Consider the following 144,179-nt stretch of genomic DNA (forward strand, 5'->3'; position numbering starts at 1 on the left):
GGTCTCCATCCGGGGTCTCCAGGGTCACTCCTGGGCCGAAGGCAGGCTCTCAACCACTGAGCCACCCAGGGATCCCCAGACACTGTATCTCCTTCAAGCAACTTAGTAGGTCAGCAGCTCAGCCAATGAGAATCCATCATCACTGAGAACTCTTGCTTTTCTCCAATGGGTCTGAGCTGTAAAACAAATCTTCCCAACTTTCTCCATAAAAGATGTTTCTCTCCCCTGGTGGACTAGCCTACGGCTGTTTCCTGCGGCTTGTTTGTCCCAAATTGCAATTCTCTGCTATTCTTAAACCTATTTTTGCTGGTAAAATAACTTATTTTTTAAAATATTATTTATTTATTTATTTATTTATTTATTTATTTATTTATTTATTTATTTATTCATGAGAGACACACAGAGAGAGGCAGAGACACAGGCAGAGGGAGAAGCAGGCTCCATGCAGGGAGCCCGATGTGGGACTCCAGGATCACGCCCTGGGCCAAAGGCAGGTGCTCAACCGCTGAGTCATCCAGGTGTCCCTATACCTGTTATTTTTATTTTTTATTTTATTTTTGTTTTTATTTATTTATTTTTTTACCTGTTATTTTTAAAGTCGACACTGCCAAAAGAATTTACTGCTTGCTGCAGCCAGCACCTGAAGACCACAACCCCCACCCTGTCCTTAGTTTCTGTGGCAGCCTGAGGTTGGACAGGCCTGGGCTTGCTGACCCGGGCGGGTTTCACGTGGCCTAATACCTTTCCCGATTTTTGTAATCTCACTTCTCTGTCTTCTAGAGCCGGGTCACTCACCTCCATGCTGTCTCCTCCCCCCCCTTAGAGCTCTCAGTCACCTCCGCATGGACGGAAGCCGAGGTCAGCTCGCACCGGACATTTCCCCTTCGCAGCAGGACATTGCTGAGTGAAACGTGTTCTCGCTACTTTAGCCTCCGCCTTATCTCTGACCGTGGTCACTATTATTACCCCCGCTTTGGTGATTAAAACACTGCTGCCACCCCTGTCCCAGGCCGCAGGGTCGCCTAGCCCGGGCTCCAAGCGTCCCGGAGACGATCCGCTGTGCGCGCTCCGCCGGGAGAGGGCGCAGTTGCGAAAACCTGGGGCCCAGCCGCGAGCTTTCGGCGGGAGAGGAGGGACGGCGGGGCCCCTGGCACCTGCCCAGCCTGCGCCCCGATGCTGCGCGCCCTGACCGACGCCCGGCGCCTTGCACGGCCCTGGAAGGCCCTGCGGGCGCGCAGCTGCGCCTCCCACGGGCCGGCTGGGCCCCCCGAGATCCAAGTGCGCGCCCTGGCGGGCGCCGACCACGGTAAGCGCGCTGTCGCGGGGAGCGCCCGGAGGCGGCCGCCCGGGTCCGAGCCGCGCTGCCCGCGCCGCGGCGGGGGTGGGAGTCACGGCCCGCACGCCCACCCAGCGCCGGAGGACAGGCCGCTGAAGGGAAGGCGGGGCCGCTCGCTGCGCCGGGGGACTCGACCCTTCCCAGGCCCGGTCCAGGCCGCGGAGGTGGGTGGCCGCCCTACCGGCCGCGCCGACCCCAAGTGAGCGGGCAGTGGGACCCAAGTGGACGCCAGGCCCTGCAGTCGCCCGGGGGCCGGGGAGGGGGGGGGCGTCGCTCGGGGCTGCGACTCGGCACCCGCACCGCCAGCACCACCGCTTCCACCCCAGGAACTGCGCGGGGCCCGGCGTCCCTCCCGGCCCGGAGTCCCGGCTGGGTTCCGGGTCCAGGCGCAGGAGCCCGCGGCGCTGGCCAGGCCGGCCCAGCAGCGCCCAGCAGCGCCCAGCAGCGCCCAGCAGCGCCCAGCAGCGCGGCGAGGACAACCTAGCGGGGCCGCAGCGAGCCGCGCGACTCCCCGCGCGCTGGCCCTGCCCCCGGGCCGACTCCGCGAGCTTCGGAATCCACGGACAAAGTTCACGCCGCTCCCCGGTGGTGTGGTTTGCACCCTGTGGCCGGGAAAGAATTCTTGTCACTGATTAAGTTTTGGGACATAAGTGAGGTCCGCAGCCCACCACCAAGAAGGAACTCTTGAGACGTCTTTGGTGCAAAGTGGTGCTTTTCTTAAAGCACAGGGACAGGACCCCTGCTGCCGCCCCGGCCTGTGAGGGGTGGCTGATTATATATATATATATTTTTGACCTTTTTATTTATTTATTTATTTTTATTGGAGTTCAGGTTGCCAACATACAGCATAACACCCAGTGCTCATCCCATCAAGGTGGCTGATTATATACCTGGGAGTTGGGAGGGGTTTGAGGATAGCTGTACTCTTAAGGAATTTTGGAAGCAAGGTTTCCAGGACCTTGAGGGGGCTAATTGTTGGGAAAAGGTCACTTATTACCATCTGATAAAACCTGAGTCATGAGACCCTTTATTTATTTATTTTTTCTTCATGAGACCCTTTAGATGTGTATCTGTGGGCCATGTGCTTGGGGGATGATGGCCCCAGACATGTGTCTGGGGGGGTTAGAGATAAAGGAAATTTCTATTTTTTTAAAGATTGTATTTGTTTATTCATGAGAGACACACAGAAAGAGGCAGAGACACAGACAGAGGGAGAAGCAGGCTCCATGCAGGGAGCCTGATGTGGGACTCGATCCCGGGACTCCAGGATCACGCCCTGGGCCGAAGGCAGGTGCTAAACCACTGAGCCACCCAGGGATCCCCTAAAGGAAATTTCTAAAGGAATTTATATAAAAAACATAAGTTAAAGTAGGCTTACAGGCCCCTGGGGGTCGGGCTAAGATTGCCTTTTGCCCTTAGCAAAGTATGAACAGTATGAACATTGAGGCCGTGGAGTCTGTAGAGGAATGTCCCTTTGCCTGTTTCAAGGACTTGTCAGTGTGCTGCCCCAGGCTCGCACCTTGTCCTCAGCTAGCCCTGGCATCAATACAACTCGGTGCCAAAAGGTGGTTTTATTATAAAGCACAGGGACAGGACCCATGGACAGAAAGAGCTGCTCTGCGGTTATGAGGAGTGATATCTAAGATTTTCTAGCCTTTGGAGGGGCAGAGAACGTTAGGGCTCCCGGACATTGAGTCTATAGGTTTCTGGAGAGGGTTTTTTTTTTTTTTTTTCTTGTAAATCATTGAGACAGTTGCAAACTGATGAAGACTTAAGTCTTGCAGGACTTGCTTTTCCCTTTCCTTTGTTCTAGGGCAGCTGGGAGTGCCCCAGAGATGTCACACAGATTCCACCTGTGGGGGTGGGAAGTTGCAGGCTGTCAGCTTGTGCTTTGCCTTCAGCATGCCTTCTCCTCCCAAATTGATCGGCAGAGAACATTCTCTCTCTCTCTCTCTCTCTTTTAAGGTTTTATTTATTTATTCATGAGAGACACAGAGAGAGAGGCAGGCTCCATGTAGGAAGCCTGATGTGGTACTCATCCCGGGGCTGTTGGATCATGCCCTGAGCCAAAGGCAGATGCTCAACCGCTGAGCCACCCAGGCGTCCCACATTTTTTTTTTTTTTTTTACTTTTCAATTGCTATTTATTTTTTTTAATAAATTAATTTTTTATTGGTGTTCAATTTACCAACATACAGAATAACACCCAGTGCTCATCCTGTCAAGTGTCCCCCTCAGTGCCCGTCACCCATTCACCCCCACCCCCCGCCCTCCTCCCCTTCCACCACCCCTAGTCCCACATTTTTTAATGCACCCATTGTGCTGTGTTGTTTTCCCCCTGGTGAGAGGGGACTTCAAAGTAGGTTCAATGGCGTTACTCATGCCTCAATCCAATGCATGTTACCATTAGGGTGAAGCCGTTTTCTTGGCTAAACCCCTATGTTTGATGTAACATAGTTTGTGTTTTAATTTACACACTTTTAGTGTACATAGATGGTATTGTACTACACATCTCGTATTTCTTCCTTCCTTCCCGGGTTGATATGAAGTTTTGGAGAGCTACTTTGCCATGTAAGTCTGGTTCCTTGCTCTCTGTTGTTGTTGTATACTGTTCCCTACTATGCATCCACCACGCGAACAGGAGGGGCTTTCTCCAGCCACTTGGGATTCCTGTGTCTTTCTCTCATGCTTAGTTCATTGCCAAACTCAACAGCACTTGCCTTGAGATTGTTATAATTATTCTCCCCACTTTACAGACTAAGGAACTGCACAGGTTAAACTGTTAGAACCAGGTCTGATTTCAAAACCTGTGTTCTCAACTATTAAGCAATCACTGACTCAAAACACAGATTGTACTTCAATTAAAAAAAAAAAAAAACAAATTAGGGCTTACTTCCAAATAACAGAATGTTTATCCAGAAAAAAACAAGGGTCAGCAAGTTAAGCCTCTGCCCTTGCCAGAGAGCATATAGAAGGCAGGATAAAGTCACTGAGGAAACAAACTACAGAGAAAAGGTGGAGGAGGCAAGAGGAAGAGACTCACAAAGGAGAACACCCCTCCACCCCAAAGTGACCATTTAGGGTCATTTGATGTTCATGTTAGAAGCCACAGGTTCTGGGCACCTGGGTGGCTCAGTGATTGAGCATCTGCCTTCAGCTCAGGTGGTAATTCTGGGGTCCTTGGATCAAGTCCCCCATCGGGCTCCCCGCAGGGATCCTGAACTCTGCCAATGTCTCTGCCTGTGTCTCTCATGAATAAACAAATAAAATCTTAAAAAAAAAAAAAAAGCCACAGATTCTGCTTCCACTTGAGCTGATGGCACCCCAGCATTGTCACATTTTACCTGTTATCCTCGAAAACCACAACCTCACCTTCCCATCTTACCTCGTCTAGCCAGGGATTCATTTTAAACTGTCCCACCTATGTTTTGCTCATTTGGGTTCTCTTTCCTCTCTGCCTGTATAAGTCCTTCTGGAATTATACACCCCTCCCCCTCCTGTCATCCCTTTACTTTCCCCATATCTGGATGTGTCTGCTTCATAGGTTGTTAGCTCTTTGAAAGTGAGGATTGCTAGCTGGGTCCAGCTGTTAACTTAGGCACAATCTCTAGTTTTCTGGGCCTCAATTTCCCCTTCTGTATCGTAAGAGGTTGTAAAACCAGTTGGTCTCTAATAGCTTACAGTGCTTTCTCTCTTTTTTAAAAAAAAAAAAAATATTTATTTGGGAGAGACTGAGAGAAAGCATGACTGAGGGGAGGAATAGAGGATATCAGAGGGCAGAGGAAGAGGGAGAGGGGAAGGGAGCCAAGTAGGTTCCCCGCTGAGCAGGGAGCTCAATGTGGGAGCTGGATCCCAGGACCCTGAGATCATGAACTGAGCCAAAACCAAGAATCATATGCTTAAGTGACTGAACCACCCAGGTGCCCCTTACAGTGCTTTCTGTGGACTCCATTGGGAAGCAGAATTTTCTGTCCCCTTCAAAGTCTTTCTAGCTGGACTAAGAATCAAACTAACATGAGACGGATTAACGGGAGAAAATCAAATTTAATTTTGTATGTATAGGGAATTCACATAGATATGGAAATTCCCCAAACAGGCAAAATTTTATATATATATATATATATATATATATATATATATATATATATATATATGTCATTCTGAGCTAAGGAGAAGAGACTAGGGGCCTGGGACTTCAAAGGGAAGGAATATAATTCACAGGAAGATGAAAAGGAGTAAATATTTGGTGAACAAATGTTTTCTGGGCCACCAGAAACAATGGGACATAGAGGACTTTGATCAAACAGGCCATGTGACACCTGGATGGCACAGTACTTAAGCATCTAAGTGTTGGTTTCTATGCAGGTTATGATCTCAGGGTTGAGAGGTTGGGCTCAGCATTCAGCCAGGAGTTTGCTTAAGACTTTCTCTCACTCTCCCCCTGTCCCTCCCCCCTACTCTGTCTCTCAAATAAATAAATCTTAAAAAACAAAAACAACAACAACAACAAAAATAAACCAAACAGGCCTTGGCTAGGTTCCTCTCAGTCTTGCCATACCTAGTTCATAGTATAATGTAGTTATCTATGGTGATAGCACTCTTCCTGGATCAGATCGTCTATCCAAATTCCTTTTAAGTATTTGTGAGGGGAGGTAAAGAGCTTTTCCTGAGTCTGCTGAGTTTGGTTGCTTTTTTAACTCAAATAGTCTTCATGCCAAAGTGACCTATCTTGGGGCAGCCTGTCCTTGGCCCCTACAACTCCCACCTGCATTACCTAGCCTGTAATCTAGGCCATCCAGATAGAAGTGACCCAAGGTCAGCTGCTAAAGAAATTATCAGCCAGTAGCATGGTGGGTTTGGAAGAGTGGAGACAGTGTGGTACAGACCTATCCCTACTGCAGACATCCAGCAAGGGTAGTGTTCTCATAATCAGGGCTCAACTAAAAATTTAGGGACTGTGGCTGAGTCTTCTCCATTTCTGCAGGATCTGACATGTGGTAGTACAAAATAAATGAAAGCCAAAGACACCCTGTCTGGCTCCTCACAGCTCCCAGCTTGGAGTTCATTCCATCTATTGAATCGTATAATTTTCTCTAGCATCTGTGCCTTTTTCCTGCTCACTATACCCATAAACTCTGGCTAAGCACTTATGGCCATTATCTCTCTCCCTCTCTCTCTTTTTTTTTTTTTTTTTTTAGATTTTATTTTTAAATACTCTCTACACCCAAAGTGAGGTTTGAACTTACAATCCCAAAATCAAGAGTTTCGTGCTCTACCAACTGAGCCAACCAGGTGTCCCAAGACATTCTCTCTTTTAATCTTCAGAAAAATCTTTTTGTTATATCTATTTATAGATCAGAACATTGAAGGTCAGAAGGGTAAAGCAACTTGCCCAAGGCCAGTAGAGCTAGTATTTGTCCAAGCTGTGACTCGAGCCAAGCACCCTATTTGTATCCTTGAGAAGGAGATAAAGATGGAGAGGGATACAGATGAAATACAGTAGACAGTCAATCAGAAAAAAAGGGGACAGAACAGGAAAGTGAAGAGGAGAGAGTAAAGTTTCTATCAATCTCAGGACAACATGACTGTGTTGGTTTTCTATTGCCACATAACAAATTACCACACACCTTATTGCTTAAAATGATACATGTTTATTATCTTGTAGCTTCTGTAGGTCAGAAGTCCAAGCCCATTTTAGCTGGGTTCTCTGTTTCAGGGTTTTACTAAGCTGCAATCCAGGAGTTGGTGAAGCATATAGTCTCATCATAGGCTTGCCTGGGGAGAGATCTGTTCCTAAGCTCCTGTTGCTAGAACTCACCACGTGTGGTCGTAGGTCTGAAGTCCTGTTTTCTTCCTCCTGGCCTGGGGGGCCATTCTTCACTCCTCGGAGCTGTGTATAGTTCCTTGCCACATGACCCTCTCTGTAGGCCCACTAGTTTGTCTAGTGTGCCCTAGCAAGACAGAGTCTTACATATATTACAACCTAATCACAGAACTAACACCTCATTACCTCTGCTGTATAACTGAACCTTCATCTTGGAAGTGACATTTTATGACCTTAGCTGCATTCTGTTGGTTAGAAGCAATTCATAGGCTCTTTCCACACTCCAGGGAAGGAGATTACTGAGGATATGAAGATTGGGCCCATTCTAGAGTCTGCCACAAAGACCTTGGACCTCTAGACTCTGATGTGGCTTTTCTGTATCTACCAGAGTTTCCTTTCCCCAAAGTTGCAGTATTTTCTTTCCTGGAGCACTAGAGCTGAAGAAGACCTTGGGGACATCTGAGTTCTGTGGGACCTCCAGGCCTGCTGGGCTCGAAGAACTTTTTGAAGGTTTCTGGGGAGGCTAAGGAAGCCGACCTAGTCTGAATGTTAGTTTTCTGTCCTGAACCATGGTTCTCTAACTCCTGGCTAGAAACTCTGTTCCTTGAGAGCCCCAAAACTTTCATTGTCTTTTCTCCATGTCTATACTATCTTAATAAATACTGCTTGTTCCACTGACAAGGCTAAGAATCCTGGGATAAAATAGTAAGAGACCTTTGAAGGCTAAAGGACTGGTAAACACAGGAGGGAAAACAGCCAAGAAGGTGTAAGAGTATTTGAGCCCTTGCCCGGAGTTGGTCTCTCTTCCCTACAATTGGCCCAGATTGTGGGTGAGTTGAGGCTAGAGTGGAAAGCAATGGCCAGATTAGGGAAGGGAGGCATCCTTTGGGTGGTATTAAGGAATTTGACCTAATTTTGGTGAAAAGGGAAAGGGAGGAACATGGTTGGATTTGGGTTAGAAAGAGGATTCTGACCCAAATAAGGGAATGCATGGGGAGGGGGGAGGAGGAGCAAGACCAAAGGCAAGAGGGCCAGTTAGAGGAATGAACCCAGACCAGGTTACTGGCTGCAAGGAGGGATATGAGCTGAGAGATCTGAGATCTACTTAAGAAGTTGAATTGGTTGGCGAGACTGAGTAAATTTCATGGGTGAGGAAGAGGGAGTAAAAGGACACACTTCTGGGTTGATAGGTCATTTGCTCACAAAGGGTACAGGAGAAAGACTGATCCATGGGCTTTACAAGCCCTTCCACTTCTTTGGTGAGGCAGAAAGAACGAGGGGTTATTCTCTCCACTTTATAGTCAAAGAAACTAAAGCTTGGATGTGTGTGACGTGCCCCAAGTCACGCTGCTCATGAAGGGTAGTAGAGGTTGCCCAAAATCCAGGCTGCTGCCTCCACACCCCAGCCCAGGAGTGAGCAGACCAGGTGGCTCACTCAAGGCTGCCCTGTCACCTGCAGGAATCGCTGAGATTCTGATGAATAGACCTAGTGCCTGCAATGCCCTGGGGAACGTCTTGGTCAACCAGGTGAGAAAGGGCACATGCCAGGGTGGGTGGGGGGCTGGGCTGGGGCTGGGCTGGGAGGTGTCTGACAAGGTCTCCTCTGCAGCTGCTGGAAGCTCTGGCCCAGCTGCGGGAGGACCAGCAAGTGCGTGTTCTGCTATTCAGAAGTGGAGTGAAGGGTGTGTTCTGTGCAGGTGGGTTTCCTCCGCGGCCCCTACCCCAGGGCTCAGCAGGGTTCCCACCAGTCTATAGGGGGTAGGGGCTTAGGTCCTTTAGCATAGGACTTATTATTCCCATTTCACAGAAGTGAGGTCAAATACTCAGAGGTAAGATTTCTTGCCTGGTGTTAGCTAGTAAGAGGTGGAACAGAATTTGATTTTTAACTTGGCCCCTCTGACCCCCAAATCCATATTCTTTCTGCTACACCATGCTCTGTTCTGACCCTTCATTGAGGAATTGAGGAAATGGAGTCCAGTGACATTCACAAGCTCTGTGACCAAGATGGGACTCTGTGCCCCTTTGCCCACCCACAAGAGCTAAGTCCCTGTCACCATAGCCCTCCACTGCCCCTGGAGGATTTGGTCCTCAAAACAGGACAAGCACCATGAGCTTCTGTGTCAAAGACAAGAAACATCCCATCCCCACAACAAGAAGTAAGTGAGTGAGAGATGCGCTGGGCTGAGCTAAGAACGCAACTCTGGCGTGACTGGGGGAGGGACAGCAATGGGCAGTGGGGAAGTCGGAAGAGGCCATGGATAGGATAGGATAGGAAGAGTATGATTTTCAGGGACTTTCAAGGGGATGTGGCTGAGTCCCTAGGTCTGAGCAGTAGGGATCCCAGTGCCCAGTTTGGGGTCTTGCCTAGCAGGACCAGTCTGCCTGACCCAGCTGCCCTGGATGAGGCCCTCACTCCACCCTGGCCTCTTCCTTTGGCTCTACCTCTGTCTGACAAATTCTTTCAAGGTTGCCTTTAGCCCCACTATCCCACCTACGCACAGGGGAGTGGGGGGGGGACTGCTGTAGGTCTGGTCTGTCCCTGACTTGCTCTGAAATTCTGGGATAGCCCTTACTCCTCTCTGGGCCTCAGTTTCTCCATCTTTCATTGAGGGGTTGGAACTACTCAAAGACTTGCAAGGACTCTCAGCTCTGACTTCCTAGTCTCAGACTTGAAGAGAATATATTCAACGCCACCCCGTCTTGTGTCAGCCCTCTGCCATCTGGCCTTAGATGACTCCACCGTGGTCACTTCTCTCACCAACGTCCTTGCCCACCTACCTCTGTGCCACTCTATCCTGCCCTTGCTTCTCAGTTCTCACTTACCTGACTCTCGTCTCAGCTTCCTTGGACTACACTGACCCCTCCTGTTAAAAAATAATATGTCACCTATTTCTCTCTCTCTCTCTCTTTTTTTTTTAAGTCACCTATTTCTCAATAAAACTGGAAAGAAATGATACATTTTAAAAGTTATTTTATACATTTAAAATTGTGGTAAATATATACATCACACAGAGTTTACATTTTAATCATTTTTAAGTATAAAATTAAGTGCCAGTACATTCACAAGGCTGTGCAACTATCACCACTGTCCAGTTCCAGAAATTTTTCATCATCCTAAACAAATTGTATACCCATTAAGCAATCCCTCCTCATCCCTCCCGCCACCAGCCCCTGATAATCTCTGTTGTACTTTCTCGCTCTGAGTTTGCCTGTGCTAGGTACCTCATACAAGTACAATCGTGCATTTGTCCTTTTGTGTCTGGCTCCTTTTACTTAGCATAATGTCCTCGAGGCTCATACATAATGTAGCATGGCACAACTTCATTCCTTTTTATGGCTGAATCATATTCCATTATATATATACCTCATTTTGTTTATCACTCTTGATGGGCACTGGGTCATCTGTGCCTTTTGACTATTGTGAATAATGCTGCTATGAACGCCAGCATGTGTCTCTTTAATTCTTTTAGCAGTGGATTGCTGGATCATATAGTAATTCAATGTATAACTTTTTGAGGACCCACCAAAGTGTTTTCCATAGTAGCTGCATCATTTCACATTCCTACCAGCAATGTCCCAGAGTTCTCCACATCCATGCCAGCCCTTGTTTTCTGCTTCTGTTGTTTGTAATAACCAACCTAAATGGTGTGAAGTTAGTTTCTCATTATGGGTTTGATTGGCATTTCCCTAATGATTGATGTTGTTGAGCGTTTCTTGTGCTTATTGGCTCTCTGTATGTATCTCCTTTGCAGAAATGTCTATTCAAGTCCCTTGTCCTTTGTGATTTTTTTTTTAAGATTTTTTTATTCATGAGGGACACAAAGAGAGAGGCAGAGACATAGGCAGAGGGAGAAGCAGGTTCCCCATGAGGAGCCTGATGCAGGACTCAATTCCAGGACCCTGGGATCAAGATCTGAGCCAAAGGCAGATGCTCAACCACCGAGCCACCCAGGTGCCCCGTGACTTTTGTTGGGTTCTAGTTCTTTATGTATCCTAGATATTACTACCTTATCAGACATGTGATTTGCTAGTATTTTCTTCCATTCTGTGGGTTGCCTTTTCACTCTCTTGATAGTGTCTTTTGATGCACAAAAGTTTTTTAAGTCTGTTGATGTTCACCTTGTCTTTTTGTTGATCTTGCACCTGTTCTTTTCACCCACTCCCAACGCCTTTCCTCCTTGGCTTCCTTGACCATGTTTTCTTGATGTTTTTGCCTTCCTCTCTGGCTGCTTCTCTTCAAGTCTCCTTTGCTGGATCCTTCAACAGCCTGGGATTCAGTAATGGGTTATTTCTCAAAGGCTGTCACCACCCCCTCACCATCTGCAGGTGCAGACCTGAAGGAGCGAGAACAGATGAGTGAGGCAGAAGTGGGGATCTTTGTCCAGCGGCTCCGAGGCCTGATGAATGAGATTGGTGAGGGTCTTGGAGTGGGTTGGAGGAGGGCATTCAGGGGCCCTGCTGATCCCAGCCCTACCTCACCTGCCATTCTCTCCTATAAAGAAAGGACAGTTTCTGTTGTAAGCTCTGTTGGAAAGACAGATGACTCTCCCAGGGGGAATGGGCACAAAGAATTCGACAAGGAGACAGGTGATCAGGAGACTCAGAGGGCATTTCTCCCAGAGGGAGCTCTGGCTCTCAGTCTTTGTGTCCTGCTAGTTCTGATCCCTCACCCCTCTACCCTCAGGGTTCAAGTCCAGCTACTCCATAGGAGTCAAATTTCACCAAGCGTGCTTTCAAAAGGCTTTGACAATTTCCCTCCTCGTCCACTTGAACTTTTTACTCATCCTTCCCAGGAAGCGTTCCCTGACCTATTCTCTAAGCTTTTTCAGAGCACTTATCACCCCAGGTCATCATTGCCTGTTGATAGCTCTGCCTTCCCCATGTCTATTCCTAACATCCAGCGTGGGGCTTGACACACAGAACTTAGAGGAAGAGCAGGAAGGCTGGTCCAGGAGGCCAGCAGGAAAGTGGGCCTGAGTGGGGATCATCTAGCCCATCTTCCCACTCCAGTACCCCAGCTGATTCCCCAGCTTTCCCCCAATAGGAAAACCGTCTTCTACAGTAACCTGGCTGGTTCCAAACCTAGGGCCAGTGAGGTCCTCTGTCCCAACGAGCGGGCCATCCCCTCCCCAGCCTTGAGTCCTGCCAGGACCTCGCAGGCTAAGTCTTTCTTCATCTCTACAGCAGCCTTTCCTGCGCCCACTATTGCAGCTATGGATGGGTTTGCCTTGGGTGGCGGCCTGGAACTTGCCTTGGCCTGTGACCTCCGAGTAGCAGGTACTGGGCAGAAGGAAAGGTGGGATGAGGGTGAGAAGTGTAAGTAAAACAGAGTAGAGTGGGGACTCTGCAAGGTTAGCCACTACTCTGGGTTTTCCAAACCAGCCACAAAACTAAAGGGATACAGAGAGAATTTGGACATAAGCTGTTCGCCTCCTGGCCCAGCCACAACTGTAGTACTGTCACTTCAGAACCAGCCTCCCTCACCTCAGGAATGTTTCTACCAACTCCAGAGCAACTTGCTAGAGGACAAAAAGAGAACAGAGAGGGGAGACTAAGGACAAAGATCAGTTGTTGAAGTTTCCAGTTCTATGCAAGCCAATTCTGTTTGTCATGTTTTGCACAAAGAGAGTTACAGTGGCAGTTTGTCACCAGCCCAGCTACTCACAAACATGCCTGAGCAGGAACATTGCCCTCTAGTTTAATGGCACCACCACCAAGGTTTGCATTACTTGTTCAGAGCTGTGAGCTTTGAAGAGTGGAGGGAGGAGATAAAGATAATTGATCTCCTTTAGCCTTACTGACTTGATGGTTAGGTGTGCCCTTCTTGGAGGCAGTTAGAAAAAGTCCAAGTGCTATCTGGTGCTACTCTCTTCTCTCCCCTTCACTGCTTTCTCCTGCCACTCCAGGTAGAACATTTAGAAATGTGTACCTCTGGGCATAGAGGTAGCTTGTTTCTACATGATGCGTATGTATCAAAGAGAAAGCATCATAATAGGTCAAGCTCCAACTGTGCTTCTCATGAGCCCCATGTTTAGGTCAACTAACTTGCAGGGTTTTGGTAGATGGCAGAGTGTGAATACAAAACCCTTTATACGCAAGAGTAATGGCCATTCACTGCTGTCATACTGTATGGTTCAGATGTCTGTGAGGGAATTCAGGAGAAGTCTGTGGGGCGGGACACTCCAGGAAAGCTTCATAGAGGAAATAGAACTCAGAAGATGTGAACTGGAACATAGGGAAATTTCAGGCTGATGGAAGCTGGGAGGTATAACTGTGGTAGGAGCAGGAGTCATTGATGCTAGAGGTCAGGCCAGAGCCAAGGGTCCATGAGACAGAGAATCCATTAACCCACAAATAGACATCGGGCAACTTCTAAGGACCCCTTCCTCGTTACAAGCACTATTAACCTCACGTGATCCTTAGAAGCTCTCTGGTGAAGGCAGAAGAGGGATAACTATATTTCTTTTCATCTATGAATGAGGCTCAGAAAGGGTGAGATGAGCCTGGATGCATACCTCCACCCTTGAAAGAAGCAGGGTGAGGGCCTGAGCCCCCTGACTTCCACACTAGGGCTCTTCCCAGGGCAGAGTCTTGAGAGGTCTGCTGTGGCCAGCTCACGAGGGAAGTGGTTGGCTGGAGGGGTGAGCAAAGCCTAGAGGCAGGTGTCTCTTCCCTCTGGGGAATGGCATTGCAGGATAGTGGGGTGCTTCACTTTGTTCTGTTTAAGCAGCTTCCTCAGCTGTCATGGGGCTGATCGAGACCACCCGAGGGCTCCTCCCAGGAGCAGGTAACTATACCCACAGTACCCATCCTTCTCTACTTAGTCCCACTCTATCCAGGTTACTTCCCTGCTTTCCTCTTTTGCTTTGTGCTCTGCCTTTCCATCCTAACTCAGGATCTGCTCCTCTGAGAAGTCTGTTTACTCCCAAACTGGGCTTCTCTGGGCTCCCACTTCCCAAATGGATTTACTACCCCTGCTTCATCCTGGCAGGAGGGACTCAAAGGCTGCCTCGATGCATAGGGGTGGCCCTGGCAAAGGAGCTCATCTTCACAGGCCGAAGACTGAATGGTGCACAAGCCCAAGCCCTGGGGCTGGTGAACCACACTGTTTTGCAAAATGAGGACGGCAATGCTGCCTACCATCGGGCACGCGAACTGGCCCAGGAGATCCTGCCCCAGGTGTGGTTGCAGCCCAGCACAGGAGGGAGGTCCTGTGTCATGGGACAAGTGGGAGGGAGCACACCTGTGGGGAGGCTGGGGTTATTGTCCCATGGGGCCACATAAGATCCACTTATCCAGACTTCTATTAAAAATTTCTCAGGAAATTTTTAAACTTCTATTAAAAGTTTCTCAAGAGCACCTGACTCAGTAAAGAACACAACTCGATCTCAGGGTTGAGAGTTAAGTTCACACTAGTGTAGAGATTACTTAAAATAAATTTAGTTTCGGGCAGCCCGGGTGGCTCAGTGGTTTGGCACTGCCTTCGGCCAAGGGCATGATCCTGGGGACCCGGGATCGAGTTCCGCATCAGGCTCCCTGCGTGGAGCCTGCTTCTCCCTCTGCCTGTGTCTCTGCCTCTCTGTCTCTCATGAATAAATAAATAAAATCTTTAAAATAAATATATTTAGTTTCTCCGTTACACTTCCCCATTTCAGATGCTAATAGCGACATGTACCTACTGCCAACATTGGATAATATGGCAATAAAATGTCCCCAAAACTAAAAAAAGAAGATTTTTTTTTTAAACATTCTTTTTTTTTTTTTAATTTTTTTTTTTTTAATTTATTTATGATAGTCACAGAGAGAGAGAGAGAGAGAGGCAGAGACACAGGCTGAGGAAGAAGCAGGCTCCATGCACCGGGAGCCTGATGTGGGATTCGATCCCGGGTCTCCAGGATCGCGCCCTGGGCCAAAGGCAGGCGCCAAACCGTTGCGCCACCCAGGGATCCCAAAAAAGAAGATTCTAAAGCAGATAAAGAACTTATCTTTCCAAGCATACAACATGGTGGAGAATTTCCTGAAATACATCATGTAAGACATGTGTTAGGACCCAGCCTAGGTGTAATCCTACCAGATGCCAAGTCCAGAGCCTTCAGCAGGACAGGCCAGGATGTGGCTGATGTGGTCTCCAAGGACCTGAGAGCCTCTCACTACTCTAAGAGGACCGAGAGGAAGGTTCCAAGTTTCCATATGAAAGCAGCTTGAAATGGAGCTAGGTTTTATAATTTTTTTTTTTTACTTTTTAAAAGATTTTATTTATTTATTCATGAGAGACACAGAGAGAGAGAGGCAGAGACACAGGCAGAGGGAGAAGCAGGCTCCATGCAGGGAGCCTGATGTGGGACTTGATCTAGGGTCTTGAGGATCACGCCCTGGGCCGAAGGCAGCGCCAAACCGCTGAGCCACCTGGGCTGCCCTAGGTTTTATAATTTATAATAAATACTGACTTAGCCCATATGGAGCACTTTCTATCCATAAGAAACAATCCTAGGTACTTTACAAGTTTCTCAGTTACTAGTACAATCCAGTTGAGTTGATTATCCCTGTTGTATTTGTGATATGACAGACCCAGAAAGATAAATAACTTGCTCAATAAAGATCATAAAAAGTGATTGCAATACCAGAAAGAAAGATAATACTGGTATTTGGGATTTTATTTTGCATAATACAAAATACAATATAAAAACTGGTATTCTAAAGAGTGCAGAACATATACAAAATTTTTGAAACTCAAACTAAATATCAAATGCATTTCCAACACAAAAATTTACAAACGTTACAAAACAAAGATTTTGTTTATAAAACTGTTAACTATATATTATTTTAATATTAACAGAGGCATTTGAATTAATCACAAAAATAAGTATTTTATTTCAGAAAAAATCTTGTCTCCCTTAAATTTAAATAATCCTTTCTGTTATAACTGAGGTCTTCTTTGAGGGTAAGGACTATAAATTTTAAAAATAGTTGAGTATAGTCTAAAAGAAAGCATTTGTTTTGTGTTTTTCTTTTCTTTCTTTTCTCTTCATCACATACAAATGGAATCTTATGCTGTTACCTAGACCATTTTAATGCTCCAGGTTTCTATTACACCTGAGCAAAAAGTCTCTGAACCAACACAAAACTCTGACTCAAGGTAGTGTGTAGCTGACTGCACTTCCACAGGGGGTGCTATCTAGCAAAGCCCTGTCAACTGTAGGGTTTGTCTTTTTGCATAAACTGAATGCAAGAGGATTCAGATTTCAGATTTTTGAATATACTGAAACAATGGCCAATGGTATTCTATGAATATAATTACTAGTATATCAGTATTTAAAAGTAGCTTTATATACCAATACACCATCTGACCAAAACCTAGTTCTACATTCACTAATCCCAATCTTGGATTTCTAGCTAAATTATGAGGTACTGAGAATGAGACGGTTCCTGGATGGGGCAAGTGTTGGGGATGGTATGGTAACTGGCTGGGATCTAGTGGATAAGCCGCCAAGACTAGGGAGCCATATGATATATATAAGCCACACACTCAGGAAAAAAAAATGTGTTTTCAACACATACACACACATCTATATAGTTTTTACTTTTCTTTGTGAGAAATCAGTTTATTAGGGTAGTTACCTAAATAATAATGCATATTCATGACAAACAAAACAAATAGAACAGAATAAGGGCATAAGGTAAAAATCAAAAGTAGGTAACCTTGTCTACGTAAGGCTATTCCAGTTAAAAGTGAAAAGTCCCACATCCTGATTAACTCAGTCACTAGCAAACCAAGAGAGGTGATCACCAAAACAGTTCTCAAGTCCCCAGTCCCTCTCCCCAGAGACCACGCCTGGTTGTTTTTTATTTTTATTTTTTGAGATCACCAATATTAACAACTTACACAATCTTCCAGAAATTTTCATTGTATATATAAAATATATATTATGCACATATACCCACATATCTAAATAACTCTGAATTCCTTTTAAGATGGTTTGGGGGACAGGGAAAACACTTTTAGAGGGTAATCCAGTTCTAAGAGACATTTTAAAAACATGGAATTAAAATATGCACAGTAAAGAAATTAACAGTATGGAAAAGTATAAAACAAAAAGTGAAGTTCTCCATTCTCCTGACCCTTCTTCTCCCCAAAGGCATGTCATGCCAACATCTTCTACACAAATGACATAATTATATACATATTAATATGCACTTTTTTTTCACTCAGTATTTTGGAAGATTTCCCACTTCAGCACAAACTTAGAGCTCATTCTTTTAAATAACACGGTACAGATACGCCATCATTACTTAACCAATACTCTAATAATGAACATTTATGTTGCTTTTTGCTACTATAAATAGCTAGAGTGCATAACTCAACATCTTCATGTATTTCTAGAGGTATATTACCTCTAGATTACCTCTGTAAGGTAAATTCCTACATGGAATCCCAACATCAGAGTATGTTCATCCATCTAAGAACATTTGCCAGTTCTTGCCAAGTTGCCTTCAGAAGCACTGTACCAATTTACTCTATCAATAATGTATGCAAATACCTATTTTCTGAATCTCAGCAATAGTGGGCATTACTAGCATTTTACTATCTACCTATTAGGATGGATTAAATGACAAGAACCCCATACTGTCAGAATTGAGAGGGACAGGGATCAGTCAGGCTTTCTTCATTATAGAAAAGAATATCAACTGAGTAGTAGGTACTAGCACTAATGAAATGTAATAGTGAGTACAACAGCTGGAACTTGATCCAGACCAGTCTCCCTGTCCATGAGTCTTCCCTTACCATGAAGCTGTGTCCCTCTCTTTATTCCAAACCCCCTTCCTCCACCAACTATCAGCACTAATCCCCCCAACCAAGTCTTTTTTATTTTCCCTAGGCACCCATTGCTGTGCGGCTGGGCAAAGTAGCCATTGACAGAGGAATGGAGGTGAGGAGGTTCTGGGTCAGAACTTGGGTCCACTCAAGTCAGTGAAGTGGGTGGGAGACAGTGCTTTTATGCCAACGCAGGTTAAAAGCACAGCTGGAAAGAATTCAGAACTGGACTCTTCTAACAGACATTGAGTCTGACCTCTCTGTGCCTTAGTTTACCCATCCATGAAATGTAAAGTTAGATCAGGTGACATTCTGAATTACATTTTATCTTCATCTCTCTTCCTTAGAGAGAAGGTAATTGAGGTTCAGAAAGGATAAATGACTTGTCTAGGCTCACAAAGCAAGTGAATAATAAGAATGCAGCTCTGTGTGGTTCCCAGTCCATATTCTTCGTTTGTGCTGGTGGTAAAGTGGCCAAAGGATAGGGCTCAAGGTGGGGCCTTGGTTGCAGCCAATCCATCCTAAGACATCAATTTCCTCATCAACCATCTATTACATACTGAATCTAGACCTGAGCTGATAACTGGTACACAGAGAGAAAGTAAATATGGTTAAGTAAAAATGTAAGTAAAATATGGTTAGTAAAAGGAAAGTAAAATATGGTTACTATCCCCAAGGTGGGAGAGAGGACAGATACAGACACAATCACCAATACAAGATTAAAGATACCAAGTGGGGGGGGGGGGGGATACCAAGCAGGGGTGCCTGGCTAGCTCAGTCACTAGAGCATGCAACTCTTAATTTGGGGTTACGAGTTTAAGTCCCCTGTTAGGTATAGAGATTGTTAAAAGAAAAAAAGGGGGCTATGAAGCAGACACCCTGGAGGAGTGAGAGCTATGCTGTCGATGTGACTAGTGGCTACTACTACTGGGTAGTGCTGGGTTAGATAATGATTTGTAGAGTTGGGCCTTGGGAAGGTTGAGGGTTTCAGAAAAAGAAAAGTATGAGCAAAAGCACAGAGCTGTATAACTAAGCAATTTGACTGAGTGGGAGTGAGGGGTGAGTGAGACTGCACAGCACAGAGATAGAGGCACAGGCTCTGGTGCTAGCCTGCCTGGGTTCAAAGACTTGCTCTGTGTCCCAGTTTTAGGGAAACTAAGGATTACCATGGACTAAGGTCCATGTTGTGACGTTTACTATCTCTGCCTTTCTTAGCTATAACCCTTGCTGTAAAAAGTAAATGAGTTTGAACACACATGGTACTTCTCTTACAATAGTGCTTATAAGTGACAGTAAACACTGGGCAGTAGAGGCTGGAAAGTTACCAGAGGCTCAGCCATAAAATCTGAGGACCTTATTCCTCAGGGCAATGGAAAGCCTGAATGGAAGTTCACTTACCAGGAGTGACAGGAGGTATGGAGAGGCAGCCAGATGGGAAGAAGGGAACACTGGCTATATGATAGCCTCAGCTCTCCAGGCCAAGTGTGATCCTCTCTACTGTTCTCAAAGCTCCCCCCCACCTTTGTCTAGTATTGTTTTATCACCATTAGAATGGTGTTCCCTCTCCAGATAGGAAATTCCTTACGCTAATCATCTCTGTATGGACTTGTATATAGTAAGCCTCAGTAATATCTTGCTGAAGGAATCTATGGAACAGTAGGGAATGATCTAGGCAGTAGGATGGGCTGGCACCCAGTACAGATGGAAGTGGCTAATCAGGCTGATCCAGGTACCACTTCTTTCTCACAGGTGGACATTGCATCAGGGATGGCCATTGAAGGGATATGCTATGCCCAGGTACGTACATGACTGCTGCCAGTCTACACACACTTGCAAGCAAGGCCAGGCCAGAGGTGGGGAGCCTTGTGCAATACATGACCAATTTGGTAGGTTCCTCCCAACCCGAAGAGTTAGACTCTGGACCACTCTCCCTCTCCCAATTAGCTTGGGGTGGTCCTAAGGAAACCATACTGCTTCTCTCTGGGAGGGTTTCCAGCCATCTAATAGTGGTATATCCTGTCCCACTTGGTACACACAGAATCACAGAGCACACAGGTAGGTACTTGACAAAGAACTGCTTCTACTATCTCTGTACCAGTGGCTGCTATAGAGGCCAGGCTGGAGCTGGGATGTCAAGGCCTTGGTTATAGCTGCAGATTCTATGTGTTCAATGGGCGGTGGGGGGATGAGGATAGTGTTGATCTGGGGCTGACTTACGTAGCCCTGGACTCCTAGTTGAGTCAAAAATACTAATCTCCAGGTTAACAAATATTCATAATACTCCTAAACAAGGAGTCCTGAGCCTTGGAAAACCTAGTGTGAACTACACACCAGGACTCAAAGCCAGATTTCTTATTGCAAAACTTAATTGTTTTTCTCAACTAAGCAGCTGCATTATCAGACTGCTGCAGATTATCAGCTCTCTGGAGGCATATAAGCAGTGTGCTAAGAGGCTAATGTGATAGGCAGATGCTAGAGAGGTGGCCTCTTCCTCAGGAGACCAGGAAGCCACTGAGGCCCATACGTTTGCCTAGTCCATCACCAGAGTCCAGAGACAATGGAAAGATTTGGATTCTGACCTTGTCGTGGAGTGAACAAGCTTGAGCAAGTCTTTACTGACCTCTGGCCTTGCAGCTATCCCCCAAATTAATACTCTTTGTTGTTGTTTCAGAATATCCCCACCCAGGACCGGCTAGAGGGCATGGCAGCCTTCAAGGAGAAGCGGCCCCCCAGATTTGTTGGCAAGTGATTCCCATTTAATATAAGTATGGGAGATGCCTGCCTTCCAGTGCAGGATCCAGAAGGAAAATTTGCAGGGTGACTGGTCTCATTGTTTCACCTAAGCTTTAGTTTCCTCATAAGGACAAGGACAGATATAAAACCATTGGCGTGGTGTTTGATACCAAGGTACATTCCATCTACAGCTACCTTCTAATTCCTCATCCTGGCTAGATAATCACTGGGGTCAAGTTGGCTTTGGAGAGTCTCTCTCCCTGCTCGAATGGTAAACTAAGGATTAAAACAGACCACTCTGGGCCTTTGTATTGTTGGCTCTCAGGCTTGATCTTTGCCTCTTAGTTATCTGGTGCTCACCAAAGATGGCAAAATGTTGTAAGAACCCTCCAGTTTCTTCCTCTGTACAATAAATACAGAAAGCCTGGCAGTGGTTGACTAGGCATCTGGAATCACACTGCAGATCCCAACTCTCTGCCAGAGAGTGCCTCTCTGTGTGCCTCAGCTTTCTCATCTACAAAATGAAACTGTTGTATTAAAAGAAAAAAAAAGCCTATGCCTCATGTTCAATAAGTGAGTTATTTTTAATGTACAGTGTTCTTCTGAGAACCAAATGAAATTAACACTGTGGAAATCTTTTGTGAAGTATATAGGATGGCAGGCAATCTTTGATGGCTGTGGCACATAACCTTCAGGAGCACTGAGAAGGGAGCAGTTAAGTCTGAGGGAGAGAACAGAGGGTCAGGAAATGGGCAGGTAACACTGGAGTGAAGCCTGAAGGTTCAGTCAGCATTTATGGCAAGGAGAGGAAGGCTGAGGGGAACAGCAAGACTGAAGGTGAGTAAGAGGATGACACACTTAGAAATAATGGGGACTGATAAACACATATGCACCTATAGCCTTCCTCCTATACCAACGTAGGAAAAGAGAAGGCTGCATCTTAAGCTGTGGCCTTATGGTTATTCTTTAATTCATTTGAGTTTCCCAAGCCTAGGCTTGGCCTAGAGATACTAAGACAAGGGCACTGATATATATACCAGTAACACTGTTGATAAATGCAGGTGTGCCCAAGGCTATGCTCCTTTCCTGGAAAAAAGAGTAATACAGAAGAGCCTAGGTCATAAAATCAGAACCAACCATATTAGCTGGAACTATGCATTAGCTGTAACACTCTAGAAAGTAATCACCCTATTGAACTTCCTTTTTCTCATCTGTTAAATGGGGAGAATACAACTTATCTATCAAGTACTAGCATCCAGGTCAGGAAGTGAAGACACCCTTTGGAATTATGCAGAAGAGTGAATAACAGAAAATACAGTGCAGTTTCAGAACTATAGAAACAGTTGGGCAGCCCAGGTGGCTCAGCGGTTTAGCACCGCCTTCAGCCCAGGGCCTGATCCTGGAGACCCGGGATCGAGTCCCACATTGGGCTCCCTGCGTGGAGCCTGCTTCTCCCTCTGCCTGTGTCTCTGCTTCTGTGTGTGTGTGTGTGTGTGTGTGTGTGTGTGTGTGCATGTGTGTGTCTCTCATGAATAAATAGATAAAATCTTAAAAAACAAAAAAAAAAGAAGGAAACAGTTTACAATTTCCCTTTATGCAGTGGAACACTGATGAGCAAGCATTTGGAATATGATTCAGAGTAAGGATAAGCCTCATTTGATTCCAAAAGATGGTCTATAGTACTCTAGTTAAGAGTCTGGCCAGATAAAAGCACAAATATCTAATATGAAAATATGCTACTAACCAAGAAGGAATTTACTTTTGTTCTTTGGAAAACTTAAGCAGATGAATGGCGAAACACATTTTGTTAGCTGTCAGTAACAAGGAAGGAATTCATACTCTGTCCCACAGAGGAGGACACAAACAGAAGCTTCTGGTAGTTTATACTGCAGTTGAAACTGGTTCTCAAAAGCCTCTACTTTTCTTGCCTCCATGTTAAGTAAGAGCATTCTTTTTTTTTTCTTTTTAAGATTTTATTTATTTATTCATGAGAGACACAGAGAGAAAGAGAGGCAGAGACACAGGCATAGGGGGAAGCAGGCTCCATGCAGGGAGCCCGACATGGTACTTGATCCCAGGACTCCAGGATCACGCCCCGGACCGAAGGCAGCGCTAAACCTCTGAGCCACCCAGGCTGCCCCAAGTAAGAGCATTCTTAAAACCTACAGCAAAGTCTTTTTGCTACCTTCTTCTTCCTCTTGGTCATAATCCTACTAAAATCAAAACCTTACAGGATCAATATTTAGTTCCCAGATAATCTTCATCTAAACACTCTACTCATAGTCCTAAGTCCTACTGTTTTTTTTACCACCATACCTACTTACACAGAATGTGTTCACTCAGTCTAATGTGTCTAATGTGTAAAGGTGGAAGAAGAAGGGCCAAAGGCAGAATATCCAAAATGGTAAAAAAAAAAAAAAAAAAAAAGTCATTTTTCTTCCCTGTATCCCACAAGTGGAAGATACTTGCGTGTTTATTTTAAAAAATTCTTTTTAACCTCTTTCTCCTCCCCTCCAAAGGAGATCCTGCCTTCTAAACAACATATTTATAAGCATGTATTTCCCAGAACTTTTTCACGTACATTTCTAATAGCCTCACGTAAGTACAAATAACAACTCAGGATATTCTTTCAAACATGAAAAGTTAACATACACCTCAAGATCTCCCTGCACGTTTTTCTTTCCTCCTTCCTCTGACAAACTCCCAGAGTTAAGAAACTGTCCAGGGTTAGGAAAAGGAACTGGCAGGGCTGTTGTAACACAAGCTCACAGGTCTTCCCACACAGTCCGAGGCTTGACTTTTCAAAACTGTTCCCAGAATGATTCCAACTTTACTTGGGATTATGGCTATCATTCAAATCCAACCTTTTTGTAGCCTATAGAAAATCAATAATAAAAAGCCAGTGAGGCAGCCAACTCACAAACTCCAGTGACAACTGGCAAGGCAGAGGTCCTGACACTGAGAATCAGAGAGCACGTCTGAAGCCCCAGAGGCTATGAAGGGCATTCAACACAGATGCGGTCTCTGATAATTCATAAAATGCATTCTGAAGTCCTCTAGAATAGAGGCTGCAATCTGCTGTGCTTGAGGGTCTGCCTCACTGTGCTCCTGGATGTCACACAGAAGCTGCAATCCTTCTTCTTCAACTAACATTTTGCAGTATTTGCTGGCTGAAAGAAAATGAAACAAAAAAACCTGACCGACAAGTTGACATTTTAAATATTTCCAAGTCACCACATTCACCTTTTTGAAGTAAGGGTACCAAGGTTTGAGCCCCTTGACACAGGAATTAACAGATAAAATTAGTCAATTTAAAAGAATTACATCAAAAAAAAAAAAAAAAAAGAATTACATCAAAACTCAAATAATGCTTGACTTGTGTAGTATGATAACAAATTATTATTTTTGTATGTTTACTTCAAGACAACTTTATGCTTCAAAATCTCTAAGCCTAGCTAAAAGAATAAGAACTTCTTTTATATTATAAATATAATACACATTTCAAGTTCAGGCAGTATGTTGAGCTAGATAACCTGAAAACACCTGATGCTGGATAAAATGTAACAAAACATTTTAAGTGCATAGTGATGTACAAAGTAAAGCATTTGTCCAGCAGTCTGAGAGCACCTAAGCTCATGTAACTTTACCTAGGACAGAAAGGAGAGCTTTAGAAAATGACTGTCAGTTTCAGTAATCCAAGAATTTAGGTTTTAACTTACAAAGTTAGAAGCACTACATATATAATAAAATATATATCAGTGCATAAAATTGATCCCTCAAAGGACTATACAGAAGGGATAAGACAATGAAACATCTTTAAGATTGGTCTGGGCTCTATCTAGGTTGATATACAGGAGTGGGCTGGAGAAGTCTTTCCCAAGAATTCATAACCACAGTACTGAGTTGGTATAGGAATTTTTTTTTTTTTTTTTTACTTTTCTTTTTTTAGGATTTGAATTTATACTACCCAAATGTTCTGGGAACCCCTGAGCTGAGAAGTTAACATAAAAATTAATTCAATCCAGAGAAAGCTCTAGAGCACCTGACAGAAGCAAATACAAAGCTGAAGGAACATGTCTACAACACAGTCTAAAAAGGATTCTCTTAAGTCCAAAAGCCAATTAGGCACAGAGAAATATAATGATTTAAAAACACTGCAATTACTAAGAATGTAGCACAAAGAAACAAAGACATGGAAATTGCTTTTTTAAAACATTCTTTAAAGATTTTACTTATTAATTTATTTGGCGGGAGGGAGTGTGTGGAAACAAGCAGGCCCATGCCCAGCACAGAGCCCCACGTAGGGCTTGATCCCACGACCCAGAGATCATGACCTGAGCAGGAATCAAAAGTCGGACACTCAGCCAACTGAGCCACCCAGGTGCCACTGAAATTATTATTTTTTAAGTCTACAGGACGTGAAGGATAAAGTAAGAGGAGATACAAGATACTTCTAATAGATATTCCATAAGAAAAGTATAGGGTAAGAATAATATTTTCAAATAGCTGAGAATTTTCATCCATTTTGTAAAGTGTAACTGTGACCTGAAATTCAGAGGCCATATAACAAAAGGCTGACTAAACACAATGAACAAAGTCAAGATGATAAACTGGGAAAAAAAATATATGCCTCAAAGAGTTCCTTCAAATTAAAAAGAGAAAGACGAACGAATAGTAGACAAGAAGTGAATAAAGAATATCAACAATCCAAGGAAAAGAAAAGAACTCTTACATATAAGATGGTTAACCACACTTAAATGTCAAATGAGACTATCACTCTCACCTGAGATTGGCAAAGATCAAAAAGTTCAATTAAACTCTGTTTTCGTGGGGTGCCTGGGTAGCTCAGCCACTTAAGTGTCTACCTTTGGCTGTCTCATTTAAAAAAATGTTTTAATTTAATTAACATATACGTATTATTAGTTTCAGAGGCAGAATTCAGTGATTCATCAATTACATATAATACTCAGTGCTCATTACTTTAAGTGCCATCCTTAATGCCCGTCCCCCCAATTCTGTAGCATTTTTTAAATCAAAACCTTTTCCAATTTCTTTTTTAAAAAACTTAAATTCTGGGGCACCTGGGTAGCTCAGTTGGTTAAGTGTCCAACTCTTGATTTTGGCTCAGGTCGTGATCTCAAGGTCATGACTTTGAGTCCTGAGTTGGGCTCCATGCTCAATGGGGAGTCTGCTTGAGATTCTCTCTCTGTCTCTCCCCGCTCTCGCACTCTCTCTCTAAAATAAATAAATAAAACCTTTAAAAAATAAAAGAGTTACATTCAGTATGCAGGTGAACAAAAATTTCCAAAATTCCATTTGAACTTAGTCTTTATACAGAAAAATAACTGAAAACTACCATTTTGAATACATACGGTTTTTACTGCAGACATGATACATTGCCCATAGTGCCCAGAGCTGAACTGCTGGTTGAGAGAAGTTGCTAAGGAGTGGGAAAAATGCCTTGAAGGATCTAAAAGGCACAAAGAAGTTAATTCAGAACTCAGGCTAGCATCAGAGATATAATAATTATTTTCAACCTTTTCCCCATAGGGTTATTTCCTCACTGAGCCAAACATATTGTTGAGCATATCTCAGAAGCTAACATTTTAAGAAACAACATTTGTGTTAGACATATTTTACATTCAATATCCCATTTCATCCATAATCTTGCATACTATCAGCCTCATTTTACAGATGAGGAAAACTGAATCTCAGAAATCTTCTACAAGTGATTTTCCCAAAATCACAGAAATTGGATTTGAAACACAAGGCCATCTGACTGTATTTTATCACTGTACCATGGCCTCTACATAGTATAATGAGGACAAGCTTTAAGAGAAGTATTACACCATGTATTATATCACAAGATTACCTGTAGGTCACCAATGCTGTCATCTTACAACTTGAACTTGGCCAATTCTGGATGGTTGCATACTATACAAAAAAGAGAAACCAAGGTTCTAAGTATTGTATTCCATAATTTGTAAAAGGTCTTAATTGGCGGTTTCATGTCATTTATAATTACATGTTTATGAAAAAACAAATTTTAAAAATATGGAATATCATCCAAATTAAGGTATCCCTACCTGCCAAAATATCAATTAGGTAACCATTATATATATTGAAATACAAAGTCTTGTGGGAAAAGGTGCAATGAAATGGGGCTTCTGTTTAAAGATGCAGGATTGAGCATGTATCCATTCCTTTCCTAAATCCCATGAACAGAATAGTATAAACGGTTTAAAGTAAAAGAAGGCAAACACATAAGAACAAAGCAGAAGGAAAATGTTAACAGATCTAGCACTGGGAGAGATTTAAAAAATGAACCAATTTCAACAGAACCCCCAAGAGACTTTAATAAATGCTGAGAGTCCCCTGTCCTCAACTCTTTTCCTCTACTGGGCTTTCAGTAAGAGGAAACCAAGAATGTCATTTTCAGTCAGGAGAATAGAAGATTCTTCCTCAGGTAAATTCCAACCAGATCAGGACAAAAGATCTAATGACAATGACAATGAATAATCCAGTCACTCTAGGTGAAGCCTATGGTTGACAAGTTCTACCCATCTGCACACAGCTTCCAAATAGCCTCACTCTTAGATATGACTGGACAGCTGAGGATCACCACATACTTTAAGAGACTCTGTAACATAAAGGAACAAAATAGTGAAGATAAAGCAATCATAGGAAACAGAGACCTTGAAGGAAGAGAAAAACTTAAAAAAAAAAAAAACAATAATCAATACCTTTAAAGAGATAACAGATACAGCAACCACAGAAAAAGAGTGGATATAAAAAAGAAGCACTCAGAGAACAAAGAAGGAGTTCTTGGAAATTAAAAATAGAAATATATAAATGAAAATAGAACTATATAAAATAAATTATAAATATATAAAAATAAATTTATAAATATATAAATAAGTATATTAAGTATACATAATAAACATACTTAAATATATTATATATAAATACAAAATATATTAAGTTATATTAAATTACATAAATTATGTAACAGAATTATATTAAAATATATAATTTATAATAAAATACATAAAAGAAAAATGTAGGTGCAAAATCCAATAGGAGTGGAAATTTTAAAAGATTTTTTCAAGAAGGACAAATAAGGAAATAATTGGCTTAGGAAAAAAATGAATCCATGAAGGCTGACATCCCAGGGGGGAAAAAAAAGGAGGAGAGGGAAGGTAGGGACGAGGGAAGAAGAGAGAGGGAGAAAGAAACTTCCCAGAACTAAAGAAAACAAGCTCCAGAGCAATAAGTAGCCAACATAATATAAGAAAATAAACCTACATCAAGGTACACTGCTGAGATTTCCAAACACGGAGGACAAAGATCTTAAAGGTTCCAAAGGAAAATGGCATCTAGCTTCTCAACAGTGATACCAAGAAATAAATGACAAAGCAGCAATGACTTAAAAATTCTGAAGGGAAAATATTCCAAAACAAAAATTCTATACCTAGCTATGTGACCAACCAAATGTAAAAGTAAAATAATGGCCTTTTCAAACAGAAGATCTGAAGTTTTCTATTTCACACAGTTCTTAGGAAACTACTAGATACGATCCAACAGAATAAGGAAAAAAAAAAAAAAAAAAACAGGAAGGCATGCAATCCAGAAACTGGGACTTCAACACCAAAGAGGCAAAGAGAATCCCCAGGATGATAGTAAAGGAATATCCTGGGATGACAGCAACATAGCAGATACGCAAATAAGCAGACCAGATAGGAGAAAGAAGGTTCTAGGAAAGAAGTCTCTGAGAAACTGAAATGGATAGAATATGTTTGAAATACTGAAAGGAGATTTATACTTTGAGTATAGTAAAGGGTGTGCACAGGGACAATGAGAAAAAGAATTTTCATTTTTCCAGAGTGGGAAAATGAATGAACAGATAATGCCTAATACTCCAAAGTCAAGAAGTGACAACCATTGTTATTTAGAGATATGGAGGTAAATACCAAAAGAAATAACTTGAAAAAGAGCTGAAAATGGGAAAGAGAACTGGTACAGCCATATACAACTGTTTGCATGTGTAACTTTTATAAAAGAAAAATATCAGAAGGAACGTAAGATGTTGACAAGGTTAGTGTTGGATGGTAGGGTATGAGTGATTTAGAATATATTTTTATACTTTTCTATTTCTCATTTTCTACAATGCACATATATTTCTAAAATTCTTATGATCTAGAAAAATAGGTTTCCTACAAGAAGAGATTACTCCAGAGTTTGTAAAGAGGAATGATCCTTGTACCAGATCCTGGAGAAGAGCACTCCTCTGAAGGTCATGGGACATCCAGGGCTGTTTGTCAGATGTCAGGTGGGCTATGATGCCTGCAGCAAAATAGCTGACTTCCATTTCTTTGCTGTGGAGCAAGTTGCTAATATGTTTCACCACATCTTCCGTCACCAGCTTGGAAGAGAGTTCTCTAACTTCAGCTATGTTGTTCTACACGTCAGATGGAGCAGGAAATATCAGGGATAGGGAAGGAAGAGAGAATCAGACACTGGCTCCTCTGCCTCTTCTACTGCTTAGCTCAGATAGAGTCAGAACACTTAGTCCCATCCTCCTCCCTCTCAATTTAGCCTATTACCCCCACAATCCCACCCCCTGATGATGAGGATCATCATAAATCACTGAGTAAGCACTTACTAAGTGCCAGGCACTGTACTAGATAGACAAAAAAGTCTTTTTATCTGCCTATCTCATTTAATCTTTTTAAAAAAGATTTATTTGAGAGAGAGAACATATGAGTGTGCACAGTGGGGAGAGGCAGAGGGAGACTCTTAAGCAGACTTCATGCTGAGCTCGATCCCATGACCCTGAGATCACTACCTGAGCCGAAACAGACACTCATCTGACCTGAGCATCAGATGCTCAACTGACTGTGCCATCTGGGCACCCCTCATTTAATTTTTAACATAGTTGTACAAATAAGTAAGTCACTCAGCAAGACTTAACTTGTCAGTCAGTGAACTTGTCAGGTTCACATTGCTAATAACTGGCTGAACTAGAATAAAATCCAGGTCTGACTCAAATACTTAAAAGTTCCTCGAGCCTACTATAGGTTACATTAACTTGAAATTTAATAGTAACAGTGAAAGGCAAGTGGTATTTTATTTTACATATATATATATTAGTTTTCTATGCTGTTTAACAAACTACCACAAACTCGGTGGCTTAAAACAACATTTTTTCCCTCACAGTTTCTGTGGTTTAGGAGTTCATTCATGGCTTAGTTGGCTCCTCTACTCTGAGGTCTCACAAGGTGCTGACTGGGTTGCATTCTCATCTGGGGGCTCCACTGGAGGGAAACCTACTTCCAAGCACACTCAAACTGTTGGCAAATTCATTTCCTTGCAGCTCCAAGACTGAGGGTTTCAGTTTCTTGCTGGAGGCCACCCTTAGCTCCTAGACGCTGCCCATAGTTCCTTTCAATGTGAGCTTCTCCCTACTCCAACCACTTATTTCATGGCAGCTTACTTTTTCAAAGATAGTAAAGAAGAATCTCTCTCTAGCATGTCTACTGCAAGAGAGATTAATACAATAGTCCCCTCTTACCTGTGGGGGACACGTTCTAAAACCCCAGTGGATATGCCTGAACCTGCAAATAGTACCAAACTCTCTATATATACTATGTTTTTTTCTACACATATATACCTATGGTAAAGTTTAATTTATAAATTAGTCACAGTAAGAAATTAACAACAATAACTAATAAAAGAACAAAGATAATATGTTGTAATAAGTTATATGAATGTAGTCTCTCTCAGAATAACTTATTCTACTGTACTCACCCTTCTTCTGCTTGTGATGAGATGATAAAATGCCTATATGACAAGATAAAGAGGTGGATGACGTAGGCATGTGACATAGCATTAGGCTACTACTGACCTTCTGACCAATCCTTAAGAGGATCATCTGCTTCCAGATTGCAGGTAACTAAAACCTGCTGAGCAGAACCTGACACTAGGCTCAATCTCATGCCCCTGAGATCATGACCGAAGAGCAGGATACTTAACCAACTATGTCACCCAGGTGTCCCAAAGAATTTCTAAAAAACTGATTGCCTTGATAAAAAGGAAGTAAAGTTGTTTTTATCAAAGGGTCTAGAGCCAGGATGCCCGAGTCTGCCTCCTTTACCTAGGTAACACAGGGTAAACGGCCCTTCTGTGCCTCAGATTCTTGTCTATAAAATATAACTAAGAATGTATGGTAGGGTATAGAACATAACACAATTTTTCCTAATGCTGTTTGACTTAGTCATGGGATTTCCCTGCTCCTCCCATCAAGGGATGGCCACTTCCTTTACTCTGGGCTTAACCATGGGCATATAATAAGGAATATATATATATATATATATATATATATATATTTGGTCTTTGTCCCCTGCTCTTGAAAGACAACTCTTAAGTCCCTTGGAATTTACCAAGTGATAGGAGTACCTTTATTCTAATGAGGTAACTCTTGACAGGCAACTAAGCAGCTTCAGGATGAGGAAGCCTGGGACTTTCAGCCCCACCTCATAACCTCTGGGACATGGGAGAGGAGCTGAAGACTGAATTAATAATCAACTGTGCCTATGATGAAACCCTACATGATGGGTTTGGAGAACTGAGTTGGTGAACGTATCAAGGCGCTGGGAGGGTGGTGTATCCAGGGAAAATATGGAAGCTTTGCATGTACCCATCCTTCCTTGCCTTATACATTTCTTCCATTTCATTGTTTCTGAGTTGTATTCTTTATTATCCCTTATAGTAAACTGATAATAGCAAGTAAAGTACCTTCCTGAGTTCTGTGAGCCATTCTAACAAATTATCAACCTGAGGAGGGGGTTGTGGAAACCCTTACTTGATAGCCAGTCAGAAGTACAGTTGGTGCAAAACTTATAACTGGCAACTGAAGTGGGGGCAGTCTCATGGGACTGAGCCATTTAACTTGTGGGATCAGAGGATAACTCCAGGTAGTCAGTGTAAGAACTGAACTGAACTGCAGGATACCCAGTTGCTACAAAGAGTTGGAGAAGTGATTACTGGGAAACACCCCAGACACCTGAATGAGCTCTGCCCAACAAGACATTAGAAAACGTGACATAAGAAGAGGCATCAGAAGCACTTGTACAGCGGGACTTGTTTTCTATTGCTACTCTGAAAATGCCAAATACAGAAGCCCACAGAGATACGAGACCCAGCCAACAACATGCACCCACTGTCACAGCAAGAGTCAGGCCATCTCAAAGCATCTAGCTCTAGTTGAGCCACCAAGTAACAGCAGCAACATGAGTAACTCCACATGAGACCAGAATAACTGTACAGCTAGGTTCAAACTGTTGACCCACAGATTCAAAGGTAGATAAAATGGCTACTGATTTATCTATTGTTTGTTCACAGCAACAGATGACTAATATGGTATTATTTTATAGGGAATCATGTGAAGATTAAATGAGTTAATATACAGAAATTGCCTACAAAAGTGCCTAGCATATAGTAGGTGCTACATTAAGTGTTATTTAGTTATTTTAGTAATTAGAATTAACTGAAAACAATTCACCTTACCCAAAGACCAAGTACTTTGCTTTGAATTGCTGACTCTGAAAAAGTCTGTCAAAAGAATATACAGGTTACTTTATCATGAAGAAAAGAACCTTACATACAAACTCAATCCTGTCTTCCCACCTCCAAGACTTGGATAAAGATTGCCAATCCTTGATTTTCCATAAAGTGATTGCAGGCAGCTGGAGACTCATCTGTAAGATTCCAAAGTGCTTTCAAAGTAAACAAGAGGGTGACATCATCTAAATTCTCAGTAGTCTTTTGTTTTACTATTGCTAGAAGTTCCTAAAAACCAAAGAGACAAAAAGTTAGATGCCCCAGTGACTGATTCGATTACAAGAAAAGCCAATAGTTTTTCTACCGCTTAATAGCTTTATGATCCATTTTCTCTATATATAATGAGTTACACCTAACTCCTAAGGTTTTTATGAGGATTAAAGGGGGGGGGGGAGTTAAAGTTTAATGAGCACTTAATCTAGTTCTTGGTCCTTATTAAGACTCATAATCAAGTACATATTAGCTACTCCATTATTTATTGAGACTGCTTAGTAAACATCTCCTGGAAATCAAGCACTTATTCAGGTGAGGCAGATTAAAAAAAAAAAAAAAGTCTGTTTTTCCCAACTAAATAAAAGATTTTAGGTTTTGGTAAACGTTCTGAAGGAAACACATTAAAAACACATTTTATTTTAGAAAAGGTAGAAAAAGGAAGCCTCCATGCAAAGGTAATACGTAAATTGAGACAAATAAGACGAGAAGAGCAAGAGGGTAAATAAGCAAGAACTGGAGAGGGCGGGGGGTGGGGGGACGGATGGACATGCCAGGCAGAGCAAAAGTATGCTGTTCTAGGTCACTGAGCAAGATCAGGATGGCTAGAGAGTAATACTAGTACTACAACCATATATCCTAATAGCTTAAAAAAATCATGGGTTCACTTTTAATTGAGATTCCAAAACACCATTTTAGATCAGAGTATTTTTGGACACAATTAAGCTAGTATTCATACTTTCTTTCAAGCACATTAAACTGTCATAAGAGAGGGCAAAGATAGCAGTTTTCACTCAGCCACCTAATGAAAAGGAACATAATATATAATAGCTCTAAACAAATCAGAGTATGTCTATTTTCAAGAGGAATGAGATCGCTTCAAAAATTTTACCCAATAAGGAAAGAAAGTACCAAAAGAGTTTGTCATAAAAATAAAGCTATGAGGACCAACAGGGAAGTGTAAGAGTGGCACACACAATTGGTAGCAATCATCTAGACAACCAAGGGAGTGAGTGGCACCAAGGCAAGGGACGGAGCAAGGGAAGTGAGGTTGACCTTGAAACTAACGACCATGGCCAGGCCCATGGTTAGATGCTTTATAGATTTCACCTTAATGACATTCAAAATAACTGCAAACTACTACTCCTATGACATTCCTGGGACAGATGCCTGTTTTTCAGATGATGCCAGTTTTCAGATGAAGATTCTGAGGCACAGAAAAAATAGATAAATTATCTAAGGTCTTAGGACTAGTGGCTGAACACAACCGGTTTTCACCCAAAGCCTGGGTGAATTTTTGGTAACACCACTTAAAACTGTTTTTCCAAGTGCTACTCTTCCCTTCGTATTACTTCAGTACTTGTTCTCTATCTCACTCCATTTCTGTATCCCTGTCTATCCTGTTACCATTTCCAGCGACTCCATCATATCATCTTGACAAAAGTGCTGCCTTAAACACCCTACTTTATGCTCTAGGTCCAAACATCTGAATACTGAAAAAGACTGCTGCAGCCTTACTTTCAGTATTTGTCAAAATACTTTAAGAGGGGGATCCCTGGGTGGCGCAGCAGTTTGGCGCCTGTCTTTGGCCCGGGGCACGATCCTGGAGACCCGGGATCGAATCCCACATCGGGCTCCCGGTGCATGGAGCCTGCTTCTCCCTCTGCCTGTGTCTCTGCCTCTCTCTCTCTGTGTGTGTGACTATCATGAATAAATAAAATTAAAAAAAAAAAAAAAAAACTTTAAGAGGGTATTCAACTGTACCTGGAAATTCTATCATATTTCTCAACAAATTTGCTCCCAAGACTACTCATTCTTTCTCTATTCCAATTTTATTCACTGTCTTTTTACTCATTTGATCCCTTCATCTAGTTTGTCACTGAGAACTATTGCTCTTCTTCCTAACAAAATCTCCATCTACCTGCACTTGCATCAATGTACTCCTCTTTCCCTTCTGCTCTAGTCTAAATCCAAAATCTTTACTCCTGCTCTATATATAATTCTGTACACACACAAAGATTTGGCACCAAATTATTTCCATCTTCCTTTGCCATCAATTTTCCCATGTAGTGTCTTCCTTTTTATTTCTTTCTCATTAAAATGTATCAAAAAGTTGCCTCCATTTCTCACATCCCATTTGCTCATCACTGTAGTCTACACAAGTTTTGTCCTACTTCTCCACTAATATAATGTAAGCAAGATGACTAATGACTTCCAAATCCAACTGGCAACTCTGCTCTCATCTCACTGAACTACTCAACAGCATCTGATATAACTGTTCAACTTTTCTTGAAATAATTTTCTTGGATTCTAAGACATCACTCTTTCCTAGTTTTCTACTAACTCATTCTAACTAACTCATCCTCTCTCTCCTTCCCTGGCACCTCTTTCTCTTCAAACATACTCATTTAAGCCCTTTTCTTTTCTCTATACAACCTCCACACTCTTTAGGTACTTGCATTCCACATCAGAACTGATGACTCAAATTATTCTCTAGTCCTATCCACCCAATCCTCTGAGCTATACCCCCTATCAAACTGCCTCCTTGACATCTCAAGCATCTTAGAACTTAACATGTCTAAAATCACTCGATTTTTATCCCCCAAACCTACTGACTAGATCCAAATACTCATATGATTCCACTTGTAACAGGAATGCAAAAGATAAAGACCTTAGGAATAAATTTAAGAAATATAGAATATCAACATGAAGAATGCATCCACATACTTCTGGGGGACATGAAAGACTGAATAAATGGAAAAACATACAGTGTTCTCAGAAGGAAAAATCAGTGTCGGAAATGTCAATTCTTCTATGTCAATCTATACATTTAACAAACCCCAAAGAAAACAAAGCTTTTTAGAACTAGACAAGCCAAAGGACACCTGAGTAGCTCGGTTGATTAAGCATCCAATTCTTGGTTTCGGCTTGGGTTATGATCTCAGGGTTGTGAGATCGAGTCCCATATTGGGTTCCACACTCAGTGGGAGAATCTGCTTGAGATTCCCTCTCCCCTCTCCCTCTGCCCTTTCCCCTCCTCTCAGCTGCACACCTGCTCTTTCTCTTTCTAAAATAAATAAAATCTTAAAAAAAAAAAAAAAAGAAGAAGAAGAAGAACTAGACAAGCCAATTCTGATGTTCACATTAAAAAACAAACAGGGGCAGCCCAGGTGGCTCAGCGGTTTAGCGCCACCTTCAGCCCAGGGCCTGATGCTGGAGACCCAAGATTGAGTCCCACATCGGGCTCCCTGCATGGAGCCTGCTTCTCCCTCTGTGTCTCTGCGCCTCTCTCTCTCTCTCTCTGTGTGTCTCTCATGAATAAATAAACAAAATCTTTAAAATAAAAAAACAAAAAAACAAAACAGGATACAGATAATTAAAAGAAACCCAAGGAAAGATCTTAACTGTTAAGGAATTTATAAAGACAATTAATAAGAAGTATGATATCAGTATATAAATATACAAATTAACTCAGCAAGTCCAGAAATAGATGCAAACAGATACGGGAATTTAATATATGAGAGAGGCAGCATTGCATAACAGTGGAGAAAAGATAATGTATTCAATAAAAGGTAGAGAGGCAGTACTGAGAAGAAAAACCCTTACGTCTTAAAAAAAAAAAAAAAAGAAAAGAAAAGAAAGAAAAGCTTCAAGTAAATCAAGTGTTTACATGTTAAAAATAATGAAAAACTTTTGGAAATACTTTCTAAATATGCCATCTATGCCAGAGGAATAAAGTAGTAAATTCAATCCTATAAACATTTTAAAATTACCACATGGTGAAACATGCCATAAATAAAGTAAAAACAGTCAAACAGCCAAATGCAGAAAATATATCTAATATCTAGGTCTAATATCTAATATCACAAAGGTTCAATTCCTTAATATACGAAGAAATCTTATAAATCAGAAGAAAGCTAGCAACCCAAAGGAAAACATTTCAAGGCTAAGAGTGAATAGTTCACAGGAAACAAAAATGATTTGGAGTTGAGGGGCTAGGTATCACAAGCCTCATCTCAAAATAAGTGCAAAACAAAACAATGGTACATGTTTTTTTAGTGAGCAATGTTAGCATAATCATAATGTAAATAATGATTACAAATTATGATATATTTAAGCAAGAGCACTATGTGTTGTACGCAACTGATGAATCACTGAATTCTCTGAAACAAATAATACAGTATATGCTAATTAACCTGAATTTTAATTTTAAAAATTGTAAGTTGGGAAGGGAGGTAATTTGTAAAGATACATATGGGTGAGCTAAGTTCTTATTTACCATAGCAGTAGAATTACTACAAAACATCTAAAACTGCTAAGTCAAGTTAAAAGCATTTTATTTAGAGATGTGGAGGTAGATATCAGAAGTAGCTCTAAGAGTAGGAAGTAGTATCTTCTGGGAAGAGGTCTTACAGATTTTTTTATAAGCTATTTAAGAACTGACTTTTTAAAATTATGTTCACAATTTTTTTTATTGGAAAAACTATGAAAGTGGCAATCCACCTACCTTAACTGCCATGAAGAGCTCTTCCTTAAGTTGTGCAGTTTGCTCAGGTGAGAGCTATAAGCAAACAAAAAGCCAAAAGTGAAATACTGGATGTCTATCAGAGCTCCATCAAGACTAGGAAGAGAAATCCTGCCTTTAGCAATCACATACCTGCAGGGCTAGGATAGAGGTGATGCTCACTGCCATTGTTTGCATCTTCGGGTTCTCATGCTTACAGAGCCATCTCATAACAAACTTGGCAGCATCAAACCTGAAAAGCATATTTTTCTCACAATAAAGTTTTCAACTCTATACAAGGAGAGAAGAAATCACTTAGGCTCCCCATCAAATCCTGTATCTTAGATTTTTAAAGCCTCAGCTATGAAAATCAAGAGCATTTGGCCTAAGGAAGAGATGAGAAGAGGAAGAGAGCAGGCAAATAAGAATGTAAGGAAAATGTGTAGAATTCAAAGAAAGATAAGCAGATCTAAAAAAGACTTATTTTTTAGCATTCAGTTTCTACTATGATGGGTCTGAAAAAAGGAAAGAAGTTCCCCCATAGGTAGCAATTTATCATCTGAATTCTACACAATGCTAAAATGCCACAGCAAACAAATCACTTAGCTAGCGAGAATGCATGCCTTTCTATGCATGCATTATAGGGACAGCTGGTAGTCAGCTCCTATTGACTACAACTGTAGGAATGAAGACAGTTGAAAAAGATCTTCTAACTTTTCAAGAGAAGGTAGAAATAGAATTCTTTTTTGAGGAAGACTACCTTCCTTACTGTAATTTTAAAAGCCAACTCCCGTTTCATTTATTTATTTGTTTATTTTAAAGATTTTATTTATTCATGAGAGACAGAGAGAGAGAGAGAGAGAGAGAGACAGAGGCAGAGACACAGGCAGAGGGAGAAGCAGGCTCCATGCAGGGAGCCTGACATGGGACTCGATCCCGGGTCTCCAGGATCAGGCCCTGAGCTGAAGGCGGCACTAAACTGCTGAGCCACTCGGGCTGCCCTCAACTCCTGTTTTATATACACCTTTTAACTGGATTTGAGAATGGCTTAGCCTATAACCCTGCACCCCAGTATCACAGGTCCTGTTCATGTCAGCCTGTGCTTCCTGTTGTTCTGCCATTACCAGCAACTGTGATGTTTTTGGGCTCATGAATCTGGAAGACTATAAAGGCCTCAAGAGAAGCCCCTTTGGAATCTAGGATGATGATTTTCTTAATTATTATCAATAAAATAATAACAACAAGAATGACTAATGTTTAGAACTGCCTCTACTTCTTAAACTAGGCACTGACATAAGAACTCTGCAAACATTATCACGTCTAATCCTCATAACAGTCGCCATTTTACAAATGAGGAAACTTATGCACGAGGATAATGATGGACGGGCTAGGACATGAAACCAAGTATGTTTAACTCTTTGGAGCCCACATTCTTACCACTCACTACCCTAAAATGGAATCACACTTTGAGAGACAACATGTGTGAACCTAGTGGACCCTGGAACAACACAGGTTTGAACTGTACTAGTCTACTTATACATAGACTTTTTTCAATAAATATATTGGAAAATTTAGGAGATTTGTGACAATTTGAAAAAACTCAACCCACAAGCCTAGAAACATCCAAAAAATTTAAGAGAAAGGTATTTATAAATGCACAAAATATATGTACATAGTAGGTACTAGATTCTTTTACTATTTTATTACCATAAAATATACACACATCTACTATAAAAGGTTAAAATTTATTGAAATGTACACAAACGCCGACCATACATGGTACCAATCAATAGAAATGTAAACAAAGATACAGTATTAAATGATAACTGCAAAAATTAACTGTAGTATATATTATACTACTGTAATTATTTCAGAGCCACCTCCTGTCAATATAGGAGTGAGCTCAAGTGTTACAAGTATCCACTTAAGATGTCATGTAAAACTAATCACTCCATATGAGCAGTTTGTCTTTCCAGTAAATTGCATACAGCAATAAAAAGTAATCTCTTATAGTTCCTGTGTATTTTGTGTTTAGTGAAATATTGTAAATTTGGAGTAACACCATGGGGGGAATCCATATAAAGTGCTACAAGTGATGTTGGAAGCACTCCCAAGAAGCAGAGAAAAGTCAAGACATTACAAGAAAAAGCCGACTACCTGATACCTACTGCAGACTAAGGTCAGCAGCTATGGAAACCCATCATTTCAAGATGAATGAATCCAGTATAAGGACCAAGGTAAAAAAAAAAAAAAAAAAAAAGTGGATAAGGAAATTTGTGAAGTTGTTGCAGCTATGTCAGCAGGTATGAAAATCTTGTACTTTTTGCACAATACCTTTTTATGGCATTGAAAATGCAGCTTTTGTGTGGGTACAGGATTGCTATAAAGGCATATTACAGACTCTAATATGACTCCACAAAAAGTGACATCATTCTGTGAAGAATCTAAAACTGTAAAATTCAATGCCAGCAAAGGATGGTTTGATAATTTTAGAAAGACGTTTGATTTTTAAAATGTCAAGATAGGGGATCCCTGGGTGGCTCAGCGGTTTAGCACCTGCCTTTGGCCCAGGGCGTGATCCTGGAGTTCTAGGATTGAGTCCCACATCAGGCTTCCTGCATGGAGCCTGCTTCTCCCTTTGCCTGTGTCCCTGACTCTCTCTCTCTGTCTCTCATGAATAAATAAAAATGTCAAGATAACAGGAGAAAAAGCTTATGCCAATCAAGAGGCAGCAGATGAGTTCCCAGACACCATTAAGACAATCATAGAAGAGGAAAGAGATCTACCTGAACAAATTTCTAATGTAGACGGAAAGTGCCCCATTCTGTAAAAAAAAAAAAAAAAAAAAAAAAAAAAGCCACAAAGGACATTTATTATCAAGAGAGAGAAGCAAACACCAGGATTTAAGGCAGGAAGAGACATACTGGTTTGTGCAAATACAGTCAACTTTATGATAAGAACTGCCCTTATCTATAAAGCTATTAATCCCCACAACTTGAAGGGAAAAGAGAAACACTGGCTGCTAGTCTCTTGATTATACAACAAAGAAGGCCTGGACAAGAATCCTTTTTCTTGATTGGTTCCATCAATACTTCGCCCCTGAAGTCAAGAGGTACCTTGTCAGTAAAGGACTGCCTTTTTCAAATTTTTAAATTTTTATTTCAATTCTAATTAACATATAGTGCAATATTGATTTAGGACTGCCTTTTAAAATTCTTTTGATGGGACCCCTGGGTGGCGCAGCGGTTTGGCGCCTGCCTTTGGTCCAGGGCGCGATCCTGGAGACCCGGGATCGAATCCCACATCGGGCTCCCGGTGCATGGAGCCTGCTTCTCCCTCTGCCTGTGTCTCTGCCTCTCTTTCTCTCTGTGACTATCATAAATAAAAATTAAAAAAAAAAAATTAAAAAAAAAGAATTAAAAAAATAAATAAATAAATAAAATAAAATTCTTTTGATATTGGATAATACCCTTAGCCATCCAGAATCGCATGTGTTCAACACTGAAGGCACTAAAGAAGTCTATCTGCCCTCAAACACAGCACCTCTAATTCAGCCTCTAGATCAGAGGGTGATAGAGACCTTTATGGCTCATTACACACAGTATTCTACGGAGAGGACTGTCAACACTATGGAAGAGAATCCCAATAGAGAAAACATCATGAAAGTCTGGGAGGATTACACCATTGAAGACGCCACTGTTGTTATTATAGAAAAAGCCATAAAAGCCATCAAGCCTGAAATAATAAATTTCTGAAGAAAAGTGTGTCCAGATGCTGTGCGTGACTTCATAGTAATTATAACAGAGTGAATCTGTTGATTCATGATTTCAAGGGAATCATGAAAGAGATTTTAGATATGGCCGAAAAAAAAAGGTGGGGGATAAAGAGTTTCAAGACATGGTTATTGGAGAAATTCAAGAGCTAATAGATACCACACTGGAGGAATTAACGGAGGTCAATTTGATGGAGATGAGCACTTCCAAACCAGTGCCCAACAATGAGGAAGAAGATGTAAAAGCAGTGCCAGAAAATAAACTGACATTAGATTATCTGGCAGAAGGGTCTCATTATTCAAGACTGCTCTTGGCTTCTTTTATGACATGGATGATAGGATATGAGCAAAGAAACTAAAGCAAATGGTGGAAGAAGGATCGGTACTATATAGAAATATTTTTAGAAAAATGAAAAAGCAAAGAAGTCAGACAGAAGTTATGATGTATTTCTGTCAAGGTACACCAACTGTACCAGCCTCGCCTTCCACTTCTTCCACCTCTTCCCCCCCCAAGATAGCAAGACCAACCCCTCCTCAGCCTACTTAACATGAAAACAATGAGGATAAAGACCTTTATGATGATCTAGTCACACTTAATGAAGAGTAAATAATCATCATGCTTACAGTTAATAAGCATTATCTGTCGTGTATTTTCATGTGAACATCTAATAACCGTATAGCAACTATGAAATGTTTCTGTGTCATCATCATCACCACCTAAGTATTCGTGATCCAGAATATCACATGCAAGACTTGCATGGAAGTGAATAGCCTACCTCTACCTATGCATAAGGTAAGTGATATTTATTTATTTTTAAATATTTTATTTATTTATTCATGAGAGACACAGAGAGAGAGAGAGAGAGAGGCAGAGACACAAGCAGAGGGAGAAGCAGGCTCCATTCAAGGAGCCTGACATGGGACTTGATCCCAGGTCTCCAGGATCACACCCTGGGCTGCAGGCGGTGCTAAACTGCTGCACCACCGGGGCTGCCCGGTAAGTGATATTTAATATAAAATTAGCAATGTGTTAGTTTTCTTACAGCTTATAACTTTGCTTTCAAAGAATTACATTACCATATAATATGCCTTTCTGCCATAATTGTAGAAACTGGGTTATCAGTCTATCATTACAGGTAGGTAGTTTTTTTTAATGTAACAATATTTACAATATTGTATTATAAATATGACTGCTATATTATATGCCATAAAAATTTTATAGTGATTCATTCAATAGTGTAAGGCTAGGCTACCATGAAGCAACTCTATTGATTATATACAATACCATAAAGCAATCATATTGCTGCTTCTTCATTATCCCATGCATGAATATACCTCTGTGTGTGTATAAATTTATATACACACACACACACACACACACACACACACACACACACACACACAGAATGCAATACACAGGTATACTCTGATGGAGGGTTCCATCTCATGACCCCAAGATCATGACCTGAGTCCAAATCAAGAGTCAGATGCCTAACAAAGTGAGCCACCCGGGCGCTCTGTAAATAAGTATTTCTTTTTATTTTTAAAGCTTTTATTTATTTATTCATGAGACACACACACACACACACACACACACACACACACACACACACACACACAGAGGCAGACACACAGGCAGGGGGAGAAGCAGGCTCCATGCAGGGAGCCCGATGTGGGACTCGATCCCAGGTCTCCAGGCTCACGCCCTGAGCTGTAGGTGGTGCTAAGCCGCTGAGCCACGCAGGCTGTCCAAGTATTTCTTTTTCATAATATCTTTTCTTTTTTTCTCTCTAAGTAAACATCACCCCTGACATGGAGCTTAAACTAACAACCACGAGATCAAGAGTTATATGCTCTACTAACTGAGCCAGCCAGGCACCCCACATTACCTTTTCTTTCTTTTTGTAAAGATCTATTTAGAGGAAAAGGACACGCGCAGGAGGATGGGGAGAGGGAGAGAAGGGAGAAGTAGACCCACAGCTGAGCGTGGAGCCCAAGCTGAGATCATGACCTGAGCCAAAACCAAGAGTTGGACATTTAACTGAGTGAGCCACCCAGGCATCCCTACCTTTTCATTTTTGATATCTAGTTTTAGTAACACATACAACATCTATAGTGTTTTGTATCATATAAGATGATACGGTTGTGGGTACTGACAGATAATTCATCTTCTAAACAGATAATATAAACTTTTGGTATCAATAAATACAGTACTGAAAATGTATTGTACTTTCTCTTCTTTATGATTTTTCTTAGTAACATTTTTTTCCCTAAGTTACTTCATTGTAGAATATAATATATAACACTTAACATACAAAATACATGTTAATCAACTGTTTATCACTAAAACTTTCCAGTCAACAAGAGGCTATGAGTAAAGTTTTTGGTGACTTAAAAGTTATACGTGGGGATCCCTGGGTGGCTCAACAGTTTAGCGCCTGCCTTTGGCCCAGGGTGTGATCCCGGAGTCCCGGGATCAAGTCCCATGTCAGGCTCCCTGCCTGGAGCCTGCTTCTCCCTCTGCCTATGTGTCTGCCTTTCTCTGTGTCTTTCATGAATAAATAAATAAAATCTTAAAAAAAAGTTATACGTGCATTTTTGACTTCGCAAGATGGGGATAAGGGAGGTCAGTGTTCCTAACCCCCCACGTTGTTCTAGGGTTATCTATAGGGGACTTTTTTTTTTTTTTTTAAGATTTTATCTATTTATTCATGAGAGAGAAAGAGAGAGAGAGAGGCAGAGACACAGGCAGAGGGAGAAGCAGGCTCCATGCAAGGAGCCTGACATGGGACTCCATCCCGGGTCTCCAGGATCATGCCCTGGGCTGAAGGCGGCGCTAAACTGCTGAGCCACCCAGGCTGCCCCTGTAGGGGACTTTCAATCACCTCTGTGGCAGAGGCTCAACAGAACATCCTCCTCAAACACCTTAGCCCAGCCTTAATCAAACCCTTGCTAAGAAGCTAATAACCAAAAGTCAACAATGTTCAGAATAACACTGGTAAATATCCCAAAATCAGATGACCAAGTTTTATACTTGCCTGTCAAATGGAACATCCACAAGAATCCTGGAATTAGTTAAGGAGAGAAGACAATTCTTCTGTAACTTTAAGGAAATAAAGAAAAATAATTTTGAGCAAAGGTATACCTCATTTCTAAACAAAGATTCTAAGCACTTGGAAGGTGCCACCAATGAACTTTTCTTACTGAGAACTCACTGTGTATCTGGCCCTCTCCAAGTTCTTCATTTAATCATTCACCTCTGCCTAAAGGATAACCCCCCTCTACTTTTATTTTTTTTTTCTGGCAAAGGAAGGGGTCTCTTTCCTCTGAACTCTAGTGGCCTGCCTATGTGTCAATCCAAGTCAATTACTGAAGCCTGGCCATCTACAAATGTCCTTACCAGATCTCATAACTAACTCTGTGTTAGAGCTATACTTGCAACGTAAGGCTGGTAGGGGTTGAACTGAGTCTATATGGACAGGAAAGAAAGAGGAGGCTGCCTGAGAAAGTTGTAGGAATAGAAAAATACACCATCTCTTTGAAAGGCCATGAGTAGGCCAGTCTAACTGAAGTACAGGGTATGAAGCAGGGGCAGCAAGCCTGAAATGCCAACAGAAACTAGGCAGTAACATAAATAAGTGAAGAGGGCTGAGTGTGACACAGCAGGGCAGTGGTGGAAATTATGGCCAAATGGAGAATTCATGCCCTTTTATAGGGGTAGTTGTTACTCCAACTGATGCCTTCCATGAAGGAATTAATGCTAAACTGTGAAGGAGCTTCCGTTTCAGAAAGTGGAAGTATAGATTTTTTTTTTTAATGAGGAAAGGCCACCTTCCTTATTTTATTTTTAAAAAATTTCCATTTTAAGTATACACTTAAATTAGATTTGGCAAATTGATACAGCTGTATAACCACTACCATCCACCATCACCATAACTGAGATAAAAAATATTTCCATCACCGCAAGAGTTGCACATACCACCTTCTAGTCAATCCCAAACTTACAAACCCCAACCCCAGAAAATTACATTGTCATTACAGATTAATCTTTTCTCAAGTTTCACAAAAATAAAATCATATCTACTCTTCTGTATCTGACTTATTTTGCTCAGCATATAATGTTTTTGATATTCATCCATGTTGCATGTATCAGTACTTTTTAGTGCCAAATAGGAGTTTCTTATATGAATAAACCACAATTTATCTATTCTCCTGCTATTCAACAACTGAAAAGTTTTCAGCTTTAGGGGATGTATTATGAATAAAGACATTATGAACATTCACATATAAGTTTTTGCATGAAAATATGATTTCGTTTCTCTAGAAGTGGAATGACTAGGTAGTAAAAAAGGTATGTCTAACTTTGAAAGAAACTACCAGACTGAACTGATAGTTTTATCATTTTACAATTCTTTTTTTTTTTTTTAAGATTTTATTTATTTATTCATGAGAGACACACAGAGAGAGAAGCAGACACAGGCAGAGGGAGAAGCAGGCTCCATGCAGGGAGCCTGATGTGACTCAATCCCAGGACCCCAGGACCACGCCCTGGACGGAAGGCAGGCACTAAACTGCTGAGCCATCCAGGGATCTCTCATTTTACAATTCTTAACATCTATACATGAGAATTTCAGTTGCTCTACACCTTTGTCAACACTTTGTCAGTCTTTTAATTTCAACCAATCTTGGGACACCTGGGTGGCTCATCGGTTAAGCGTCTGCCTTCAGCTTAGAGTGTGATCCCGGAATCCAGGATTGGGTCTTGAATTGGGCTCCTTGCAAGAAGCCTGCTTCTCCTTCTGCTTGTGTCTCTGCCCCTCTCTGTCTCTCTCTCATGAATAAGTAAAATATTTATTAATAAATTTCAACCAATCTAGAGGGTGTGTAATAGTATCTTGGTATGCAGTGGTATTTCAATGTGGTTTTAATTTGCATTTCCCTGATAACTAAAAATACTGAGCATCTTTTCACATGCTCATTTGTCATCTGCATATCTTCAGTAAAGTGCTCAAATCTTTTGTCTTAAGAAATTGATTTATTCATCTTGTGCTACTGAATTCTTTATATTCTCTATAAAAGTCCTTTCTCATATACACAAAATAAACATTTTTCCCAGCCCATGACTTAGCCTTTCCAATTTGTGGGTGTGTGTGCATGTGAGAAGCTTTTAATTTTGATGAATTCTAATTTATTATTTTTCTTTTAGACTGTGTGCTTTTTGTATCCTAAGAAAACTTTGCCTACTTTGAGGTCACAAATATTTTGTCCTGTTTCCTTCTAGAAGTTTTACAGTTTTTAGCCTCTATATTTGTATCTATGATTCAATTCAGTTTAACTTTTTTTTTTTTATTTAACTTTCACTTTTAATTTAACTTTTTTTTAAGCCTACAGGGATGTGTTGAAGTGTTAATAGTACATGGATTCTGGGTTACTGGTTTCTAAAAAACTTTTTTTTTTTAATTTTTTTTTTTTCTAAAAATCTTTTTTTAAATGTAAACCCAAATGCTTATCCAAATCTGCTATTTTTTTTTTCTATAACAAACAGATGCCTTTTTTTTTTTTTAAACAAAAAGATTCCTTATCTATTCTCTCTCTCTTTCAGGGTAATGAAAAATTTTAAAAAATAATACTAATAATAGCTAATAATAATTTTTTTCATATATTTGTTCTGAAGGAAGAAGCAGTCAAGTATTCAATTCAAGTTACCTGCTGGTAATGGGGGAAATTTTTCAGAGCCTTGAAAAGCAGACAGGTGACCTCTGATAACAGACGAACAGGCATCCCCCTGGCCAGGCCCTGGCGTGTTAAGTTGAGGGCGCAAGCACTGGCTGTGAACTGCACTGGCAAATCCAATGGATGATTCCTCATTCCTACAGCCACAAGCTGAAGATGAACTTGTTTTTAGTGGCATATGACAACATGAGCATTCTTCATACTATCTTGTTTTTGTGTTAGCTGGCAAAAATATTTGCTCATTGGGACAGAAACATTTTTTCCTATCCTCAGCATTTGCTTTTTTAGGACACCAGCAATACCTACCCATCCAAGTGAAACCATTAACTAGCTGTGAGACTTTAGCCAAGTCACTCTCCTTCTCTGGACTTCATTTCCTCCATGATTTCATAACCATTTATTGAACCTCACTTCATACAAGGCATTGTGATAAGCACTACAGGGGACAGAAACATGAATCACACCCTATTCCTTAGCATAAAGCCTTGTGGAAAAAAATATAGCATGTAAACAAATAACATTGCTAAGGCTATCAAAATATGAAACTGGAAAAAAAAAAGCACCATAAAAGTATATAAAAAGTGCTGCCTAAGGTAGCTGTGGAGGAAGCATTCATTTCCGATATGGCTCAGTATTCTTCATTAAGAGAGCATATTTAGGAAGGATGTTAGATAAGATTTGGACAGAAGGAGGTGGCGGTAGGGATGGAATAAAGAAGAGATTCCTAAGGAAGGGAAATGTGATAAAGAAATACACAAAACAGACAAAAGGATGGGATGAACCCACCAAGAGAGGAGGAAAAAATCTGAATTTAACAGAATTTTGAACAAATTTGAAACTGTAAACATAACATTAGAGAGGTCTTTAGGGGACAGACTGTGGAAGACCTAAAACACAGAGGTAACATGAAGGTGTTGTACTAAGCTTAGACCACACCTGCACTACCATTCAGCAACAATACAATCTGTTCTGTCTCTCTCTAGCTCAGAAACCAGTCTGATATTGGCATGAACCATGATTTTTAAGAGACCAGAGCCCCTCACTCTGAGTAACAGAGCCTAGAGACAGACCTAAGACACATTTCAAGTATGGAAGAGGACTTTTTTCTATATTGCTAAACTATTCCTAGGATTTCACTGGATTGTCATCTGTAAGTTAAATATGTAGAAATAAAAAAAAACACAAAACTTGATTTTCAAAAATCACAGAATCCTAGATATGAAAAGGACTTTTAATTCAATCTAATTCAATCTAATTCAATCTCATTTCTAATGGGAAACAAAGGTCCAGAGTTTTTTTTCCACTTATACAGTATACTTTTAAGTTACGAATAAATCTAATCTCTCACAGTACAGAAACACCCAATTTTTTAAAGGAACTATAAAGAATTACAAATAATAATAAAGACAAAGTGGCTTCAATTCTTCATTTTCATTTTACATTTCACTTTAAATAATTGCTCTTTTCTTTCAAACCACTCAGTATTTCCAATAACATTTAAAATAAACTCATTCTTCTGTAAACCAAAGTAAAGTCTGGCCCTATCAATACTGGTAATTTTACTTTACTCACAAAATACTGTTAAGTAGTAGATCTGGCCACCTTCAAATATTATACTTTGCCCCAATTCTGTTGGAGACATTGTTGTTTTCTTTTAGAAAACCAGTTTTATAATAAAACTCTTTATTATATTTTAAAGAGTAAACAAATGAATAAACAAGAAAAAACATTTAGGGTAAAGTGAATACATGTTTATAGATTAAGATATCCTATTTTAGGCAAAATAGTACAAATGTCCTAAACTCCCTTCTCAGACTAAACCAAAACACTGGATGATTCTAACTAATTTAGATGCTCAAAATGAGAGATGATCTGGCAGTTAAACCAAACATTGTTTTCCTTTTTCCATGAGGGTACTTTTTGGCTCACTATAGAATAAGGCACATAAGTTGTTGTACTCTGTTTGGTAAATAGCTTTAACCGAACTAAGTAAAAAGTAGTAGCAAAAGCCTTTCTGAAGTATAGTTACCTTTAAAATAGCAGGCATGGTTACCTGCATTGAAAATGTCTCTGTGAAGAGCCTATAGAGAGCTTCCTTCATAAAACATGACCTATTCCTGTATCGGCTCAGTGCTTCTGAAATCTGAGTCACATTGGCTCCTCCAGCAACCTGAAAAAGAAAGACGTTACCAACAGGTTTCACAGTTCAGGCTTTTTTAGATGCTTGGAGTATTTGAAACAATGACAAGTGCTCAATTAAATGTTTCAGATGTTTTACAAAGTTGCTCTATTGAATCCAAAGTCTAATATGGAAATGTTCACCTCAACCTCATTTTCCAGATGGGGCCAGAGAAGTGAAGGAAGGCACTAAATTTAACAAACCAATTAAGTGATGGAGCCAAATTCAAATACCATCTCCCTATAACTACATTACAGTTAAGACCTCAACTGAACAATGGGGAGCACATAAATTTTTAAACAATCAATAACCATGACTGCATGTCTTCTAAGTATTTACATAGGACAAATTAGACAATAAGAGAAAGAAAAAAGGCCACATAAAATAACTAAAATGGAAAAGGAAATTAACTTTTGTAGTAATATTTTTTATTATATGTTAACATAATTCTTCCTTGTTACCATTTAAGTAATAGTTTTTAAAAATCTATACATAGACTCTGGGTCTGGAAAATAATAGTATCCCCTCCCCAGATCCAAAACAAAAAATTAACAAGGAATGCAAATAAAACTATATATGGGGGATCCCTGGGTGGCGCAGCGGTTTGGCGCCTCCCTTTGGCCCAGGGCGCGATCCTGGAGACCCGGGATCGAATCCCACATCAGGCTCCCGGTGCATGGAGCCTGCTTCTCCCTCCGCCTGTGTCTCTGCCTCTCTCTCTCTCTCTCTCTCTCTCTGTGACTATCATAAATAAATTTTTAAAAAATTAAAAAAAAAAAAAACTATATATGACCCAACTTTCAGCATTCCTGGGTAGTGAAGGGAAAAAAAAAGAAAATAAGGGAGAAAACTCAGTATCTTATAAAACAAAATTAAAAAAACCACTCCCCTCTCTACTGTATCATGACCAGTAACATCACTGAAAAAAACCTCATATTGCTAACTGACATCACTAATGGACATGAGGAACTATGTCAATTAAATAACAAAAAATATAAAATTCAAACCAATTCCATATAAAGCTATTATTGTAAGAAATATGTAAGCAGGAAATCTACACGTTTCAGCTAAGCAAAATTCTTTTCTATAAACCAACAACAGAAGTACCTGGGTGTCTCAGTTAAGTGTCTAACTCCTCATCTCAGCTCAGGTCTTGATCTCAAGGTCATGAGTTCAAGCCCTGTGTTAGGCTCCACGCTGGGTGTGGAGCTTATTTGAAAAACAAAAACAAAAAAAGACCCAACAACAAATCAGAAGAAAATTTTAACACGGCACTTTAAACTGAATTACCATAAGCATTTTGGAATGTGAAAAAAATAACTTCAACAAAAAGATGAAACAACTCATTAAAATGGAAAGAAAAAGATAAAATTATATCAAATATAAAAAAACTAACTTACAAGGTACTCAAAGAAGGATGGATTTGAATCAAAATTTAGTAAGGAGAAGAAATTCAAGAAAACAAATTTTTTTAAAAAGAAGAACAAAACTGATCTAAGACTGAGTGTTGATATGGAAGAAAGACAAAGATCCATGATACGTATATTTGAAGTTCCTGAGGGGGAAACTAACTAGTATTTAAAACTATTATCTAGAAAAGCTTTCCAGAAATAAAAATAATTTAAAAAAAAGAAGACCTAAATCAATACACTGAAAGAATCCACCAAGTTCTGGGAACAACTAACCTAGATCATCTGAGACATATCACAGTACAAGGACTAAATTTAAAAAACAAAGAAAAAAATCTTCAGGGCTTATAAAAAGATCAAATAAATTACACAGAGAATTAGACTGTCATCAGACTTAACAAGCAACATACAAACTAAGTCACCAGTGAAGAAATTGTTTCAAGGAACCAGGAAGAAAAAGGTAAACAAGGATTTTATACCCAGCCAAGCTATACTTCAAATAGCAAGGCTATAAAAGACTGAAAATGAATAACAAGAACTCAAGAGAGTAGGACATAAATCTCCTTCCTGAAAAATCTACTAGAGGATAAGTTTCATACAACCAAGAGATGACTGAGTACAACTGTGGCAAAAGGACAGATGGTGACCATTTAATGTATTTAATTATAGATCAGTCTCCCCACAGAGTGAACAAGCACATTGGGAAACTTTGTCTAACATAACTATGTTGGAACTCTGGAGTTTATTTTATTTTATTTATTTATTTGAGAGAGAGAAAGAGAGGGAGAGAGCACATGCACACGAGCAGGAAGAGGGACAGAAGGTGAGGGAGACTTGGGGCTCAATCCCAGGACCCTAGGTTCATGACCTGAGCCAAAAGCAGACACGTAACGACAGAGCTACCCAGGAACTCTGGAGTTTATTAAAGGCTTACAATTTCCAGAAGAAGCCTTGGACAGTAAGTTGTGACTTGTTTCCATTAATTTCAGCTCTTAGCACAATAGCAGCTGTCCATTCCCCAGCCAGTACACCCAGAGCAGCATGCACTTAGTTGGTGGGAGCCAGAATGGGGAAAAGGACCATATCCTCCATTTATCAGGGATCGGTTTTCTGATCACAGATTGCTGCTTCTAATAGGTACAAACAAGTGAGCAGTCACTGCTGTTGCACCTCCCCAACTGTTCAATGTCTCCCTCCCTTCAACCAAAGTGTTTTCCAGGGAAGGTAAAGGATTAGTATCCTTTATATCTCCCTTGTCTTCATTTAATTCTTTTTCCAATTTGGGGAGCCGGACATTAAAGACTAAGACATCCAAAACAAATGCATAGGGGTACCTGGGTAACTTAGTTAAGTGTCTGACTTCAGCTCAGGTCATGATCTCAGAGTCCTGGGTTCAAGCCCAAGCCAGGCTCTGTGCTCAGTGGGGAGTCTGCTTGTCCCTCTCCCTCTACCCCTCCCCATTTGTGCTTCACCTTTCTCTGAAACAAAAATCTAACAAAACCCTCCAAAACGCACAAATGCATATACAGAGAAAATTCCGAAGTGACTGTATATGCCCAAGAAAAGGCTCAGAAAAGAGCTAAAAAGACCTTATAATTTATATCTCAGGCTGATACTTGGCACAGATCCAAACAAAACAAAAACAGTAACAAACAGCAAAGAGATTAGAGAAAGGAAACAATCTGATTTCCAGAGTTACCATACATATTGTTAGTCCCAATGTCCAGTTTTCAACAAGAAAAAAAAAATCACAAGACATGCTAAACAATAGGGAGGTATGGCTCATTTAAGAGAAAAAGAAATCCACAGAGACTATTCCTATAAAAAAAACCTGATGGAAGATCTTTTAGGAAAGACTTCTAGACCATGATTCTTAAAGATATTCAAAGAACTAAAAGAAGATATAAAGTCAAGGAAATGATGTATGAACAAAAGAGAAAAACCAACAGACAGAAAACAGAAAAAGAAAAGAAATCTTGGAAAAGTACAATAACTGAAATACAAAACTCACTAGAGGGACTCAAAGGCATATTTGAGCAGGCAGCAGAATCAACCAAGTTGAAGACAGGACAATGGAGATTATTGAATCAGAGGAACAGAAAGCAAAAAGACCTAAAAAAGTGAACGGAGCTTCAAGAACTTATGAAATACCAACAAGCAGACCAAACTAAACATTGTGGGAGTCCCAGAAGAAGGTGGTGGCGAGAAGGGACAAAAAGAATATTCAAAAAACAACATGGCTGAAAATTTCCAAATTTGATGAAAGACATGAATATAAGCATCCTAGGAGTTCCAAAGTAAGATGAATCAAGAAGACTCACACCAGGACACACTATAATCAAATTTTTGAAGGCTAAAGAGAGACAAAGTCTTGGAAGCAGTGAGAGAGAAGCAAATCACACACAAGGGGTGCTTAATGAGATTATCTCCAGATTTCTCATCAGAAACTTTGAAGGCCAGAAGACAGTGGGCCAATATGTTCAAATTGTTAAAAGGAAACAAACAAACAAAACACACACACACAAAGACCCCTGTCAATCAAGAATTCTATATCCAGCAAAACTGCCCTTCAAATGTGAGGGAGAAATCAAGATATTCCCAGATAAACAAAAGCTGAAGAAGTTCATTACCACTAGACCTGCCCTGTAAGATATGCTCAAAGGAATCCTGCAGTGTAAAATAAAGTAACACTAGACAGTAAGAAGAAATCATATGAAGCAATAAAGATCTCAATAAAGGTAAACACAAGGGCAATTTAAAAAGCTAGAGATATATTAAAACTGGCTTGTAGGAGTCCCTGGCTGGTTCAGTTGGCAGAGTTTGTGACTCTTGATCTTGGGGTTGTGGGTTCAAGCCCCATGTTGGGTGTACAAATTACTTAAAAACAAAACAAAACAAACAAAAAACAAACCCAAAAACTTGTTTGTGACTCTTTTTGTTTTCTATAGTATTCAAGAAACTAATACATTTTCTAAAAAAATATTACTCTAAAAACGGTTATAACTTTGGTTTGTAACTCCAAATTTTGTTTTCCACATAATTTATAAATTTTATCTTTTTATTTTAGAGAGAACATGAGCAGGAAGGAGGGGAAAAGTAGAGGGAGCAGTAGACTCCCCTGCTGAGCAGGGAGCCCAACATGGGGCTCAACTGCAGGACCCAGACATCATGACTTGAGCCAAAGATAGATACTTAATTGACTAAGCCACCAAGGTGCCCCCATTTTCTACATAATTTAATAGGCAAATGGATCAAAAGTTATTACCATTTTAAACTCTGGGGCAGACACTGTATAATGATGTAATTTGGGGACATCATTGATTAAAAGGGTGGGGATAAAGATGTAAATTAGCAGTTTTTTATGTTATTGAGGTGAAGCTGGTATAAATTCAAATTAACTTTAGGATGTTAAATGTAACTCCATGATAACCAAAAGAAAATAGTTACAGAATATACACAAAAGGAAAAGAGAAAGAGGGTTAAACATTTTGTTATAAAAAAAAAAAAAAACAACAACAGCTAAACAAAAAAAAAAAAAAAAAAAAACAGGAAATGAGGAACAAAAAAGCTACAGAACATATAGAAACCACAGAGCAAAATGAAATAAGTCCCTCATCACTAATTGCTTGAAATGTAGATGGATTAAATGCTACAATCAAAAGACAAAGATTGGAAGAATTAATAAAAAAACACATGATCCAACTATACACTGTCTATAAGAGACCCAGTTCAGAACCAAAGACACAACAACATGAAAAATGAAAGGATGGAAAAAGATATTCCATGCAAATATAACCAAAAGAGAGTAGGGCTGACTATAGTACTTTACACAAAGTAGACTTTAAATCAAAAGAGGTTACAAGAAGCAAACTGACATTATATATTAATAAAAGGTTCAGTACAACAGCAAGAAGATATGATAAGCCCAAACATCTATGTACCTAATGACAGACCACTAAAACATGACACAAAAACTGACAGAATTAAATGGAAAAATAGATATTTCTACAATAATGGAGACTTTAACAACCCACTCAATAATGGATAGAACAACCAGACAGAAGTAAAGAAACAGGCCCTAACACAATAAACCAACTAGGTCTAACAGACATATGAAAACACTCTACCAACAACACTAGCATCCACACTCTTTGAAGTGCACATGGGACTTTTCCAGGATAGACCATAGGTCAGACCAAAAATTAGGATTCAATAGATTTTTTTAAAAGAGACCTATACAAAGTTGTCTTTTCTGAAAACAAGATGAAGTTAGAATAGAGGTAAAACCAGAAAATTTATAAATTTATGGATATTAGGTAATATACTTTTTTAAAATTTAAATTTAATTTGCCAGCATACAGCATAACACCCTGTGCTCATCCCATCAAGTACCCTCCATAGTGCCTGTCACCCAGTTCTCCAAGTAATATACTCTTAAACAACCAATAGCTCAAAGAAGAAAATCACAGAGAAATTGGAAAATATTTAGAGACAATGAAAACAAAAATACAGCATACTAAACCTTATAGGACACACTGAAAGCGGTGCTAAGGGGGAAATTTATAGCTATAAATGCTTAAATTAAGAAAACAAGAAAAATCTCCTTACTAAGTTATAGGTCTCTTGAAATTTTCTATTTTTTCTGGATTTAGTCTTATTAAGTAAGTCTTATGTTTCTAGAAATTTGTCCATTTCATCTAGGTCATTCAATTTATTGCAGCATAATTGTTCATAATACTTTTACGATTTTTGGGTAGGAATTGGTAGGAATATCCCCACATTGATTTCAGATTTTAGTATTTTGAATCCTCTCTTTTTTTCTTAGTCCATCTGGTAGCTAATGGTTTGTATGTTTTATTCAAAGAACCAAGTTTTGGTTTTACTAATTTTGTTATTCTCAATTTATCTTTGCTTATAATCATTATGATTTCCTTTATTCTGCTAGTTTTGGGTTTAATTTGTTCTTTTTCTTGTTTCTTAAGTTGTAAAGATAGTTGTTGATGTGAGATTTTTTTGTTTTCTTAATTTAAGCATTTATAGCTATAAATTTCCCCCTTAGCACCGCTTTCAGTGGGTACTGAATGAAGTCCTAGCTAGAGCAATTAGGCAAGATAATGAAATAAAAGACATCCAAATTGCAAAGGAAAAAGTAAAATTATCTGTTCGTAGATAATATCCTCTCATATGCAGAAAAGCCTAAAGATTCCACGCACACACAAAAAAACCATGAGCACTAATAAATAAACTAAGAATTGCAGGAAACAAAGCCAACATACAAAAATCAGCTACATCTTGGCGTATCTAGATGGCTCAGTAGGTTGAGTATGCAACTCTTGGTTTCAGCTCAGGTCATGATCTCAAGGCTGTGAAATCAAGTCCTACATCTGGTTCTACACTCAACAGGAAGTCTGCTTGTGGATTCCCTCTCTCTGCCCCTCCCCCCACTCACTCTCACTCTCTCAAATCTTTTTTAAAAATCAGCAATATTTCTATAACAATGAATAATCTACAAAGGAAATTATTAAAACAATTCCATTTATAATAATATAACAAAGTACTCAGGAATTAGCTCAGAAGGTGAAAGACACAATGAAAACTATAAAACACTGATAAAAAGTTAATTAAGAAATGAAAGACACAGGGACGCGTGGGTGGCTCAGCGGTCGAGCTTCTGCCTTTGGCTCAGGATGAGATCCTATAGTCCTGAGATCAAGTCCCAGATCAGGCTTCCTGCATGGAGCCTGCTTCTCCCTCTGCCTACATCTCTGCCTCTTTCTCCGTGTCTTTCATGAATAAATAAATATTAAAAAAAAAAAAAAAGAAATTCATAAATAAATGGAAAGACATGTTCGTGAATCAAAGACTTAAGATATCAATATTACCCAAAATGATCTACATATTCAAGGTAATCCCTACCAAACTCCTAAAGAGATTTTTTTTTTTTTTACAGAAACAGAAAAGCCCATCCTAATTTCATAAGGAGTTCCAAGGAACCCCAACTAGACAAAGCCATCTTGAAAAAGAACAAAACTGGATAACTTACCTTCCTAATTTCAAAACTTAACTATAAAGCTACAGTAATCAAAACAGTGTGGTACTGGCATAAAGATAGACATATAGAGAAATAGAATAGAATAAAAAGTTCCCAAAACAATCACTTGCATATATGATCATATATGTGGTCAAATGATTTTTGACAAGGGTTCCATAACCATTCAACAAGGAAAGTACAGTCTTTTTTTTTTTTTTTTTTTTTTTTAAAGAAATTGTGCTAAGTGGGCAGCCCCGGTGGTGCAGCGGTTTAGGGCCGCGTGCAGCCCAGGGCGTGATCCTGGAGACGCTGGATCGAGTCCCACGTCAGGCTCTCTGCATGGAGCCTGCTTCTCCCTCTGCCTGTGTCTCTGCCTCTCTCTCTCTGCATCTCTATGAATAAATAAAAATCTTAAAAAAAAATTAAAAAAAAAGAAATTGTGCTAAGTAAACTGGATATGCACATGCAGAATAAAATTGTGGGCCCTTACTTTACACCATGTAAAAAATTAACTCCAAATGGATCAAAGACCTAAACATAAAACCTAAAACTATTTAACTCTTAGAAGGAAACATGAAACTTCATGACAATGGCATGGCAATGATTTATTGGATAGGATACCAAAGCAACAAAAGAAAAAAAGTCTATATATTGGACCTAAAAAAAAAAAAAAATTTTTTTTTAAAGTAATCTCTACACTCAACGTGGGGCTTGAACTCACAACCCTGAGGTCAAGAGTCATATGCTCTACCAACTGATCCAGCCAGGCACCTCAGACCAAAAATTTTTAATTTTGTGCATCAACAGAGTAAAAAAGAAACCCACAGAAAGGGGAAAGTATCAGCAAATCATATATCCGGTAAGGGATGGATACATAAATAGGTATCTATATTCACAATATAGAGAAAACTCCTATACACAATGACAAAAAACAAGTAACCCTACTCAAAAATGGGCAAAGGAGTTGAGTAAGACCTTCTCCAAAGAAACAAATAGCCAATAAGCTCATGAAACCATGCTTAATAATCACTGACAGTAGGGAAATGCAAATCAAAACTTCAATGAGATACCACCTCACCCTCACTAGGATTATTACCATTTAAAAACAAAAACAGAAAGTAACAAGTGTTGGGGCACCTGCATGGCTCAGTCAGTGAAGCGTCTGCCTTTGGCTCAGGTCATGATCCCAGGGTCCTGGGTTTAAGCCCCGCATTGGGCTCCTTGTTCAGCCAGAAGGGCTGCTTCTCTTTCTCCTTCTGCCTGCCACTCCCCCCTGCTTGTGCTCTGTCAAATAAATAGATAAAATCTTTTTTTTTTTTTTAAGATTTTATCTATTTGTGAGAGACACACAGAGAGAAAGAGAGGCAGAGGGAAAAGCAGGCTCCAGGCAGGGAGCCCAACATGAGACTTAATCCCGGGTCTCCAGGATCACACCCTGGGCCGAAGGCGGCGCCACACCGCGAGCCGCGGGGGCTGCCCAAATAAATATATAAAATCTTAAAAAAAAAAAAAAAAAGTGTTGATAAGGATGTGGAGAAATTGGAATATTTATGCACGGTGGTAATATATAATTGTACAGCTGCTGTGGAAAACAGTGTGGCAGTTCTTCAACAAATTAAAACTGGAATTACCATATGATCCATCAACTCTAAGTCTGGGTATATACCAAAAGAACTGAAAACAAGAGTCTCAAAATGGTATCTGAATACCCGGTTCATAGCAGCATTATTCACAATAGTTGAAAGCAACATGGAAGCAACTCAAGTGTCCAAAGACATTAACTGGATAAGGAAAAATGTGCGCACGCGCACACACACACACACACACACATATACATATATATTATTCAATCTTAAAAGAGAAGGAAATTCTGCAATATGTTACAACATGGATGAACCTTGAGGACATTATGCTAAGTGAAATAAGCCAATCACAAAAAGACAAATACTCTATGATTCCATTCATATGAAGTACTTAGTCAAAATCATAGAGACAGAAAGTAGAATGGCGTTTGCCAGGGTCTGTAGAGAGAGGGGAATGAGGAGTTAGTGTTTAATGCATATATATAATTTCACTTTTACAAGATGAAAAGAGCTATGGAGATGGATAGTGGTGATGGTTGCACAACATTATGAAGGTACTTAATATCACTGAACTGTATACTTACCATCTTAATTTTATATTAAGATGGTAAATTTTATATTATATAGTTTGCCATTCAAAAAGTTTTTAAAAGAATGGAAATATTAAGACACCAGGCTGTCTCAGTTGGTAGAACATGTGACTCTTGATCTCCAGGTCCTGATTTTGAGCCCCATGATAGGAGTAGCGATTACTTAAAAAAAAAAAAAAAAAAAAAGAATGGGGGCAACCCGGGTGGCTCAGCGGTTTAGCACCACCTTCAGCCCAGGGCCTGATCCTGGAGACCCGGGATCGAGTCCCACATCAGGCTCCCTGCATGGAGCCTGCTTCTCCCTCTGCCTGTGTTTCTGCCTCTCTCTCTCTCTCTCATGAATAAATAAATAAAATCTTAAGAAAAAAAAATCTTTAAAAAAAAGGATGGAAATATGAACTGACATGGGGTGATTTTCAAGGCATATTGTTAGGTAATAAATGCAAAGTGCCTACGACCTATTGTATAAGAAGAGGAAATAAGAGAACCTAAATACATCCATCTGCTTAGTACCTTGATTATACCCTCAGTCTAGGAAGAAAAAAAAAAAAAGAACAGCAAATGAATCTTCAACTCTTTTTTTTAGCAGGTCTGTGTTTCACTGTAGTTAGGTATAGCAATTCTGAAAACTCTTTTATATATACTGTAGGATTAAGCAAATGTGCTGATGCTGCTAAAAATCAAGTTCTCACTGTGGAAGAGATAAAAAACAGAATGGGGAAAGGCGAAGAAGAATGGTGTGCGGATGAACACTTGGAAGTATTATTTTATTTTATTTTTTATTTATTTATTTTTTAAAGATTTTATTTATTCATGACAGACACACAGAGAGAGAGAGAGAGAGAGAGAGAGAGGCAGAGACAAAGGCAGAGGGAGAAGCAGGCTTGATGCAGGGAGCCCGATGCGGGACTCCAAGGTACTAGGATCAGAGCCCCACATCAGGCTCCCTGCTCAGCTGGGAGCCTGCTTCTCCCTCTCCATCTGCCTCTGCCCCTGCTTGTGCTCTCTCTCACTTTCTCTGTCTCAAATGATAAATAAAATCTTAAAAAAAAAAAAAAAGTCAAAAAAAAAAAAAGTCAACAAAACAAAGCTAGTCTATAATCTTAAAAAATATCAATGTCACAAAGAACAGGATGGACTAGGTAACTCTCCCAGATTAAATTACAGAGGGACGTGAAAAATAAATGCAAAAATGACCCTGGACTAAAAGGAAAAATATTTTACAGAGGGCATTACTGGGATTAATCAACATTGTAAATGTGCATAGTAAGATTATTTAAAGCACTGCATCAGGCAGCCTGGGTGGCTCAGTGGTTTAGCACCACCTTCAGCCCAGGGTGTGATTCCAGAGACCAGGGATCAGATCTGCCCTGCATTGGGCTCCCTGCATGGAGCCTGCTTCTGCCTCTGCCTGTGTCTCTGCCCCTCTCCCTCCCCCTCCCTCCCTCCCACCCTTCCTCCCTCCCCCCCCCTCTGTCTCTCATGAATAAATAGAATCTTAAAAAAAAAATTGTTTAAAGCACTACATCAATGTTAAACTTCCTGAAACTTGGTAACTACAAGTTACCATTGTAACTTGGCCATTAAGGAGAATATCATTGCTCTTAGGAATACAAAACTCAAGCATTAAGGGCTAAAGGGACATGATGTATGCAACCTACTCTCGAATGGTTCAGAAAAAAATTCTGTGTATAAAAAGGATGCGATAGGGGCAGCCCCGGTGGCTCCGGTGGCGTAGTGGTTTGGCGGTGGCGTAGTGGTTTGGCGTAGTGGTTTGGCACCGCCTGCAGCTCAGGGCATGATCCTAGAGACCCTGGATCGAGTCCCACGTCGGGCTCTCTGCATGGAGCCTGCTTGTCCCTCTGCTTGTGTCTCTGCCTCTCTCTCTGTGTCTCTATGAATAAATAAATAAAAAATCTTAAAAAAAAAAAAAAAGAAAAAAAGGATACGATAGGGCAGCCCTGGTGGCTCAGCAGTTTAGCACTGCCTTCAGCCCAGGCGTGATCCTGGAGACCCGGGTTCAAGTCCCACGTCAGGCTCCCTGCATGGAGCCTGCTTCCCTCTGCCTGTGTCTCTGCCTCTCTCTCTCTCTCTCTCTCTCTCTGTCTCTCATGAATAAATAAAATCTTTAAAAAAAAAAAAAAAAAGGATACGATAAAATAAATGTGGTCAAAATGTTTAAAATTAGCGACCCACCAAGTTAAAAGTTTTTTCAAAACAAATTTTAAGTACTAAAAATAGATTAATGGCCCAAGGACCTATACATAATAATCTAAAGAATATATTCTAAAATTTTTTTAAGTTTTATGATCATAGTGCCTAGGTGGCGCAGTTGGTTGTCTGCCTTCAACTCAGGTGATGATCCCAAGGTACTGGGATCAAGTCCTGCAGACTTCCTGCTGAGCAGGGAGCCCCTCCCCCTACTTGTGCATGCTCACTTGTGTTCTCTTTCTCCTCTCTCACTCTCAAAACAAAATAAAAAAATTTTTTAAAAAGTTTTACAATCAGATGTAAGAGCTGAAAAGGAACAATGAATAAGCCACAACGAAACCAAGCAGAAGACCAAACAGCTGTTGCCTCACCCTCTCTTCTCTTTGGCTTCCTGCAGATGCCACTACAAAACAATCTTCAAAAAGGATTCTTGCCACACCCCACCAGTGGATCAACAAGGATTTCCTACCTAATGAAGATACTGCATGGCTTTTGATACTACTAATGCTGGGTGCCCTTTTTGCCTGTTTTTTATTTTTTTAAGTAGGCTCCACACTCAACATGGGGCTTGAACTCATGATCCTAAGATGAAGAGTTGTATGCTCTACCGACTAAGTCAGCCAGGCACCTCCCCCTTATACCTACTTTCAAGGAATAGGTACATGTTACCCATTCTAATTTGGGGTGCAATAAATAACATTTGTTGTATTTGAGGGTCTTTGCTGACATTTAATTTTATCCATATTAAATGTGAGCAAATTTTTGATCAAACAACTAAGATACTTGGCATACTCTGCATCTGATATGAAACATATATTTCCACTAAATAAAAGGTTTCCTGAAACATACCTTTTAAATTTGCCATACCTTACAGTCTGCATAAGGCTGGCTTAAGATCTTTTAGAGTTTCTTAGTACTGGATAGATTGTGGTCTCTCCTCTCCATCCCAATAATATAAAACACTGTATATAATGCATAATTTAAAATTTTCAAAGTAAACTAAATTTACACGTATACCAGATAAGGTCATTGAAACATAGCTTCCCATTTTCTTTTAGCATACCCACTTTGATAGTATCTCAACTATATGCATAATCCATCAATAAAATATTCCAGCATTTGTCCGATATTATTGCATATACCAAGAGCTCTAACGTGCTAAAAACAATTTTTCCCCAATTCCTGCAGTCTTTTGATTATTGTGACACTAAATGCTATTCATCTGAAACAGGCCTAGGTATACATTCCTGGTAAATAATTCTCAACATCTGAAAGTTCACATTATCTCTATTACAAAGCCTAATGATATGATATGGCTTCCACCTTCATTAGACATGCCAGAAATTTAAAAGGACTTCAGGGGCATCTGGGTGGCGGCTCAGTTGGTTGAGTCACATTCCAGATTTTAGCTCAGGTCTTGATCTCAAGTGTCATGAGATCTAGCCATGCTAAAGCTCCATGCTCAGTGGAAGTGTGCTTGGATATTCTCTCCCTCTGCTCCTTCCCTCATTCACATGCTCTCTTTCTAAAATAAATCTTTTTTAAAAATATAAAAGGACTTCAAAATACAATTGCTATTTTCAAATCAAAAGAACAAAAACGTGAAAACAGCTCTCTCTTTTGGTCCACCATCGTGGTGTGTGTGGTTGACTGTCCATCATGTCTTCTCACAAAAGTTTCAGGATCAAGTGATTCCTGGCCAAGAAACAAAAGCAGAAGCATCCAATTTCCCAGTGGATTCGGATGAAAATTGGTAATAAAACCCAGTACAGGGGTGCCTGGAAGGCTCAGTCGGTGGAGCATGCAACTCTAGATCTTTGGGGTGTGAGTTCAAACCCCACGCTGGGCATAGAGCCTACTTAAATAAGTAAGTAAATAAATAAATAAAAACAACTAATAATTGCAAATAACTTTATTCTCTCATTCTAAAAAGAATTACTTATTGTATAATTATAAAGCATTTTAAAGCAGTGGTTCTGAACCTTGGCTGCAAATTAGAATTACATGGGAACTTTCAAAATTTTGATGCCCACACCAACCCCCAGACCAGTTAAATCAGAATCTGTGGGAGATCAGACACAGGCATCAGTACATTTCAAAGCTTCCAAAATAATTACAATGTACAACCAAGGTAGGGAACCACTGTTTTGTTTTGTTTTTAAAGATTTTATTTGACAGAGAAAGAGAAAGCACAAGCAGGGAGAGCAGCAGGCAGAGGCAGGCTCCCCAATGAGCAGGGAGCCTGACACGGGGCTTCAACCAAGGACTCTGTGATCGTGACCTAAGCCAAAGGCAGACACTTAACCGACTGAGCCACCCAGGCACTGCACTATTTTAAATAAGAAATATTGTGAGACAGCCCCAGCGGCTTAGCAGTTTGGCACTGCCTTCAACTCGGGGCGTGGTCAACCCAGGGCGTGGTCCTGGAGACCTGGGATGGAGTCCGAGTCCCACGTTGTCGTCCCACGTCGTCGGGCTCCCTGCATGGAGCCTGCTTCTCCCTCTGCCTGTGTCTCTGCCTCTCTCTCTCTCTCTCTCTCTCTCTGTGTGTCTCTCATGAATAAATAAAATCTTTAAAAAATATATTCTGGAACACAAATCCTTAAATATATGCTGTTTTAAAAACAGCACCAAGAGTACTCACTTCAGTAGTACATATACTAAAACTGAGACAATACAGAAAAGATCAGCATGGCCCCTAAGCGAGGATAAGATGCAAATTTGTAAGGTGTTCCATATTAAAAAATATATATATAGCATGATTGGCTATAAATTTATTCTGGCAATGTTCAAAACTTTTTTCTTTCGTTTTTTTAAGATTTATTTATTTGAGAGGGCCAGAGAGAGAGAGAGAGAGAGAGAGCGAGTACTTGGGATCCCTGGGTGGCGCAGCGGTTTGGCGCCTGCCTTTGGCCCAGGGCGCGATCCTGGAGACCCGGGATCGAATCCCACGTCGGGCTCCCGGTGCATGGAGCCTGCTTCTCCATCTGCCTGTGTCTCTGCCTCTCTCTCTCTCTCTGTGACTATCATAAATAAATAAAAATTTAAAAAAAAAAAAAAAAAAGAGAGCGAGTACTTGAACATACCAGCAGGGGGAGGGGCAAAAGAGGGAGAGGGAGAATCCCAAGCAGACTCTCCAGTGAATGAGGAACCCACACAGGGCTCGTTCTCACAACCCGGAGATCATGACCTGAGCCAAAATCAAGAGTCAGACACCTAACCGACTGAGCCACCCAGGTGCCCTGTTAAAACTTTTTTTAAAGATTCTTTTCAAAATTGTTTTCTCTCACACCTTCACCAAAAATGTTGATCACCTGCCTGACTAATTATATAGAAGTGAACAGCATAAGTTTTAGAATTACAAAGACCTGGATACAAGTCCTAGCTCAAAAATTTTTTTAAAAATAATAAATAAATAAATCCTAGCTCTACCATTTAATAGGTAGTTATATGATAATGAATAATCAGTTTAACCTCTGAGTTTCCATTTCCTCATCTGTAAAATGGGAGGATTAAAGAGGAAAACAACACGCACAATGTGGCATCTGGTACATAGGAGGGAATGTATAAATGGCTATATTTATCATACCAAACTAGCCTAGAAGACCCTGGAAGCCTTGACCATATCTTGTTTAAGGTCATAATTCCAGAACCTACCACATGGTAGCTACATAAAAATTACTGTTAAGCTCCTTAAGGAATTTTATCTGTCTGTAACTCTAATACCTAGCATAAATTCTGATATACAGTAAAAGCCTAACAACATTCTGAACAAAGGAAACAAACTTATTTCAAATAAAAAACAAACCCTCAAGCCTTGCTTTGCAGTAAAGAAGTCAGAATAACCAGCATCCGTAGCCAATAATCCCACAAACTGCATTGCAGGCCGTTGTTGTATAAACAGTTCTACAGCTCCATCAGTGATGTAATTGCCCCCCGAAATATCCAGCGACACAATATTAGGCAGAATATCCTTTTGCTGCAGCAAATGAAAAGCTAGATCTGATTTGAGTTGCCTGTGATCAGAAATATCAAGGTGAAGCAGACATTTAAGTTCTCTAATAACTGCAAGAATTTGTGGTTTGGTCATAGTCAGGCATTTCAGATAGTGCATAGTCAGAGATTTGAGTCGATCCTTACACGTAAGGAGTGCAGAAATGTTAGTGACCAGAGTATTGGAGATATCCAAGCTTTCCAGTTTTGGTAACTGAGAAACATTAGCCAGGTCTTCACTATGAAAACAAACATTGAAAACACTTAAAACGCGAAGACCAGTGAGCTGACCAAATAGGAGTCTTGAATCTTGAGGGATATTTGTTGAGTCCAACAGGAGACACCGAAGGTTTTGCTGGATCCAACTATTGCTGCAGAGTCCACTTAGGATGTCTGAAATTGGGAGGTCAGTGTGCACTGCAGTAGCATCTAGCTCAATGACTTTGTGATGGCAGAAGGCTTTTGTGAATGCAGCTGTCGAGATTTTAGCTTTTTGAATATTGACCAGCTTCAGTTTCATTTGGTTGCCTTGGAAAATGCTTGCTGTTCTATCAGTCAGCTTCCCTATAAGAGAACCAAAACCAGCTTGTAATAACTAAATCTCATGCCTTTTCCAGGAAGCATTGTGGCCAATGAACAATGACAGATGCTAATAATAACAATGACTACATTTACTGCTTACACCCTGCGAAGCATTGTTCTAAACCCTTTACTCAGATTACTTCACTTATTCTTTATAATACTATAACAATACCATAACACTATTACTATTATAACTGAGGAAACCGGAGCTTAAAGAGCTCCAGTTACCTCCAGTAACTTGTTCAAAGTCAAAATATGTGGTAGAACCATTTTATCCATAGTAACTTTGTTCATACACTCAACAAAACAACAACAAAACACAAAACAGATAAATAAGTAGAGGATATATAATATAAAAATAACACTACCAATGATTACTTTTAACCAAATTAATGGACAGCCTCTGACAAGTCACTTACCTCTGTAGGCCTCATTTTCCTCATCTGTAAAATGAATGGGTTATACTAGATTTTATTTAGAAAAGATTTACTACGCATCTCCTATATGTGAGATCCTGTGTTAAGAAATGGGCACACAAGGTAATTTGACCCCTGTGACGACAAGGAGTTCAGTTTAGAAAGGCATGTCAGGTAAATAAAGGATTAGTAATAGTGTACTGACATGCAGTACTGATTTGTACCACTCCTGAGCTGGTACACATAAGATTAACTTTGGGAAAAGTTTTGAAGACTAAATATCAGTTTGGGGGAGTGAAAAGAAAAGAAAAGAAAAGTTACTTAAGCTAAGACCCAAGGACGTGAAAGATAAAGATTACTGTCACTCTAGATTGAAGGAAGAGCTAAAGTCCTGAGATGGGAAACAGGTCGGCTTTTTCTATGAAATGAGAGGAAACCAATGTGACTGAAGCACAGCTGATGAAGGTTAGAGACAGGTTAGAGACAGAGGCAAGAGTCAGATCTGTCAGACCAGGGCAAAGAATTGACATTTTATCCTAAGTATAAGGAGAAGCCTTTCAAGTGTGACATAAGAGTGGCCAGATCTGTCATGAGGACTGTTTGCTATGTGGCAGAGCTTGGCAAGGGACAAAAGTGGAGGTAAAGAGAGCACTTGTGAGGTCAGGGAAGAGGAAAGAGAAAGGTGTTATTGATAAGACTTTTTTTTTAAGAAGAAAAGAATGGGGATCCCTGGGTGGCGCAGTGGTTTGGCGCCTGCCTTTGGCCCAGGGCGCGATCCTGGAGACCTGGGATCGAATCCCACGTTGGGCTCCCGGTGCATGGAGCCTGCTTCTCCCTCTGCCTATGTCTCTGCCTCTCTCTCTCTCTCTCTCTCTCTCTCATAAATAAATAAAAATTAAAAAAAAAAAAAAAAGAAGAAGAAAAGAATGTTTGAGATAGATATTTTGAAGGCAGAAAATGTTTCAATAGAATCAAAGAGAGAGGGATCCCTGGGTGGCTCAGCGGTTTAACGCCTGCCTTTGGCCCAGAGCGCGATCCTGGAGTCCCGGGATCGAGTCCCGCGTCAGGCTCCCGGCATGGAGCCTGCTTCTCCCTCCTCCTGTGTCTCTGCCTCTCTCTCTCTCTCTCTCTCTCTATCATGAATTTAAAAAAAAAAAAAAAGAATCAAGGAGAGAGGAAGAAGAAATGAAAAACTACTCCTCCTAAGTCACTGAACAACAAGGTAGATGACCAAGTCATTCTGGAGATGGGGGAAATCGCAGTGCAGTGGATGTTGTAATATGACACCTGGATCCTTAATAGGAACAAAGAACTTACTATTAGACCTGCTGGGAGTGCAGTCAGCCTTCATCTATGGGACATCAACTGAAAAGAGCTGCCCTACCCAAGGTCAGACCATTTCCCATGCAGACCCATATCCGAAACTGATCTGGATGGTATAAAGGTCCAACCCTCGTATAAAGGTCTAGCCCTCACATCTCAAATCTCAACTCAGCACAGATCTGAGTAATTGTTTCACCTTCAGGATTCCCCAAATGATCAGCTGAGGTATTCTAGATTCCATAGAGTTTAAACCTATGAGACTAAAGGACAAACACTTGGAATTAACTGGCATAGAGACAGTATTTAATAAAACTGTGGGAGGGACACCTAGGTGGCTCAGGTCGTGATCCTGGGATCAAATCCCACATCAGGCTTCCTGCATGGAGCCTGCTTCTCCCTCTGCCCATGTCCCTGCCTCTCTCTCTCTCTCTCTCTGTCTCACATGAATGAATGAAAGAATTAATTAGGGCAGCCCCGGTGGCGCAGCAGTTTAGTGCCGCCTGCAGCCCGGGGTGTGATCCTGGAGACCTGGGATCGAGTCCCACGTCAGGATCCCTGCATGGAGCCTGCTTCTCTCTTTGCCTGTGTCTCTGCCTCTCTTTCGCTCTGAAAAGAAAGAAAAGAAAAGAAAAGAAAAGAAAAGAAAAGAAAAGAAAAGAAAAGAAAAGAAAAGAAAAGAAAAGAAAAGAAAAGAAAAGAAAAGAAAAGAAAAGAAAAGAAAAGAAAAGAAAAGAAAAGAAAAGGAAAGGAAAGGAAAGAAAGAATTAAAAAAAAAAAGTGGGAATTGGGACATCTGGGTGGCTCAGTCCATGATCTTGGGGTCCTGAGATCAATCTCCACATCAGGCTCCCTGCTCAGTGGGGAGCCTGCTTCTCCCTCTCCCTTTGCCCTTCCTCATGCTTGTGCTTTCTCTCAAATAAATAAAATATTAATAAATAAATAAATAAAAGCTGCTTCATTAAAAAAAAAAAACTGTGGGAATGGATGACATGGGAATGTAAAAGGAGGAAGAGCAAGAACAAAATATGGAAAATAACTACATCTGAGGTCAGTAGAATGAGGAATAATAGTCATAATAGCAAATAATAGCTGCTGATGTTCTAAATATTTTAGATATATTAATTCTCTAAGTCTTCATAAAACCCAATGAGGAAGGGATTATTATTAGTCACCTTTTACAGAGGAGTTGAAACATAGTAAAGTTAAGTAACTGGCCCAAGGAAACATCTAATAGTCAGGACAGTGTATAAACCCAAATAGTCTGACACCAGAACCAGAACTCTTAAATCTTAATTTGTACTGCCTTTCAAGGAGAGTTGGATAAGGAGACAGATCAGCAGCAACCACTGAAGTAGGAGGAAAACCAGAAGAATATGATGACTGAGAAGCCCAGAGAAGAAACACAGTAGACTCAGGACACATCCTGGATATATGGTTCTGAAGCTTAGAATAAAAGTACTATGCTGAGAACTCTAAGGAATCAGAGTAGAAGTGGTAGCTTCTAAAACAAAACAAAAAGACCTACAGAATGTACAAAGTACTATTGGGTACCCAAGTCAGAATTTCAAGGAACATAAAATATTTAAGGTACATACAGAAAAACAACAGCATACAAAGGAAATTGTGGAAGAGTAACCAAGAATACAAGAAAAAAAAAGCAACAGAAGAATGAAATACTCTAAGAAAGGTCAAGAGTAATTAATACTAAAAGTCAAAAGTACAATAATCTCTGATGATTTAATGAATCTAGGCAATTATCATTTATGGCCACCAAAATACAAAACCAACCAGACCACCAGACTTAATTAACTCCCTTAAGGAAGTACAAGGCCCTATCAAAAACATCAAATCTAAATCTAATCAAGCATCTACCTCTAACTTCCAGCTTAAAGGAATTACAGCTATCAGAAGAACAGCAAAAAAAAAAAAATTTTTTTTTGGAACAGCAAAAAATTATAGCACTGCCAAACAATGGCAAAATCCAGACTGTGGAAAAACTCTACATAACAAACCACCACAGTTTCTTTGAAAAAAAAAAAAAAAAAAAAAAAAAAAAAACTGGAAAGCCCCCAAACACATAGAGATTAAACAACACACCTGTAATTAAAATGTGGATCAAGGAAGAAATCAAGAGAAATTTTAAATTTTGAACTACATGAAGACACAACTTATCAAAATTTATGAGATAAAGTGAAAATGCTTAAAGGTAAAGTTATAGCTCTGAATACATACATTAGAAAAGAAAGAGCTAAAACCAATCATCTAAGTTTCCACCTTAGGAAACTAGAAAAAGAACAAATTAAATGCAAAACAAGCAGAAAAAAAGGAATAATAAAAATTAGAACAGAAATCAATGAAACTGAAAATGTGAAATCAATAGAGAAAAATCAACAAAGCCAAAAGCCGATTCTTTGAAAAGATCAATAAAAATCAACCTAACTAAAAATAAATCAGCCTCGGGCAGCCTGGGTGGCTCAGAGGTTTAGCATCACCTTCAGCCCAGGGCATGATCCTGGAAGTCCCATATCGGACTCCCTGCATGGAGCCTGCTTCTCCCTCTGCCTGTGTCTCTGCCTCTCTCTCTCTCTGTGTCTCTCATGAATAAATGGATAAAATGTAATAGATAAAATATTTTTAAATAAATAAATAAATGTTAGCCTCTGGCCAGGCCAACTAAAAGGAGACAAATTACTAGCATCAGAAATGAAAAAGAGGACATCACTATCCGTTGAATATTAAAAGGATAAGAATACTATGAACTAATTCTATGCCCACAATATGATAACCTAAATGAAATGGACCCATTCCTAGACCCAATAAGTGTACGCCTTAATCCCCATCACCTGTTACACCCATTCCCCCCGCTCCTCCCCCAACCATCAATTTAGTTTGTTCTCAATAGTTAAGAGTCTGTTTCTTAACAGAAAGACACAATCTACCAAAACTCACACAGGATAGATTATCTGATAAGGTTTATTTATTAAAGAGATTGAATCAATAATTTAATAACCTTCCAAACAGAAAGCACCAGGTCTAGATGAGTTTAGTGATGATTTCTACCAAACACTGATGGAAATTATACCAGTCCTCCACAATTTCTTGCAGAGGACATACTTCCTAACTCATTCTTTGAGGCCAGCAATACCCTAACAACAAAACCACATAGCTATTATAAAAGAAAACTACTGGGGATCCCTGGGTGGCTCAGAGGTTTAGGCGCCTGCCTTTGGCCCAAGGCGCGATCCTGGAGTCCCGGGATCCGGTCCCGCGTTGGGCTCCCTGCATGGGGCCTGCGTCTCCCCCTCTGCCTGTGTCTCTGCCTCTCTCTCTCTCTCTCTATGTCTATCATGAATAAACAAAAAATTTTTAAAAATAAAAAGAAAAGAAAACTACTGACAAATCTTATGAACACAGATGCAAAAATCCTCAACAGAATATTAGCAAACCAAATCCAACAAAGTATAAAAAGAATTCCACACCACAAGCAAACAAATTTATTCCAGGTATGGAAGGCTGGCTCAACATTTAAAAATCAATTAATGTAATCTATCACATCAACAGACTGAAAAAAGAAAAATCACATGATTATATCACTAGATGAAAAAAAAAAAGCATCTGACAAAATCCAACATTCATTCCTAGTAACAACTCTCAATCATAAACAGAGGGGAACTTCCTCAATTTGAAAAGCCTTAGTACAAAAAATCTACAAGTAACATACTTAGTGGTGAGAAACAAAACTTTCTCACTAAGATCAGGTAAAAGGCAAGGATGTCCCCTCTCACCACTCCTTTCCATAAATACAATATCATTTACATCAGCACCCCAAAACAAGGAAATATTTAAGTATAAATCTAATAAGTACAAGATCTATATGAGAAAACTAAAAACTGATAAAATCCAAGAAGAAGGGATCCCTGGGTGGCGCAGCGGTTTGGCGCCTGCCTTTGGCCCAGGGCGCGATCCTGGAGACCCAGGATCGAATCCCACGTCGGGCTCCCGGTGCATGGAGCCTGCTTCTCCCTCTGCCTGTGTCTCTGCCTCTCTCTCTCTCTCTCTCTCTCTCTGTGTGACTATCATAAATAAATAAAAAATTAAAAAAAAAAATCCAAGAAGAACTAAATAAATGGAGAGATATTGGATATCATGGATACGGAGATATTCCATGTTCACAAATAAGACTCAATATTATCAAAATATCAGTTGGATTGTTCAGTCATAAAAAAGAATGAAACCTGATCATTTGCAACAACATGGATGGAACTAGAAAGTATAATGCTCACTGAAATAAGTCAGTTGGAGAAAGACAAATGCTGTATGACTTCACTTGTGTGGAATTTAAGAAACAAAACAATGAGGAAAGGGGAAAGGGAAAGAAGAGAGAGAGAGAGAAACCAAGAAACAGACTCTGAACTATTGAGAACAAACTAATGGCTGGGGGAGGATCAGGGGAATGGGTGTAACAGGTGATGGGGATTAAGGAGTACACTTGTGATGAGCGCTGGGTGATATACAAAACTGCTAAATCACTAATTTGTATACCTGAAATTAATAGAACACTGTATATTAATTATATGGGAATTAAAATTTTTTTAAAAAGTTATCAGTTTTTCCCAACTTCATCTACCAATGTAATGCAATCCTAAGAAAAATCCCAGCAGGTTATTTTTGTGAATATCAATAAAGTTTACATGGAAGGCAAAAGACCCAGAACATCCAACATAACCTTGAAAGAGAAGAACAACTTGGAAAGTGGACACTACCTAACTTCAAGACTTCCTATAAAAGCTACAGTAATCAAGACAGTGTGGTACTGGTGGAAGAATAGAGAAAGAGATCAATGGAAAGGAAGAAAGAGCCCAGAAATAGATCCAAATGATCTTTGACAAAGGAGTAAAGGTGATTCAATGCCTCAAATACAATACTACAGCAAATGATGTTGGAACAAATGGACATCCATATGAAAAAACAAAAACCAAACGTGAATCTAGACACAGACCTAAAACCCTTCATAAAAATCAACTCAAAATAGATCATACATGTAAATGTAAAACACAAAATTATAAAACTCCTAGAAGATAACATAGGGGAAAACCAATGGGGGAAAAAAAAAAACCCAATGGGTATAGTGATGCCTTTTTAGATACAATACTAAAAACACAATCCATGAAAGAAATAATTGAGGGGCACCTAGCTGGCTCAGTTAGAAGACCATGTGACTCTTGACCTCAGGGTCATGGGTTAAAGCCACACACAGAGTTATGGATTACTTAAATAAATAAAACTTAAAATAATGATAATTGATAAGCTAGATTTTATTAAAATTAAAATCTTGGGGTACCTGGGGCTCAGCTGTTTGGGCATCCAACTCTTGGTTTCAGCTCAGGTTATGATCTTGCAGTTATGTGATAGAGTCCCATGTTGGGCACTGTGCTCAGTGCAGAGTCTACTTCAGGTCCTTACTCCCTCTTCCTCTCATTCATATACTCATTCACTCTCAAATTAATTAGTTAATTTTAAAAAATTAAAATCTTACACCCTATTAAAGAGTATATTAAAAAATTAAAAGACAAGCCAGACTGGGAGAAAATCATTATAAAACACTTACCTGGTAAACTAATCCAAAATATACAAAGAACTCCTAACAATAAGAAAACAAAAACAGGGATCCCTGGGTGGCGCAGTGGTTTGGCGCCTGCCTTTGGCCCAGGGCGCGATCCTGGAGACCCGGGATCAAATCCCACGTCGGGCTCCCGGTGCATGGAGCCTGCTTCTCCCTCTGCCTGTGTCTCTGCCTCTCTCTCTCTCTCTTTGACTATCATAAGTAAATAAAAATTTAAAAAAAAAAAAAAAAGAAAAAAAGAAAACAAAAACAGTAAGAAAACAAACATCCCAATTAAATAATGGGCCAGAGACCTTAACAAACACCTCATCAAAGACAATATATAGATGGCAAATAAGCATAAAGATGCTCCACATCATATGTGATTAGAGAAATGCAAACCAAGACAACAACAAGACACTACTATATACCTATAAGAATGGTTCAAATTCAGAACACTGATAACACCCAAAACTGGGTAAGATGTGAGGCAATAGGAACTCATATACTGTTGGTGGGAATGCAAAATGGTACAAAAGACAGTTTGTCAGTTTTTTACAAAACTAAATATATTCTTACCATATGATCTAGCAATCGCATTCCCAAAGGAAGTGAAAACATGCCCACACAAAAACCTGCATAAAGATGTTTATGGCAGCTTTATTCTTAATCACCAAAACTTGGAAGCAAGTAAATGAATAAACTGTTACACATCCAGACAATGGACTATTCACCACTAAAAAGATATGAACTAGGGGTGCCTGGGTAGCTCAGTCAGTTAAGTGGCCAACTCTTAATTTGGCTCAGGTTGTGATCTCAGGGTCATGAGATTCAGCCCCAATTTGGGCTCTGTGCTCAGCAGGGAGTCTACCTGAGATTCTCTCCCTCTACCCTCCCCCTGCTATGTGTGTGTGCTCTCTCTCTCAAATAAATAAATCTTTAAAAAAAAGAAAAAAGGGGATCCCTGGGTGGCGCAGCGGTTTGGCGCCTGCCTTTGGCCCAGGGCGCGATCCTGGAGACCTGGGATCGAATCCCACGTCAGGCTCCCGGTGCATGGAGCCTGCTTCTCCCTCTGCCTGTGTCTCTGCCTCTCTCTCTATCTCTCTGTGACTATCATAAATAAATAAAAATTTAAAAAATAAATAAATAAATAAGAAAAAAAAGAAAAAAGAAAAAAGGCATGAGCAATTAAGCTATAAAAGACATGGTGAAACACATATTGAGTGAAAGAGCCAACCTGAAAAGGCTATATAGTGAATGATTACAAACGTGCAAAACTATGGAAACAGTATAAACATAATTGGTTGCCAGGAATGGGAAGAAGATATGAATAGAGGACAGAGGATTTTTGGGACAGTGAAAATACTTTGATATAATGATGACTATGTCATTATACTTTTGTCCAAACCCATAGAATACATAACACCAAAAGTGAACTTTAAGGTAAAACAAGGACTCTGAGGGACACCTGGGTGGCTTAGCGGTTTGGCACCTGCCTTCGGCCCAGGGCATGATACTGGAGCCCAGGGATCAAGTCCCACATTGGGATCCCTGAATGGAGCCTGCTTCTCCCTCTGCCTATGTCTCTGTCTCTCCCTCTTTCTTTGTCTCTCATGAATAAATAAAATATTTAAAAAAATAACAAGGACTCTAAGTGATTATAATGTGTCAAATATGGAAAAAATACCATTCTCATGAGTGATATTGATAATAGGGAAAGCTACGCATGTGTGGGGGCAGAATTCATAAGAAATCTCTGTACCTCCTCTATTTGGTTGTAAACCTAAAACTACTTTAAAAAATAAAGACTTAAAAATATGCATTACACACACAGATACCCATACACATAACATACATATTGCAAAATAATACAAGAGACAGGCGGAAAACCTGTAGAATAAAAGAGGCCTAAAAACCCCCATCAAGCAATCAAAATATATGGACCTCACCTGGATACTAACTAAAACAAAGGTTTTTAAAAGTTTTAAGACAGGGGCTGAGTGGCTCAGTTGGCTAACCAACTCTTAATTTCAGCTCAAGTCATGACCTTGGGGTCCTAAGATCCAGCCCTGTGGGATCCACATTCAGTGGGGAACCTGCTGCAGGATTATCTCTCTCCCTCTGTCCCTTCCCCACCCCTCTAAAATAAATCATTCTTAAATAAATAAAATCTTTTTTAAAAATTAAAAAGTTCTAAGGCAGTCAAAATGAACACTCACTATATATTTGATATTAAAAATAAATACTGGGCAGCCCAGATGGCTCAGCGGTTTAGTGCTGCCTTCAGCCCAGGGCGTGATCCTGGAGACCCGGAATCTAGTCCCACATCGGGCTCCCTGCATGGAGCCTGCTTCTCCCTCTGCTTGTGTCTCTGCCTCTCTCCCCGTGTCTCCCATGAATAAATAAATAAAATCTTTTAAAAAAATAAAAATAAATAAATACTAAAATTTTAAGTGTGAAATTAAAATTATGGTGTTATATATGTGCATATTCATACACACATAAATATACACAAACATACACACAAGTCCCCACTCCTCAACTACATTTACAGTTGAAATGATAGAATATCTACAAAATATCTGGGGGTAGGACAAGGGTGGGCTGAGGTATAAATGATACAAGATTGGCCATGAGCTGATAATTATCTAAGTTGAATATACTGAGGTTTAGTTTCTCTAGTTTTGTACATTTCAAAATATTTACATAAGTTTTTAAAAAATCAAATCTACAGAGATTAGAAGATATAAAATTTATCTTCTTTTCTTGCAAAACTATATGCCTTCACTTTGAGGAATATATGGGCCTCAGAGGGAAAAGCCACAGGATAGAATGCATTTTCTTTTGCTTAATTTTTTTGCAAATTTATTTAACTGGTAATAGATAGCATCTTTATATTAAAACTAAATATAAGGGGTGCCTAGCTGGCTCAGTCAGTAGAATATGCAACTCTAGATCTCAGGGGTCATGAGTTCAAGCCCCACATTAGGTTCCTGGAACCTGCTTAAAATACAATAAATATAAAAAAGAAAAAAAATACAATAAATACATAAAATTGAACATGTAAAATCTAGGGCGGGCGGTGAGAATGAATACAAAGTAGCACTTTCAGGGACTCCTTAAGGGGAATACAACTCAGGGTTTGAAGCTTTAGCTCCTAGCACAGTATCTGCTGAGTAGTAGGGACTTGATGAATTAAGAAGTGAAAATTGGGGATCCCTGGGTGGCGCAGCAGTTTGGCGCCTGCCTTTGGCCCAGGGCGCGATCCTGGAGACCCGGGATCGAATCCCATGTTGGGCTCCTGGTGCATGGAGCCTGCTTCTCCCTCTGCCTGTGTCTCTGCCTCTCTCTCTCTCTCTCTCTGTGACTATCATAAATAAATAAAAAAATTTTTTTTTAATTTAAAAAAATTATATAAAAAAAAAAAGAAGTGAAAATTGCTGTAAGCACATAGTTATTTGTAAGAAATCTGCCACAAGTCTCACGAAAAGGTTATCAAATAAGCATAGCATAGTGGTTAAAAAAACAAAAAACAAAAAACCACTGTGTCTGGATCCAGAGTGTCTTGGTTCAAATTCTGACTGCCACTTCCAAGCTATACAACCTTGGACCAAAAGTTATTTATCTCTCTGATCCTCAGTTTCTTCATCTATAAAAAGAGATAACAGTATATACAAAGCTTAATAACATATGGTTGATATATTCCTTATCTCTATTGGGAAAAACTGATGTGGGAGAGGGAGGGGGTTGTTCCTAACTAAACCACAGAACAAAAGTTCTTAATCTTCAGCTTAAGCCACCACATCTCTAGCAACTGTACCCTTGTGAAGTTATCTTATGGACTCTTGAACACCAAAAGTATTCTTTGTCTCTGACATAAACTGAGTCAATGAACACTGACTTTACAAACTGGTTATCTCCAACCTCAACCTGGGAAAATAAATCTCTTTATTTCCTTCTCTTCAGAACCTATCCTCAGCCAACAAATAACCTAGAATCTTTTCAGAATGGCTTTCCTCCCCACCAACATCAAACACAGCTCTTACCCCACTCTATTTTCCTTTTAGTTATTCATCATTTCTTCCTTCCCAGGCAAACCTTACTGACCTAGGCTCATGATTTTTATCCTTCAGCCACCACAGGACGTTGTGTCATCAATTTTTAGCTCTTATATATTTTTAATGTTTCAGTCTTCACTGGCTTTTCCCTTTTTGTATACAACAGATCTGGGCTATCTTTTCCCCCACCCTCACCCTCAAAAAATTACCCATCCCTTTTTTTTCTTCTTTGTTAAATTTCCTAAGGGTACAGGTGTATTCCCTTAGCATGAATTACAAAATGGATTCAAAAACCTTTTCAATGTAGGCAAAAGATCCAACAAAAAAAGATCCAAAAAAAAAAAAGGTTAAAAAAAAAAAACCACACACAAAGGTTAGAACAACATTATAAAAGACTAGATCCGGACGCCTGGGGGGCTCAGTGGTTGAGCGTCTGCCTTTAGCTCCGGGCATGATCCTGGGGTTCTGGGATCGAGTCCTGCGTCAGGAGTCTGCTATTCCCTCTGCCTATGTCCCTCCTCTGTCTCTCATGAATAAATACGTTTTTTAAAAGTCTTAATACACACGGGAAAGAAAAAGCAAACTAAGCAATGTAAGCAAGAGGAAGGAAATAATAAAGATTGGAGTGGAAATTAATGAAATAGAGGATGGAAAAGATACAGAAGAAAAAAAAAATCAAAAGCTAGTTCTCTGAGATCAACAAAATTGATAAACCTGTAGCTTGACTAACAAAAAAAAGAGAACTCAAATTACTAAAATGAGAAATGAAAAGGGACAGAACCACTTACACCACAGAAATAAAATATTATAAAAGAATACTAAGAACAACTGTATGCCAACTAATTAGATAATTTAAACAAAATGGATAAGTTCAAAGAATAACACAAACTAGTACAACTACTCAAGAAGAAATAGAATATGGGGGTGCCTGGCTGGCTCAGTAAGAAGAGCACATGACTCCTGACCTCAGGGTTCTAAGTTCATCCCCCACTGGATGTAGCAATTACTTAAAAATAAAATCTTGGGGTGCCTGGGTGGCTCAGCTGGTTAAGCATCCAATATTGTTTTTGGCTCAGGTCGTAATCTGAGTCATGAGAATCAAGCCCTCTGTCAACTCCTCACTCAGTGGGGAGTCTGCTTCTCTCCCTCTGCCCCTGGTAAATAAATCTTTAAACTAAACTAAAATAAAATCTTTAAAAATAAAAAAAATAGGGACACCTGGTAGCTCAGTCAGTTAAGCATCTCCCTTTGGCTCAGGTCATGATCCCGGGGTCCTAGGATCAAGTCCCACATATCAGTCTCCCCACAGAGAGCCTGCTTCTCCCTCTGCCTATGTCTCTGCCTCTCTCTCTCATGAATACATAAAATCTCAAAAAAAAAAAAAAACTGAAATTAAAATTTTAAAAAACCATTTCTGTACACTAAAAATGACCAATCCAAAAATGAAATTAAGGGGAGGAGGGTGGGGGGTGGGGGTGAATGGGTGACGGGCACTGAGGGGGGCACATGACGGGATGAGCACTGGGTGTTATTCTGTATGTTGGCAAATTGAACACCAATAAAAAATAAATTTATTATTAAAAAATGAAATTGGGATCCCTGGGTGGCGCAGCGGTTTGGCGCCTGCCTTTGGCCCAGGGCGCGATCCTGGAGACCTGGGATCGAATCCCACATCGGGCTCCCGGTGCATGGAGCCTGCTTCTCCCTCTGCCTGTGTCTCTGCCTCTCTCTCTCTCTCTCTCTCTCTCTCTCTCTCTGTGACTATCATGAATAAATAAATAAAATCTTAAAAAAAAAAAAAAATTTTTTTAAAATGAAATTAAGAAAGCAATTCCATGTAAAATAGCATCAAAAGAATAAAATACTGGGGTGCCTGGGTGGCACAGTCAGTTAAGCATCCAACTCTTGATTTCAGCTTAGGTCATGATCTCACGGTCAAGAGATCAAGCCCTGCATTATATCCCTGCTTGGGATTCTCTCTCCTGCTCACCACTCCCCAACCCCTCAGTCACATACATGTGCGCACGTTCTCTCTAAAAACAAACAAAATATTTAAAAATAAATTTAACAGGGATCCCTGGGTGGCGCAGCGGTTTAGCGCCTGCCTTTGGCCCAGGGCTCGATCCTGGAGCCCCGGGATCGAATCCCACGTTGGGCTCCCGGTGCATGGAGCCTGCTTCTCCCTCTGCCTGTGTCTCTGCCCCTCTCTCTCTCTCTCTCTCTGTGTGACTATCATAAATAAATTAATTAAATTAAAAATAATAAAAATAAAAAAAATAAATTTAACAAAGGAAGTATAAAATTTATGTGCATAAACTAAAAAAGAAATTTGAAAGATTCTAGTTATTCAAAATGGACTAAAAACCTAAAAGTGTAAGAGTAAAGAAACCAACACTCTTAGAATAAAATACAGATGCAAATACTATGACTTCGGATTTGGCAATGGATGTTTAGATAGGATAGCAAAAACATAAGCCATAAAAGAAACAGCCATAAAGAAACAGTTTCATCAAAATCAACTTCTCAAAGGATGCTATCAGCAAAGTGAAAAAAGAATTCCTAGAATGCAAGAAAATACTGCAGGCCATGTAATTGATTAAGGACTTGTATCTAGAATATTTAAAGAATACAGACATAGAATGTATAGCTTAGGGAATATTGTAATACTGTAAAAACTTTGTATGCTGACAGATGGTAACTAGGTTTACCATGATCATCATTTTGTAACATATGCATTGAATCACTGTCTTGAACACCTAATCATGTCAATTATACCTCAATTAAAAAAAAAAAAAACACAGAAACAACTTTTAGGGCCCTGAGTGGCTCAGTCAGTTAAGCAACTGACTCGATTTCAGCTCAGGTCATGATCTCGGGGTCATGGGATGGATCCCAGCAACGGGTTCCACACTCAGCATGGAATCTGTTTAAGCTTCTCTCTTCTTGTGCCCCTTCCCCTGCTCACACTCTAAACAAATAAAATAAAATCTTTAAAAAAAAAAGACAATCTAATTAAGAAATGGGCAAAGGATCTGAGTAGACATTTCTCTAAAGAAAATACACAGGGGTTGGGCCACTTGGGTGGCTCAGCGGTTTAACACCTGCCTTTGGCCCAGGGGGTGATCCTAGAGTCCCAGGATCGAGTCCCACATCAGTTGGGCTCCCTACATAGAGCCTGCTTCTCCCTCTGCCTGTGTCTCTCATGAAGAAAAGAAAGAAAAGAAAGAAGAGAGAAGAGAAGAGAAGAGAAGAGAAGAGAAGAGAAGAGAAGAGAAGAGAAGAGAAGAGAAGAAAGAGAGAGAGAGAGAGAGAGAGAAAGAAAGAAAGAAAGAAAGAAAGAAAGAAAGAAAGAAAGAAAAGGAAGGAAGGAAGGAAGGAAAAGAAAGACGGAAAGAAAAAAAAAAGAAAAAAGAAAAGAAAAAAAAAGAAAAGAAAAGAAAAGAAAAGAAAAGAAAAGAAAAGAAAAGAAAAGAAAAAGAAAAGAAAAGAGAAAAGAAAAGATAAGATAAGATACAGGGGCACCTGGGTGGCTCAGTTAAGTGTCTGCCTTTGGCTCAGGTCATGATCCCAGGGTCCTGGGATCAAGCCCCACATCAGGCTCCCTGCTCAGTGGAGAGCCTGCTTCTTCCTCTCCCTCTGCCACTCCCCCTGCTTGTGCACTCTCGCTCTCTCTCTCTCTCAAATAAATATAATCTTTTAAAAAAATAACAAAGAAGGGATCCTTGGGTGGCGCAGTGGTTTAGCGCCTGCCTTTGGCCTAGGGCACGATCCTGGAGACTCGGGATCGAATCCCACGTCGGGTTCCTGGTGCATGGAGCCTGCTTCTCCCTCTGCCTATGTCTCTGCCTATCTCTCTCTGTGTGTGTGACTATCATAAATAAATTTAAAAAATTAAAAAAAAAAAATAAAGAAGAGGGATCCCTGGGTGGCACAGCAGTTTAGCGCCTGCCTTTGGCCCAAGGTGCGATCCTGGAGACCCGGGATCGAATCCCACATTGGGCTCCCGGTGCATGGAGCCTGCTTCTCCCTCTGCCTATGTCTCTGCCTCTCTCTCTCTCTCTCTCTCTCTCTCTCTGTGTGTGACTATTATAAATAAATAAAAATTATAAAAAATAATAATAATAATAAAGAAGATATAAAAATGGCCAAAAAGCACATAAAAATATGCTCAACATCATTACTCATTAGGGAAATGCAAATCAAAACCACAATAAATATTTCACATCCACCAGAACAGCTATAATCAAAAAGTCAAGTAAGGACTCTTGGTGAGGTTATGGAGAAATTAGATCTCTTGCATGCTGCTGATAGGAAAGTAAAATGATACCACTTTGAGAAATAATTTGGAAATTCTTCAAAGAGTTAAATATAGAGTTGCTGTTTGACCAAGCAATTCTACTCCCAGGTATACATCCAAGAGAAATGAAAATGTATGTCCACACAGAAATGTGTACACGAATGTAAGTAGCATTATTCATTGAATGACTAGCCATAATCCACACAACTGAATATTATACAGCCGCAAAAATGAAGTTGTAACTAATGCTACAACACAGATGAATCATAACAATATTATGCTGAGTAAATGAAGTCAGATATAAATGGGCACATACTGCATGATTTGATTTATATTAGTTGTTTAGGAAAGATAAACTCATAGAAAGTAGAAGAGTAGTTGTTTAGGGTTGGGGGACGGGTTAGGAGTTTCTTTTTGAGATGATGAAAATGTTCTGAAGTTGACTGTGAAGATGGCTGGCCCAAATCTGTGATTTAAACACACACACACAAAAAAAAAAAAAAAACCCACTGAACTGTATACTTTAAATGGACGAATTATATGGTATGTGAAAATATATCTCAATTGATTACCAAACCCCCCCATTTTTTTTAATTTTTTATTTATTTATGATAGTCACACACACAGAGAGAGAGAGGCAGAGACACAGGCAGAGGGAGAAGCAGGCTCCATGCACCGGGAGCCCGACATGGGATTCGATCCCAGGTCTCCAGGATCACGCCCCGGGGCAAAGGCAGGCGCTAAACCGCTGCGCCACCCCAGGGATCCCCATTTTTTTTTTAAGATTTTATTTATTTATTCATGAGAGACAGAGAGAGAGAGGCAGAGACACAGGCAGAGGCAGAAGCAGGCTCCTCTGGGGAGCCGATGTGGGACTTAATCCCAGGACCCTGGGATCCTGACCCAAGCCAAAGGCAGATGCTCAATCACTGAGCCACCCAGGCATCCCCCCCCAAAAAATCTTTTCATTATTAAAAACAAAACAAACAAAAAAAAAAACTGTAGGGCTCCTGAATGGCTCAGTTGATTTAGCATCTGCCTTTGGCTTATGATCTCATGGTCCATGTTAAGATTAAAGCCCTGTATTGGGCTCCCCACTCAGACCATTCCCTGGCTTATGCTTGCTCACTCTCTCTCAAATAAATAAATAAAATCTAAAAAAAAAAAAGCTGGGGGGCACCTGGGTGGCTCAAGTGGTTAAGCATCTGCCTTTGGCTTGGCTTACAATCCCAGAGTCCTGGGATCGAGTCCAAAGTCAAGTTCCCTCCTCTGCAGGGAGCCTGCTTCTCCCTCTGCCTATGTCTCTCCCTCTCTCTCTCTCTCATGAATAAATAAAATCTTTAAAAACACGAAAGAGAAAAGAAAAAAGAAAAAACTGTAATATGGAAATTAAACATAGCCCTTTGAAAGCCCCACTACAATGGTAGGTAAAGGAAAAACATTTTTAAAGGTTTTTTTTGTTTTAGATTTGAGAAAGAGAACATGTGTGCAAGCACCAGTGGGAGGGGCAGAGGGAGAGAATCTCAAGCAGACTCCTCGTCAAGCTCAGAGCCAGATGCAGGGCTTGATCCCAGGACCCTGAGATCATAACCTGAGCCTAAATCAAGAGTCAGTTGCTTAACCAACTGGGCCACCCACATGCCCTGGAAAAAATGTTTTAAGTCTCATATTTACAGTGAAAAGAGTAGGAGGGGTACCTGGTTGGCTCAGTCAGAAAAGTACAGGACTCTTGATACAGGGGTCATTAGTTTGAGCCCCATGTTGAGTGCTGAGTTTACTTACTTAAATAAGTAAAACTTAGGAAAAAAAAAAAAGAGTAGGAGACAAGACTACAGCAACAGCAATTCAGAAGCTAGAGAGCAGAGAGATGGAGGAGTGGGAACTTGGTTTAGTTCTCCACTGTCTTCACTCTGCTAAGCCAACAGCAAGGTAAGCCTAGAACCAAGATCAATTTCCGTCAAAGGTTCCCAAAAAGACTCAGAGATTCAAATGTCTACATAAATAAAATGGGAATCATTTCCATATTTCCCATCCACTTGTTGTAAGGAGCAAAACAGAAATTGTTTATGAAAATGCTTTTCAAATAGTAAAGTGCTATTAGGGTACAATATAAAGGATCTTTATTTTTAAAAATTAAATAAAATAAAAATTAAAGGAGCTTTATCTTTACCTTGCCATGTCATTACCCCAAGGAATCGATCAGCTACTTCTTGAGGGAAGCTCCAATGCTCTGGAAGGCACAAGGTTCCATCAGATCTTTCAGAACACAATTTCTCTAGGTTAGCAATGAGGACGTTCAGGCAGATGTTAACCAAAGAGTAGGGAGATGCCTCCTCCTAGAAAATAAAACTTTGTTAAAATACATCTACAAAAATTCAACATGAAAGTAGTCATGCAAAAAACTCAAACTACTTGATGAGGATATCTGAAGATACATTCTCTTTACCCTAATAGTGATTTCTATGATTTATAGGTAATGAAACCACCTTATTCCAACTGGTAACTGATTGGAAGATTTTATTTTCTATTCTACCTTGGAAAAAAAAATTAAGTTCTCTCAATACTTCATTCATCACCTGTTCTCTTACCAGCCACTAAAAAAACACGGAAGAGCAAAATATAGTTCTAATCCTTTTGGAGCTAACAGATCAGTGGAGAATACAACCAAGAAATCTGACAATTTCAATACAACACAAGGGACAGGGATCCCTGGGTGGCTCAGTGGTTGAGCACGCCTGCCTTTGGCCCAAGGTATGATCCTGAAGTCCTGGGATCGAGTCCCACATCGGGCTCCCTGCATGGAGCCTGCTTCTCCCTCCGCCTACGTCTCTGCCTCTCTCTCTCTGTGTCTCTCATGAATAAATAAATAAAAACAACCACTGAGCTACCCAGGCATCCCATCTTTTTAAATAGTCTTGTACTGGGGTGCCTGGGTGGCTCAGTTGGTTAAGCAATTGCCTTTGGCTCAGATCCTGATCCCAGGATCCTGGGATTGCACTGCACCAGGCTCCCTGTTCAGCGGGGAGTCTGCTTGTTCCTTTCCCTCTGCCCCCACCCTCCTACCCCACCCTGGTGTGTATGCACACGCTCTCCCTCTCTCAAACAAATGAAATCTTAAAAGAAATAAATACGCTTGTATTTACCCCGTACCTTAAACTGAATATACCAATATTTAGGGTCCCTTACTGTGTCCCTCCCTAATGCTATTTCCCATCCCTTCATCCAGTGGTAATCATGATCTTGAATACGGTTTAGTTCTCTATGTGTGAACTTTATGTAAAAAGAATCATACAATAGTATTCTGCTACGGGTTTTTGTTTTAGAAGTCAGTAGATGTCTTAGATAAATATCCTATGCCATTCATTCTTCAAATCACTCTATCAGGTTTCCATCCCTTGCCAAGACCACTAATGACTAATGCCTCTTTGTATTATTTGACTACTAATAGCATGACTCTAAATATTAATCTACAGGGGCACCTTGTTGGCTCAGTCAGTGGAACATGGGACTCTTGACCTCGGAATTAGAGCTTCATGTTGGGGTAAGCATTACTTAAACAGATACTAATCTATAAACCCAATGAACTCCAGATAATCTCCAGGGCATATCTCATTAAGCTAGTCCTGGATACCCAGCTGCCTCCCTGACATGTCTATTTAACTGTCACAAATACTCCAAATCTACCATGAAGAAAACTGAACTTCCCCAGTCTTTTATTGCTCAGTAAAATGGCATCACATCTATTTGGTTGCTTAATTTTTACTGATACTTTTATCCCTTGCTTAGGCTTTAATTTTTGATCAACAGCAGCAGATATTTACTTGTCAACATCCTCTGTAATTTCATATAAAGAACCTCTTAGGAACAGCTGGGTGGCTTGCTCAGTCAAGTGTCTGACTCTTGGTCTCAACTCAGGTCTTGATTTTAAGGTTCTGAGTCAAGCCTTGAGTTGGGCTCCACACTAGGCACGGAGCTTCCTTAAAACAAGAGAATCTTTTACACTGTTGCCATGGCTGGTAACATAGAAAATACATTTAAAAAAAAAAAAAAAAGAAAATACATTAAAATGCTGAATCAAATAATAACCAAGTTGTCAGGCCATCATGCTGCAGCTCTACCTTGGCATTTCAATTATGTATGGCATTAGAGTTTTGATCTCCACAATGCGTTGAGAGTACACAGGAAACAAGACCATTTCTTTTAAAAAGCATCATTTGCCAAACTTTCTTACCATCAATTCTAAATCTTCCAAGTTAAGAAAATCAAATAATATAAGTTCACATTGCCATCTCGATCAATCTAGTTTTAATTAGATTTCCCCTTTTTCTAGAAATTAGTGTGCTAAAAATGGTATGTTTTCAAATAAGCTAACATAATGACTAATTGTATTCCTTCTACTGTCTTGGATGGATATAAACTAATAAAAAAAATTTGCACTCAAAAACACTTTAATTCCCTGAAATACCTTTGATAGTAGAAAAATTCTAACGGTTTTCTGTAAGATATACCAATTTAAGATAAAAAAATGGTCTATTGTGGGCAGCCTGGATGGCTCAGCAGTTTAGCGCCGTCTTCGGCCCAGGGCCTGATCCTGGAGACCTGGGATCAAGTCCACATCAGGCTCCCTGCATGGAGCCTGCTTCTCCCTCTGCCTCTGTCTCTGTCTCTCTCTCTCAATCTGTGTCTCTCATGAATAAATAAATAAAATTTTTAAAAAAAATTGTCTATTGTAGTTAACTCTTTATCAGTGGTCTTAAAACATGTACCAGAACTAGGTGCTGTGCTCAAGTACCATCTTTTGAAAATCAGAACACGAGAACAAATTCTGACCTGCCAATAGGCCGTCAACAACCTTTCACTTAGATATTAAATTTTCCCAACCCTGAAATTAGAATAAAAAGCAGCTGTGTCTTTGTGACTGTTCCCCACATCAGTACAACCTGGGAAACAAAGCAAAGGCTCAACAAGCATATGTTAAAAGAATAAAGATAATGTCAAGGTTCAAGAGTTTACAATATGAACCAAAAAGTAAGAAATATTCAGACACTTTACCTTTGGCAATAGATCAAACTGCAAAAAAATTACAAATATGGATCTTTATAAATTATTTCATTTCCACTATACCTTGCTATCTGGATGACTCTGCATTACTGCATCCTATAAAGAAAAGTTTGGTGGCTTTTTATTAGAATGTGAATAATTTCCTAATTTATCTACTTTGTAACTCTGATGATACTGGATTTGTTGCTGTTTCCTTCTTTCTAAAAGCAGAATATGAAGATATCTTAAATTCGTTTTGGAAGTATGAAGAAGATAAATACAAGTAACTAAAAAATGAAGTACCTGTAGCTTCAAATAATTATTCTTAATCACTCCTTCATATAAACACATTGGGGAATGGAATAGCACTGAAAGAGCATTTCTAGGATTAATAACATAATTTGATAAAGAGTAGAACATATGGACAGAATTAGGGAGAACAGGCAGTATCAACCTATCAAAACCCATTGTGGATCACGTCCTGAGCCAAAGGCAGATAGATGCTCAACCACTGAGCCACCCAGGTGCCCCCTATGAAATTGTTTTTATTTTTATTTTTTATTTTTTTAAGATTTTATTTATTTATGAGAGACACACACACACAGAGGCACGACATAGGCAGAGAGAGAAGCAGGCTCCACGCAGGGAGCCCGATGTGGGACTTGATTCCAGGACTCTGGGATTACACCCTGGAGCCAAGGCAGACACTCAACTGCTGAGCCACCCAGGCTTCCCCTGAAATTGTTTTTATTAAATATTTATTGAAGCATACAGTTAATTCACTGGGTACAAAGAAAAATTTAAACAAATCTGATGGCTTTCCTTAAAAAGTGAAAATAGGTCTAATTAGATACAAAACATAAGCCCGCTGGGATGCCTGGGTGGCTCAGTGGTTGAGCATCTGCCTTTGACTCAGGTCATGATCCTGGGGTCCTGGGATGAGTCCCACATTGAGCTCCCCCTGGGAAGCCTGCTTCTCCCTCTGCCTCTCTGTGTTTCTCATGAATAAAAAAATATTTAAAAAGCAAAAAAACACAAAACATAAAACCACTGATCCCAGGAGCGAAATGGACCCAAAATGAAATAAACAAAAGACACCACAATGTGACAAATGCCTAAAAACCAATGATTAAAAAAAAAAAAATCCTAACATGGAAGGTTGGGGGAGGACTGTGGCAGTTATTTTTCTAAAAGTATGACAACTGAATTTTCATCAGATGCAAGACTAGCCAGAAGCCAATGAAATACCTCTATGAGGTAGGCACCACCCCCACAATAGAGCCCAACATGGGGCTGGAACCCATAACCCTGACAGAAACCTGAGCTGAGATCACACGTTAAATACTTAACTAAGCCACCCAGGTGCCCCAATGAAATATCATTTTTTTAAAGATTTGTTTATTTAGGGACACCTGGGTGGCTCAGTTGGTTGAAATGTCTGCCTTCTACTCAGGTCATGATCTCAGGATCCTGGGATCAAAATACACGTAGAGCTCCCTGCTTGGCAGGGTGAGCCTGCTTCTCGCGTTCTTCTCTGCCCCTTCCCCCGCCCCCCCCCCCCCACACACACACACCGCTCCTGCTGGAGCTCTCTCTCTTAGCTCTCTCTCTCTCTCTCTCTCTCTCTCTCAAATAGATAAATAAGGGACGCCTGGGTGGCTCAGTGGTTGAGCGTCTGCCTTCAGCTCAGGGCATGATCCCGGAGTCCCAGGATCAAGTCCCGCATCAGACTCCCAGCATGGAGCCTGCTTCTTCTCCCTCTGTCTATATCTCTGCCTCTCTGTGTCTTTCGTAAATCGATTAATGAAATCTTTTTAAATTTTTATTTATTTATCTTGAAGAAAGAGAGAAGAGAGCACATGCATGCACTCAAGGGAGGGGAGGGGCAGAGGAAGAAAGAGAAAGAGAATCTCAAGCAGACTCCTTGCAGAGCACAGAGCCTGATGAGGGGCTCAATCCCATGACCCTGAGATAATGACCCGCGCCAAAGGCAGATGCTCAACCACTGAGCCACCCAGGCATCCCAGTGGGCTTATGTTTTGTATCTAGTTGGACATATTTTGAGTCAGATACTCAACCGATTGATTCACCCAGGTGCCCCCTGTCTTTTTTGTTAAGAACGGTTTTTTAAAGATTTTATTTATTTATTCATGAGAGACACAGAAAGAGAAGCAGAGACACAGGCAGAGGGAGAAACAGGCTCCATGAAGGGAGCCAGATGCGGGACTTGATCCTGGGACTCAAGGATCACGCCGTGGGCCAAAGGCAGTCACTAAACCGCTGAGCCACCCAGAGATCCCCAAGAACAATTTTTTAAAAAGTTTTCAAAAGCAATTTTTTTAAAGGTCAGTGACAACAGCAGCACTGTTTTACATTTTGCAAATTTCATTAGTGTATAGCTTAAGAAAATAGGAGTATTAGAGGCACATGGGGTGGCTCAGTCAGAGAAGACTCCACCTTCCTTCAGCTCAGGTCATGATCCCAGGGTCCTGAGATTAAGCCTCCCATGGGGCTCCCTGCTCAGTGGTGAGTCTACTTTCCCTTCTCCCTCTGCCCCCCTCCTTCTTGCCACTTGTGCTCAAATAAATAAGAAAAAAAAAAAAAAAGGAAGTAAAAAAAGAAAATGGCGTCTTAGAGACCACAGAGGTCCTGAGTCCACACTTTAAAAACTGCTACCTTTAAAAAAAACAAAAAACAAAAACAACAGGGCAGCCCTGGTGGCTCAGCGGTTTATTGCCGCCTTCAGCCCAGGGCATGATCCTGGAGACCCGGGATCGAGTTCCACGTTGCGCTGCCTGCCTGGGGCCTGCTTCTCCCTCTGCCTGTGTTTCTGCCTCTCTCTCTCTCTCTCTCTATCTCTCATGAGTAAATAAAACCTTTAAAAATAATAATAAATAAAATTAAAATTAAAAAAACACACAAAGAACTGTTACCTTTGAGTGACCATTAAAGACTGAGGGAAGGGGAAAAAAAGATTGAGAGAAAGAAAAGGAGAAACAGATTAAATCAATAGAAGAGACAAAATGGAACTTTAAAAATGTTCAATACTGCAGTCAGAGAAGGAAGAAACAAAACAAGACAAATAGAACACAAATAGCAACATAGTAGACTTAAATCCAACTATTTTGAGAATTACTCTCATTTACTCTCATTCAAAAGGCACACATTGTCAGACAGGATAAAAAAGATCTTTGTTTACAAGAGATATGCTTTAAACATAAACAATACAGGATTGGTAAACACTGATTATAAGGAAAATGGAGTTAACTATACTAGTGTCAGAAAATGAAGGCTTCAGGCCAAGAATATTACCAGAAATCATAAAGATAAAAGGATTAATTCATCAAGACGACATAATTCCTAAACATATATGCCCTTACTAACAGTTTTAAAATTCATGAAGCAAAAACTGAAATAAAAAGACAAATCCACAATTACAGTTGGAAATGAACACTCATCTTCAGCAATTCATTAAAAAAACTAGTTGGAAAATGAGTAAGAATATAGAAAATTAACATTATCAACCAACTTGATCTGACATTCATAGACTATCACACCCAAATGTACAATATATACTCAAGTGCATAAGAGCCTGCACCAAGATCGAACATATCTGAGCTATAAACAAATATCAATAAATATAAATGAATTAAAATCATAGAATATGATCTGACAACAATTACATTAGAGGTCAATTTTTTAAAAATGTGAAATAGGGGGATCCCTGGGTGGCTCAGTGGTTTAGCGCCTGCATTAGGCCCCGGATGTGATCCTGGAGACCCGGGATTGAGTCCCGCGTCGGGCTCCCTGCATGGAGCCTGCTTCTCCCTCTGCCTGTGTCTCTGCCTCTCTCTGTGTCTCTCATGAATAAATAAATAAAATATTTAAAAAATAAAAAAATAAAAAATGTGAAATATCCCCAACTATTTGGTATTGAAGCAATACATTTCTAAATATCCCATGGCTCAAATAAAATCTCATAATGGAAATCAGAAAACATTTTGAACAATATATCAAAATTTATGGGTATTAACCAAAGCTGTGTTAGAGAAAATATATAGCTCCAAATGTTAATATTATAAACAAGAAGGATATAAGATTAATGACCTAAGTTTCCACTTTAAAAAGAAAAAAGGGGCGCCTGGGTTGCTTAGTGGTTGAGCATCTGCCTTTGGTTCAGGTCATGATTCTGGGGTCCTGGAATCGAGTCCCACATCAGCCTCCCCCGAGGGGAGCCTGCTTCTCTCTCTGCCTATGTCTCTGCCTCTCTCTGTGTGTCCCTCATGAATAAATAAAATATTTAAAAATAAAAAGATTAAAAAAAGAGAGAAAGTTAAACCCAAAGTAAACATAAGAAATTATAAAGATACGAACAGAAATAAGAGAAAACAGACGTGCGGGGCACCTGGCTGGCTCAGTGGGAAGAGCGTGTGACTCTTGATCTTGGGGTTCTAGTTCGAGCCCCACTTTGGGTATGGAGATTACTTACATACATAAAATTCTTAAAAAGGGGGTGGGGGGACTCCTGGGTGGCTCAGCGGTTGGGTGTCTGCCTTTGGCTCAGGGCATGATCCCAGTTCAGGGATTAAGTCCCACATCAGGCTCCCTGTGAGGAGCCTGCTTCTCCCTTTGCCTACATCTCCGCCTCTCTCTCTTGTGTCTCTCATGAATAAATAAAATTTTAAAAAACACAAAAAAAAGGAAACAGATGTGCAATGGATATAAATCAAAGCCAAAAGTTAGTTCTTCAAAAAGACTAATAATATTACTAAATCCCTAAGTACAAATACTAAGAGAAAGAAAAAAGAGAAAACAATACCAGGAACAAGACTGAAGACAATTATAGATTCTATAAGCATTAAAAGGACAATAAAGGAACTGTATGGACAATTTTGCCAATAAATTTGATAACTCAGATGAAATAGGCAAATTACTAGAAAAACTACAAAAACTAACAATCTGTTGGTAAGTGCACATTCATTTAGGAATGTTATGATCCTTTTACAGACATAAAATGAAAGTAATGCTTTGGCCCAGTTGTGCTGGGAACATGACCTGGGCCAAAGACAGCCACTCAACCGCTGAGCCATCCAGGTGCCCCGAATATGAAGAAAACCTTAATAGGGAATATTTCCCAATTCATTTTTTGAGGTCAGCATTGTCCTAATACTAAAACTAGATAAAATATTTCTGAAGAGCCATTTCCTTCATAAACATGGACACAAAAATACTTAACAAAATATCAGCAAATAGAATCCTGTGATATATAAAAAATAACAATACATCATGACCAGCTGGGGATTATTCCTAGAATGTAAAGTTAAATTCACAATCAATAAAATCCACCACATTAACAGAGTAAGTGGGTGGCAGGCATTAAGGAGGGCAAATGATGTGATGACCACTGGGTGTTATACTACATGTTGGCAAATAAAAAAACAAAAACAAAAAATGCTGGCAAACTAAGAATAAAAGAAAAACTTTCTTAATTTGATAAAGGGCATCAATGGAAAAACCTATAGCCAGTATCATACTTAAAGATCTAGAATACCAAGAGGTCCACTCTTACCACTTCAACATTCTACAAAAGTCCTAGAAAATGCAATTTAGAAAGAGGTAAATAAGAAGCATAGACTTAAAAAAAAAAAAAAGCTTAATTAAAAGGGAATAAAGTTTGTCTTTATTTGCAGATGACATGATTGTGAAGAAAATCTCTTTAAAAATCCAAAAAAAAAAAACTGGAGAAAAGGGAATCTAGCAAGGTTGTAGAACACAAGGTCAATATACCAATAAAAAAAGCTTGTATTGTTTTTAAAAATATTTACAGTATCGAAGATAGAAATCAATTTAACAAATATGCGAAAGACCTTTATATAAAAACTACAACAAGTTATGGGATGCGCCCGTGGCTCAGCAGTTGAGCATCTGCCTTCAGCCCAGGGCATGATCCTGGAGTCCAAGGATCGAGTCCCACATCCGGCTCCCTACACGGAGCCTGCTTCTCCCTCTGCCTGTGTCTCTGCCTCTTTCTCTCCCTCTGTCATGAATAAATAAAATCTTAAAAAAAAAAAAAAAAAAACCTACAACACATTACTAAATAAAATTAGACAACATCAACAAATAGAGAAACGTGTCATAAATGAAAACGTACTCATGCACTGTATTAATTTTATTTAATTAAAAAAATCTTATAAAGAAAGCGACTGTATACAGTACACTATGGAACTAGACAGAAAAAGAGTTGATCACTTTTTTAAGGAAGCTCATTATAATTCCAGTCAGCGGCAACAAAAATGTGCTCGAGACAGTGCTAGTACATGCTTAAAAACCCAGCTTTTCCATTAGCTACAAATTTACAAATTATATAGTGGTGTTTAAAAGTGAGTCCAAAAATAAAATAATAAATTAAATTTAAAAAATAAAAAAATAAAAAATAAAGAGTCCAAGAGTACACTAGCACAAGCCAGATCTTTGCAGGGCACAAGCCTTCCAACAAGGCGTTGTATGTAAAGTACAACCTCAATGCATCTTTCTTTCCCTCGGTAATTTACGTTGAGCCTTTCCTAGATTTTTGAGTTCTAAGAGGGTGGTCCTTGGGGCGCTGTAGAATGTGGAGTCTGACCTCAGAACACCTGATGTCAAGTTCAGGTTCTTGAGCAAATCAACTAAGTTTCTGAGTTCTCAACCTCTCTACTACGCACCGCTAAAATGGAGACTCTCAATGCCTAAAAAAAAGGAGATAACCGAATTACTGAAGAAACGAAGTAACAGACAGTAAGCAGCAAACAGGCTCTTTCGGTTTGCGTTTTGAGAAGTTTCGTCTAATAGGAATCCCGTGGGGGGAGAACACGTGAACTGAAGGAATTTCGGCCTCGGGGCTCCTGATCCCTCCCGCCCGGCTCAGGAGGGCCTCCCAGTACGAGCTCCCGGACCCAAAGCCTCGGGCGCTAGGGACTGCCGGGTCACGGCCTCTGTGGGGTGCCACGTCCACCCCGCACGTGGCACTGCGGTCGAGGTCTGGGGCGTCTGGCTTCATTTGGACAGAAATAAGCGCCGCCGTGTAGTGCCGGTGACGCCGGCGGCGGGACCAGGGCTCACTTCCGAGCTTACACCACCAGGCAAAACGCCGGCTGCCTCGGGCGGACCTGGGTCAAGAGTCCGAGCCCTGAGGCGACCGCCACCCCCGCCCCAAGGTCACCCGGGGGCCGGACTCGCCCTCGCCGCGCCTCCACGCTCCGGCGCGCCGTCCGCGCGCTCCGCCCTGAGGTTGGGACGCCCCGGGCAGGACACTTCCTTCCAGCAAGCACTTCCCCGGCGACGACGGCAGCCCAGCCGCCGCCTGGCCTCTGCGGACTCCACCCCCGTCGGCCAAGCGAACCGACAGGTGCCTCCCCGCCGTCCCCGACGACTCCCGGACGAGCGCGGCGTCCGCCGAAGCCCGCGTCCCCGCCCCCTCGCTCACCTGCACCACGCACCAACCCAGCGCATCCTTCTGGGCGTCCGGAGGGACAATGTTCCGCGGCGAGAGGCCCGGGTGCAAGAAGTGAACCATGGCGACCCCCGTCGGCGGGGCGTCAGGACACAGCGGGCGTCGAGGCGGGACCCGGATCCCGCGAGAGGAAGAGCCGATTCCCGCCCCGAGGCAGCGGAGCAGCGCCGGCTCCCAGGCAGCGCACGCAGGGCTCACGCCGCTCCGTCCCGGCCGCAAGAGTTTGAAACGCCCGGCGTGACGGCGCGCACGCGCCCGCCGCAGCCTCGCCCCCTCCCGCGGAGGCCGGACCGGCGCACGCCCCGCCCCCAGGATGGGCCCTCCCCCCTCCCCCGCCGACCACTACCTCACGCTCTCAGGGCCCTCCCGCCTCCCCTCCCCCTCCCCCTCCCCCTCCCCCCTACCGCGCCAACCACTACCCCACCCTATCAGGGTCCAACCGTCCTCCTCCAGGAACCGCCTTAGGCCTGCTCTACCGGCACACCCACCTTCTTCTCACCTCTCTGAGACCCACTTCTCTCAAACCCACAGCTCAGTGACTTACCGCTTTCCTGTTGCCTCTCTAAAGCCTGCCCACGAACACGCTCAATGAAGCTGGGAAACAGAATATATTCTTGTCTTTATTTTCGTAACCTCTACACCTATCGTGGGGCTCGAACTCACAACCCAAGATCAAGAGTCGCAGGCTGTACCCACTGAGCCAGCCAGGCACCTGTAGAATATATATGCTTAAAGACCTCTCTCCTAACACTCCGGCAGCAGGCACGTCTATTACAGTAGCCTTCTCTGTTTCGACCCTTACTGACATTGGAGGAATCAAATGCCAAAACCACGTCTGACCTTAATCCACAAAACCAGATACTTTACTTTCTTCTACCTACAAGATACCAAGAAGATCTTTATAACTTGCTCCAAGAAAGAAGCCCTCAAAGAGCAGGAAATTAGTACATTTCAGCTAATTTAAGAAAAAATATACCTTGAATAGCATAATTCTAAAGAGCATGAGCCTTTATGGGATCCCTGGGTGGCTCAGCGGTTAAGTATCTGCCTTTGGTTCAGGGCGTGATCCTGGAGTCCCCAGATCGAGCCCCACATCGGGCTCCCTGCATGGAGCCTGCTTCTCCTTCTGCCTGTGTCTCTGCCTCTCTCTCTGTGTCTCCCATAAATAAATAAAAATCTTTTAAAAAGGGGGGGGGGGCAGCCCCTGGTGGCTCAGCGGTTTAGCGCCGCCTTCAGCCCAGGGCGTGATCCTGGAGACCCAGGATCGAGTCCCAAGTCGGGCTCCCGGCTTGTAGCCGCTTCTCCCTCTGCCTGTGTCTCTGCCTCTCTCTCTCTCTGAATAAATAAATAAATCTTAAAAAAAAAAAAAAAAAAAGTATGAACCTCGGATTTGAATCTTGGATTGGAATATCCGCTCAACTTTGTCCACTAAATTGCAAACTAGGACAACATTCTTAATTTCTCTGAAAGTCCACATCCCCATCGGTAAAGTGGGATAAGAATGTATTATTAGCACACAAGATTGATGCAAAGATTAAGCAAGATAATGTACATAAAAAACAATAATGCTTGATACATAAAAAGTCCTTGATAAGTAGATTTAAAAATTAAAGTTGTTTTTCAAGTACAAATACTTTGCAAAATGCTTTCCTTTCACATTTATTCTTTAATCCTCATACCAAATTATAATAATAAAATAATCCTTATCAGTAGGTATCTCCATTTTACCCACAGAGAAACTGAACACCTGAGAGGTTGAATAGATAAGTTAAATTGTATACACCTGGTGAGTGGAAAACCTGGGAGTCAAAATCCAGTTTTCTAACTCCGAGTCCAGTCAATGTTTTGGGTTTTTTCCCAGTGGACTATTTTATAACTTCTTCTCTATCCTCAAACTTCCAACACCTCCTCCTCCAACCATATTCTCTGCTGCCTGTTTTACTAAAAAAGAAAAAGAAAAAAAAAAAAAGCAATAAAAAAAAAAAAAAATCCCAAGCTCTCACCATCACATCTACCCACCAATCTGTATGGGCTGTTTTTGCCTTACTACCTATACCACCAACAATTTTGCTTTTACCTAAGGCCAGCTCCTTGACTTGCACTTGTCCACCAGATCCCATACCCTCTTGCTTACTCAAAGGTATTATCCAGCACCATCCTTTCTTTCTCCCGCATTTTCCCCCTCTTTCTTGAATCATTGCCACCAGCATATAAACAAGCTGAGGGGTGCTTGGCTGGCTCAGTCAGTGCAGCGTATGACCCTTGATTTTGGTTTTAAGTTCCAGCCCTATGTTGGATGCAGAGATGGCTTTAAAAAAAAACTTAAAAATTGGGGCACATGGGTGGCTCAGTTGGTTAAAGTGTTTGGCGTGGGCTCACGTCCTGATCCCAAGGTCCTGGGACCCAGCTGGGGATTGGGCTCCCTTCTCAGCGGGGAATCTGCTTCTCCCTCTTCCTCTGCCCCTCCCTGCACTCATGCTCCCTCTCTCAAATTTATAAATAAATGTATATTTATATATTTTTAAATTGAATTTAAATAATAAATAAACAAGCTGATGGCCATGTCACCCTTCTGTACAAAACTCTCTGATAACTTACTATCTCACTAAGAATTTAAAAATTCTGGGCAGCCAGGGTGGCTCAGCGGTTTAGCGCCGCCTTCAGCCCAGGGCATGATCCTGGAGACCCACATCGGGCTCCCTGCATGGAGCCTGCTTCTCTCTCTGCCTCTCTCTCTCTCCCTGTGTCTCTCATGAATAAATAAATAAAATCTTAAAAAAAGAAAAAGAATTTTAAAATTCTTAAGGGGATCCCTGGGTGGTGCAGCGGTTTGGCGCCTGCCTTTGGCCCAGGGCGCGATCCTGGAGACCCGGGATCGAATCCCACATCGGGCTCCATGGAGCCTGCTTCTCCCTCTGCCTGTGTCTCTGCCTCTCTCTGTGACTATCATAAGTAAATAAAAATTAAAAAAAAATAAAATAAAAAAATAAAAATTCTTAAGGATGGTGTTCTGTAAGATTCTACATAGTTCTATTCATGCCTTTCTCTCCCTTCAACTTCTGCCATTCTCCCCTTTGCTTATTCCACCCCAGCACTGTTGGACTCCTTGTTATTCTCATGGATGGCTCTCTTACCTCCTTCAGGTTTTTGCTCAAATACTGCCTTATCAATAAGGACTTCCCTGGCTGTGGTACATTAAATAGCAATCCACATAATCATTGCCATGCCACCTCATACTGCTTGTCTCTCTTCCTCTGCTTCCATTATTTGTTATGCTATTTATTTTATTTCTTTCTTTTAATTTTCTGGCTGCTTCTCTCTAAGGAAAAAAAGAAGTAAGCTATATGAGGACAAAGACTTTATTTTGTTGTATCCCCAGGCCTAAAACAATGACTAACTTTTCGAAGGGGTCAATAATATTTGTTGAAAAAATACGTGGCTACCTGGAAAAAATGAATTGTACCTCTAGAGGAAAGTTTCTCTGAAATCAGAGACAAGGTTGTATCTATTTAGGGAAGGAGAAGTTTTTGATAATTGGTTCCACTATCCCTTTCTCTCTTAATTTCTTTTATGCTTATCCCCCACCTATTTGTCAGTTTTGCGCTTCAGTTTGACAGTTTTTGAAGATTCAGTCCATGGTCCTAATTGACCTGTTACTAGACTCATCCCTTTTAATTCTTCAGTGAGTGCTCTCCCTAAAACACAAATCTGACCACCTTTCTTCCCAGTTTAAAACATTTCCATGTCCCCATTGTCCTCAGAATGGAACCCAAACTTCTTAGGATGGCTTTCAATGGCCCTTCATGAGCTGGCTCCTGGTTACCTCTCTAGTTTAAACCGTGAGTACTCTCACTATAACCTTTCATTTGGCCATTTTGTACTGAAGTTGCTTCACTTCCAGAAATGTACTTTTGACTTTTGCACACTCATTGTTGTCCACTCTATTGCCCCCTACTAAATTCCTATTGATCCTTACTTAGATGTCACTTCCTCTAGAAAGCTTTCTCTAACAGACCCCACCCTCTTCCTGCCAACTCTGAAGAAAAGGTAGAAGAAAGATAGTCCAGATGCAGAAAAATTAAGAAGTTGAAAGAAATTAAACTTCTGAAATGAAATTAGAAAACTGTAGTCAAGATCTCTTTAAAGCATAGTCAAATTTCTTCAAGAACTTTATTATTTTTTTAAAGAGTTTATTTATTTATTTATGAGTGACAGAGAGAGGCAGAGACACAGGCTCCTGTGAGGAGCCTGATGTGTGACTTGGGCCAAATGCAGATGCTCAACCACTGAGCCACCCAGGCTCAGATTTTTTTTTTTTAAGATTTTTTGTTTATTTGAGAGAGCTGGAGAGGGAATCCATAGCAGATGGCTTGCCAAGTTCAGAGTCCACTGTGGAGTTGGATCCCATGACTCATGAGATCATGACCTGAGCCAAAACCAAGAGTCAGACGCTCAACCAGCTGAGCCACTCAGGCGCCCCACAAGATGATTTTAAACAGCTGTCCTACTGAATGTATGGGAATAAACCTTTCATTTGCAGCATCTGACTACAAGTGCCGTTTCCCCAAATATGTTCAAAAGACTTACTTCTGAAAACTAAGAGCTTGCTGTGGGTCCTCCTACTCTATGACTTGCTCTTTCATAGGCAGGAGCCTGTGTAGAGGCTGAATTTTGAGAGTGCATTGGAATCTAAAATTATCAGGAAAAAATGATTAATGTGAGTGCTCACAGTTTCTACCTTTATCCCCTCTTCTCAATTCAAAGAGTTATGCAGTTAGTCAGATCAATTCACTGGACTCCTAAAATGCAGATTAAGAATGGAGAAGAGGAGATGGATGGGTAATGAGGAGGAAAGGAAGAATTTTGTCAAGAGAGATTGGGTCAATTTACATAATAAAAACTGTGACAAAGGAGGGAGGGGGAAGAATGGAGGAGGGCTTTTACATTTTTGGTGTTGGCTGTAGACTACACAGCTTATCAACTTATTTGGTTAGGTATTAGCCAAAAGTATTTATGTTCCTCAGTATGTATGGCTCATAGTAATACCATGTCACTATTGAGTGAATTATTGGACAGATAACAAGATAATGAAACTAGTAATTATTATGAAAATTATAGTAAAACTTAAAAACAAACCCTGTCACCCTAACACAGCTAACCTCACATCTGTGTATTAGTGAAGCAATACTATCTGTAGTGGTCATTCATTAACAATTCTATAGAATTTAAACACTAATGCTGCCTTAGAACACTTCCTCAGGACAATCTCCACTTTTCTGACCATTTGGTGTACAATCTTTTCTGAATCATTCATTTGATGCTTAACTACATAATGCCTAAGATCTAAGAAATCTCATGGTATTATGTAACAATATGGTGGGGAAGAGAGGCCCACTGGATTGGAAGTCTGAAAATAAGAACTATAGCACAGAGTCCGTCACTGACTTACTGTGTGACAAACAAGCTCATTTTATCTAAGAATAAGTTTCTTCAACTAAAAAATGACTTTCTAAAACTAAAATAACTAAGGATTCTTCCTGGCTATGGGGTTCTTATGCTCTGTTGTTTGGTAATCTGCTTCATTACATGTACTTAATATGCATAATATCAGTTAATTACCTCAATAGTTGTGTGAATGGACATCAACCCAGATATTATGTTCTCTAGGAAGTCTTGTTGGGCTGTATAATGGGTGCCTACTTTGGATTAAGTTGATCTCTGTGGCTCTGTAACAAGCACTTTGGACTGGCCTGTGATACAATGTTAACTAATATTTATATGCTTAATATTTCTTCTTCTCCATAAAACTCCACAAAACTCCCCCTTGAGGGACTTGTAAATTATATAAATTCCAACACTTTAACAGTACTTACCACAGGCATTTAATGAAATCAATGGAGTTCCAGGATTGGAAACTTCTGCAGTAAAACCACTGGTAAGCAATTGTTACAAGTGAATAACCAAGGAATCTAAATCTTGCATTAAATTTAAAGCAAATGCCTAGAAATAAAGTAAACAAGACACACTTTACATTAAATTTATAACATTTATTTAGGCAAAAAAAAAAATTTCCCAAAACAAAACTCTATACATACAACACTTGTAACTAAGTGATGTCCTGATTGAAAATATTGCATGATTCATGTACAGAACACTCTCAGTCATCTGGCCAGAATGAGAACAGTACCTTCAGTTCAGATAACTGAGAGCCTTTGAAATGAACACATTACACTTCCCAATGAATTTTTCATATCCTTTGAAAAGTTAAGCTCTTCCATCAAAATTCAAACAAAGGATAGCTTTTCTCTCACAAGTCCATGGGAATTTGACAGTGGGAATTCTACAAAAGTCAAAGATTTAAAAATTTTATTCTTGCATAAACATATTGACATTAACATTGTCCCATTTTTAAAGAAAAAAATGCTCTCAAGAATTTCTTGCTTTTAATGAAAGTGTCTCAACTTTCATTAGCTAAGTAGGTTCTTGCTTCTGAGCTGATTAAAATAATCTTAAAAGAACCTGTTTGAACTGTTTTCTCAAAAGTAAGTTCAAAATTAAGCACATATTATTAATGAACAAGATTTATGGTTTGTCATGGAGTAATTTTCATCAATTTGGATTTTCTAAATATTCTTAATAGCCGTTCTATATAGCCCTGAAGTTTGGTTGTGCCCTCCAAATAAACTTTGCTTCATCCAGAGAAGTGAGAAATTGCATTGATTTTCCCATAATTTGCCCAAAAAAATTGAGTGAGGGGGAGAAACAGGCAGAGAAAGCTCTTTCTCAGGTTACCAATCAGTTAATATAGAATGTCTTAGGTTAGGATTTGGAAACTAAAGAATGCATAATTAGGAGTGTACCGTGTCATGCAAAGTCTATGAGATGCTAAAAGAGAAAAAAGCAATTAATCCTTTAAAGCACATTCAGCAAATTCCTATTATACTGCTATTCTCATCACTGAATGAAGGCTTGATTTGCATTATTCCTAAAATAGTGCATGAGTTAACACTAAAATGAAAAATATTGTCAATACAAAGCAAATGGTAAAGATTAAACATCCAATATCCACACAACCACTTGCAACTGCTACAATGGATTTGAGAGGGCAACCATAAGTTTGCAAATTGCTCTGTAAGCTGTCTTGGAACACTACTCTGAAGCCCTACCGATATAAAGTTCCCAAATAACATACAAATAAAACTGTCCACATCAGCAGATATTATGATACTGCCTTTAACTTACAACTTCAGGGATGCCTGGGTGGTTCAGCAGTTTAGCACCGCCTTTGGCCCAGGGCATGATCCTGGAGTTCCGGAATCGAGTCCTACATCGGACTCCCTGCATGGAGCCTGCTTCTAACCTCTGCCTATGTCTCTGCCCCCCACCCCCTCTCTCTGTGTCTTTCATGAATCAATAAATAAAATCCTTAAAAAAAAAACCTTACAACTTCAGTTTAATAATACTGCTTATTTGAAAATAATAGTTGAACAATGACTTAATAGTCTAAACATACCAGTAGAGGGCAGGAGAGGAGTGGGTTTCAACATAAAACTGTTTTCCCTATTACTCATGACCTCTTTTCAACACTGGGTATTGCTGCTGCACATTGTTCTACGGTGGTAATGCATTTTATTTTATTTTATTTATTTATTTATTTATTATTCTTTAAATGGGACGCTAAACAAATGCCACTTTGTTTAATTAATTAATTAATTAATTTGTTTTACATTTTTTAACATTTAAATTCAACAGACCAACATATAGTATAACACCCAGCGTTCATCCCATCAAGTGCCCTCCTCAGTGCCTGTCACCCAGTTACCCCATCCCCCCACCTACCTCCCCTTCTGCAACCCTTTGTTTCTCAGAGTTAGGAGTCCCTCATGGTTTATCTCCCTCTCTAATTTTTCCCCACTCAGTTCCCTTCCTTTCCCTTATAATCCCTTTCACTATTTCTTATATTCCACGTATAAGTGAAACCACACAATGATTATCCTTCTCTGATTGACTTATTTCACTCAGCATAATACCTTCTGTTATATCCACATCGAAGCAAATGGTGGGTTAGTTTTAGGGATGGGGTTGGGCTTGGGGTTGGGGTTAAGGTTAGGGTTGGGGTTAGGGTTAGAGTTGGAGTTAGGGTTAGAGTTGGAGTTAGGGTTAGGTTTTAAGGATTGGGGACTAGGGGTTAGTGTTAGGTTTTTGGTTAGTAATAGGTCTAGTTTTAGGCTTAGGTTAAGGTTAGAATTAAGATTAAGGTTAGGGTTATTTCTGTGTATAATTGGAGGTTGGGTCTGGCCCCTGGGACTCCCAGTATCTTCACCAGGTTAGTTTTAAGCATTATAGTTATGTTTTGGTTTAGGTTATGTGCCTGGCATCCATCAGTTCAGAGTTCTCTCCAGAGAAACAAGCTCCAGGCTTCTGCTGGGGTGAGAATAGACATGGCAGCCATTTCTTGAGCTGAGATAAGAAGGGGATTTGTGGCTTTAAATACTCTTTATATGGGTATTCAATTTCCTTTCTGTCTCTGTGTGTGCACCTGTTTCATGAATACTAACAATTGTTATTTTAAAACTTTCATTTAGGGATCCCTGGGTGGCGCAGTGGTTTGGCGCTTGCCTTTGGCCCGGGGCGCGATCCTGGAGACCCGGGATCGAATCCCACATCAGGCTCCCGCTGCATGGAGCCTGTTTCTCCCTCTGCCTGTGTCTCTGCCTCTCTCTCTGTCTCTCTGTGACTATCATAAATAAATAAAAATTAAAAAAAAAAATTAAAAAAAAATAAAACTTTCATTTAAATTCCTGTTTGTTAACACAGTATAATACTAGTTTTAGGTGTATAATATAGTGATTCAACACTTGGATATAACTCCTGGTACTCATCACTGGGTGCCCTCCTTCATCCCCATCCCCTGTTTCTCCATCCTCCCCTCACCGTCCTCTAGCATTTATTAGTTTATTCTCTATAGTTAAGAGTGTTTTTCCTGGTTTGCTTCTCTCATTTCCTCCCCACCACACTTTGCCAGGTTTTTTTTTAAGATTTATTTATTTATTCATGACAGACACAGTGAGAGAGAGAGAGAGAGAGAGAGAGAGAGAATGAGAGAGCTCCATGCAGGGAGCCCAGTGTGGGACTTGATTCTGGATCCCTGGATCACGCCCTGAGTGGAAGGCAGATGCCCAACCACTGAGCCACCCAGGCATCCCTGCCAGTTTGTTTTGTTTCATAAAATCCACATATGAATGAAATTGTATGGTATTTGTCTTTCTCTGGCTGACTTATTTCAGTTAGTAGAATTCCTTTTAACTTCCATGTCTTTGTAAATGGCATCGTTTCATCCTTTCTGATGACTGAGTAATATTCCAGTGTGTATATTTTCCACAATATCTTTATCCATTCATCTGCCAATGAACATCTGAGCTATTTTCAGAGTTTGGTTATTGTTGATAGCACTGCTATAAACATTGGGATGCATGTACCCCCTCAAATCTCTATTTTTGTATCCTTTGGGTAAATACCTAGTTGTGCAATTTCTGGATTATAGGGTAGTTCTATTTTTACCTTTTTGAGGAATCTCCTTACTGTTTCCCACAGTGACTACACATCTTTACATTCCTACTAACAGTGCAAAAGGGCTCCCCTTTCTTCACATCCTCACCAATACCTGTTGTTAATTTTAGCCATTATGACAGGTATGAGGTGATATCTCATTGTGGTTTCAATTTGCATTTCCTTGATGATGAATGATATTGAGTATCGTTCCACATGTCTGTTGGCCATCTGGATGTCTTCTTAGAGACATTATCCATTCATGCCCATTTTCTTTTTTTTTTTTTTTTTAATTTTTATTTATTTATGATAGTCACAGAGAGAGAGAGAGAGAGAGGCAGAGACATAGGCAGAGGGAGAAGCAGGCTCCATGCACCGGGAGCCTGACGTGGGATTCGATCCCGGGTCTCCAGGATCGCGTCCTGGGCCAAAGGCAAGCGCCAAACCACTGCGCCACCCAGGGATCCCCTCATGCCCATTTTCAATTGGATAATTCATGCTTGGGATATTGAGATTTATATTTGCTTTACATATTTTGGATACTAACTCTTTGTTGGACATGTTGTTTACAGATATCTTCTCTCATTTTGTATGTTGCCTTTTAGTTTTGGTTGTTTCCTTTACTGTGCAGAACGTTTTTATCCTGATGAAGTCCCAATAGTTTATTTTCACTTTTGTTTCCCTTGCCTCAGAGGCATATCTAGAAAGAAGATCCTATGGCTGATGTCAAAGACATTACTGCCTATCTTTTCTTCTTTTTATGGTTTCAGGTCTCACATTTAGGTCTTTAATCTATTTTGAAAAAATTTTTATATATGCTGTAAAAAAAATGGTCCTGTTTCATACTTCTGCATATGGCTGTCCAGTTTTCCCAACATCATTTGTTGAAGAGACCATCTTTTGCCCATTGGATATTCTTTCCTGCTTTATTGAAGAATAATTGAGCATAGAGTTATCAGTTCATATCTCATCTTGGTTTTCTATTCTGTTCTATTGATCTATGTGCCTACTCCTTTGCCTACACCATACTCTTTTGATCACTAGAGCTCTGTAATATAACTTGAAGTCTGAAATTGTGATGCACCCAGCTTTGGTTTTCTTTTTCAACATTGCTTTGGCTATTTTCAGTCTTTTGTGGTTCCATACAAATTTTAGGATTATTTGTTCCAGCTCTGTGAAAAATGCGATTGCTGTGTTGATAGGGATTGCATTAGATGTATTGATTGCTTTGAGTAGTATAGCCTTTTTAACAATATTTGTTCTCCCAATACATAAGCACGAAATGTCTTTCCATTTTGTTTGTAGCATCTTCAATTTCTCTCATCAATGCTTTATAGTTTTTCAGTACAAGTCATTCAACTCTTTGGTTAGGCTTAAGCCTATGTATCTTGTTTTTGGTGCCACTATAAATGAGATTGATTTCTTAATTTCTCTTTCTGCTGCCTCCTTATTGTAGCATAGAAATGCAACAGATTTCTGCAAGTTGATTTTATATCCTGTCGATTTTACTGAATTTATCAGTTTTAGCAATTTTTTGACAGAGATTTTGGGGTTTTCTATGCAGAAAATCATGTCATCATCAAACAGTGAAGGTTTGACATCTTCCTAGCTGATTTGGATGCCTTTTATTTCTTTTTCTTGTCTTATTGCTGTGGCTATGATTTTCAGTACTGTGTTGAATAAGAGTGATGAGAGTGGGCATCCCTGTCTTTCTCCTCACTGTAGAGGAAAAGTTCTTGGTTTTTCCCTATTGAGGATGATATTCTGGGTTTTTCATCTATGGTTTTTATTATGTTGAGGTACATTCCCTCTAAACTTACTTTGTTGAGGGTTTTCATCATGAATGGTTGTATTTTGTCAAAGCTTTTTCTGCATCTATTGAAATGATCATGTGGTTTTTATCCTTTCTTTTAATAATGTGGTGTGTCATGTTGATTGATTTATTAATATTGAACCATCTTGGCAACCCAGGAATAACTCCCACTTGATCATGGTGAATGATTTACTTAATTGTATTGTTGGATTCACTTTGTTTGTTTTTATTGAGAGTTTTTTAATCTCTGTTAATCAAGGATATTGTCCTTTAGTTCTCTCTCTCTCTCTTTTGTAATGGGGTCTTTATCTGGTTTTGGTATTAGGGTAATGCTGGCCTCATAGAATGAATTGGGAAGTTTTATTTCCTTTTCTATTTTTTGGAATAGTTTGAGAACAGATATTAACCCTTCTTTAAATGTCTGGTAGAATTGCCTGGGAAGTCATCTGGTCCTGGACTTTGTTGGGAGATTTTTGATTGCTGATTCAGTTTCTCTGCTGGTTATCTGTCTGTTCAAGTTTTCTATTTCTTCCTTTTTCATTTTTGCTATGTTATATATTTCTAGGAATGTATCCATTTCTTCCAGCTTTTCCAAGTTGTTGGCATATAATTTTTCCTAATGTTCTCTGATAATTGTATTTCTGTGGTGTTGGTTGTTATTTCTCTTCTCTCATTTGTGATTTTTTTTCTTTTTCCTTTTTAAGATTTTATTTATTCATTCATGAGAGATACAGAGAAAGAGAGAGAGAGAGAGAGAGGCACAGGCACAGGCAGAGGGAGAAGCAGGCTCCATTCAGGGAGCCCGATGTGGGACTCGATCCCAGGTATTCAATTTTTTTTTTTTTTTTTTTTTTTTTATGATAGTCACAGAGAGAGAGAGAGAGAGGCAGAGACATAGGCAGAGGGAGAAGCAGGCTCCATGCACCGGGAGCCTGATGTGGGATTCGATCCCCGGTCTCCAGGATCGCGCCCTGGGCCAAAGGCAGACGCTAAACCGCTGCGCCACCCAGGGATCCCCGATCCCAGGTATCCAAGATCACCCCCCCCCCCCCCACGGACGGCGGTACCAAACCGCTGAGCCACCGGGACTGCCCTCATTTGTGATTTTATTTGGGTCCTTTCTCTTTTCTTTCTGATAACTCTTCTATTGGTTTATGAATTTTGTTAAAATTTTTAAAGAACCAGCTCCTTGTTTCACTGATCTGTTCTACTGTGTTTTTTTTTTTTTTTAATTTCTACATAATTTGTTTCTGCTCTAGTCTTTAATATTTCCTTCCTTCTGCTGGCTTTAGACTTCATTTGTTATTTTTCTAGATCCTTTAAGTGTAAGGTTAGGGTTTTTATTTGAGATTTTTCTTGCTTCTTGAACACCCCTTATTTTTTGGGGTGTTGAGTTTGATAAGGCCTTTATATACTTTGGATACTAACCATTTATCAGATACTCATTTGCAAATATCTTCTCAGATTCCATAGGCTGCCTTTTAGTTTTGGTGATTGTTTCCATCAGTATGCAGAAGATTTTTAACTTGATGAAGTTCCAGTAGTTCATTTTTTATTTTGTTTCCCTTGGCTCCAGCAATGTGTCTAATAAGAAGTTGCTATGGCCAAAGTCAAGGGGTTTCAGCCTGTGTTCTCCTCTATGATTTTGATGTGTTCTTGTATCACATTTAGGTCTTTCATACATTTTAAATTTATTTGTGTGTGTGGTATAAAAGAGGGGTCAAGTTTCATTCTTCTGCATGTGCCTGCCTGATTTTCCCAACATCATTTGTTGCAGAGACTCTATTTTTTCCATTGCATATTCTTTCTGCTATGTTGAAGATTAGTTGATCATAGAGTTGAGCTTCCGGGTTCTCTATTCTTTACCATCGATCTATGTGTCAATTTTTGTGCCAGTACCTTACTGTCTTGATGACTACAGCTTTTTTTTTTTTTTTTTTTTATGACTACAGCTTTGTAATATAACCGGAAGTCCAGAATTGTTATGCCTCCAGCTTTGGTTTTCTTTTTCAACATTCCTTTGGCTATTTAGTTTTTTTTTTTGTGGTTGTTGTTGTTCTGTATAAATTTTAGGGTCATTTGTTCCAGCTGTGTGAAAAATGCTGGTGGTATTTTGGTAGGGATTTTATTAAATGTATAGATTTTTTTGGATAGTATAGATATTTTAACAATGTTTGTTCTTCCAATCAATGAGCGTGGAATGCTTTTCCACTTCTTTGTGTTCTTCGCACATTTTTTTGTAAGTGTTATGTAGTTTTCAGAGTACAAATCTTTTATCTCTATAGTTAGGATTATTTCTAGGTACCTTCCAGTTTTTGGTGTGATTGCAAATGGGATCGATTCCTTTATTTCTTTTTCTGCTGCTTTGTTATTGGTATATAGAAATGCAATAGATTTCTGCACAATGATTTTATATCCTGCCTTTTCCAAATTCATCTTTGAATTCTAGCAATATTTGGTGGAGTCTTTTGGGTTTTATATAGAGAGTATCATGTTGTCTGCAAATAGTGAAAGTTTGACTTCTTCCTTTGATGATTAGGATCCCTTTTATTTATTTTTGTTGTCTGATTACTGAGGCCAAGACTTCCAGTACTATGTTAAATAGGAATGGTGAGAGTAGACATCCTTGTCTTGTTCCTAACTATATGGGAAAGACTCTCAGTTTTCCCCCGCTGAGCATATTAGCTGTAGGTCTTTGGTATATGGCCTTTATGATGCTAAGGTATGTTCCTTCTATCCCTGCCTTGATGAGAGGTTTTGTTTTGTTTTGTTTTTTAATCAAGAAAGGATGCTGTATTTTGTCAAATACCTTTTCTGCATCTATTGACAGATCATATGGTTCTTATCCTTTCTTTTATTAACATGGTGTATCACTTTGATTGATTTGTGAATGTTGAACCATCCTTGCAGCCCAGGAATAAATCCCACTTGATGTAGTCAATAATTCTTTTAACGTACTTCTGAATTTGACCTGGTAGTATTTCACTGAGAATTTTTGCATCTATTTTCACCAGGAGTATTGGTCTGTAATTTGCCTTCTTACTAGGGCCTCTGTCCAGTTTTGGGATCAAGGTAACGCTGGCCTTATAGAACTAGTCTGGAAGTTTTTTTGGAAAGATTTGAGAAGAGTAGCTACTAACTCTTCTTTAAATGTTTGGTAGAATTTCCCTGGGAAGCCTTCTGGCCCTGGACTTTTATTTGTTGGGAGAGTTTGTGCTTTGTTTTGTTTTAGAGATTTTTTATTTGTTTATTCATGAGAGACACACAGAGAGAGGCAGATATATAAGGAGAGGTAGAGGTAGGCTCCCTGTAGGGAGCCTGATGTGGGACTTGATCCCAGGACTCTAGGATCTTGACCTGAGCCAAAAGCAGATAGATGCTCAACTACTGAGCCACCCAGGCATCCCTGTTGGGAGAGTTTTGATTGCTGATTCAATTTTTAAAAACGATTTTATTTATTTATTCATGAGAGACATACACACACAGAGAGAGGCAGAGACACAGGCAGAGGGAGAAGCAGGCTCCAAGCAGGGAGTCCAATATGGGACTCGATCCCGGGGCCTTCAGGATCACACCCTGGGCCAAAGGTGGTGCTAAACCACTGAGCCACCTGGGCTGCCCCTGCTGATTCAATTCCTTTGTTAGTTATGGATCTGTTCACATTTTCTATTTCTTCCTGTTTCAGTTTTGGTAGTTTGTACATTTCTAGGGATTCATCTATTTCTTTCATGTCTCCTGATTTGTTGGCATACAATTTTTCATAGTATTCTCTTATAATTGTTTTGTTTTTGTGATGTTGATCGTGATTTCTCCTCTTTCATTTGTGATTTTATTTATTTAGGTCCTTTTTCTTTTCTTTTTGATAAGCCTGACTGCGGGTTGATCAATTTTATTAATTATTTTGAAGAACCAGCTCTTAGTTTCATTATTCCATTCTACTGTTTTGTTGTTGTTTCTGTATTGTCTATCTCTGCTCTAGTCTTTATTTTCCTGTCTTCTGCAGACTTTAGGCTTTATTTGCTGTTCCTTTTCTAGCTCCTTTAGGTGTAATGTTAGGTTGTGTATTTGAGACTTTCCTTGTTTCTTGAAGTATGCTTGTATCACTATGTACTTCCCTCTTAAGACGGCCTTTGCTGCATCCCAGAAGTTTGGATAAATATATTTTCATTTTCATTTGTTTCCATATATTTTTTAAATTTCTTCTTTAATTTCCTGTTTGTCCAATTCATTCTCTAGTAGGATGTTCTTTTTTTTTTTTCTAGTAGGATGTTCTTTAATCTTCATGTATTTGTGGTCTTTCCAAATTTTTTTTCTTGTGGTTGACTTTAAGTTTCATAGTGTCATGGTCTGAAAATGTACATGATATGAACTCAATCTTCTTGTACCTGTTGAGGGCTGATTTGTGGCCCATTATGTGATCTTTTCTGAAGGATATCCCATGTGCACTTGAAAGGAATGTGTATTCTTTTGCTTTAGGATGAAATGTTCTGAATATATCTGTTGAGTCCCTCTGGTCCAGTATGTCAAAGCCATTGTTCCCCTGTTGAATTTCTGCTTAGATGATCTGTCCATTGCTGTAAGTGGATGTTAAAATCCCCTATCATTGTATTATTATCAATGAATTTCTATATGTTTGTTGTTATTTGGTTCATATATTTAGATACTCTCATGTTGGGGGTATAAATATTTACAATTGTTTGATCTTCTTGATGGATAGTCTTCTTAATTATGAAATAATGCCCTTATTCATCTCTTGTTATAGTCTTCGGTTTCAATTAGTTCTTCAAATCTAGTTTGTCTGATATAAACATGACTCCTCCAGCTTTCTTTTGATGTCTGTTGGCATGATATATGATTTTCCATCTCCTGACTTTAAATCTGCAGGTGTCTGTAGGTCTAAAATGAGTCTAAGTAGGCAGCATATAGATGGATCTTGTTTTTTAATCAATTTTGATACTCTATATCTTTTAATTGGAGCACTTAGTCTATCTACATTCAGAGTGATTATTGAAAGATATGAATTTAGTGCCTTTGTGTTACTAGTAGGTGTTTCTGGTGATATTCTCTGGTCCTTTCTAGTCTTTATTGCATTTGGTCTCTTTTTTTCTCCACTAAGAATGCCCTTAACATTTCTTGCCAGACTGGTTTAGTGGTCATGAACTTTTTAATTTTTTTCTGTCTGGAAACTCTTTATCTCTCCTTCTATTCTGAATGACTATCTTACTGGATAAAGAATTCTTGGCTGCATATTTTTCCCATTCAGCATATTGAATTTTTCTTTCCACTCCTTTGTGGCCTGCAAGCTTCTGTGGACAGATCTGCTGTGAGCGGGATACATCTTCCCTTATAGTTAAGGACTTCCCCCCTGCCCCCCACCCCCACTTTCAGGACTCTTTGTATTTGTGAATTTGACTGTGATGTGTCTTGGCGATGGTTGGCTTTTGTTGAATTGAGTGGGAGTTCCCTGTGCTCTTGGTTTCAGTGTCTGTGTCCTTCCTCAGGTTAGAGAAGTTTCATAATTTGTTCAAATAAATCTTCTGCCCCTTTTTCTCGCTCTTCATCTTCTAGGACTCCTTTGATATGAGTGTTATTGCTTTAATAAGTCACCAATTTCCCTAAGTCTGCCTCTCTGGTCCATTACCTTTCTTGTTTTTATGGCTTCCACTTGGGACTACATCTCAGTTATAACACTTTTAATGTTGGCCTGACTAAATTTTAGTTCTTTTATCTCTACAGTAAGGGATTCTCTAGTGTCTTCTGTGCTTTTTTCCAGACCAGCTACTATCCTTATAATCATTGTTTTAAATTCTAGTTCAGACATCTTACTTATATCTGTATTGATTAACTCCCTAGCTGTGAGTACTGTCTCATGTTCTTTTGGGGGGATGAATTTCTCCATCTCATTATTTTGTCGAGAAAAGAAAGAAGAAAGAAAAAGAAAAAATAAGAAAAACTACAATAACAATAACAAGCCCCCCCAAAAAACAAACAAACAAACAAACAAATAAACAAACTAGATCCTGGGTGTGTTTTGGCCTGCTTTTTAAAAGAATCTAGATCCCAGGGATGCTTGGGTGGCTCAGCGGTTTAGCACCTGCCTTCAGCCCAGGGTGTGATCCTGGAATCCCGGGATCCAGTCCCACATGGGACTCCCTGCATGGAGCCTCCTTCTCCCTCTGCCTGTGTCTGTGCCTTTGTGTGTGTGTGTGTCTCTCATGAATAAATAAATGAAATCTATAAATAAATAAATAAATAAATAAATAAATAAATAAATAGAAAATAAAAGAATCTAGATCCCAAAATAGAAAATAAAAGAATCTAGATCCCGAAATAAGAAAGAAAAAAGTAAAGTACAATGAAAGTAAACAAAAATAAAAATATATAAAGTATATATATAAATTAAAATTTAAAAATTAAGAAAAATGAACTGAAAATGAAAAATAAATGAAAATGAAAATGAAAAAATAATAAAGAACAATGTACAAAGGAAGCCTGATTCAACTTTCTCCCTAGAGCTGAATCTTTGCAGCCCTCTGTGATCTGTAAACTTGGTGGGAGGGAGTTGTTTGTGCCAGTCTTCTGGGTGAGGGGCCTGTTGCGCTGATTGTCAGGCAGCACTCTTTCTCTCCCTGAAGACTTTCAGCACTGATGGGCAGGATGAATATGGGCCCACTGGGTTCCCTGGCCCTGGAGCTGAATATTCTGCCCCCCAGCCTGCAGTGAGCCTTCACAGAAGAGCCATCAAGCACTCCTGTCTCCGCAGTTTCTGCCCTGCGTTCACCCTGCCTGTGTCTGAGCTTTTTTATCTCAGGCAAGTGACTGAGTTTCAAAACTCCAAAGTTTAGAGACTCCCATGGTGGAGATGTGTGCTCTTCTTCCTGGGGAGGGTCTCCTCCCACTTTTGCCCTTTGCTGGCCCATCCAAGGAAAGCAGTCTCATGACTGTGCTGGGGTTTGCAGTCATGAGAACAGAAAGCTGGCCCCTAGACCCGCGGCTCTCAGCTAGTTTCCCTGCTCCCATGCCTAGGAACAGTTGGCACCACCATCCTTGTGATGAGCCCACCTGAGCCCACCCTGTCGCTCTTGGGGCTGCCCTCCACTTTGCCACCTGAGCACCGTTAAGCCCAGGATGTCCCCCACTCTAGCAGACTTCTAAAAGTTCCAATTTTGTGCTCTGTTGCTTATGATACTGTGCGTAGACCCATAAACTGGCTCCCTGGCCCCTGTGGGATTCGGTGCTATGTCTCCCACAAATAACTGATTGCTCTTTTTTTGAAGACTTCATTATTCTGTAATCACTACCCCAAGATCAAGAGTTGCATGTTCTTACCATCCACACTGAGCTGGCCAGGCTCCCTTTGATACTTATACATTAATTGAACCAAACATGCTGCATGTGTTTAGGGCAGAAATTGAGCCCACACTTTGAGGTTTTGTGGAGTTGTTTGAACCTTAATAACTATTAAAGAAAGCATAGCTTCCCTAGGAGCCCAGAGAGCGGAGCCCCCACATGTTAAAAGCTGACAATTTCCTTTACTGGTATTCATTTAACTGATGATTTATTTAAAGTGCTATTCAATGGCAAACATTGTTCTAGGATTGGGATATAACAAGAATGTTCTATGATTTGGAGGTAGCTAAAGCTCTCCTCTCATGGATTTAATGTTCCAGTTGGATGCAGAGATAGGCAAGCAAGCAAAGATATATAAAACATGGCATTGGGGCACGTGGCTGGCTTGGCCAGCGAAGCACGCAACTTTTGATCTCGGAGTTTTAAGTAAGCCCCACATTGGGTATAGAGATTACATAAAAATAAAATATTTAAAAAATAATAAATGGATAAAGAAACAAAACATGGCATCAAAGATAAGTGTTTGCTTCAGAAAAAAAAAAAATCAAACTGGAATATGTCTAACCTACAACCTATTCTTTATCCAGCCTGCTTTCACTACTTTGCCCACTTTGTCTACAAGTGATTGGTCCTCTCTGCGTGGGAGTGGGCTTCTTTCATTGTAAGACCTGTGTTCCCCCTTGTTCTGCAAGGAGAGAAGAGTTGTGAAGGCATGAGTTAGGTGGATCAGCATAAATCTAGGCAATAATCATTCCTGAAACCCGTAGCCAAAGCTCTGCCTCCTTTTAGGACCCAAAGTCATAAAAAAGCCTGTATGGTCATTGGCTTGGATGAAGGGAGAGGGCTGAAATAGAATTATGAAGAACAAAGTAGGGGAAAAACAGAAGTTGAAAGAGAGAAGGACAGATTTCACCATCTGCAGCCTTCGAAAGGATCTAGTGTCCTTTCCTAAGAGAGAGCCCACCCTCTGTAAAATGTTTCCTACTGCTTCTCACTAATTGTCGGAACCCAGCAAGCCATTTCCATGCCTTCTCCAACACCTCTCTGCAGTCATGGTTTATAGTATCGTCAATCTATTCTATTGTGTGACTAGAGCATCGTGTATTTAACCATTCTGCTGCTGTTTGACAACATGCAGGGAGATTCCAACGTTTGTTCATTTTGGGGTGTGTGTATCTATTGCCGTGCAGCTATCTGATCCTCATCTTATTGATGACAGCCCTGAAATGGCTTGAAACCAACATTTATCATTTCTGGGGCTGGCATTGGGTAGCTAGTTGGGTTCTACTGGTCGAGCCTGGGCTCGCTCAAGCAGTGACTTTCCACTGGACAGTCAGCTGAGTTTGAAGGTCCAGCTTGGCCACATTCAAGTGTCTGGCAGTTGGTCCCAGCTGAGCATCAGGGCTTCTCTTTTCCTCAGTGCCTCTCAAGCTGGGATCCAGACCCCGGGCCACCATGTGGGGGAGCTCCTGAGGAGCAAGCTGCCTGATGGGGGTAGCCCTGGGGCGGCCTGAGTATGGGAGTCAGGGAGGGGAGGGAGTGCGGAAGGGGCTGGGGTCCCTTGATCCCCTCCATGGCCAGGCCCCCAGGCTGAGCCCCACTCTCACACAGCCCCTACTTTCCAGGGCGTGGACGATGCCTTCCACACGCTGGTGTGAGAGATCTCGTAGCACAAGGTGTGAAAACTGAGCCTGCCTGAAGAGGGTGGCCCGGCTTGCATGAGCTGCAGGTGCCTGCTGTCCTGACGTCCTTTCCAGGGCCACCCTGACAGCCCCACTGACCCTCTGTGCCCCAGGAGCACAAACATGGGGTGAGGAAGGAAGGAAGCGCCCAGAGCCCTGCCAGCCCAGCCTCCCTGGACAGAGGGACCACAGACCTTCCAGGATGCTTTGCACAGACTGTTGTGAACTGATGCCACCAGCCCCCTGGCTGTCACTCTCCTCCCACCCTCATGCTAGCCTGTGGGACACAGGCTGAGTCACAGTAAATTCTTTGACAGTCCTGACCCTGATGTCTGGCCGACATTGGAAGGCACGTGGGAACGTCAGCTTTGTCTGCCTGTGGCCCCCCTGCAGAGGCTGGTTAGGGGGCCAGGGCTGTGCCACCGTCTTCCTTTCTGGGGTCTGTCTGGCACTGCTTGCACAGAGTTCTGGGGGCTGCAGAAACAGGCTGGCCATGCATTTTAACACAACAGCAGTTTATTGAACTTTCAACAGCAGAAAGGGGCTCAGAGCCGAGGGTGCGTGCCTTCCCCTGGGGAGGGAGACCTTCCTATCCTTTAGGGGAAAGCCAAAAGCACATGGGGGTGCGGGTGCTAGAGTCCCCCACTTTGGAGCCTGTGCTGACTCCGAGTGGGGGCACATTTTCTGAGGTTGGGCCATGAGATGCAATTTTGAGGACAGCAGACCTGACCTGGACCTGCAGCTTTTGGGTTCCCAGGTTGGGTCCCAGCATGTCTGCTGGACCCCAGCCTCTGGCCCATTGGTGCCAGGTGACTGCTCGAGATCCAGCATGTGGAGAGCCTGTCGCCTAGTGTAAGTGAGGGTGGGGCCCACCAGCCTGCCCCTGCTACCCCTTAGCTGGGGATGTCCTGTTATTTCCAGCGCTGCCCTAGGTCAGAGACCTGGATCTGTAGGGTATGCCCAGGTCCCACGTGGCCACACACTGCTCAAGAGGGCTCACCCAACCTTGGGGTAGAATCCAGGACTGGCCAGGGCCATGGAGAGCTGATCCCATCAGTCTTCATTCTGGCACTTGGGGGGCTCAAGTCATCTCTGCTCCCACAGAGCCCAGGGCCAGGCCAGCCCAGGTTCCTCTGGGTCAGGACTTGTGTCCTGTGTGGGGGGTGCTGCCCTCCAGGAAGGACAGGGTGAGGGGGCAGGGCATGGTGCCTGCTGGCCAGAGCCTCAGGGCCCCTACACTCACCAGCACACTCTGCTCCAGAGGCCTGTGAGCATTCAGCTTCCCTGTGGACACAGAGGTCAGAGGATCCCAGGCATGTGCAGGGCCTTGGGGCAGCTGACTCCATGCTGCCCTGGCTCTGTCCTGGCTGTGCCAGTCATTGCCCAGCGAGGGGCATGAGCTGCAGTGAATGGAGCCCAGGGAATGGTGTCCTGGGCCCTACAGTGTCATCTTTAGTGAGCTGGGTAGACCCTATGACAGGAGTCCCAGGGGGACTCCAGGGCCTGGGCTATTTTGTGGCCTCTGGGGTGGCAGGCAGGTGCTAACAGAATGGGACCCAGTGTTCTGGTTTCAAGTCCATGTCCGGGGGCCACCTGCCTGCACCCTCCTGGTTCACCAGGAGGATGGGGTGGGAATTCCAATGCTGTGGGGGCAGTCGGGCCAGTGAGGGGTCCTGAGCTGGTGGTAGGAGGTTCAGAACTGGAGCCCCTGGGGCTCCTGGACACAGGTGCACAGCCGTGGGCTCAGGGGAGCTTCCCTCCTGCAGCAGCATCTCAGTCTTGAGGCTGGCCTGGCCTGGAGGGGGTCCAGGCTGCTCAGGTTAGGTGGCTGGGCCTGGGGAGGCAGCTTGTCCACTCTGGGCAGCGTCTCAAATGCTAAGAGAAAGGAGGAGAGGACTGGGCACCAGGACACTTACTCTAGGCCCAGGGGCATCATGGGGAACTCTTCGGGTCCCACTGGAAAGAGGCAGACTAGGTTAGCATCTCCAGCAGGCTGTATGTCCCCAGCTGGTAGGGCCCCAGGGTCCTCAAGGCTCCCTGTGTGGCCACCCTGGCCTGACCCTGACCACATCTCTCCACACTGCTGATCCCAGACCCTTCAGTGAGTGCCCATAAGCCCAGCCCTGGCCTGGTTTCCCTGAGGTTGGAGCAAAAGAGGAGAGGGACAGAGAAGAGGAGGAAGGCCCCAGGGGCTCTGTCTACAATGGGCTGCCCCAAGAGGCTGAATCAGGAGGGGACTGGGGCCTGAACCCACCTGGCGGTGTGGGGGGGGGGTACAGATCACACTTCATCCTTCAGAGCAGGGCCATGGAGGCCCAAAGGTGTCTGAGCACCACCTCATCCTCCAGGGCCCAGCGCTGGGCCAGCGAGTCCTGCAAAAACTCCTGAAGACATTCCAGGGGCAGCTTCAGGAGGCGTTCTGGGCAATGGGTGTAAGTCAGACCCAGAAGGGCCCCACCCTAGGGTGCCTCCCAGGGGCAGCGGCTAGGGGTCCAGCTGTGGCCAGGAGCGCCGCCAATAGTGCTATGGCTGGGAGAGGCCCCATGCCTACTGCTCCTCTCACGAAGCCCTGCTCAACCCGACTGCCCGGCTGTCCCCCCTCTCCCAGGCCTGGGTGCTGCTCAGAGCAGTGGGCCAATGCCCCTGCCTTCCCCGCCTCGGGCACACCTGGGCTCCCAGGGGCTCACTTACTGGTGTGTACCTTAAGGATCGTGTAAGCCATGGCTGTGAGCGCACGCTCCCTGTCCAAGATGTAGGCATCCCAGAACTTCAGGGTGAGCAATAAGGGGGTCTAGAGGACAGCAGGGGTGGGAGGCTTGGCCTGAGCAGGGCCCCTGGGGGTGTCAGCTCGGGCTAGGGACTCCCATCTGCCCACAACCCCTGCCGCCCCCCTGACTGCATCAAACGAGACCCCACAGCACCCCATGCACCTCCTGTGCATGTACTCTTCCCGGGGAGATCAGGGCTCCAGGCCACTCTGGGTTTTAACCCTGGCCAGCACCACCCACAAACCTGTGAGGTAACAGACTCTGCCCCCACTTTGTGGCAATATGCCTAGAGAGGACCCCAGGCTGGCTGCAGAATGGGCTGAGGGCTTATCCACACCCCAGGCTGACCTGGCCTTCCCTGTGGGAGCTGAGGCAGAGGCAGCCTGTCCCCCAAAACCTCCTCAAGGAACCCTCTGGGCTTCTCCAGGATGAGTCTAGGCCGCAAGCCTCGGCCTTAGGGCCCAGCGGTCGGGCCTGGCTTGTCTGGAGGGTAGGCTGAGCTCGGCCCTCCCCTGGGGTAAGGGAGCAGGTTAGGGAGCAAGGGTCCTTGGGTGGCCTTACCCGTCAATGAAACACTGAAGGAACCGCTTAGGGGTGTAAATGCCAGCGCACATCTGTCCTCTGGCGGAAGGACAAAAGGTGCTCAGGACCCACCCAGCAGCCCTGTGGAGCCAGATGGACACAGTCCCCACAGCCCTGCCCAACCCCGAGGGTGCCCCCAGGCCCTCCAGGAGGAGGAACATGACACCAACTCTGGCTCAGAAGGGCTACTGGGAGGGTGCCTCTGGGGAGCTTCTACTCGCCATGTACTTCTTCAGTTTGGAGAGCTTTATCTAGAATATGTTGTGATGGGCCTGGAATCTCAGCAGTTTGGGGAATCCTGGAATGAAGAAGCCTGAGAAGGCCCCAGGTCCCCAGTGATCAGGGCCTTCTCCTGCACCAGGCACGGGGTGGGGGTATCCTGGCAGGGGCCTCCTCCCCTACACCCTGACCCCAGTGTGCCCATAACCCTCTTGATCCCAGAGAGCAGGACTGCCTTCCAGGCTAGGGGTGGCAGGGCCTGAGGACCCTCGTCCTCAGAGACTCCGCTGGGTGGGTGCCTTGGGCTGAGGACCAGGCCCATCTGACCTAGCACCCTCTTTCCTGCAGTGGCTATAGCAGGAGCAGGTGGGTCCCCAGCACCAAGGGGCAGGGAGTGCTGGCCACAGGGAGGGTGATGGGTGTGCATGGCCTTCTCTGGAGCTTCGGAGTCAGGCTGGGGGCACATGGGAAGGGGGAGACACTGCCACCTGGGCTTTGTCTGACTGTGGGTGGCAGGGTGGCCTGGTGGGCAAGCAGGCGGCCAGATATGAGGCTGAATTGACAGCGGGAGTGCAAGACAGGTCTGCAAATGGTGGGGCTAGTGGCCGTTGCACTAGGACCCTGAAGGCCACCTGGGGAGGCAGTGCTCTTGCAGATAGGGAGGTGGGCTGGGTGGGGGTCCCCACCTGTCCCACTGCTGGAGCAGCCCTGCGGGGAAGCTCTCCTGAGCTCCAAGTCCCATCCAGCAGCCAGTCCAGTCCCTACCATGCATGGCGTGCCTCTTGTTGGTCATCAGCTGAGCCAGTGCCCAGAAGGCATCCTTCAGTCAGGTACATCAGCAGGATGGACATGATATGGCTCATGCCCTGACAGTAGCCCACCTCCTGCAAGAGCCAGATGCCCATGGAAGGTGTCCACCTTCTAGGCTCCTAGAGAGTGCTCCCAGAGAGCGAGGAGAGCAGGGTACAGGGTCACCTGGACCAGCTCATGTGCCAGCACCACGCGGCCCTGCTACTGAGCCCTGCAGGTACCATGTCAGGGCCCCCTTCCTCAGACGAGGAGGAGGTGCCTCTGTTAGGTGTGCCAGGCTGAAAGGGACCAGCCAGGTCTGGAGACTCCACCATGAGTGGAGGTCGGGTGTGGCACCTGGGAGGTCCCATGAGGGTAGCGGGGCCAAGACACCACCACGGCTCCATAATGGGAGTCTTCCTCCCGACCAGGTTCTGATTCGCAGTCCCGTCTCTTCAGGACCCAGACCTGAGTTTTAGGACAGCAGCGGTGCACATTAGAGCCCCAGGCAGCCCCAGCACTCAGGCATTCAGGTGCCCTCCTTCTCAGCAGTGAGGTCTGCACCCCAGCCCCCTGCCCAGGTCCTAGAGGAGAGAGACCCTTCTTTGCATCTTGAGACAGTGGGAGCTGGGGTCCTATGTGTCCTGTTTAGTCACCAATACTCAAGACAAGGACACTGTGGGGCAGCAGGCCTGGGGGCAGGGACACTCACAGTGTTGTACGTGGAATAGGCCAACAGCACGTGGAACAAGGCTTGCTGCCTGGCAGCAGGGTGGTCTGCTCCGTCTGGCCACACACTGAGCGAGCCTGGTGAGGTGTGGACACCAGCCATGCAGGCCCTGTGGTCTTCAGGGCACCTCAGTGGGGGACATTTCTCTGGGGTCAGGTCTGCACACCGTGACAGGCATTGATCTCAGACACAGAGTGCTGGGCAGTTATCCGCATTCCGGGGTTTTCTTTTGCCTTCATGAGAGTTCCTGCTGTGGGATGTGCAGCTCCTGGGCTCTCCCAGAGCCACCAGCTCCCCCTCCAGCCCTAGAGCAGCCACCCGTCCTAAACCCCCCTCAGGAGCCAGGCACTCCCCCTGCACCCGCTCCCGGCAGCCCCTGATGCCTCTCCTCCCCCTGCTCTGGCTTGTTCCCCGTGTCCTGTGAACACCACCAGCCACCGTCTGGCCGCCTGCCCTGAGCAAATGCAGCAGGTACATCCATGGCACTGAGTGCATCCACAGCTCCTTCCTATGTGTCCCTGAACTGGATTCTGTGTTAGGGACCCCGTCCCTGCTCATCCAAGAGCATCTTGGGTGCTTCCAGGTTTGAGCCATTGTGAAGAAAGCAGGGAACGTTCATGCGGGTTTGACTCCAATAAAAGGATTCGAACCAGTTGGGTCACTATCTATGAGTACTTTGGGGTGAATGGCGGTGAGGCCCCGCTTAACTGCCAGAAGCCGCCCACCTACCTTCCCGCACAGCTGCATGAGTCTGCACCCCCAGCCCCTGCTGCCTGCCGTGCCAGGGGTCACAGGTCAGCCAGACCAGCCACATGCTGAGGGCCAAGGGCAACACAGGGGTCACCAAGGTTCCTTGCATGGAAGAGCATGGACATCTTGTGGTGAGACTGTCCGAGTGGCCCCCTGGGAAGCCCCAGTGCACCTCTGCCTGGCAGCTCCTCAGCCCCGTCCCAGGGGCCCCTCCAGGTCAGCCTCTGTGGGTCCAGGGCTCTGACACACACTGCCGGCCACCGCATGCTACACACCAGAGCTCCTTCCTCTGCTCCATCCACCTGTACCCCACCCTGTCTGGGGGCACACTGCCTTCCCCGCCCTCCCGCTCAGCCCCTGGGGACTCTACTGGACACCAGGGCTTCTGATGGGAACAGACCCTCTAGAGAACCTTGAGGTGGCCAGCTATGTGTGAATATGCCTGTGGTCAGGTGGGGGCAGCATTCTGGGGGCGCCTTAGAAGGGTTATTGCTGGTGGTGGGCTGGGCAGGGGCCCCTCAGTACCCCCAGGAGGTGACCTGCCACCGTCCTGGGATGGACCAGCCTAAGAGCTGTCAGCACAGCCTGGGTGCCTCAGTGACTGTCCAGCCGAGGTCCCCACGCCTTCCAGGGCCTGACTGCCCAGCGTCCAGTCAGCCTCCCCCTGCACCCTGGCCATCCCCGTGCTGTCCCCTGACTCCACTCCTCTGACTGTCACTTTTGCCACTCTGGCCCATTTTTATTCCTGAGCATGACTCACCCCTGACTCATCCAAGCAGCCACTTGCCACTGGGCAGTGATCAGGGCTGAGGGGACCAGGAGAAGCCCTGTTGGCCTCCCAAGGGGTCTCCAGCCTCCAAAGCTTCTTGTGGGGCCATCAACCCAGCAGCCTCCTTCCCTCTGACAAAGGCCACTGGGCTGTCCCCCTTCCGTCGTTCCTGCCTCAGGGCAGCCTCCTCCTGCCTAAGCTGGTCATTCACTCCCTTTGCTGCGCACTCTCCCTTCCTGACCTTGCCTTGTCCCTGGCATCTACATGCAGCCCCACAGAAGCCTTCAGGACTGTGGAGGCCCTGGCCTGGGGGGTGTCAGTGAGGAGCACCCCTCCGGCCTTGCCACAGAACAGACCATCCTTCTACAGAAAGCACACCACCGTCCCAGAGCCCCTCACCCTCTGGAGCCCCTGCTGAAGGGACTGGACCCCCTCCCCCCAAGATGCAGGAGCCAGACATCTGGCCTCCCCAAAGCAGGCATGGAGGCTCTGAATGCCCAGGGGCCTGACCCAAGGCCCAGCTCCATTCCTGCCCAGGTTTGCCTCCTGGGTCTCTCAGCTCCAGCCCAGTGCAGACATGGCCCTCAGAGGGCTCCAGGGGACAAGATCCTGACCTGGGGGAAATGGGTCAGCCTCCAGAGAGGTGTTCCTGCAAATGCAAACCACCCCAGAGATGGATAAAGGGGTGTCCAGGGGACTCACTGCAGAAAGCCGTAACAGTCTGTGACCTTCCACAGCGACAGGTCAGCATTATCCCAAGGGTCCCGGGGAAACCCTGCTTGGCATGCCTGAAGCAGAGGGGACCCCATGGTGGGAACTGATCAGAGCCAGGGACATGGGTGAAAAGAGGAAGCAGAATGGCTCCTCCCTTCCCTGAATCCTGAGGGAGCTCAGGACCCTCCGAGATTGGCTGGGCACAGGAGGAAGGGCCTGTCTGCCCAACGGGAGCAGCCTGACAGCCTCACCTCCTTCTACCAGTGACGATCCCCACCTGGGCCTCACCTGGACCTGGTGACTATGATCCCCACCTGGGGTCATCTGCTATGGATGACTATGATCCAAGATGGACCCTCACTTGCTACTGATGCCCAGGACAATTCCCAGTGTCTCACTTGTTCCTGATGACTATGGTCCTTGTCTGAGCTGACCTGGCTCATCCTTGGCTCTGATCCCCACCTGGGCCTCACCTGCTCTTGCAGGTATGGTCGCCCCCTCTAGTGGGTGCTCTAGCATCTATAGGACCTCTCTGGGCCTCACCTGATGGTATTTGGCTATTATATCAGCCCTTTCCTAGACCAGCAGGGTCTCCAGGTCCTCTTGCATGGTGCTGCAAACCAAACACATCCAAGTATGACACTGCATGAAAACTTTCAGAGGACACATGAGTCCATCTGCTCCCTGTTGGCAGATCCCCATCTCCAGAGCATGAAGACAACCTTATGCTCTAAGGGGGACCTGCTGGGCTGGTGGATCACACACCAGCACTCACTCTCTGTAGCTTGCCCACCTGCAGTCCACCTTCCCAGCCACTGTCCCAGAACACACCGTCATGCTAAGATGACGGAGCTCTCCCACCCCATTATCAGGAGCACACAAGGGGCCCAGGAGGCTCTGGGCAACTGTTGACCTGATGCTTGGGGTGACATCTCCCAGCACAGGATCAGCACCGAGATGGTGGTGGATGGGCCAGCCAGTAAGTGTTCCTATGGGCTTGGGAAGGATGGTATTGAAGGTTTCTCTTAGATTCCACAAGCACAGTGACCAAAGGGAAAAAGCAATGAACTGGACTTCATCAAAATTAAAAACTTACGCAAGCAAGGGTGTGACAAAACTACCCACCTTGAATGCAATGACTTGTGAATGGCCTGAGGAAGGGTCTGTGCAGAGCACAAGGGACTCCATGTTCCAGTTCATGAAGAGCAAGCCTGCTCATTGGCCAGGAGGTCCCAGAGAGCCCTGACCGTCCACCCCAGACCACAGGGCTGAGGGGAGGGGTCTTCATGTGTCGGGATCCATGGATCTAGGATGGGCTGGAAAGGTCATGGCTTAGGTCTCCCCTGCACAGCGCAGGGCTTACACAGGAGCAGAGGTCCTAGGTGAGCTGCCAGGGCTCTAACCTCAGCCTCCTTCCCTGGACTGGGGCAGCAGGGTGGCAGCCCTTATCCCATTGACTGCCTCATGGTCTTCACATGGGGGTCGGGGTGTCCTTCACCCCAGCCTGGGAGGCCAGTGCCTCCACCCGGAGCCCACAGGCCCCACAGTCTCACAAGGGGAGCAGAGAGCAGCTCCTACCCACTTGTGACATGTCACTGTGTGAGCACCTACTGTTTATAGACTGAGATATTGGGGAGACTGGGACAGTTCAATTGCAGCAGAGCCCAGGTATGGAGCATGAGTAACTGTCTGCAGACACAGAGTAAGCATCAGGCATGGTGGAACCGTGGGGCACCACAGTTATACCCACAATGGGGTCCCGGATCATCCCTGTAGGTTGGCGGGTCCAGTCAGGACTTAACCCTTCATCCTGAAGGCCAAACATCCCGGGGAGGGTCCTGTCATCACGGAGGGTGGGAAGGGATGCTGGCATCCTCCCACATCCTTAACTCCCATCCTCAGGCCCTCCAGGCCTCCCGCCCTTCTAGGTTGACTGGGTGTCACTAATGTTCTCTGGCCCCCAAGGGTTCACAGCATGGGTTTTGTGCATAAGAACATTTAAGGGGTTCCTGGGTGGTTCAGTCAGTTAAACATTGATTCTTGATTTTGGCTCAGTTCATGATCTCGAGGTTGTGGTGGGTGAGGAGTCTGCTTCAGATTCTCCCTCTCCCTCTGCCTCTCACCCCTGCTAACACCTCACGCTCTCTCAAATAAATTGTACAAATTAACATTTAAAACATTTGAGAAATCTTTATCATCTCTGCAGAGGTGCCTTCATATTTGTAATGGCTGTGTAAATGCCTTTCATGGACCCACTGTGATTTCTATCAGAAACCACTATTCTTTAATATTTATTGAGGTATAGTTGACACACAATATTACATTATTTTCATGGCTACAACTTACTGATTCGACAATTCTGTACATTACTCAGCTCTCCCCATGAGAGGTGTAGTCACCATCTGTCCCCATACAAAGTTATTACAATAATACTGACTCTATTCCCTAGACTGTACTTTTTAAATTCTTCTGACTTATTTATTTTAGAACCAGACACTTATAGCTCTTAATATTCTTCATCTATTTTGCCCATCTTCCACTCACTTCCCCTCTGGCAATCAACATGATCCATCACATTAAGAGAAAGGACAAAAACCATACCATAATCTCAATAGTTGCAGAAAAAGCACTTGAGAAAATACAACATAAAAAGCATAGTGGGGAAAAAAAAGCATAGTGGGTTTTGAGGAAGCATACATCAACAGAATAAAGGTCATTTATGAAGGCCCACAGCTAACATCATACTCAATGGTGAAAACTTGAAATTGTCTCCCCTAAGAGCAAGAATAAGACAAGGAAGTCACCTCTTAGCACTGGAAGTCCTCACCTTAGTAAACAGACAAGAGAAAGAAAAAGTACCCACATCTGTACAGGGGAAGTCAAACTGTCCCTATTTGCAGAAGACATGGTACTATAAATAGGAAACCCTAGAGATTTCAACAAAAACTGTTAGATACTAATGAATTCAGTAAAGTTGCAGGACACAAAATCAACATACAAAGATCAGTAGCCTTTCTGTGTACCAACAATGAACTACCAGAAAGGAAATTAAGAAAATGACTCCATTCTCAGTAGCATCAAAAAGAACAAAATAATTAGACTGAACCATGGAAGTGAAAGATGTGTTCACTGAAAACTAGAAGAGATTGGGAAAACATCCTGGACACATGGGGTGGGAGACTTCATATTGTTAAAATGCCCATAGTACCTGAAGGAACCCTCAGTTTCAATGTAATTCCTATCAAAATCATGATGGCAGCTTTTAGAAATAGAAAAAACAATCCTAACATTCATACACCCCCCACAAATGACCCTGGACAGCAAAAACAGTATTGAAGAACAGAGTTGGACGCAGCACTTTCCTATTTCAAACTATGTTACAGAGCTATAGATTTAAAATGGTGTGGGTCTAGGGCACCTGGCTGGCTCAGTCAGTTAAGTATCTGACTCTTGAACTCCCCTCAGGTCTTGATCTCAGGGTCATTAGTTCGAGCCCAGTGCTGGACTGTGGATGAGGCATGGAGCCTACTTTTAAAAACCAAACCCACAACAGTGTGGTTCTAGCATAAGCTGATGGAGCAGAATAGAGAGCCCAGAAGGAAATGTGCTTTTAAAAAAAAATTTAATTTAAATCCAATTAACATATTGTGTATTAGTTTCAGAGGTAGAATTCAGTGATTCATTAGTTGGATATAACACCCAGTGCTCATTACATCATGTGCTCTCCCTCATGTACATCTCCTTCATGTACATCACCCAGTTACCCCTTCCCTCCACTCCCCTCCCCTCCAGTGACCCTCAGTTTGTTTACTATGATTAAGAATGTCTTTTTCATCTGTCTCTGTTTTCATCTTTATTTTTCCTTCCCTTCACTGATGTTCCATTTATTTTGTTTCTTTAATTCCACATATGAGTGAAACCATGTGGTATTTGTCTTTCTCTGACTTATTTCACTTAGCATAATACTCTCTAGTTCTACCCATGTCATTGCAAATGGCAAGATTTCATTCTTTTTGATAGCTGAGTAATATTCCATTATATATGACCAATATTCCATTGTATATATATATGTATATATATACATATTGTGTATATATGTATACATATATATATGTATATGTGTGTGTATATATATATATATATATATATATATATCACATCTTTATCCATTCATCTGTCAAAGGACGTCATGGCTCCTTCCACAGTTTGGCTATTGTGGATGATGCTGCTATGAACATTGGGGTGCAGGTGTCCCATCCTTTCACTATATCAGTATCTTTGGGGTAAATTCCCAGCAATGTGATTTCTGGGTCATAGCTCTACGACTTTAACTTCTTGAGGCACCTCCACACTGTTTTCCAGAGTGGCTGTACCAACCAGCATTCTCACCCACCATGTAAGAGGGTTCCCCTTTCTCCACATCCTCGCCATTTGTTGTTTCCTGTCTGTTAATTTTAGATATTCTCACTGGTGTGAGGTGGTATCTCATTGTGGTTTTGATTTGTATTTCCCTGATGATAAGTGACGCGGAGCTTTTTTTCATGTGTCTATTGGCCATTTGTAGGTCTTCTTTGGAAAAATGTCTGTTCATATCTTTGGCTCGTTATTGATTGGATTTTGTTTTTTGGGTGTTGAGTTTGATAAGTTCTTTATAGATCTTGGATACCAGCCCTTTATCTGATGTCATTTACAAATATCTTCTTCCATTCTGTAGGTTGCCTTTTAGTTTTGTTGACTGTTTCCTTTGCTGTGCAGAGGTTTTTTTATCTTGATGAAGTCCCAGTAGCTCATTTTTGCTTGTTTCCCTTGCCTTTAGAGACGTGTCTTGCAAGAAGTTGTTGTGGCCGAGATCAAAAAGTTTCTTCCTGTGTTCTCCTCTAGGATTTTGACGGGTTCTTGTCTCATCTTTAGGTCTTTTATCCATTTTGAGTTTATCCTTGTGTAAGAAAATGGTGTAAGAAAATGGAATATTCTTTCCTGCTTTGTCAAAGCTTAGTTGACTAACTTCTTTTTAACAGTAAGGAATTTTGTTTTCTTGGGGTAAACCTAACTCATACATGTAAACTATCATTTTGTATACTGTTGGATTAAGTGATTTTGTTCAGGATTACATTTTCATGAATGATATTGATATGTCTTAGTATTTTCCTTTCTTGGTTTTCAAGTTTTACTAGTGTAATAGTTGTGGAATGCTTGCAATTTTCACTATTTGTCAAAATGTAAGTGTGAAATTACTTTGACTGTTTAATAGAGTTCACCATGATGTTCTCTGGTTCTGCAGTTTCCTTGTAGAGGGTTTTGGTGACTGCGCTGTAGGTTGGTGAAGGAATTCAACTTAGGACATTGGCCCTTCAGGGGTAACTTCTTCTGCCTGAAAAATATTCTTTAGAATTTCTTTTTATATTAACTACAGTAGCTTTGGTGTGTGTGTTTATGTTTTAGCATATGTTTTAGCATATGTCTCTGAAAATATCTTCAGTGTACCTTTACTCCTAAGTAATATTTTCATTGGCATTTAATTTCTAGGATAAGAGTTATTTTTTAAATCATATTAAATAGGGATGCCTGGGTGACTCAGCGGTTGGGCACCTGTCTTTGGTTCAGGTCGTGATCTCAGGATCCGGGATCAAGTCCCACATTGGGCTCCTTGCGTGGAGTCTGCTTCTCCCTCTGCCTATGTGTCTGCCTCTGTCTCTCACTCTGTGTCTTTCATGAATAAATAAATAAATCTTTAAAAAAATAAATCACATTAAATATATAATTCTATTCTTTGTGATTTCCATTAGAAGCAGTGAAATATTCTCAATAATGATAATATATCTCAACTTTGAGCTAAATTCTGTTTTTTCTTCATATTTTTTACTGTGTTAAGATAAACATAACATAAAATTTACCTTTTGACCATTTTAAGGTCCACAATTCAGTGGTATTACGTACATTCACAATATCAGGTGACCATCACCACTATCTAGTTTTGGAACATTGTCATTATTCCAAAGAAAACCTCATGCCATGTAGACAGTTCTTCCTTATTCCCTCCCCATTCCCAGCCTCTGGCAACCATTCCTCTGCTCTTCATCACTGTGGGCATTTATATTTATATACACTTATATTCTGGGCATTTATATTTATATACACTTATATTTCATGTAAATAGAATCCTACAATATGGTCATTTTTTGTTTGGTTTCTTTTGTTTTGTATAATGCTTGCAAAGCTTGCCTATGTTGAAGTGTGTATCAGCACTTCATTCCTTTTTATAGCTGAATAATATTCCACCACATGAATGCTTATCCATTCTTCTACTGTTGGGCATGTAGGTTGTTTCCACCTTGTAGCTATTGCAACTGGATATGCTATATTTGTTTCTATACAAGTCTTTGTTTGAGCACTTATTTCTACTCAAGTATATGCCTAGGAGTACAATTGCTGGATCACATAGTAATAATATGTTTAACTTATGGAGGAACCACTAAATTCCTTTCCACAGTGGCTGACCACTTTATATTTCCACCAGCAATATTTGAGAGTTCCAACTTCTCCACATACTTGTCATTATCTTCCTTCTTTCTGATTATGATACTCCTAGTGAGTGTGGAGTCATATCTCATCATGGCTTTTATTTATTTGCATTTCCCTAATGAATAATGACATTGAACACCTTTTCATGTTTTTCAGGAGTGAACCCAACTTCATCATTATGGTTTCCCTCACTTTATTATGTATTGCTGGATTCATTTTGCTACTATTTAGCTTGAGAGTTTTGTGTCTGTATTCATGTAATAGATGCCTCTATTTTTGTTGTCTAGTTTTTGCTAGAGTTTTAATTTAAATTCCAGTTAGGTAACATACAATGTAATATCAGATTCAGGAGTATAATGTAGTGATTCAACAATTCCATGCAACATCCCATGCTCATCACAACAAGTGCCCTCTGTAATCCCCATCACTTATTTCACCCGTCCTCCCACCAACTTCCCCTCTGGTAATTATCAGTTTGTTCTCTATAGCGAAGAGTCTTTGTCTTGGTTTGCCTCTCTCTCTCTCTTCTTTTTCTCTTTGCTCATTTGTTTTGTTTCTTAAATTCTACATATGAGTGAAATCGTATGGTATTTGTCTTTCTCTGATTGACTTATTTCACTTAGCATGATACTCTAGCTCCATCCATATCCTTGCAAATGGTAAGATTTTGTTATTTTTTATGGGGGAGCAATTCATGTATATCTCCTTTTTTTTTTTCTAAACAAATCTTGGTGTATTACCAAAACATAGCAGATTTCAACAATACTCATTTATTAGCTCACAGTTCTGTAGATGAGAAGTCTAAGTGAGCTCAACAGAATCCTTCCTAGTGTCTTACAAGTTTCCAATCAGAGTGTCAGCCTGAGTAGGCTTTTAGCTAGAGGATTAGGGAAGAAGGTACTTCCAAGCTCATTCAGAATGTTGGCAGAATCCAGTTCCTTGTGGCCATAGGTCTCCAGTTGTTTCCTTTGCTGTCAGATGGAAGCACGCTCTGCTCATAGATACTATCAACATTCTTGCCACCCACATTCTTTCTGCATGGCCCTTCCATCTTCATAGCAGTGCATTGAGTCCTTCTTGCAATTTAAATCCCACTGACATTTGCCTTCTATGACCACCTGGAGAGAACTCCATGCAATCAAAAGTCTTCTGTGTTTGGATTGAGCCTAGCTGAATAATTTACCTTTTGCCACATTATCATAGGAGTAATATCATGGGATAAAAGTCACAAGTGCCACCTTAAATTTCAGTGTTCCCCAGAGATGTACATGAACCATTAGACAAGAACACATTTAAAAATATATATAATTTAATCTATCTGACTAAAAAAAGAAAGAGTTTGAATTATCACATATTTGCATATTTCTGAGGGCATGAAAGTCCCTTTGGCACAAAAAATATTATAAATATACATACATATGGACATATTTATAGGTCCACTATTACAATGTATACCATATCTTCCTTATGCATTCAGCAGGTGATGGACACTGGGCTGTTTCCATAATTTGGCTGTTGTAGATAATCCTATCTACAGTAGCAAAAAATATACAGTAGCATATTTTTTTATGTGAAAATAATTTTTCATTTCTTTGGGATAAATTCCCAGGAGTGCTACTACTGAATTATGTGATAATTGTATGCAAAATATTTTTTGAAGAAACTCTTTTCCAGGAGTGATTGTAAGACTTTACATTACAACTGTATGTATACAAATGGTAAGTTTTCTGCATCCTTGCCAACATGCGGTGTTGTCATTTGTAAAATTGTAGTTATTCTAATGGGTGAATAGTTATAATAATAAATCTGACTCTGTTTTTTTAAAATGTTCGCTGTCAGTTTTTAGGCTTCCCTCCTCATTCTTCCCCCTGTGCCTCAACTCTGGGCAAAGCAATAAGAAATCCCAAATTCTCCCTCCTTTGGCACCAGTAGGAGATTCAAAGCATGAAACCTCTGCTGGCATGTATAAGCTATTCCCATTCCCCCAGCCACACTTGTAGCCATAACAAAAGAAATCTGGTCAGTTTCCCTTATATTTATTCATTCCCTAGCCATGTTTGGATCATCTCCATAGGCTTATCCTGATCTCCCCAGAGCTTCATTATGTAGGTAATAAGCCTCCTCTTACCTCTTGGTCTGTCTGTGGCATCTCCAGTCTTGACCTGTGATTTCAGGAAATACTCAAATGGAGAGATAAAAGAGAGTCCTGAGACACATAGGTATGCAGTATAAGACACATGTCAGTCAGTGTAAGTGAACTGAATATGGAGTGAGATTATGGTAATCACAAGTTTTCCAGTTTTAGCAGATCACAGGGTCCACTTGCTGGAGGTAAGAGATTTAGAATATGATGGAAGTAATCTATAACTTGGCTGTGGGTTTTGGTATTTTGCATTTGACCATATATACCTTAATGTTTCTGAAATTAGTCAACCTTATAACAAACTTAGCAAAACATAACTAGTGTTAAATAGGTTTTGTTTAGCAGAATCTGTGCAACGTGTTTATATATGCTACAATAATACAATCTGTAAAAATGAACTATGTAATACAGTAAGCTTTTTGGAAGAATATCATTGCACAGATGCTACTGGTATTCAATGTGCATAGAAACAGGAATATTAAAAAAAAAAAAAAAAAAAAAAAAAGAAACAGGAATATTAAAATATATAGATTAAGAATTAAATTTTTGAAATAAAAGTGTCTCATAATATATAAGAATAGTCTTCAAAATTGGCCAGATAGTCTCTCATCATTAGGCTGTTGTTGCCTAGGCAGAGGAGACTACCCTTCCTCCTGCTGGGATAGTAAAGGAGTAGCTAAAGTGGCATCAAATTGTGACTTCTTTTCCTGTTGGGTCTGCAATTGATTTAGAATGGTAAGGTGTTTTTTTTTTTTTTTTAAATTTATTTATTTATTTATTTATGATAGTCACAGAGAGAGAGAGAGAGAGAGAGAGAGAGAGAGAGAGAGAGACATAGGCAGAGGGAGAAGCAGGCTCCATGCACCGGGAGCCTCATGTGGGATTCGATCCCGGGTCTCCCGGATCGTGCCCTGGGCCAAAGGCAGGCGCTAAACCGCTGCGCCACCCAGGGGTCCCAAGAATGGTAAGGTGTTAGAGCTCTTCGCTTTGGCCCCCTGCCTTCATTTTAAACAAAATTTACTTTTATTAATTGCCACAGAAAATGTGATATTCTCTTTCTTCATAAACATTGAATTCTGTTCCTTGACAGTTCTGTTCTTTAAGAATCTCAATGATCCATTGGTCTGGTATAGCTGTATAGCTGCTGATTCTGCAGGAAGACTCCCTGAAACTTGATCATTTACCCCTCAGTCTCAATTACTTTTAATATTTACATTCATAATCAAATTATTTGTCTATAGGATGTATTGGATTTGGTTTGATGATCTAAGAGAGACTGAAAGACAATGATTTCCAGTGACATAATTTTTGGGATCTTCTTTATCTTTCAAACTTGTGTCAGTTTCATGGGGAATTCTTTGTCATTTACCTTATATATGTACAACTTCTTAATTCTTCCTCATAAAAAGAAGCCTGTAGATGTGATTCTTACCCATGTAACTTTGGCTAGTGCCCTGATGCTCATATTCGGAGGGATTCCAAATATATCTTTTGGAATTAGGCTGGAGATGGGTAATACTGGATGTAAAACAGTGCTGTATATTAGAGGGTTACCCGGAGTATTTATCTGTGTACAACTGCCCTCCAGAGTACACTTCAGGCAGTGACTATTACTCCAAGTAGTCATAAATGGGCCTGACTCAAATACAAAATCTCTCCAATCACTCAACCCGCTTTACTTTTCTTCTGGATGATCAACATGGCCATCTATTCTATGATCATTTTATGAACTGTGGCCAACAGGAATACCACCGATGATAGACTTGGGTATCAGATTGCTTATTGTAAAAACAATGCATATGATGGTCAGATATCATCAATATTTCTAAGTGCAGTATTCATTCAAGATTTGTCCTTTCTCTCCCTGATGACCTGTAGTAGTATCTACATGGTGAATATCCTTTACAGACACCACAATACAGCTCAGAATGTGCGCAGTACCATCCAGTTTTCATCACACTCTGCTGAGAACAAAGCCACTCATGTTATTCTCATACTGACGAGCTGCTTTGTTTTCTTTTACTGGACCAATACCTTTATTACTATTTATTTATTTTATGCAAGTAAGAAAAAGCAGCAACTGGAGAAGTTTTAACTTTTTTTTTCATCATGTTACCTGACCATCTGCTCTTTCTTTCTAAATAAAAATGAAAATAAATTTTTTTAATATTTTTAATTTTTTTTCAACTTATTTATTTATGATAGTCACAGAGAGAGAGAAAGAGAGAGGCAGAGACACAGGCAGAGGGAGAAGCGGGCTCCATGCACCGGGAGCCCGATGTGGGATTCGATCCCAGGTCTCCAGGATAGCGCCCTGGGCCAAAGGCAGGCGCCAAACCGCTGCGCCACCCAGGGATCCCCGAAAATAAAATTTCCACAATAAACTTCATGGAAAAAGAAAAAGATTTTTCTCTTCTTAAAGAAAATTCATTGATCATAGGAACACTCCTTAGCATTCTTCTGCAACACAGGAGTCATTTGTATGAATATAGAGTAACATGCTTATCAATGACATGAGTTACATTTATTGTCCCCATTGAACTGAGTTAACAATCCAAAGAGCTATAATTTATTGTCAATTTACAAAACATTTTATATTTTTTTATTTTTTAAAGGATTTATTTATTTATTTTTGAGAGACACAAAGAGGCAGAGACATAGGCAGAGGGAGAAGCAGGCTCCCTCCAGAGAGCCTGATGTGGGACTCGATCCCAGGACCTGGGGTCATGCCCTGAGCTGAAGGCAGATGTTCCACCACTGAGCCACCCAGGTGCCCCAATTTACAAAACATTTTAGAGATTAAATGTATGGTTTAGAAAATGATGCCACGTATATAAGTTTTAAAATTTTATAAAATAATAGCAAATACATAATGTAGAATGTTTTGTAACATCAGAAATATTATCACACAATTAAAGAAATCAATAAACCCCTAAAAAGGTAGTGGGTACTTTTTGGTATAAGGTAATCCTAGCCCTAAGCAACATAATGAAAAGTGTGTGTTTATTAAATTGTGCTCTATACTTTATGTCAGAAATATGTCATATTTAATTTTTAAACAGTATTATTTGCACATAAATTCAGAAATGTGTTTAAATTTGTGATAATTTTTTACCTACGTTTAAGATAAAGAAGGAACAAGATTTCAAAATACTCTGAAGATTATTGCCCTGAGAACTATTGAATATATAGGTAACTTGAGGTTTGAATTGAAGATCGAAAGAAGGGGGCAGGGCTGCCTGAGTGGCTCAATTTATTAAGTGTCTACCTTCAGTTCAGGCCATGAACTCAGGGTGTTGGGATAGAGCCCCCCGTTGAGCTCTCTGCTCAGTGGAGGGCCTGCTTCTCCCTCTCCCTCTGCCTGCTAGTCTGCCTACTTGTGCTCTCTCTTTCTGTCAAATAAGTAAATAAAATCAAAAGAAAGAAAGAGAAAGAAAGAAAGAAAGAAAGAAGAAAGAAAGAAAGAAAGAAAGAAAGAAAGAAAGAAAGAAAGAAAGAAAGAAAGAAAGAAAAAGAAAGAAAGAAGAAATGGACACAGAAAGGTCAACACCCAAGAACAAGGTATCTCCCACAGGCAGAGAAAATAAGACAGCTTGTCACAATTACACCTTATGACAAAGGGCTACATGCTCAGCTTATGATATAGTAGAATAGTATAGATCAGATGGTTACAGTATGGTTGGGAAATAAGGTATAGATTCAGGTTTGGGCTTAGGGTCAGGGTCTGGGGTTAGAGGTTTGGGGTCAGGGTCAGGGTTAAGTTTAAACATAACTGACCCTCTTCTCTCCTCCATCTCCCTGGGCCCCCAAGGTGGACAGGATTTGCCCAGGGTCACATACAAGTCCAGGATTGAGCTGAAGCATTGGTTTCCTGCCCTTTGGTCCTGGGCTCTAATAGAAGAGTGAAATGTCTCCCTGGTCACTGACTGTCTCATATCCAACCCAACCCTAGTCAAGGGTTGTGGAGGATGTCAGAGGTCATATTCTTTCCACTCTCCCATCTGGGAAGAGTGCTGCTGGCCCTATTTTGCCTGGTAGCTCCAGGTGCCAGCACAGCCCTGACCCGTGAGGGCACTCAGTAGACACATATGGATTTATACAGGACTGTGTGCATGGGCCCAGCAGTCTCCATGTGCACTCTTCTTGCAGGCTGGTGGCGCCTTCCTGGCACCCTTCACTTGGATGTACCACAGTTTATTTATGGATTCATCTGTTGAAAGGCATCCTGATCTATTTAAGTTTTTAGCTATGATGAATAGAGTTACTGTGCATAATTGCATGCTAGTTTTTGTGTAGAAATAGTTTTTTCAAAGCAGTTGTGTAAATATTGAAGTGTGACTGTTGGACCCTAAGGTGAGATTTATTTAGCCTTGAAAAAAACTGCTAAACTGTCTTCCAAAGCAACCGTACATACATCCTCAGCATTAAGGAGCATTCTTGTCATATGCCACCCTCCAGATGCTGGTATCCTTATTTTTTTGACTTTAGCATTTCTAGTAGGTGTGTAGCACTATCTCAATGTTGTTCACATTGGTAAAATGTAAGGGTAGTGGTAGTGTTAGTGTTAGGTGATTGTGTAGGGATGGGGTAGGCATAGGGTTAGGGTTAGGGTTCTTGTTAGGGTTAAGGTTTGGAGTAGGGCTAGGGGTAGGGTTAGAAATAGGTTTAGAGGTAGGGATAGGGGTAGGAGTAGTATATGGGTTGAGGTAGGCTTGGTGTTAGGTGTAGAGTAAGATTAGGGGTAGGAGTAGGGTTAGGTTAGAGGTAGAGGTAGCGTTAGTCTTAGGATTATGGGTAGGAGTAATGGTAGGGGTTGGTGTTGGAGTAGGGTTAGAGTTAGATGTAGAGTTAGGGGAAGGAGTAGGGGTAGGGGTAGGTTTAGGGATAGAGTTAGGGGTAAGGGTAAGAATAGGAGTAGGGTTATGGGTAACTCTGAGAACAAGCATTCTTTGAATGCAGCTTTCATGAGCCCCTATCATAATGGAGTTAGAACTTATCTCAATAGTAGGTGTGGGGCACAATGGAAATGCACTGTACATGTAGGGTTAGGGGTAGGAGTAGTTTTAGGAGTAGTGGTATGGTTAGAGGTAGGGTTAGGGGTAGGTGTAGGCTTTGAGGAAAGTGTAGGGTTAGGAGTAGCAGTAGATGTAGCAGTAGATCACGGGTAGGAGTAAGTTAGGGTTAGGGTAGGTTTAGGGGTAGTTGTAGGGGTAGTGTTAACTGTTGAGATACGATCAGGGGTAGAGGTATGTAAGTGTGAAGTTATGGTTACTATAAGATGTAGGTGTATGATTAGGGATAGGAGTAATTTTAGGGGTAGGAGTAGGTTTAGAGTTAGGGTAGGATTAGGGATTGGGATATGAATACGAGTAGGGGTAGGGTACAGTAGGGTTTTGGTTAGGATTAGGTGTATGGGGAAGTATACAGGTAGGAATATGGTTAGGGGTAGAGTCAAGGGTAAGTTAGGGTTAGGGGTAGTTTTAGGGGTAGTGTTGGGGTAGGTTTAGAATAGGGGTAGTGTTAGGGGAAGGGTAGCAGTAGGATTAAGGTTAAGTTTAGGGGTATGAGTAAGAGGGTTATGTGTAGGGGTAGGAGTAGGGCTAGGTGTAGGGATCAGGGATTGGTAGGGATTGTGGTAGGGTAGAGGTAGTGTTAGGGATTGGGTTAGGGGTAGGGATATAAGTATTGTTATGGGTTAGGGGTAGGGATATGGGGTTGAGAAGGGGTAGGCTTATGGGTATGGTAGAGTTAGTGTTAGTGTTAGGTTTGGGGTAGTGGTAGGAGTTGTGCTAGGGTTAGGATTAAGGGTAGAGGTAAGGATAAGGATAGGGGTAAGATTTGGGCTAGTGGTAGGGTAGGAGTACAGTGGGTGTGGTAGGGGTCTGGGTAGGGCTAGGGCTAGGAGTAGAGGTAAGGGTAGGTGTAGGAGTAGGGTTAGGGGTACTGAAAGTGGTAGGCATAGTGGTAGGAGTAGGGTTAGGTGTAAAGGTAGGGGTATGGGTAGGTGTAGGGATTGGGTAAGAATAGGGGAGTAGTATTTGAAGGGTTAGGGGTAGGTAGGGGTACTTGAAGGGGTCGAATGTGTGTAGGTGTAACATTAATGATAGGAGTAGTGTAGCAATACAGTTAGGTGTAGGTGTAGGGATAGGGATAAGGGTAGGGTAGGGGTAGGGATGGGGGAGGCGGAGGTATAGCAGGCAGTCTAGCAGTAGTGGTAGGGTAAGATTTAGGTGTAGGTTTAGATGTAGGGGTAGGAGTAGGGTTTGAGGTAGGGGTAGGGTTATGGTTAGGATTAGTTGTAGAGGTAGAGATAAGGGTTGTGGTAGGTGTAGGAGTAAGGTTAGGATTAGGTGTAGGGTTTGGGGTAGGGTTGTGGAGAGGTAACAGTAGGTGTAGGGTTAAGGTTAGGGTTAGGGATAAGGTAGTGGTAGGGGTGGAAGTAGGGTTTGGGGTGGGGTTATGGTAGGGTTAGGTGTAGGTGTAGGGTTAGGGGTAGCACTACAGTTAGGGGAAGGGTTAAGGATAGGAGTAGGTGTAAGGGTACTGGTAGGTTTAGGATTGGGGATAGGCTTATGGTTAGGGATATGGGCAGGAAAGGGTTAGGATTAGGTGTAGGGTTAGAGGAAGGTATATTGTTAGGGGTAAGAGTAAGGATGGGGTGGGAATAGGTTTAGGGGTAGCATTAGCAGTAGGAGTAGGATTAGGTAGATAGTGGTAGGGGTACAGGTAGGGAAGTGGTAGGGTTGAGGGTAGGGGTATGCTTAGGGGTAGAGGTAGGGATAGGGGTAGGTGTGAGAGTAGGAGAAGCTGTAAGAGTAGGGTGGGTTCAGAGTAGGAGTAGGAGTAGGTTTAGAGGCAGAGGTATGGGTGGGGTTAGGCATAGGGGTAGCATTAGGTGTAGAGGTAGGGCTAGGATTAGGAATAGGGGTAGCAGTAGGTATTAGGGTGGGATGAGAGCTAGAGTTAGGTATAAGAGTGGGTTTAGGGTTAGGAGTAGTTGTAGTGGTAAGTTTAGGGGTAGGTTTAGGGATGGAGTGAGGGTAGGGGTAGGTGTAGGGTTATGGGTAGCTCTGAGAATCAAGGTTTCCTTGAATGCAACTTTCAATTTTCCTCTCATCTAAGGGAGTTAAATCCTATCTCAAAAGAAGTTGTGGAGGCACAATGGAAATGTCCTGTACATAAACCTGAGAAACAAGCATTCCTTGAATACAACTTTCAACTAGTCCCTATCATAAGGAAGTTAGAATCTATCTCAACAGTGGGTGTAGGGGCACAATGGATATGCACTGTACTTAACTGTTAAAAAAAAGCTTTTCTTAAATGCAGCTCTCAACTAGCCTTTAACATATGGGAATTAGAACCTATACCAAAAGTATGTGTGGAGACACAATGGAAAGGCGCTGTACATAAACCTGAGAAACAAGCATTCCTTGAATGCAGATTTCAACTACCCTTTCACATAAGGGACAGAACTTATCTCAATGGAAGTTGTAGAGGCACAGTGCAATGCACTGTACAGGTAGGGGTAGGACTAGGGATGGAGTAGGGGTAGGATTAGGTTAGGGGCAGGAGTAGAGGTAGGGGTCATGGTAGGGGTAGGGGTAGAGTATGTTTAGGGGTATAGAAGGGGTGGGGTTATGGGTAGGGGTAGTATTTAGGGTTCGGGTTCTTTTAGGGATAGGTGTTTGGGTTGGAGTAATGGTAGGGTTGGCGGTATGGATAGGGTAGGAATAAGGTTATGGGTATGGGTATGGGTAGGGTTAGGGATATGGATAGATATAGGGTAGGGGTAGGGGTAGCATAGGCATACATGTAGGGGTAGGTGTAAGTAGGTGTAGGGGTATGGTTAGGGTTTGTGTTAGAGTAGGGTTAGGTGTAGGGCTGGGGTAGGGTTAGAAATAGCTTAGGGAGGGAAGCCTGGTTGGCTCAGCAGTTGAGTGTCTGCCTTCGGCCCAGGGCATAATCCTGGGATCCTGGATCGAGTCCTGCATCAGGCTCCCTGCATGGAGCCTGCTTCTCCCTCTGCCTATGTCTCTGCCTCTCTCACTGTATCTCTCATGAATAAATAAATAAATCTTAAAAAAAAAAAAAAGAGAAATAGCTTAGGGGCAGTGTAGGAGTAGGAGTAGTAGAAAGGGTAGGGGTAGGGTTGGGGTTAGGTGTAGGGTAGGAGTAGGGGTAAGAATAGGGTTAGGGTTAGAGGTAGGGGTAGGGGTAGTGTTAAGATTAAGGGTAGGAGTAGCGATAGGGGTTGGTGTTGAAGTAGGGTTAGTTTAGGGGTAGGGTTAGGGTTAGAAGTAGTTAAAGGTAAGGGCAGGGGTAGGAGTAGGTTTATGGGTATCTCTGAGAAACAAGTGTTCCTTGAATGCAGCTTTCAATGAGCCCCTATCATAAGGGAGTTAGAACTTACTGCAAAGTAGTTGTAGGGGCACAATTGGTGATGCGTTGTCCTTAATTCTGAGAAACAAGTGTTCCTTTAATGCTGCTTTTAACTAGATTCTCACATTAGGATGTTAGAATGTGTCTCAGCAATAGGTGTGGACGCACAATGGAAATGCGCTGTACAGGTAGGGTATTTTAGGGGTAGGGTTAGGGGAAGGTGTAGGGTCAGAGGAAACGGTAGAGTTAGGGTTAGGTGTTAAGTGTAGGAGTAGATTACAGGTAGGAGTAGGTTAGGGTTAAGTTAGGGTTAGGGGTAGTTCTAGGAGTAGTCTTAGGGGTTGGGATATGAGTAGGGGTAGGGGTAGAGTATGGGTAGGGTTATGGTTAGTATAGGTATAGGGATAGGTGTGGGAGTAGGTTTAGGGGTAGGGGTGGGGGTAGGATATGGTTAGGGGTAGGAGTAGAGTGTAGATACAAGTAGTGGTAGGAGTTGGGTTGGTGTAGGATTAAGGTTAGAATAAGGTGTAGTGGTAGGGGTACTCATAGGAGTAGGGTTAGAGGTAGGGTTAAGAGTAGGAGTAGGTGTTGGGTTAGGGTAAGGGTAGGTGTAAGGTTATGAGTAGGGATAGGGGTAGGGTAGGCGTATGGTAGGAGTATCATTAGCGGTAGGGGTAGATGTAGGGGTATGGGTAAGGATAGCAGTAGGGGTAGGGGTAGGTGTAGGGATATCGTTATGGTTAGCATTAAAGGTAAGGGTGGGATTACAGGTTGGGGCAGGTGTAGGGGTAGGGATAAGCTTATGAGTAGGTTAGATTTAGGGTTAGGTATAGTGGTAGGGTTATTGGTATGGGTAGGGGAAAGTGTAGGGCTAGGGGTAGGAGTAGGTTTTGGAAGAATGTTAGGAGTAGGGTTCGGGGTAAGGGTAGGGGATTGAGGTAGGTTTAGCGGTAGGGTTAGATCTAGGGATGGGGTAGGGTAGGTTTATATCTAGGTGTAAGGGTAGGATTAGATTTAGGGGGAGGTATAGGGTTAGAAGTAGGGGTATTGGTAGGAGTAAGGTATGGATAGGTGTAGGAGTAGAGTTAGGGGTAGGGATACAGGTAGAGGTAAGGGTAGATTAGGGGTAGGATTAGGTGTAGTGGTACGGGTTGGGGTAGGATTAGGGGTAGGGGTAGGATTAGGAGTAGGGGTAGGTTTAGGAGTAGTTGTAGGTGTAGGTGTAGAAATAGGGGTAGGGATAGGTGTAAGGATGGGGTCAGGGTAGTTTTGAGGATAGAGGTAGGGTAGGGTTAAGGATATGGGTAGAGAGGGGTTAGGGTTAGGGGTTTAGGGTTATGATTACTGATACGGTTAAGGCTAAGGTTAGGTGTAGAGTTAGGGCTTAGGTTAGGGGTAGGTGTTGTTGTAGGTGTTGGGTAGGTTTAGAGTTAGTGTTAGGGTGGGGGAGGGTTAGGGGTAGAGGCCAGTTTAGAAGTAGGGTAGGATTAGAGGTAGGAGTGGGTTTACGATTAGATTTAGGAGTAGGCATATGGGTTGGAGTAGGAGCAGGGGGAGAGTTAGTGGTAAAGGTAAGGGTAGGAATAGGGCTATAGAGTGGTAGGGGTAGGATTTGGTCTATGAATAGATGTAACGTTAGGGATTGGGTTAGGGTTAGCATTAGGTATATGTGTAGGTGTAGGTGTGAGGTTAGGGTTAGGGTTCATGTTTGGGTTAGGGTTAGGAGTAAGAGTAGGTGTAGGAGTAGGGTTAGAAATAGGTTTAGGGGGCAGCCCCAATGGCCCAGCGGTTTGGCGCCGCCTTCAGCCTGGGGTGTAATCCTGGAGACCCAGGATCAAGTCCCATGTTGGGCTCCCTGAATGGAGCCTGCTCTTCCCTCTGCCTGTGTCTCTGCCTCTCTCTCTCTCTCTGTCTGTCATGAATAAATAAATATTAAAAAAAAAAAAAGAAATAGGTTTAGGGTTAGGAGTAGTAGAAGGTTAGCGGTAGGGTTGGTGTTAGGTGTAGAGTAGGAGAAGTGGTAGGTTGTAGGGTTAGAAATTGAGGTAGGGGTAAGGTTAGTGTTAGGATTAGGGGAAGGAGTAGTGGTAGGGTTGGGGGTAGTAGTAGGGCTAGGGTTTGGGGTACATGTAGGGGTAGAGTTAGGATTAGGAGTAGGGGAAGCAGTAGGGGTTTCTGTTAGAATAGGGTTAGGGTTATGAGTAGGAGTAGGGGACTGAGTCATGGTAGGGTTAGGGGAATGGTAGTAATGGTAGGGATAGGACCAGGGTTATGTTAGCTCTGAGGAACCAGCATTCCTTGAAAGCAGCTTTCAACTAGCTGCTAATATAAGGGAGTTAGCACCTATCTCATAAGTAGCAGTGGAGGCACAATGGAAATGCAGTGTACTAAACTCTGAGTAACAACCGTCTCTTGAATACAGCCTTCAAGTAGCCTCTCAGATAAAGTATTTATTTTTTAAAGATTTTATTTATTTATTTATTTATTTATTTATTTATTTATTTATGAGAGACACAGAGAGAGAGGCAGAGACATAGGCAGAGGGAGAAGCAGGCTCCATGGGTAGGGATAGCAGTAGGATGGGATTTAGGAGTAGGGATAGGGTTAGGAGTTGGGGTAGTGGTAGGAGTAGGGTATGGGTAGGTGTAGGTGTAGAGCTTGGGGTAGAGTTGGTACAGGTAGGGTAAGGGTAGGTTAGGGGTAGGGGTGGGTTAGAAATGTAAACCCTAGGCCAGGCTTAATCATAATCCTAACCCTAATACTAAACCTAAACCTACCCTTAAACCCAACCCCTAAGACTAAATTAACCCTAATCCTAAACCTAACAGTTAACACTCTACTAAACCCTAAACTTAAACCTAACCCTAAACATAACCCTAATCTATAACCATAACCCATAACCCTAAACCTAACCCTAATTCTAACTCTAACCATAACCACTAACACATCCCTAACCCTTAACCCCAACTCTAGACCTAAACCTAACACTAACTCAAAACCCTAATACTAAATTAACCTGAACCCTAACCCTAAGCCCTAAACTGAACCATACTCTTAACTCTAAACCCTAACTATACCCTAACCTTAATGTCTAAACATCAACCTAACCTTAATCCTACCTAAACCAAACCCTAACCCTAAATTTAACCTTAACTATAACCATAACACTAACCCATAACCTAGACCTAACCCCTAACTCTAACCCTAACACTAAACCTAACCCTAACACTAATTTGTAACCCTAACCCTAATCCTATCCCCTACCTTAACCATAACTCTAAATCTAAACTCTAAGGACTAACCCTAAACCAAACCTTGACACTAAATCTAACCCCTAAGCCTAAGATAACCCTAAACCTAAATGTAAAGGTAACCCTAACCTAAAACTAACCCATAACCATAATGCTAACCCTAACCCTAACCCATAAACATAACCAAAAACTGAACCCTAAATCTTTTTTTCTGAACCCTAAATCTAACCCTAACCCTAACCCAAAGTTAACCCCAACATTAACCCTAAAAGCAACCCTAACTCCTAAACCTAACCATAACCCTAGCACTATCCCTAAACCTAACACATAACCCTAACCCTAACCTTATCCCCTAATCCTAACCCTAGCCCTAAACCTAACCTTAAAACACTAATCCAGCCCTAACCTAGCCCCAAACTAAACCTAGCCATAAACCTAAACCTAACGCTAAACCTAACACTAACCCTATCCCTAATTCTAAGTCTAAACCTAACCCTAAACTTACCCCTAAACCTTACCTTAACCATACCGTAACCCTAACAGTAACCTTAACACTACCTCTTAAAACTAAACATAACGCTACCATTCAACTAACTTCTAACTCTAAACTTAAGCAATATATTATCCTAAGGCTGACCTTACCATAACCTTAATCCTAACTCTAACCCTAGCAGTATAACATAATGATAAACTTATTCATAATACTAACCCTAACTCATAACATAACCATAACTATAAATCCTAACCCTAAACATGACCCTAACCCTAACTCCTAACCCTAAACCTAACCATCCGTACCGTTAACTCCAACCTAACCTTAATCCTAAACCTAAACATAACACTAATTCCTAACCCTAACCATAACACCAACCAAAACCTGAATCAAACCAAACCATGACTTTAACCCTAACTTTAACCCTAACCATAACACAACCCTAACCCTAACCCTAAACATAACCCTAAACCTACTCTAACACTATACCAAACACCTAACTCTAAACCAAACCCATAACCCTAACACCTAACCCTAACCCTAACCAAACCATAACCCTAACCATAACCATAACCCTAAGCCACAACCTAATCCCCAACCTAAGCATAATCCTAAACCAAAACCATAACCATAAACCTAACCCTAACAATTAACACTAACCCTAACAATACTCTAAACCCAACCCTAACCCTATCTTTAAACCTAATCCTAACCATAACCACGAACCAAACCCAAAAAATAACCCCAAATCCTAATCTTAACTGTAATCTTAACTCTAGCCCCAGACCCTAACCCAAACTCTAACTCTAAACCTAGCCCTAACACTAACCCTAACCCATCCCTAACCCTAACCCTAACCCAATCGCTAACCCTAACCCTAGCCCTAACCCATAGAATAAACCTAATCCTAACCCTGACCCCTAACCCTAGCCCTAATGCTAACAGTAACCCCTATGCTAACCCTCACCCAAATCGTAACTTAACCATAACCCTTAACCATAACCCTAACTCAAAAACCTAACCCTAATCCTAAACCTAACCCTAACCCTAACACTAATCCCTAACCATGACCATAACCCTGATCCTAAACCTAGATATACCACTAACACTAAACCTAACCATAACTATCACCCTAACCCTAACACTAAACCTGTAACTAACACTAACCTAACCTTAACCCTAAACCAAACCCTAACTGTAACTCCTAACCTTATAAGTAACCATAACTGTAAACATAACCCTAACCCATAACCATAACCCTAACTATAAACCTAACCCCAAACAAAAATGTAATGCTAACACTATCCCTAACAAATAATCCTAACCCTAGCTCTAATCTTAACCCTTGTCCCTAACTCTAATACTAACCCTAACCCAAATCCCTAAATCTAAACCCTAAACCTAACCCTAACCCTAACACAACCTTAACACCTAACCATAAAACTAACACCTAACCCTAATCATAATGCTAACACTAACCTAACCCTAAACCTAACACCTGACCCAAAAAAACCCCTAACCCTAGCACCTAACCTTAAACCTAACCCTAACACTAACCTTTACCTTAATCCTAAACCTAATCATAAACCTACCCCTAACCCTAATCCTAACCATAATTACTAACCCTAACCCCAAATCCTAACTGTAACCCTAACCCAAAACAATATCCCTAATTCTAACTCTAACCCAAACCTTAACCCCTAACCCTAACCAAATTCTAACTGCTAACCCTAAACCTAGCCCTTACCCTAACCCTAACTACTAACCCTAACCATGACCAAACCCTAACCACAACCCTAACCCTAATCCTAACCTGAAGCCATAACCACAACCCTAACCCTAAATCTAATCCCGAACACTATCCCCGAAACCAAAAACTAATGCAAAAATTCAAGCTAACCCTAAACCTAAAACCTAACTCTAAACTTAAGCATAACATTACACTAGCTGAACATAACCATAACCCTAATCCTAATTCTAACCCTAACACTATATCATAACAATAAACCTATTCATAAACCTAACCTTACCCATTAATGTAGCCATAAACACTAACCCTAAACCTTACCCTAACCCCCAATCTCTCTCCCTAACACTAAACCTAACCATAAACCATAACCCCAAAACTAAACTTAATCCTAACCCTAAACCTCACATCAATCCCTAACCCTAATCCCAACCAAAATCCTGAACCCCAAGTCATAACCCTAACTTTAACCCTAACCATAAACCAACCCTAACACCTAACCCTAAAACTAATACCTAACACTAACCATAACTCTAACCCTAACCTAACCCTAATCCAAACCCATAACCCTAATCAAGCACTA

General features: G+C 41.5%; 2 protein-coding genes and 1 non-coding gene across 7 annotated transcripts; 2 read left to right on the forward strand and 1 right to left on the reverse strand.

Annotated features, from left to right (window-relative positions):
• The first annotated feature begins 555 nt into the window (after positions 1-555).
• ECHDC2 (enoyl-CoA hydratase domain containing 2) lies at positions 556-31,516 on the forward strand. Of its 3 annotated transcripts, XM_041770562.1 has the most exons (11): positions 556-1,306; positions 8,619-8,686; positions 8,769-8,856; positions 11,486-11,572; positions 12,344-12,436; positions 13,887-13,946; positions 14,151-14,338; positions 18,037-18,087; positions 19,722-19,769; positions 20,644-20,713; positions 31,190-31,516. In XM_041770562.1, exons 1-11 carry the CDS (start codon positions 1,174-1,176, stop codon positions 31,195-31,197), a joined length of 894 nt encoding a protein of 297 aa, XP_041626496.1. In that variant the 5' UTR covers positions 556-1,173; the 3' UTR covers positions 31,198-31,516. The 3 variants fall into 3 exon arrangements, with proteins under 3 accessions (XP_041626496.1, XP_041626495.1, XP_041626497.1); XM_041770561.1 differs by lacking the exon at positions 31,190-31,516 and having other exon boundaries at positions 564-1,306; positions 20,644-21,261; XM_041770563.1 differs by lacking the exon at positions 31,190-31,516 and having other exon boundaries at positions 582-1,306; positions 13,890-13,946; positions 20,644-21,261.
• On the reverse strand, positions 23,712-93,664 carry ZYG11A (zyg-11 family member A, cell cycle regulator). 3 transcript variants are annotated; one of them, XM_041770558.1, is made up of 14 exons: positions 93,320-93,664; positions 82,988-83,153; positions 64,355-65,103; positions 48,573-48,713; positions 46,517-46,693; positions 43,849-43,913; positions 37,192-37,291; positions 37,042-37,095; positions 32,391-32,552; positions 32,271-32,315; positions 28,969-29,163; positions 26,578-26,639; positions 26,078-26,175; positions 23,712-23,875 (listed from the first exon to the last, which is right to left on the reverse strand). In XM_041770558.1, the coding sequence occupies exons 1-14, from the start codon at positions 93,407-93,409 to the stop codon at positions 23,712-23,714; spliced, it is 2,268 nt and encodes a 755-aa protein (XP_041626492.1). In that variant the 5' UTR covers positions 93,410-93,664. The 3 variants fall into 3 exon arrangements, with proteins under 3 accessions (XP_041626492.1, XP_041626493.1, XP_041626494.1); XM_041770559.1 differs by lacking the exons at positions 82,988-83,153; positions 93,320-93,664 and adding an exon at positions 72,469-72,503; XM_041770560.1 differs by lacking the exons at positions 64,355-65,103; positions 93,320-93,664 and having other exon boundaries at positions 82,988-83,078.
• LOC121501037 lies at positions 63,183-63,289 on the forward strand. Its single transcript, XR_005990486.1, has one exon. It is a non-coding gene; the product is annotated as a U6 spliceosomal RNA (small nuclear RNA).
• Positions 93,665-144,179: the final 50,515 nt, after the last annotated feature.

Source organism: Vulpes lagopus, chromosome 10 (assembly GCF_018345385.1).
Source record: "Vulpes lagopus strain Blue_001 chromosome 10, ASM1834538v1, whole genome shotgun sequence".
NCBI lineage: Eukaryota > Metazoa > Chordata > Mammalia > Carnivora > Canidae > Vulpes > Vulpes lagopus.

What these genes read in the sequence shown, in the direction of transcription:
- ECHDC2 (XM_041770562.1), top strand. Translation starts at nt 1,174, where the DNA reads ATGCTGCGCGCCCTGACCGACGCCCGGCGCCTTGCACGGCCCTGGAAG. An exon ending in CTGTGACCTCCGAGTAGCAG is followed by an intron (nt 12,437 to 13,886) that starts GTACTGGGCAGA and finishes GTTCTGTTTAAG; the next exon opens with CAGCTTCCTCAGCTGTCATG. An exon ending in AAGGGATATGCTATGCCCAG is followed by an intron (nt 19,770 to 20,643) that starts GTACGTACATGA and finishes TTGTTGTTTCAG; the next exon opens with AATATCCCCACCCAGGACCG.
- ZYG11A (XM_041770558.1), bottom strand. Translation starts at nt 93,409, where the DNA reads ATGGTTCACTTCTTGCACCCGGGCCTCTCGCCGCGGAACATTGTCCCT. An exon ending in CCATGCCTGCTATTTTAAAG is followed by an intron (nt 46,694 to 48,572) that starts GTAACTATACTT and finishes GTTCATCTTCAG; the next exon opens with CTTGTGGCTGTAGGAATGAG. An exon ending in CCTCTATCCTAGCCCTGCAG is followed by an intron (nt 37,096 to 37,191) that starts GTATGTGATTGC and finishes GTTTGCTTATAG; the next exon opens with CTCTCACCTGAGCAAACTGC.